At 41.1% G+C, this 121,896-nt stretch overlaps 6 protein-coding genes and 1 long non-coding RNA gene across 7 annotated transcripts; 5 read left to right on the forward strand and 2 right to left on the reverse strand.

Moving 5' to 3' along the window:
• The first annotated feature begins 8,427 nt into the window (after nucleotides 1-8,427).
• On the forward strand, nucleotides 8,428-10,222 carry LOC146716941 (uncharacterized). The gene is made up of 2 exons (XM_085470085.1): nucleotides 8,428-9,520; nucleotides 9,600-10,222. Exon 1 carries the CDS (start codon nucleotides 8,778-8,780, stop codon nucleotides 9,507-9,509), a length of 732 nt encoding a protein of 243 aa, XP_085326211.1. The 5' UTR covers nucleotides 8,428-8,777; the 3' UTR covers nucleotides 9,510-9,520; nucleotides 9,600-10,222.
• A 10,096-nt stretch (nucleotides 10,223-20,318) lies between these two features.
• LOC146716942 (uncharacterized) lies at nucleotides 20,319-21,746 on the reverse strand. The gene is made up of 5 exons (XM_085434947.1): nucleotides 21,731-21,746; nucleotides 21,543-21,624; nucleotides 21,389-21,451; nucleotides 21,233-21,295; nucleotides 20,319-21,116 (listed from the first exon to the last, which is right to left on the reverse strand). Exons 1-5 carry the CDS (start codon nucleotides 21,744-21,746, stop codon nucleotides 20,585-20,587), a joined length of 756 nt encoding a protein of 251 aa, XP_085291073.1. The 3' UTR covers nucleotides 20,319-20,584.
• Nucleotides 21,747-44,697: 22,951 nt separating this feature from the next.
• smu1a (SMU1 DNA replication regulator and spliceosomal factor a) lies at nucleotides 44,698-54,745 on the forward strand. The gene is made up of 12 exons (XM_085470098.1): nucleotides 44,698-44,835; nucleotides 47,806-48,016; nucleotides 48,423-48,575; nucleotides 48,784-48,894; nucleotides 50,020-50,148; nucleotides 50,279-50,398; nucleotides 50,499-50,615; nucleotides 50,860-50,987; nucleotides 52,672-52,798; nucleotides 52,892-53,059; nucleotides 53,148-53,300; nucleotides 53,636-54,745. The coding sequence occupies exons 1-12, from the start codon at nucleotides 44,810-44,812 to the stop codon at nucleotides 53,732-53,734; spliced, it is 1,542 nt and encodes a 513-aa protein (XP_085326224.1). The 5' UTR covers nucleotides 44,698-44,809; the 3' UTR covers nucleotides 53,735-54,745.
• A 758-nt stretch (nucleotides 54,746-55,503) lies between these two features.
• Nucleotides 55,504-72,790, forward strand: cpxm1b (carboxypeptidase X (M14 family), member 1b). Its single transcript, XM_085470119.1, has 15 exons — nucleotides 55,504-55,837; nucleotides 57,282-57,437; nucleotides 59,859-59,968; nucleotides 60,066-60,205; nucleotides 60,495-60,579; nucleotides 61,409-61,568; nucleotides 61,659-61,750; nucleotides 62,357-62,480; nucleotides 65,552-65,748; nucleotides 65,851-66,030; nucleotides 66,951-67,148; nucleotides 67,235-67,331; nucleotides 68,903-69,042; nucleotides 69,123-69,225; nucleotides 69,506-72,790. The coding sequence occupies exons 1-15, from the start codon at nucleotides 55,537-55,539 to the stop codon at nucleotides 69,811-69,813; spliced, it is 2,391 nt and encodes a 796-aa protein (XP_085326245.1). The 5' UTR covers nucleotides 55,504-55,536; the 3' UTR covers nucleotides 69,814-72,790.
• elp1 (elongator acetyltransferase complex subunit 1) lies at nucleotides 70,046-87,173 on the reverse strand. The gene is made up of 36 exons (XM_085470107.1): nucleotides 87,083-87,173; nucleotides 85,846-86,032; nucleotides 85,444-85,596; nucleotides 85,219-85,300; nucleotides 84,913-84,993; nucleotides 84,724-84,809; nucleotides 84,452-84,642; nucleotides 84,244-84,367; nucleotides 84,054-84,147; nucleotides 83,656-83,886; nucleotides 83,403-83,573; nucleotides 83,002-83,080; nucleotides 82,758-82,913; nucleotides 82,552-82,658; nucleotides 82,270-82,373; nucleotides 82,116-82,169; nucleotides 81,922-82,027; nucleotides 77,562-77,686; nucleotides 77,253-77,326; nucleotides 76,630-76,708; nucleotides 76,289-76,368; nucleotides 75,513-75,650; nucleotides 75,260-75,345; nucleotides 75,022-75,170; nucleotides 74,502-74,625; nucleotides 74,297-74,394; nucleotides 72,705-72,906; nucleotides 72,531-72,592; nucleotides 72,338-72,400; nucleotides 72,181-72,241; nucleotides 71,965-72,078; nucleotides 71,784-71,883; nucleotides 71,556-71,683; nucleotides 71,139-71,290; nucleotides 70,315-70,393; nucleotides 70,046-70,186 (listed from the first exon to the last, which is right to left on the reverse strand). The coding sequence occupies exons 2-36, from the start codon at nucleotides 85,993-85,995 to the stop codon at nucleotides 70,119-70,121; spliced, it is 3,951 nt and encodes a 1,316-aa protein (XP_085326233.1). The 5' UTR covers nucleotides 85,996-86,032; nucleotides 87,083-87,173; the 3' UTR covers nucleotides 70,046-70,118.
• A 5,319-nt stretch (nucleotides 87,174-92,492) lies between these two features.
• On the forward strand, nucleotides 92,493-114,377 carry tgfbi (transforming growth factor, beta-induced). Its single transcript, XM_085470133.1, has 17 exons — nucleotides 92,493-92,726; nucleotides 95,378-95,476; nucleotides 105,501-105,565; nucleotides 105,666-105,823; nucleotides 105,936-106,100; nucleotides 106,541-106,687; nucleotides 108,346-108,487; nucleotides 108,565-108,777; nucleotides 109,334-109,471; nucleotides 109,566-109,708; nucleotides 111,880-112,016; nucleotides 112,324-112,454; nucleotides 112,836-112,960; nucleotides 113,281-113,383; nucleotides 113,578-113,645; nucleotides 113,816-113,840; nucleotides 113,933-114,377. The coding sequence occupies exons 1-17, from the start codon at nucleotides 92,614-92,616 to the stop codon at nucleotides 113,992-113,994; spliced, it is 2,034 nt and encodes a 677-aa protein (XP_085326259.1). The 5' UTR covers nucleotides 92,493-92,613; the 3' UTR covers nucleotides 113,995-114,377.
• Nucleotides 114,378-120,009: 5,632 nt separating this feature from the next.
• On the forward strand, nucleotides 120,010-121,575 carry LOC146716947 (uncharacterized). Its single transcript, XR_014915802.1, has 2 exons — nucleotides 120,010-120,217; nucleotides 120,417-121,575. It is a non-coding gene; the product is annotated as an uncharacterized LOC146716947 (long non-coding RNA).
• The last annotated feature ends 321 nt before the right edge of the window (nucleotides 121,576-121,896 follow it).

Here is a 121,896-nt window from a genome sequence, read left to right on the forward strand (position 1 = left end):
CCAGTTTGACTACTTCAGCACAAATGCAGCTCTGATATATGCATTCACATGGTGAAAAACAAGGAATGTTTTGAAAGTGACATGTGATCAGAGAGTGACTAAGCTACCCCTTGCCTGAGGGGTTGTACCAACCACATCCAACAGTGGTAGCATTGCACATTTCTGTGTTGCATCTTCAATTTAATTCAATTTAACCTCTCTGAAACACCAGAACAAGCATAAATGTGGGCAACAACGTTGGCCACTTACATGGGTTACGTCACTGGCTCTACAAAGATTCTAAAGTCTAAATCAGGCCTTGATTTGAAAGAGGTTCACAAAAATCAGTGATCAGCCTGTGTCATTACAATAATCTTCATTTGCGAGTATGAGGGCTAACAAGGTGTGCACCTCCTAGGTAACCAAATATAGTGCAATAAAGTCAACAAGGTCAGTGATGAAGGTTTATCGGGGCACTGGAGTAAATTAGAAGCTTACTTACATCTTTCCCCCTCATTGATTAATTCTTTAAGGATCTCCAGTTTGTTTTGTTTTTAACAATTGTTAACAATTTGTTTTGTTTCAATTACTTTTTACTCTGGGTTTCACTTACTGCTTAATTTGCCTTAGAGACTAAAGGGTTTTGTAAAATATTCAGGTTACAATACTTGAGCCCCTACATAAAACACTTTAGCTGCACATTGAAAGGTGATTAGGTGCATAACTACAATCAATGCCTGTTATGAGGGTATAACAAGGTTTAATTATTGCAAAAGACACCATCTGTGTATCTGTGGCCTCCAGTGCACGAACATGCTGGGTTCCTGTCGAGTCATTTCCTATTTTACTTTATTATTGTTGGCATCTTGTCAGTTTTACTTCCTTGTCTGGAAGTAAAACCGACAACATGTCTAGTCAGGAATCAAACCCAGGACTTTGTTACTGCAAGGTGACAGTGTCAAGCACTACACCACTCTAGTTCAGGCTCATCTGTGTCATCCTCCACACCTCTTTCAAATTAATCATTAGTCTCCGTAGTGTATATACTGTAAACCTCCTGCGCTTAACAGATTGTCTCACCTCCTCTCCAAAGGGGGGTTTGATGTTAAGAGGCATCTGTGCAAGAACATTAGAAGAAATGTACAGAGCAGAGACCATAAATGACAGTTTATATCACTGAAATTCAGACACTTATGACAACAAGAACCAGGTGAAACAACAATAAGCAAGCTTAAGTCAGAAAGGACAACACAACAACAGGCATGACAGCAGTTCTTCCAAGAGGAAAGTCTTTGAGTGTGCTGGTCAGTGCAGGTTATACAGCCTTAACTAAGTGCAACCACAAGGCAGAAGGCATTGCTGAAAACACCAGCCAACAGCTCAGCGGCTCAGCATGCTTCTCCTGGCTTTGGATCACCTGTATACATGGAGAGCCCAAAGTGTGTGGTACAACCAGTCTGCAGGACACTTCTGGCTGCGCTTTTGTTGGTCCATGAGCCAGCTGCTGAGAAGATAAGTTAATATAAGTAAAGTGAAATAAAATGTTGAAAACAATGATGCCACTGTAAGGGTGGCTGTAGCTCAGGTGGTGGGGCTCGCCCGCTTATCACGCCATTAGTATTTGACCCACAGTCAAGCTATCTTCTGTTGGGTTTTTTGAAGACTGCACAGAAGCTCATCCAGAGTCAAATACGTATGCAAACAGACACAGTTATGGCAGCTTAAAACAAGCGGAGACCTCAAAAAAACGAAGGGATGCCATATTGCCACAGTTCAGAATTTTGTTTTCCTCTGGGATGTCCAGAAATAAATAGCCTTTACATTTGTACTTGTATGAAAACAGGATTAAAACCAACTTGGACTGTCCAGAAATTCCTGAAATATGACAATTTCTGTATTCAATGGATATCTGTCTGATCATATCCTGTACAGCAATTAACTCACAAATGTGCCCCGACTTCAACAAAACACAAAGAGAGAGAAAGCCTGACTGGATAAACACATAAATAGCTTTTTGTCATTTTAATGTCATGTCACAGCAACAAAGCATTTCAAACATGCTGGACTGAAAATTTTTATACAAGAAAGCCAAAGCTGCAAGAAGAGGAAAATGGCTAAATCAGATTGATTGATGTATATTGTTATATAACTGTATACAGAATTTTCTCTTCATTATTATTACATTTTAAAGTCACGAAAACTTTTTTTATTGGGCTTTGAGAAAATCAGAGACAATATATTGTACTAAAAGTACAAAAAGAAATCATGAAAGTAACACACACACCCCACGTACTAAAGTGAACCAAACAATCACAGCCTCTCCAAAGAACAGCTGTGAACTCATGAACCTTTCCAAAGTCATTCCAACTAATTTCTCACCGTGAAATCGCAGAATTGCAGCAGATCAGGGTTGTTTGGGGGGTTTTGATATTATGAAACAGATTCTCGCATGTCAGGTGAATTTCAAGGCCTGACTTCACCTCGCCTAATCAGAATCCTGGCTTTTGTTCAGAGAGGATCACATTCACTTATCAGCTCCTCTAATGTGACCACCAGAGACCAGCCATGGGCAGATCACCCAGAGACAGCGTGTGATTACACCATCAATGAGCTATTCAACAGCCATTATTTTATTGTCATAAGGAATGAGAGGACGTGGTTCCGGGGAGAAATCAAAAGAGCGTGAGGCTGTCCTCAAGAAGAGACCTGCTGCAGGGAGGAAACTGATGACTGAGGAAGCACCACACCACTTTTGTCTGTAACAAGGGCTGTTTACCTGCTCCGGGAAGAGACAGGATACTTAATATATAGTCACACACACAGAGAGATGCTCACAGAGAGAGAGACGAGGGGAAACTACCCACACACTAATACAGCAGCCTCTAATGGACAGATGGATGCACCAAAGCACTGGAAAAACACTCCCATTAAGAGTGTCTGAAGATGGATTGATGCTCTCTGACATCTCTTTCCCCAGCAGCGTGGCACAGAAGTCTTCCCAAGAGCAAACATTACATACAAGATTAAAAAATTCAGGAGATTGATGGTGAGGGAGCTTCCCCGCCAGGAAGATATCTGAAAAGCCATTTCAAGCAAATACAGAACACTATTAAGTCTTGGTCTGAGGAAATATTTAAAAGATTGAAAAGATTTTGATGATAATACATGTTTGCCTTTGCAGAACAAACATGCAATGCTTAGAACAATGAAAAAACCAAGAGCTCTATCTCAGACTCTGTAGAGTCTTCGTGATTATGTTAAAGGTTAAAGTTCATGACTGTACACCTTTAAAAAAAAAGACTGAACATGTATGGCTTGTTGAGAGCTGCTTCTCTCTTTGTACATGGCAGCACAGCTTACTGGAGGTAGGGAAGTTGAATCTGAACAAACAACAATGTCCTTTGGACAGAGAAGCCAGATTGGAGATGTTTGACCATCATGTGTAGCGCCACATTTGGCAAAAACCAAACACAGTACATCAGCAACACCTCTTACCAACATTCAGTTCAATAAGGAGACGTCATTTTAAAAAAAACTGAACATGACACTTTGAGATAGAGAAATTAATTTAAGTATTTTGCAACTAAATCCAACAACCTATCGCGGCAAAACAGAATCCCATTAGGGATGGGCTTTGGGATAGGAACGACGCTCGTCCTGGTCACGATGAAGACTGAAGCTTGGATGGAGCTCTGAGTGACTCGAGTGAGGTGGAGATGGGGAGGAGGTCAGTTGCATGAATGAGGTTCTGAAAGGGAGAATGACGGAGATCGCTGAGATTTAAACCATGCAGACTGGAGGCTGATTGCCTCAAAGATGGCAGGGAAGAAGATGATTGGGCCAGTGTAATGATGTTAATATTGAGTGTGACAGCAGGGGAAAGTTATAGCAACGTGGTGAAAAGACAGCTCAACACTAAGGAAAGGAGGCAAATGAGTGACCTTCCTTATTGAGCTTGAGCATAACTTTAATTACAGGGTGGACAAATGATTTAGGCTTGTTTTGCAGGCACAGGACCTGGGCACCTTATGCTCTCTGAGTCGACCATGAAGTATTCTAGAGTCAAATGTCATCTGTCTGACAGCTAAAGCTTGGCCCAAAATGGGTCATTCAACAGGACAATGAGTCAATCAGCCTCCACTCTGCATGGTTTAAGCACAGCAGCAAATGTGAACAAGAACAAGAGTCAAGGTGCTAAAATGGCTGATTCAAAGTCCGAAGCTCAACCCGAATGAACCGCTGAATGAAATTTAAGACACCTGTGCATAAATGAATGCCTGCAAACCTCACTGAACTGAAATGTAAAAAAGACCAGGCCAAAAAGAACCCAAAGTGCAAACTATGTATTACATACCCTGTTGAGGAAAACAAGGGGAATCTCAGAAGCACGAGAAAACACTGGAAGGGCTAGATATAGAGCTAGAACAGAAGCCACATCTCAAAATCCCAATAATAATTATTATCATAGTTTCTTTTTTTCCACAACTTCCTACCGGGATGTCCAGTGATAAAATAAAATTCAGCAAAGGGCTGTTGAAGCTGTTATTTCAATGTACAATTTTGCCAGAATGAGATTTGTGTTTTAAGAAAGTGTAGAAATTGTAAACTGCATCTAAGAATTTTCTTACCCATAATTCCATAAAGCATAACCCTCATACTGCTATTGATTTTGATCTGAGGGACCTCTTTGAGTCTCATCGACTCCTCGGTATAAATTGCACAGTGAAATGCGTTCTTTCCTCGTGAGGTGCCTTTCAACGAGACAGATATTAGACATGTATCATCAAACGTAATGGAGTGAAGCCAGTGAACTTATAGACAGGACTGATTGCGCTGGAGCAGTGAGACGGACCTCCTCTTCACAAATCCTCTCTTTTGCCTTAAACTAATTATTCTCCACTACGGGGAATGGAAGGAGGGGGTGATATGCTATCATCTTTGAATGTTCCCGCTGCAATTTGGATACACCCAGCCATTATATTCGTAAGACATAAGATGTGATTAAAAGTGTCTCTCTGCGTGTGCGAAAGAGTGAAGGAGCTTGGGAAAAAGATTTATTACCTTGCAAGAGTCTCAAAGACAAGCAAGTAAGTTAATCAGAGTGAAATGAGATGACCTTTAATATCATAGTGAATCTGCACTGGAATTCCCCAGAGTCACTCTGATAGTGTTTGTCATGTTTTGCAGCCCAGCAGCAGAGAGTCCGCCTTCAGGAGAACGAGTTTGATAGTCGATAAAAGCAGCGAGAAGATGAGATCTCGTCCTTTCAGATAATATCTGTTAAAGCTAAAGGAGGCAATTTGTCACCCAGTGCTGCAGCCTTTGTTTATGCCTTTTTCTTTTTCCAAAGTGTCATCTAATAGACTGTTTTTTCCCCTGAAGATTATGTTTCAAACTCAGCAGGGACTGACTGACATAATGCAGTCGAGCAAAGCTGTGTTTACCAGCAACACGAACAAATCTCAATCCTTTTGAATCCTTTATTGAATCTCTTGGTGCAGCTTTCTGTATGTTGCCGGTGTTAGTGGCACAAAACAGATGAAGTGTTATATGAATTACAGCTTCACGCATATACCCCAAAAAAATCGTTTCACAACTGCGATTTCATTCCAGTTCTTATACGTGATTAAGTAAAAAAAAAAAAAAAAAAAAAACTGTGACAGTGAGCTCATCGTTAGCGGTCCACTTCTGCTACAGGACAGGTGTCATAAAGAACCAACATTTGAGGACTCAAAGTGTAGATGGGGATCTGTACGCAAGTTTACCAGATTTATTACAGACTCAGGCAGGTCGATCCAGAGGTATGGAGGGTAGAGAGTGGACAGGCGAATGGCAGGCAAGGTTTTCCTTCCAGAGTGAGAGCAGTTTCCAAAATCACAGATATCCAAACCTGAGTCAATGTTATCAACACACCGAGGTCAATGGATAAGGAGATGAGAGCACTAGGTAAGAGCACTGTTCCACAACCAAACATGAGTCATTTATCAGTGCTGGCAAAGAGTGGAGAAACAGACCTCCCCTTACACACAGTCTAGTTGGGAAACAGGTGATGGTGAAGCTTGCCACAAATGCCCACATGCAGGAGGCAGAGGAAGGAGACTTTTGGACCACAGCAATCAGTCATTAATAGGGGCTGCACGGTGTGCCGAATTTCAAGATGCAGACATAACAAAAGGATCTGTTCATTATTTTGGATTTTGGTTCCTTCCTTTAAAAGCAGTTTGAATCCATTTCCAGGAGAGAATTAGCTTAGAAACAGACTGTCTTACTCCATTAAATTTACCAACACTGCTAGCATTCACTTTATCAACTCAAAGCTACACAAATTACGTAAAATGGATAACATTTTTAGACTGACTAACATGGTGTAAATATTTCCTAACACATTATCCATCTGTCTACTCGTGTGCTGCATCTCAGCTGGATGCCGGGCCATTACACCGCAGAGAGAAGATTCAGCCTGGCTTATTGATATCTTTGGTTCAAAGCAGGCTGCTCGTGTATCTTTTACTAGACTAGTACAGCATTACTTCAGGTGAATTATACTTCAAATAGGAGGCATGTTTGTTTCTCTGAAATAAGTTGCTTTGCATAAATTAGCTTTACAATCCACTCTCCAGCAGTAAGCGGTGTGTTGTTTTTGTTGTTGTTTTCTGATTGGCTGGCTCCAAAAGAAGAGGTTTGAATGGTGACTGTGTGGGGCTGTTGCTACAGATATGTGAACGAAATCATCACATGAGGACATTACCTCGATATCATCATAAAGAGCCAAGAGTAGAGCCAGAGCCTGACACTGTGGCTCACAAGGATTACTTGAGATGAAACTTTGGATGTTTTTTAATATCAGCATCTACCATGGTAAGAGTACAGTAGGGCTCAAATTCATTTATCTGAATCTGACCCCGGATGCATGTTTGAACTCCACTCATAAATAATTTATACAGCCTGTGCTGTGAAAGAGCAGCTGAACCCAGAAGAGTCTAAATGTCATGGGTGTTAATGAGAGAAACACTTTTGAATAGTTTGAGAAATGTCATGCTGTGGAAGTCAGACTGAGGCCAAGGAGAGTGCATCAGGGTTTGATCACAGCTACAAGATTTGCTAAAGATGGAAAGTTCAGCGTCTGAAAGTGCATCAGTGCGTGGATAAATTTTAAAGTGGAGTCAAAGTAGGATGGATAGTTGTACATTGATTAACTATAAATTCCCACCCACTGCTTCCTTTTTCTGATTTTTCTGAAATCTGACTAAGTCTCTTACGTAATGGAGAAGTTTTGATCCAATTGATTTTGTACTACAAAACACAATTTTAATACTGTTGTCCGCAGACAAAATTATAAATTATATAAATATATTTGTAAATTCGATGTACAAGCATACTGGGTAACATCATTAATGAGTGCAATCAAAGGAAACAGACAGTGATATTCACACAAACACAGCTCATGTTTGCCTTTCAGTCTCATGTCTAAAATGATAAATTATTGTATTTTCATACGCTAAAATGTAGGATTAGGTATGTGTAATGATAGAGCATTTTGTTTGTGTGGCACATTTTTGAGGATTGTTACATCGTTTAGAAAACATGATAAAATAGCTCACACTCAATAATAAAAAGATACACAAAGTTCACTAATAATGAACATGGAGACAAAACACAGAAAAAAATCCAGAGAAACTGAATAATTTGTCATTTTAAATAAATAAATACATGTATTTATAAATCAGTCTAAAGCAGCAACATTGCAGCAGTGGATGGACATGTATTCATGATTCCAATACCTAAATGATACACTACATTCTTGCCTATAAGTGAGATTTAGTAACATGAAAATCAGCCCCACTTGCCAACACTACAACCCAACCCCACTCTCTCACAGGTTCTCCTGCTACATGGGGGACGGCAGCACATTAGTCCTTTCTGCTGAAGTTTTGTTGAGACTGATGTTCCAGCATGACATGGAAGACAAAACAGGATAATAACTACACAAACTAAACTAAATAACCAGTGTGTGTGAAGAAGCTTTAAGGTTCAAGGTTCTTTATTCATCACATGTATAGTTATACAGGACTGCACCCTCTCCACTGGAGCTCCGTTGATGATAATGGGCTTGTAGTCTCTGTGCTGACTCCTTCTGAAGTCCACCACCAGCTCCTTGGTCTTGCCAACGTTCAGCTGGAGATGGTTGTCCTGACACCATGGATAGCCGTTAGTAGTAATATGATGGCACCTGTCCAATATGGCGGCCAACCAAACCGGTTTGAGAACCGGTTTGACCGGTTTCGTGCGTGTGCGCATGCGCGTTCAGTAATTCGATGGCACTAGTCCAAGATGGCGGCCAACCAAACCGGTTTGACAACCGGTTTGGCCGGTTTGACAACCGATTTGACCAGTTTCGTGTGTGTGCGCATGCGCGTTCAGGTGTTCCTACCCTCTGGGCGGGAACGACTCCTCCTAGTGGGATGTGCTAGGTTGTATGGGTATAAAAGCGATCCTTTCACATTCTAAGAGCATCACCGCCACGGTCTGAGGAGCACCGACACATCGCGCTAAGGATCCCCGACGCATCGACCTAGAGCACCGACACATTGCGCTAAGGATCCCCGACGCATCGACCTAGAGCACCGACACATTGCGCTAAGGATACCCGACGCATCGACCTAGAGCACCGACACATTGCGCTAAGGATCCCCGACGCATCGACCTAGAGCACCGACACATTGCGCTAAGGATACCCGACGCATCGACCTAGAGCACCGACACATCGCGCTCGCTAAGGATCCCCGACGCATCGACCTATGGAGCTCGGAATGACACCCAGCCAGGACATCGCCCATGCCACAGGCACTCTAGGTATGTCTTCAGGAGTATGCAGTCGGGGTCCTCAACGTAAAAAGCAACGCTGTGGAAACGCCGCAGATGGAACTGTATTCAAGTTAGAATATCGAGGCGTCGAAGGGTATGTGTATGCCATTAAATATACCGAAGGGACAGTTGTGCTTAGTGTAGATTGTGGTGAGGGATTGTTTTGGGGGGAAGCCCAAGTCATGTCTACTAAAAACTGGAAGCTCTTCCGCACCGTAGTGTGTGCGGACCTGGACAATGTGGGTTTCCCAGAGCTGCTGTATGTTTCCCAGTGGAACAGTGCATCAGGCCCTGAGCTTTACAGGGTTGAGGCTGATCGTTTCAATCGCAACCCCGACGACTTTATTTTTCTCAGTGTATGTGATGACAGGGATAGTCTTATTGCTTCCAGAGGGCTTGAAAACTGGAGGTTAAATCCATACCCTCTAAACCTCGAAGAGCGCACAAGATGGTTTAAGGACTTGTTTTTTATACAGTGGTGCGACTGGAGAGGTTTGTCGCGTCTGTTTAGCCAGATTGATGACGCGATCAAGAGGGACAGGCTCAACACTGCGTACGAGAGTATTAGAAAGCGCCTTGTTTTTGACGATCTGGCGAGTTGTCCGAAGACTGGTTTGCCTGGTACCCTGTGTAAACCTAAAATCATAAGACCTTCCGACAGCTAAACAATAAACTGGTAGGTTTAATGTGCGGGTGTGTGGGGTTGAGTGTGTATCTATGTGACAAATTAAGAGCTTGTGGTTTTCATTTTACAGAGAATGACACGCCCTCGTGGGACCTGTTGGAGTCACCATCAACAGAGCTGCTAATCCCGACCCTCCAGACTCCACCACCCTCACCACAATGCTCGCAGGACCCCCTCATATCAGACCTGTGGGATGAAACTGTAATCGACATCAAACTCGCAACTCTCCACCTGTTAATGTTGGCTTTGAATGAGTTTATACAAGAGACATGTTACGGATGCCAAACAGGCCACCCCAGTCAGGTGCAACACAGCTGCTTGCAGGAATTGTCTGAGTATTTCTTCGACACCTACTATGATGATGTGATGATAAGGCTCCAGACTGACCGATTCATCCCTGCCATCCGGCTGTTTGTACGCTCATCCACTGCAGATGGGTCTGGAACACAAATCCGCAGAGTTGCAGAACACATCATGTGTGAACTGAGATCAGAGCGATATATAGTATGCGCCATTAATGACAACATTGGGCACCTGCTAGATGCAAGTACTTGCGCCCGCCGTGTTAAACCAGCCATGCTCCGCATGATTGGAAACTACTGGGCTGGGTTACATCTGGTTTAATGTGGGGTGTCCAAGTATCCATTGTCTGTGATTGTGTCTTTGTGAAAATTAAATAAAAAGACTTGTTAACATCAACATCATAGTCATTTGTGGTTTGTAAATCATGGAAAGCACATTGCATAAAATATATCACGATCCAGCCCATCCTGCGGGGTTAGCCAGTTTAAATAAGCTACGTATAGCGGCAGGGGAGGCATCAGGTGTAACACCTCCACTATCTCAGGTCAAACATTATTTAGAACAAGACGACACCTACACACTCCATAAACCTGCGAGGATCCATTTCCCCAGAAATAGAGTATTGGTGACAGGGGTCGACAAACAGTTTCAAGCCGATCTGGTTGACATGTGTGAATATGTGACAGATAATGATAATGTGAGATATCTGCTAACATGTATAGATGTATTCTCAAAATACGCATGGGTTAGATGCCTAACAAACAAGACAGGGTCTGTTGTATCAGCTGCTTTTGAAGATATACTTAGTGAGGGTAGGATCCCTGTGAAACTACAAACAGATGAAGGCAAAGAGTTTTATAATGCAACCTTTAAACAGCTAATGAAGCGATATAATATCAAGCATTTCTCAACAGCTAGCGAGGTTAAATGCAGTATTGTCGAGAGATTCAATCGTAGCTTCAAGGGTAGAATGTGGAAGTACTTAACATCAGCCAACTCCCGGAGATATGTAGATATCATACCAGATCTCACACAAGCATATAACAATGCTTATCACAGATCTATCCAAATGGCTCCGGCAGAGGTGAATAAGGATAATGAGAAGTCGGTCTTCAACGCGCTGTACAAAACGAGGCCTCAGAGGGAACTGCGCTTTAAATTTAATATCGGTGACACTGTACGAATATCAAAACTGAGAGGAAAGTTTCGAAAAGGATACGAGCAGACCTACACCGATGAGATTTTCACAGTCAAGGAACGTATAGGGAGACAGCCCCCAGTGTACAGACTAGTGGATCTAGCAGGAGAGGTATTGAAAGGGTCATTTTATGAGCCTGAGATACAACGTGTGGTTGTTGATGAAAACAAAACATTTAAAATTGAAAACATATTGGCTAGAAAAAAAGTGGGTCGGAAAAAGCAGGTGCTAGTGAAATGGCTAGGATGGCCCAACAGCTTTAATTCGTGGATTCCAGAAAAAGACATCGTTGAGGCGTAATTAACTCAGATGACGCAGCTCTACACACATTCATTCAACACTGAGCATAGACTGAGAAAGCATGAATAAAAAGAACAACAATGCAGGCTTCTATGTAAGCCTCTTCTCGAATGCTTCATCACATGTTTACCCGGGTAATAAGATATCTAATTTTAGAACAAAGCTAGCAAAACCTATTGTTTTGGATCAGCCATATGAGGTCGCTGTTATAGAGATACAGTACCCACGCATATGGCGGACTTTTCCACAATCAGATTCGGAAGTGGAAATTCATGACCCCGTCAAAGACGGAACCATAGCCATAACCATGATCGAACTGTCTGTGGGCCATTATGCATCTGTGGAACAGATAATAAAAGAATTTAATTTTAAATGTCAACAGCACCAAGCCACTGGAGACATTAAAATGCAGTACAACGCCGTTAGTAACCATGCCTGTGTTATGGGGCCTAGGGGGACTATTCTCACATTTAGAGGGAGACTGGCGGAAATCCTAGGATTCAAAACAGGAGAACCGTTTGCACTTCATTATAAAAACACATATGCCCCGCACCCCGCAGACATATACGGGGGAAAATATAACATCTTTATTTATGCAGATATCGTTGATTACCAGCTTGTGGGTGACGCCCACGCGAGGCTATTAAGAGCTATAAATATTACAGACGATGACCGCCGGTTGCCTATTCTACAATTTGACAGCCCACACTACACACCTGTGTCAAAGACATTAATCGACGACATAGAAATTGATTTGAAAGACGATCGAAATCAACACATACCCTTTTTATACGGCAAAGTGTTTGTCAAGTTACACTTCCGACCGATAACACAGCATTTTTGAAAAAAAAAGGATGGCCGTCTACAACTCTGATGACTCAAAATATGTAAAATACTACTTATCACAGGCTGGTGGAGAGCTCGGAGGGTATGTTGGGACCAGTACACAATATGGGACAGGTCTGGGTGGGTTGTTCCGTAGCTTGTTTAGATTTGCAGTACCGCTGTTTAAAAAAGGAGTCAGCATAGTCAAACCACACCTAAAAACAGCCGCATCGGGCATAGTGTCTGATGTCATAACCAACATAACCAGACCCTCAACCACTAAGCAGGACGGTAACGGCTTGTATGTGTATACGCCCAAACCATCTAAGACCCCACCCCCAGGGCAGCCGTTGTCTAAAAAGCGTAAAACCACAAAACCTAGCAGGAGAGCCACCAAACGGACACCGTCACGCAGAGTGAAGAGACCCAGAACCACTCGTTCAAAAACTGCAGCGCTTGACATATTCTAAATGGCACTGTTACACAGTCATTCTGGAGAATGTGTAAAAACAGAGCTCGATCTTTTTACTGTCCCATACACACAGACTAGCATTGAGAAAAGTACATTTATTGAAATCCCACCTGTATCTGCAATCACTGATGGAGGGCCGATCGAGTTTTACATCTCATCGTCGGGTGAAGATTACCTGGATCTAAATGACTCATATATCTACACACGGGTGAGAATCACAAACGCTGATGGCTCAAACCTGGCTAGGGACGCTAATGTAGGATTTATTAATTATCCTGGATGCAGCATATTTAGTCAAGTCGATATTAATTTGGGAGACCGGCTCATTAGTCAATCATCCAATACATATCCATACAGAGGTGTGATAGAATGTCTTATCAATTATAATAAGGACACTTTAGACACACAGTTCAGCACCGGGTTATTCTGTAAGGATACAGCATCACACATGAATGACACATCTATAGAAGGAGAGAACCAGGGTCTGATGACCAGAGGTGGCTACACAGCAAATAGTAGTATTGTTGAATTGATTGCACCAGTACATGCAGACCTGTTTTTTCAAGAAAAACTGTTACTTAATGGAATCGACCTGTCGCTGAAATTTGTGCGCTCTAAAGACGAATTTGCTCTCATGACAGCGGATGCCAATGCATACAGAGTTAAAATTGTCTCAGCCAGTCTCTTTGTCAAGAAAGTTAGTGTATCACCTAGCGTCAGACTTGCACACAGCAAGGCATTGCACCATGCAAACGCAAAATACACGGTAGACAGAGTATCTTTAAAGACCTTCTCCATACCTGCAGGGGCTAGAATATCAACAAATGACAATTTATTTATGGGTAGGATACCTAAATTTGTCATCATTGCATTCATAGACAATGAAGCATACACAGGCTCCTACCAGCGTAATCCATTTCATTTTGAAAACTGCGATATAGAATTTATGTCTTTATATGCTGATAGTCAGGCTTATCCTGCTAAACCATTCCAGCCAAATTTCCAGAGAAAACACTATATCAGAGAATTTTACCAGCTGATACAAACCACAGGAAGACATTTAAAGGACAGATCGTTGGCCATAACACGTGACGACTTTGGTAACGGCTACACTTTATTCTGTTTCAATCTGGAAGCTGACGAAGGACATTCAGGGAATGTGTCGTTAATTAAAACTGGGAACGTGAGATTGGAAACCCGTTTCAGAAATCCACTACCCCGTACAGTGAACCTCTTGTGTTATTCTGTATTTGATTCAGTCATTGAAATATCTAACATGAGACAGGTGCTCTTGGACTACTATTGAGACAAAAACGGTCATGAACACTATAGAACTATCAGCCGTGGTCGGCGGCATTATCAATAAAAACACACATTTCCTAGGCGTGTTAGCCTATGATCAACTAACCACTGAACGGCTTCAAAGACTCCCTGCTATGTGTATTGTAAACACCCACCCTTCTACGATGCCAGGGGAACATTGGCTTGCTGTTTATATTTCGAGAGACAGACGCGGTTATTTTTTTGATAGTTTTGGTCACTCGTTAGACAGTTTTCCCCCAGCAATAAAGATGTTTCTTCTAAAAAACGGCTCCACTGTTTTATATTCAGGAAAACAAGTGCAGAACGACTTCTCCATCACATGCGGTCAACATTGTGTATTTTTTTTATATCATATGCAAAATGGTGTATCTTATGCCCGCCTGCTTAACATGTATGGGTCTGATTTAATTTGTAATGATGCTATGGTGTGTCGATTTGTCAACAACATACAACCTGTTGCTGTATGCAGTGATTATGTGTGTGTGCAATGTGGATACTGATATGTACTAATGAGAATAATAATAAAAACAACATGAGAGCATGATTTAATCGAGTCAATGGTATTTATTATCAAATCTCGTATATATATATATATATATAGATTCATAACATACTTTGTTTAAACATAAAAGAAATCAAACATTAACCAGTAATAAAAGACATAAAATATTTAACAGTAATAAAAGAAAATAAAACAAAACAATTTAGCAGCAATAAGTGAAAAAAAAACACAACAGTAGAAAAACACCAAACAGCAAATATTTTTAGCAGAAAAACAATTTCTGCAATAAGAAAAAAAACCTGAATTCAAAAATCCAACCACTCTACAGGACCCCCCTTTAATTTGTTTTTTTTTATTCTTTATTTTTTTTAGTGTACTATGTCGCAGCGGTCCACCGGGGGTGTTCTTTTTTGGTGTGTGTTTTAAAAAACCACGGTCTTCAGACAGTGTGTGATCGGTTTTATACAAGGCGACGGTCTTACGTATGCCTGTGTTAGATATGGCTGATAACGGTATGTTTAAATCTGAGAAAGCTTTTAAAAACTCTGTCCAACCGATAGGTCTCAAACCCTCAGAAGGTGTGTGTGTGGTTGTGACGGCTTTAATTAGATCATAAATGTGTGAACCAGGGATGGTTTGTTTATCAACAACAATTTCGCCTTTGTCATTGTAAGAGATCAAGTGTGGCGAACGGTTCACCGCTGATAGAATAAGTTCTGCATTCCTCCTACTCCTTTTAGGTATGTGTGTTAAAACATTCTCCGCAACAAGATCCCGCACCCCGGCATCACCATGAACAGGCAATGTGTCCGCCGACTGGGGTTGCACATCCCTGTTAAATTGTTCAGGTAATGATAAAGACAGTACATTCTTTTCACGGGCACCTTGTCTCACAAGGGTGAGGTATCTTTGGAGAATATCGCTGTATTTTTTAGCCTTCTCATACACATCTATGTCAGAATCTTGTAACACTTGTAACATCTCCTTGTCCAACTCGTTCTGAGACTGTTGTCTGATGGTGCCTGTTTGCTGCTGCTGCTGCTGTTGCTTTATTAAGTCCAACTGGTGTTGGGGTACCAAAAACATCTTTTGCACATGTTCCATTTTCACCTGTTTGCTATCAGACTGGTTATGAAAGGGATTGCAGCCCCTAATAACGGCAGTAAAAACCCTCCAGATTGGTTGATTGTCTTTCTCTTTTTCAAAGATTTTATTTTTTTGTCTGCAATCAGTCTGATTATTGTTTTTTTCTTTTTTAGCTGTTTGTACTGTTGATTGGTCAGTGGAATGTTACCATGCAATACATTAAAGGCTATCTCACACAATGCATTGATAAAATCTAAGTTTGAATTACTAATAATAACTCTGCGTAGAGTAGGAGGAGCCCTGTATATCATCTCCAACAGAGACAGATTCCTCCGCATGCGTGATGACATCCTCTCACCTCTTTGCTGATTTTTGTTTTGGAATGTAAACAACCGGACGGTCTGACAGTAAATTTGTTCTGAGTCTTAAATAGTCCGGGGTCTTAGCTTTATAGTCTATTAAAAGATACCCGTATGTTGTCGATGTGGCATCATTAAACGCTTCTATAAAATATTTAGTATTACCCGGAAACATTTGCCTGGCTAAAAGCATAACCTGATATTTATCTCTCGGATTTTTAAACAATATTAGGTAATTAGTGTTCAAGGAAATGGTTCTACTGGATTTTCCCTGAATAAACAAATTCTGAACTAGATATATACAACTCAAATTCCTATGATGCACATACTTTGTGAACACATTTTGTACTTCTAAATTGTTAGCTGCATCGTTCATCACATCGTCTATAATTAACAAATTGTTCTTTTCTGCAGGCAGAAGGGTGTCATCAGCAAGAGATTCGGGTATACCGTTAACAAAGTTTATGTTTCTTATCTTAAGAAGCTGGTCATATAGTGTCTGCCAGCATGAGTATATATACACAATGTTATCAATGCTGCATGATATAATCCTGGAAGAGTTTTCAATTATGTTTTTAACAAAAAAAGTCTTGCCACAGTTACTGGGACCGCTGACCACCATGCTGAACGGATGCTGCAACCGGGCGTCAAACCCCTGTTCTAATTTAAAATCCATAAGGAAGGGTTGTGAAGTCTGGGAGCACACGGCGCTTATTGTAAACAACTTTAACTTTTTTCACAATGGTTTCATTCTTCAAATGAAGCTTCTTTTTATCGCGTCTGATGCTATCAGACACGGCAACTAGGTGTGCGTCTGATGTCTGATTGGCTACAAACTTGCGGACTAAACCTTTCAAGGAGTCGTGGGTGACAACTTTCGAGTTTAATGCATTCAGTGTGACGCCTTTACATTTGACCTGGGTCTTGCCCAGCGATGTGTGATACGCATAACATTTTGGCCCACCGGAAACAAATTCCGCTATGTAATCCTCCACACCATCCTCTCCACAATCTAATTCACTTGTGAGATCCCCCAGAAACGGACCTAGAGGAGGCATCCACTCGCCAGGGCGTGCCGTGAAAATGACACTGTCCGTGTCACAATACAGCACGCGCTGCTGCAAGTTGTCTAGCAAATCATACAGCATGAGTCTGGCGTGTGCAGTGGTCATGGCCCCGACAAAGACATTAACGTCCTTCACACGGGAAGCTCTACCATCAGCGTGGCGCCACTGCACCATTGCGACGTCGTCAGAGATGAAACAAAACTGACGCACGTCGTACTGGTCGCTAAACATTAGCTGGCTAAATCTGGAAGGGTCTGTAATGAGCTCAGATGATGCCATGTTTGACCTCATGCTGAAACGACCCCATAACGAGTTTAACAACAGCTTGTTACAGTTACGAACAGCTTTATTTACACAAATCTTGGATGGGTCTAGCATTATTCCCTCCTTCTCATAATACTCGTCTATGTACTTCTGCTGTTCGTCAGGTGTGTTCACATGTTCAGGATACCCCGAGGCCTCCTGTTTGAGTTTTAGGAAGGCTTTCACATAGTCTTTAAACAATGTGTCGGTCTTATTGGGGAAATGCCACACCTCATCAACAGCAAGAACCCTGTATCCCTTCTCAACAGCTTTTTCAAGCTCAAATGAGACCCATGTGCCTTTCAACACCCGCTCACTGTCACTGTGCCCGCATGCAGTATGCTGGTTCTGGTCTTCAGCACACATGCTGCAGAGTGGAAACATCAGTTTTCCATGGCATCTGTAGGGTAGGACGGGGTGAAAAAGACCCTTAGGTGGGAGCACTGTGCATTTAACAAAGCCGAAATAATTTTCTAGCTTGTCAAAGTTGGTGTAAATGACTTGAGGGTGTCCTACAGGATAGTCTTTTTTAGACTGCACTGTGGGATAGAGACTGGTGAAGTCGTAGTAAAATATTTTTTCATCACAAGCAGTCTTGTGGTACAGCTTTAGAGCATTTGTGCGACCGCCAAAAAGGGCGTCTCGGGGATTCAGGCGTTCTGGCTTTCTGTACGTATGCATGAAAGCCACAACTGCAGGGTCTGTCTGCTTCAAGGCAGCCCATTCACACTCCCACATCACTATTACGCTCACACTGTGTTGTGATCTCAGTGCATCAACTTTGTCACAAAACATGCGATGCAGCAGTCCATAGGATGCTTTGCTGACAGGATTAACTTCACTCTCGGGGTAGCATTTAACACAACCGTGGTGAAAACATCCTGCAAATTCATAAGCTGTATTACTTGTGGGGTCAAAACCGTCCACAAAATACGGTCCAACCCTCTGTTCGCCTCCTCTGAGAGCATGTTTTACCACTTTGTTGGTGGTGTGGGACACATATTGAAGCCATTCAATAGAGACGTTAGAAAACGTCTTGTTCTGCTCAACGTATGCCCCTTCATACGTGAGAGCGAGCGCGTCTCTAGGCAGAAACAGCGTTTTATACACACCCATACTAAATGCAGCCAGGGTGGTATACATGAATGGATCAACTTGAGTACAACCCAGTAGCGTGTCACGATAAATGATGCATGCTTTACGCAGGACATCAACATCGTTAACACAGTAACGCCTGAGTTCAGCCTGAAAATCAAAGGGATTCTGTGAGGCAACCTGGTACCATTCCATGAATCGCACCTTATCGCTTTCAGACATGTGCTCATAGCCGTAGAAGGAGGGGTCTGGGTACGGGCCCACATAACGCTCATTATCCCTCGTATTAAACCTGTGTGGGAAATGGCCCTTCTGCAGGTCTTGAAAACCTAAAGCAGAGGGTATTTTGGCAAGGCCCATGGGCAAAAAGCTGAACGAATCAATCCACCGCTGGTCATAGTCCCTGTCATGCATTAAAATCACACGGCTGCCGCTCATTATGACACTAGGTGTTATGCTCTGTCTGACAAAGTACTCGAGGAGTATGTAGTTATCAAAGCCAGATGCATTATGTGCTATGAAAGTGTACCCACGAAACCTTGGGCGTCTGTAATGCTGCACAAACGCCTCCACACACTTTAATGTATTAAATGTGAACTTATTGCCCTTCAGATCAGACGCACACACAAAGTTAGCCTCGTGTTTACCGTTGTGGTACCGCGTCTCAAAATCATATAAAATGTATTTATCGTTAGGCTTCTGTTTTTCAACAGGCTGTATGAAACACTGATGGTCGGAGTCTCCTGCTAATTTAGGTTCGCGGCAGTGCTCGCATCTAGGCTGCGCACATTTGTGTGGCAATTTCTTGGATTCTCTATATGTGGTGCCACAGTGCATGCAATGTTTCATATTATCACAGGGGATCATGTTGTGTTTTAATTCAGGTAATTTGTGTTGTTGGTAACAGTGTTGTGATTTGCAGATGCGGTTACAGTCGCTGCATTTCACTGTGGGTCCCCTGTGATGTTGACAGAGTGTGTAACATGTGTTACATCTATGTTTACAGCTGTGCTGTAATGGTGTATTATATATACTGTAACAGAAATTACACACATAGGATCCCCCCAAAAAAGCGGTCGGGTTTAAAATCAGGTGGTAATGTTGATTATGGAGATACATCATCAACGTGTTAGGGTTTGGCTCTTCATGTGTGTAAAAACATTCCAGGCGTTTACGCCCTTCTGTGTGGTAATAGATTACAATCTTAATGTTGAAGTGCTTCTCAAATTTACCGACATCAGAGAATGATACTTGCTGTGTGTCGCATAGACCTACTTCAGCATGCATCTGTTTAGCTGTAGCAAGTTTTTCATGCTCAGAGGATGATGAGTTTAATGAATGTGCTATGCATAGGGAGAAGCACAAATTGTTGTTTGTGTTGTTTGGTGTGTATAAATGTCTGCCTTTCTTTGAGAGAATCTCATCATAAGGTATGTGCGCCAGTCTTAAGCGAGACCCGCCACTACTGTTCTGAGCTACCGTGACAATAAACTCTAATTCATCATCACCGATAGATTCATCATTACTCTGCATAACTTGTGCAATTTGATCGAGAAACAGCTCCGGATCATACCGATCATCAGCGTTTAAAACAGCCTGAACATCTGAAGCCAGCGAGGGGCCACGCAGGACCACGTTTAGAACACTGCCCTGTTGGGACCCCGCCACAGCTCTGTCTATCACATTGGCTAAGCACTCGCGCACTCGCGCCGGCACTTGTTCTGGATGATCGAGACTTATACCCCTAAAATCAAGGCGTTCACGCAATTCGCGAGCATTAAAATTAGGTATCTCTCTAATGTGTGACTGAGAGCGGCTGCCGGACCCAGACTGCACAACGGGCTCAATAACAACTGCAGTAGCTGCAGCAGAGGTGACCCGGCTAGATTGTGCATCAGACGCAAAATCACCAGCAGCACAAGCTATATGGTTAGCATCAGTAACAGCAACGGCCCGAGCAACACCAGCTGTACTATCACTATTATTAGCAACAATAGCCCCATCAGCAATAGCAGACGTAGGAACAGTCTGACAAGGATGTGTATCGGATGAGGCTGATGCAGGCACCCTATTAAGTCTAGCTATAATATCGTCTAATTTTTTATCTGTTTCTTCAGCCCACTGCATAAAAGTCTCTAAGTCAAAACATCTAACAGGAGTGGAGGTTCCGTTATTATGTTTAAATAATTTATTTGGAGGGTCCATGGTCTGGATTTTAAAAGTCAGGGACTTGAAATTTTGCTGCAGATGTTGTCTAATGTACTACACACTTTGTTTATGAGTTTGGTAAACTGTTGCCTTTGTACCTGTGCTTCTTGGTGGTATTGATTGAGTCTAGCTTCAATCAAACATAATTTATCAGCTATTGAAGCTATATGACTTTGTTCAGCAGGCTGAGCGTCTGGAAGCTTTATGTAAGCATCATACGCCGCTGATATTTGAGAGTCTGTTATGCCGTCTTCTTCGAAATCTATGTGTGAATCAACGCTATTTCTGACACATTCTGGGGTGGTGGGTATATGAACTAGATCAAAATCTGACATGCTGTACTCAAAAACATCAGAGAAATCGCGAGGTAGCCACTCACTCGGGGGTGTTGCAGGTTCGCTGATGAAGATCGGTTCTGACTCTCCACTGTTGCACAAAGCTCCAGGTTTTTGTTGTTCTGGGAGGTCGATACTGCTTAAACATTCCAAAAACGTCTGGAATCGTATGGTGTCCTGATCATTATGAGGAGGGGTGCTGTTCTGCAGTCTGTGAAGATAGATAGACATGTGTTAAAACATATTATACATGTACCCATTTCAAACTGAATAAGCGTGTCTCCCTCTCTATCTCTTTTTATCTAATTTATATATGCCTATGCTTACCTTGTAGTGTGCGTTATTCGGGATGGTCCTGCTTCTCCACACACCCGGTTCTCTGGCGTGGCTCTGTAGGTGTAAAACGGTCAGTTTAGAACATTTGTAATTGTTTAAACCCCTTTAAAAAAAAATACACAACTATACATCCCGTTGTATACACACCTGATGTAAGGTAGGGCTCTGTGGTAGCGGTGTCTGAATGTTTTCCTGCTCAGTTTGTTAACCCTGGAACAAACAAAAACGTTATTACATAATTTAAAACAATCGGTAGTTTAAAACATACATACGTTTAAAAATCCAGTAATGCTGTACACACCTTGTGCCTGTTAGAGAACTAGTTCCAGCTGTAAAAGCGCCCGTTTCTAAAGAAAAGGGTCCTGGGCCGTTCTCCCGAACTCCTAAAAATTAAGCTTTTGTTTTAGGAAAAAAAGATAGTTTGAATATCCTATAATATGTTAACATAACACTTTTTAAAAATCCAATAATAGGTTTTGTTTTACTTACCGTTTACGATGTCCATGTTATAAAGAACGATGTTAGTGTTGATGATCGCAAAGAAAATGGTGTGCTCTGCAGCGAATCTTGAGGCGTAAATGGCTCAGGGTATCGGGCTCTGAGCGTGTTTTTTATATAGGGTGGGTGTTTCCAAAAAGAAAGGTATGTCTCCAATCAATTTAAATGAGGCCCTACAGGGCTTTTGTCTTCTCAAGGAATTACAAAGGAGCCGATACTTCAGACAATAGGCGGGGTCGCCACCCGACTGGTACCACCTGCCCCCATTTACCTTGTCGAGGAATTACAAAAAGAGCCAATACTGGCCACTTTAAACAATAGGCTGGACCCTTGTTCGCATGGTACTCTCAACAACTAAGTGATACCCAGCGGTGGGCTTTTACAATCCTGAACAAATTCAAACAATTAGCCAGCTGTTGAAAAGTTGGAGCGGGTCTGGGCGACTGGTTTTAGAAGTATCACTGTAGCGTTTATTTTCTAAAGGGCTGAATGTTATTTGCGACTATCTGTTGTGTTAAAAACTACTCTGAAACCATGAAACCACTTACAGAAGAAATGGCCCGTTTGATCCGTTTTTAAATAAATAAAATGCTTGCATCGGTGCATGGTGTGACACCAGAATCACAAAATGAGTGTATTTAAAAGACGATTAGTTTGAAAAGAGCGATACTGGCTGCTTTGGGGGAAAAGGTGACATTGTGTGCAGCGTGTTTTAGAAGTATCACTGTAGCGTTTATTTTCTAAAGGGCTGAATGTTATTTGCGACTATCTGTTGTGTTAAAAACTACTCTGAAACCATGAAACCCCTTACAGAAGAAATGGCCCGTTTGATCCGTTTTTAAATAAAATAATCGCATCAACCCTGGAAAGAAACCCCAGTAGATGTGTAAAAACTAGTTAAATTAAAACTAGGGGTTTGATTAAATGAAACGCTTGTGAACATGCTGACATCACCCATTCAGAAGAAATTCCCATTTGTGCCGTTTATAAAATAAAATGCATGCCTCACCGCAAGCTGAGACATTGTCAGATTTAGAAAATTAGTGTGATTAAAACACTATTACCAACACTTTTGACTAGAGCACACCCTCTTTGTTAAGGCGCACTGTGAACCAAAACAGCTTCCACTCCGCCAAGAATGAAACAAGATGTCTCCAATCAATTTAAATGAGACCCTACAGGGCTTTTGTCTTCTCAAGGAATTACAAAGGAGCCGATACTTCAGACAATAGGCGGGGTCCCCACCCGACTGGTATCACCTGCCCCATTTACCTTGTCGAGGAATTACAAAAAGAGCCAATACTGGCCACTTTAAACAATAGGTTGGGCCCTTGTTCGCATGGTACTCTCAACAACTAAGTGATACCCGCGGTGGGCTTTTACAATCCTGAACAAATTCAAACAATTAGCCAGCTGTTGAAAAGTTGGAGCGGGTCTGGGCGACTGGTTTTAGAAGTATCACTGTAGCGTTTATTTTCTAAAGGGCTGAATGTTATTTGCGACTATCTGTTGTGTTAAAAACTACTCTGAAACCATGAAACCCCTTACAGAAGAAATGGCCCGTTTGATCCGTTTTTAAATAAATAAAATGCTTGCATCGGTGCAAGGTGTGACACCAGAATCACAAAATGAGTGTATTTAAAAGACGATTAGTTTGAAAAGAGCGATACTGGCTGCTTATAGCATTTATTTTCTAAAGGACTGAATGCTATTTGTAACATTTACTGTGTTAAAAACTAGCTGGCTGGCTTTGTCTCACTCTTAGTTCAACATTCCGAAATCCCGATTTTTAAATAAAATGATCGCATCAACCCTGGAAAGAAACCCCAGTAGATGTGTAAAAACTAGTTAAATTAAAACTAGGGGTTTGATTAAATGAAACGCTTGTGAACATGCTGACATCACCCATTCAGAAGAAATTCCCATTTGTGCCATTTATAAAATAAAATGCATGCCTCACTGCAAGCTGAGACATTGTCAGATTTAGAAAATTAGTGTGATTAAAACACTATTACCAACACTTTTGACTAGAGCACACCCTCTTTGTTAAGGCGCACTGTGAACCAAAACAGCTTCCACTCCGCCAAGAATGAAACAAGAAACAAAGAATTGCTTTTAAGAACACATGCATAACTGAATGTTGCGATACACCTAAGTGAAAAAATAGTTTAATTAAAAACCCTATGGTTTGATTAAATTAAAACCCCGTTAAAAACACATAAACTCATATAACCCCTCTGATACCCTGTGGTATTTCCACACCTGAACACGCATACGCACACACACACGAAACTGGTCAAATCGGTTTGGTTGGCCGCCATCTTGGACTAGTGCCATCGAATTACTGAACGCGCATGCGCACACGCACGAAACCGGTCAAACCGGTTCTCAAACCGGTTTGGTTGGCCGCCATCTTGGACAGGTGCCATCGTATTACTACTGCCGTTCATGGGAATCGAACCCCTGACCTTCCGATCGCCTTCCTACTGAGCTATCCCTGCCCCCTAATTGTGGTTACTGTCACACAAGAGGAAGTTGAATAAAACTGTATGCATTTCTTTAAATACTACACTCTGACACACACACACACAAAAAAAAAACCCACAGACACACACACGCACACACACAAACACAAACACACACACACGAATTTAAGCAGAGGAGCGAGACTAGTAGAGCTAGTCAGTGTTGAGGCAGTAAAAACATAAAAAGCTGAAATGAAATGTTGTCTGCTTTATCAACTAGTTATTTTGTTGCTAGTGTTACATAAATTTTGTTTTCGGTCATCAGCACAGATACAGTGGGGCAAAAAAGTATTTAGTCAGCCACCGATTGTGCAAGTTCCCCCACTTAAAATGATGACAGAGGTCAGTAATTTGCACCAGAGGTACACTTCAACTGTGAGAGACAGAATGTGAAAAAAAAATCCATGAATCCACATGGTAGGATTTGTAAAGAATTTATTCGTAAATCAGGGTGGAAAATAAGTATTTGGTCACCTCAAACAAGGAAAATCTCTGGCTCTCACAGACCTGTAACGTCTTCTGTAAGACGCTTTTCTGTCCCCCACTCGTTACCTGTATGAATGGCACCTGTTTGAACTCATCATCTGTATAAAAGACACCTGTCCACAGCCTCAAACAGTCAGACTCCAAACTCCGCCATGGCCAAGACCAAAGAGCTTTCGAAGGACACCAGGAAAAGTATTGTAGACCTGCACCAGACTGGGAAGAGTGAATCTACAATAGGCAAGCAGCTTGGTGTGAAAAAATCAACTGTGGGAGCAATCATCAGAAAATGGAAGACATACAAGACCACTGATAATCTCCCTCGATCTGGGGCTCCACGCAAGATCTCATCCCGTGGGGTCAAAATGATCATGAGAACGGTGAGCAAAGATCCCAGAACCACACGGGGGGACCTGGTGAATGACCTGCAGAGAGCTGGGACCAAAGTAACAAAGGTCACCATCAGGAACACACTACAACGGCAGGGAATCAAATCCCGCAGTGCCAGACGTGTTCCGCTGCTGAAGCCAGTGCATGTCCAGGCCCGTCTGAAGTTTGCCAGAGAGCACATGGATGATACAGCAGAGGATTGGGAGAATGTCATGTGGTCAGATGAAACCAAAGTAGAACTTTTTGGTATAAACTCAACTCGTCGTGTTTGGAGGAAGAAGAATACTGAGTTGCATCCCAAGAACACCATACCTACTGTGAAGCATGGGGGTGGAAACATCATGCTATGGGGCTGTTTTTCTGCCAAGGGGACAGGACGACTGATCCGTGTTAAGGACAGAATGAATGGGGCCATGTATCGTGAGATTTTGAGCCAAAACCTCCTTCCATCAGTGAGAACTTTGAAGATGAAACGAGGCTGGGTCTTCCAACATGACAATGATCCAAAACACACCGCCCGGGCAACAAAGGAGTGGCTCCGTAAGAAGCATTTGAAAGTCCTGGAGTGGCCTAGCCAGTCTCCAGACCTCAACCCCATAGAAAATCTGTGGCGGGAGTTGAAAGTCCGTGTTGCTCGGCGACAGCCCCAAAACATCACTGCTCTCGAGAAGATCTGCATGGAGGAATGGGCCAAAATACCAGCTACTGTGTGTGCAAACCTGGTAAAGACCTATAGTAAACATTTGACCTCTGTTATTGCCAACAAAGGTTATGTTACAAAGTATTGAGTTGTATTTTTGTTATTGACCAAATACTTATTTTCCACCCTGATTTACGAATAAATTCTTTACAAATCCTACCATGTGGATTCATGGATTTTTTTTTTTTTCACATTCTGTCTCTCACAGTTGAAGTGTACCTCTGGTGCAAATTACTGACCTCTGTCATCATTTTAGGTGGGGGAACTTGCACAATCGGTGGCTGACTAAATACTTTTTTGCCCCACTGTAAGTTACCCCGTCACTGCAGGTTAATGGGTTATGTTCTCTAGGCGTGTTTCAACACTGGCTTCATAAATTCATGTTTCTGATACTGTTTAGAGTTTCAGAATCAAACCTCCAAGGAAAAAGGTCTCAGCCATGCTTTAGCTTATTTTGTGATTTTACGAGTCTTAAAACACCACGTAGATAACCACGTGAACAAAGTTTTAAAAAAAAAATTGAATCTTCAGCTGGCCTTTAAAAGCTTTGGGGCGATGTTTTGGTCTTCGGGTTAATGTGAAAGTAATATAAAAAATGATTTCTGCTATTTGCTAAAATATGTAAGTGCACATAACAAGTATAACTATAACAGAGATCTCTTCAAAAACACTCTGCAAATGACCTGCGACAATTAATAGCATTATCTACTTGACCCTTGAGCTATAGTGTGTATACATTCTATTGAGGTGGCAGTGGAATTGAACATTTTTAAAAGTATTTTAGGAAACTATGAATGCAAAGAATGTTTCAGGGTCATTAAAATAAAAATCCCAGACGGCAGCTCTGCAGAGAAAACTCAACCTCTGATTAACTGAGGTTGAGTTAAATGAAAAAGTAAAAGCAACAAAATTTAAAAACGAGAATGCCCTTGAGCAAAGTAGAAAAACCCAAACTGGTCCAATGGAGCTGTTCAGTCAGTGTTCAGCAGACTGTGGTTTTATTAGGTAGCATCCTGGTGTGAATTCATTTAACTGTGACTGAGCCTGATTAATGCTAAAACGAGTGCACGCTCAGTCAACTTTCCCTGGAGAAACAAGATAAGACAAACTAAACTTTTTATTTATTGATCCCCGAGGGGGGAAGACACTCACTTAAATAATTGAGATGTCAGCTCACGAAGAAAAGATATAAAGATAGCCAGAAATGAGAATGAAAATATTCGAGGAGGATATAAATATTTTAAAACAAAAAGAATGCATATTACAGTGGTTTCATAGCTTGAATTTATTGATATAATGTCATCCACACTGGGTTCATATGAGGATACAGAGAGACATACTGTAACTCTAGCAGGACTTTCCTTTTTCCTGCTGAGCTTTGCTTTTCTGACATAGACAGAATGCATCATTTAGCCCCGAGGCGCTGACTTTTTGTCTTCACTGCCACTGCCAGCAGGGCCACGGGAACAAGGTTGCATACTGGACAGAAAATGTCCATGTTTCCCAAGTGTTTTTCAAAGCTAGACCACTAAATGGTAGAGCACGTTTTTATGCCTTCACATAACATATACTCATTTGGTGAGGATCACTGATATGGAAACAGTGTAAAGCCATGATTACATAATGAGCCACAGTGCCAAGATGCAGTTATGGAAATTAATTAACAAGGTAGAAAAGTCATTTTTCACCAGATCTAAAACCTGAAATTGTGAAGCATCACATGATATAGACTGCACATAAAAGGTGAACGTACCCACTATGTTTGCTTTTACGGTTAAGGTGATGTATTCTTTTATCAGCTGATGCTAGCAATCTTAAGATGATATTTGCCATATAAGTAAAGGTATTTCTGAGGAAACGTCTTAAAAACATCAGCTTTACTGAAGCCCTCTTTGTTTTCATTGTTATGCTGATAATCCACATATATGCAGTTTTTAATTAATGCAGTTTTTAATGAACACAACATGGTCAGTTGTGTTCACAGTAAATCAGATTATAAGAGGATGATCCATCTGAATGAAGAGCTAAGCTGAGCCTCACACTAGTGATCACAGTTTTAATATATTTACAGTGAACGTATGAGAAAGCCATTTACCTGGTCAGGTAAAATCCAGTCCTGGGGGATTGTTGCCATTTTGCTTTACTGCTAACTCACTCAGATGAGAAAGGTGAGGTCAAGCAAAGGTGGTGCTATAGATGATCTTTCTTTTGGAAGGAAGCACTAGCAGCAGCACCCCATGATCTTCCCTACTAATCTGCTCCTGACCGAGACTGAGGCACAGAATACGTCTCGGATGAAACATTATAGTGCAGCTTAATTTCAGGTAAACTGAAGACAAGCCACGTTAATAATGGCCTGCCTGTATTTGTATAGCGCTTTTCTAGTCCCTAAGGACCCCAAAGCACTTTACACAACCAGTCATCCACCCATTCACACACACAATCACACACTGGTGATGGCAAGCTACATTGTAGCCACAGCCACCCTGGGGCGCACTGACAGAGGCGAGGCTGCCGGACACTGGCGCCACCGGGCCCTCTGACCACCACCAGTAGGCAACGGATGAAGTGTCTTGTCCAAGGACACAACGACCGAGACTATCCAAGCCAGGGCTCGAACTGGCAACCTTCCGATTACAAGGCGAACGCCCAACTCTTGAGCCACGATAATAGTTGCATTAGATTACTCCAGAGCACAGAAGTCCTGTTCAATGACTCACTTTAGCTGAGATGATGCCAGACAGGCAGCAGCCACCTACAAACAGCTGTGTCAGCAGCATCCTCCTTTCAAAGCATCCGTGCCTCTGATAGCATATCACTTTAAACTTTATGCATTTCAAACAGGTTGGTTATTAATAAAAATCAACCCTTTTACAGTTGTGCTTGAAGGTAAAATAAGCTACAGAGGCCAAAACCACTTTTGTGGCAGCTTGTAAACACGTTTACTTCATTTCAAAGTGAGAGTCTGTGGGGACGAACTCACTTTAGGAGGCAGATAAAAGGCCTTTCAAAGAAGTGCTGTTAGCATTTCCACGTTGGTTTCATTTTTCAGCCCCTGAAGGAAGTCTCTTGGACAGAAATTGAAGACTTTTTTAATAAGACTTAGTTGTCAGTAAATTAAGGACCATTAAATTTTGTTGGTCAGTAATATGAGGCGCGTGTTGCTTGTTACTGTGTGGGATACAGCTGAACAATTAAAATGGGAGGAAAAAGATGGCAGGTAAAAACTGAATTGATTTTGACTTCTGTTGGAAGGGAAACTCATCCATCAGCATCTACAAGTAAAGACCATCTGACTGGAAAATGCCAGTAAGTATAATGTGACTGATAATTTAACTATTAAATGCTAACAACATGATCAGTTACAGCAGTTGCGTTACTTATCCTTGCACTTAAATTTAAAATGCTCACTAAACACTCACATTGTTGCAAACAGAACAGTCCTTTGATTTCATTATTTTATCTCCAAGGCAGAGGGAAAAGAAGTGGCATTTATCTTTTTGTTTGTCCTTTTTTCAGTCAGGCCTTGAAATCTAACAAGTCAGTATAATGTGGGTCAACTATCTCCTTTGATTTGGAGTCATTATGAATGCAACAATCTAGAGATGTGAACCAAAAACCCCACAGTGACAACCTTGCGTCTGTCCTTTTGCTCTGTCTTTGTCTTCTCTGCAGCCAGAAACCAACAGTGGCACCCTAATGTACTGGATTTGCTTTAGAGTCTTATCAGCTCTTCAGTGTTGGGCTGCGTGGGTTTTGATGTTGTGTAAGCTTTTATGTCAGTGAATGGAGGTTTAGAAACACCTCTGCTCTCTGACATCATTCATTTCTTCTTTTCTCCTTGGCCACAAAAGACATTTAATGTTACATAATTTTTCCCTTGCGCAGCAGAAACGCGAGCACATTTTTCTCATGCCTCTACTCAGAACCAAATTAAGGAAATTAAATGGACAATAATTTTAACAATACATATTGACTCAACTGCAGAGTCGCTCACAGCAAGAGCTTGTGCAGTGCTTTTTATTTTTAGTTCCAGGCTAAAGGGATTCAGTGTGGCTCACTGAGTAGTGCAAAGTGCATTGACTGCCAGGGTTAATGGTTTTATACCCCGTTTGTCTAAAAGTAAAGCTGTAGTGCAGTTTAATGTCTTTTAGTGACTGAACCCATATCCGCTTATAAATATCTTACATATTCAGTGTGTCTTCTTGGATGGACAAATAAAATCCAAGGAGAATATCACATGGCCTGATAGATGCTTTATAGATGAAGCAACAAAAATATTAAAAGTAACTGATCAGTCTGTACAAATATGCATACATTCTGTCATTCATAAAGATGTCTTAACATAGGAGTGTCACGGACCCGGCTCTGGAGGACTCGGGGGTCCGTGAGCAGGATGGACTGTTATTATCATTATCATTTTAGTAGTAGTAGTATTGTTGTTGTTGTTATTTGGGGATGTGTGTTTTTCTGCACTATGCTGTGTTGTTCGGTGTTCCACTCATTGCATGTAGAGGCAGGGTGTGGGTGTGTGGGGGTGTACATGTGTGGCTGGAGGATGGAGAACAGCCACATGCAGGCCTGATGGGTGTGGCCCTGCAGGAGGACTGGCCACACCTGAAGTTCCTGCCACACACCTGTTGGTGATCAGGGCTCATTGGGGGAGCTACTTAGGAGAGTGTTGGAGCTCCCATCGGTGTGGGATCATTGAGTTGGCATCCCAAGTTAGTGTGTGTCAGCGTATGACAGTGCTGTTCGTGTATGTCCGCCAGGGTTAGTGTTGACGGCTGTTTCTGTGGTTTTCCTGCAGGAGGAAGAGTGGACCAGAAAGGCAGCACGCACGGGGTTGCGGAAACACAACAGCGGGGAGCACGAGCACGAGCACAGACGTCGGAGGGAAGCACACACACGGGATTCAAGGGAGCAACGGGGATTTATTGTGTTTACAGCTTTCACTGTAAATAAAGAGCACTGTTTGCAATGCAGAGTCTGCGTTTTGGGTCCTCATTCCCCATATCCCCACGGTCTGCCAGCCAGACCGTGACAAGGAGAGGTTAGAACATAAAGGCATGGCACTCGGTGGTTTGTGAAAGGAAATCTTTAGAAGAATATTATAGAAGTGAAGATGGATTTTCAAAATGTGAGTTAATCAACTGTCATTATTTCATCATTTCAAAAGAGTTGATGACATCTCACTGAAAGTCTTCTCTCTTATTTTCTGACTACTGGATAACAAATCAGAACGAAATGTCTTAAAGGCTGGATTATGTGCATGTTCCACTCGTGCTTCGTGAGATCCCCAGGGGAGAAGTTTTACACCTATTTGTTACAGTGTGCTGCGAGAAAGTATATTGAGTGCAGTCATCCTGTGCATGACTTCAAAGATTTCGATAAAGCATGATAAAATGGAAGTCATACGTGTTTTGCGTGCTCACTTGTACTTTGTGATCTGTGGGAGGTGAAGTGGGGGTTAAGCCCATCATAAGGAGATTCATTAAAAACCCAGATGCAAACATTTGGCTCCTGGTTAATTAATCGGTGGGAAAGCTGTTGTTTTGAGTTTTTACAGCGTGGAAGTTAATTATTGACTGAGCCACAGAATCAGCTTGAAGCTTCATAACATATGTGAAAGCTTAAATTACTGTTTTGTTACACAAATTTATTAAAGTTCTGACATTAAGTTCTGTATGATGTACCTTAAAGATCAAACAGTTCATATAGAGCAAATAGCACCATGCACACTGCACATACCAAATAGCACAATAGCTCAAAATACTGAATAAAGCAGAGGTAAAAATCATTGCTTCCAGTCACATGTCAAGAGAACCACAGTATTAGATTTACTGTTATATGATAGCATAATTCAGGATCGCCCAGCTAATGTCTGTGGCCTCTCTGAGAGAATCAGACTGCTGTAGAAAACAGTAGCACACGACGCTGCAGCAACAGTGTTCGCTTTCTCCTCACGTTCCCTTTGAAGCTCCGAGATGGAGAAAGGAGAGACTGACACATGTTCACACATTGCTTTTCTGCTTCCAGTCCTCCTGTGTACGTGTGTGTGTGTCCATGTTTTTGTTTGCAGGTGTTTTCTCTATATTGGGGAGCATTCATCCTCGTGAACACAGCAAAGAAAAATGTGTCACTCAGTCAGGAGCTCACCTGTGCATGATTGTTTTGCCAAAATATAAGAAGCCAACACATCAAACATGCAAACATATTATACAGAAACATTAAAGAAGCTTAACAAGATTTGAATCTTCATCTTCAGTCTCATATAACTGCTGCTTGTATTAGGAATTTAATGTTTGTGTTTGTTTATTGATTGATTGACTTATAACCAGAAGCTTTGACCCCCCTCTGGTAGGTCAAATCAGAGGGGTGTTAGATTATTATAGAAGTAAATATAGTTATAGTTAAAAAATCTTACTGTTAAGTAGACCTTGTCTAATTCTTATAATTGAAGAATATAGGTAAATTATCTTTATTATAATGTGATGTGATCCCACTGTTGTAAACATGCATTTTTAACAAACCGTCTCTCTGTTTTCTTCTGGAGTCACAGGGCGGCTGGAGCCTGTTCCACCTGTCATTGGGCAGGAGTTGAGGTACATCCTGGACCGGTCACCAGACTACACACAGAAAGGCCCCGGTTAGCAGCTGTCCGCAGCATGCTAACTACTGCACCACAGTGCTACCTGCTGCTGCCTCAAGTGGCCGCTAAAAGAACTGCACCATGTGGTACTTCCATACTGGCCTCATTTTTCAGACCTGAGTCCAGCAGTCTCACTGCTGCTGATGCTTATGTTCCAAGGACCAGATGACAGTTTTCAGTGGATGAGCCAACAATGTCCAAACCTGAAGGTTGTTCGGTTGTTTGGTTGGTTGGTTGGTTGGTTGGTTGGTTGGTTGGTTGGTTGGTTGTTTGGTTGGTTGGTTGGTTGGTTGGAACTCAGTGGTGCAGAATGAATTCATTTGCTGGGCTGGATTGTTAACTTAAACTCCCATTGTGTCCTGGCACAATGCAACTTCAGCTTCCACCCCAAAACTAAACTTAAGTTGAAGAATTGCTGTTTTGACACAGCAAATGATGTCCGGTGCACACAGCAGATGTGCATCATGTGGTCATTGAGGAACTTCAGGTTAAGGAAGTGTGAATGGTCCCGCACTAAAAACAAGACTGCCTGTTTGTTTTTTTCTTTGTTCTACTATGCATGACCAATGATCATTTCAAAATGCAGATATGGAAAGGGGGAAAAGGCCATCTGGATTTGATTATTAGGCTGTGCCCTTTACAAATGGCTACTTCCTTACTCCACTTTCTTTCATTGCTGACATCCAGGCACATTCTTAGGGAGGCAAAATGCCACAGAAAAGTAATATAGAGCACTTCTGGACAGATGAGGAGAGGCAGTGACATTTAAGATTCCTTGTTTCTTTTCTGTGGTCGACCTGCCTTAAAGAACCGACAAGTGATTTTCAGCCCGATCCAATATTTGAAAAGGAACCGTGCACACCCTTCCCATTTCTAAAGATGACAGCTGACATGAGGCACAGTGCTATTCCTTGGCCCATTATTTCAGCTTGAAACCAGCTTCATGCTGAGATATGCTACAGTGAAGCAGCGAGAATAACTACAATCACTGAAAAATGAAATGTCGGAGACTTTCTTTCAGAACCAGTTGGGTGTCAAAAGTCAAGTGGACAGCTGACATGTATGCTAACATGTTGCAAAAAAAGTCTATGGCCTACTCTAAGAGCAGACCTAGGAAACTGAGGTACAATTTTAAGTGGAAAACACTAATTGCATATCTCAGTATTTCTGTACTTTGGACGTCTAAGATGGCCAGAATCCAAAATGATATTCTTTATATATTAGCTTGGGTGTTTCTATCTCATGAAATGCACTTGTGCCTTTTTTGAGTGTTTATATCCCATCAACTAGCTTTGTTCCACTCCAGCAGCACCCGTTAATTAAGCCACCACGGATGAATATATTCTATTATTGGATTCTTTCTGCCAGCGAGTATCCCAAATGTGTCCGAGTCCCCCTGCTCTTCATGAATTGGCAAGATGTAGGGGCTGTAAAGTACATAACAATATGATGGTAATCCTTAACAAAATACAAGAAAATTGGGCCTGAATGTGTTGCCTCCCTCCACTTAGGACTGCACTTCCTTCAGCAGGGACTCACAGGAGATGGATTTATTTATTATGGTGTCTGAATGTGAATAAGCAAGACGTGGAATCAATAGCTCTGTGGGAAAAGTGTGAGGGCCATAGAAATAAAGGGTCAGGCAAAGTTACAAGTAAGGCAATTCCTCCAGTAAAAGTAAGCACAAAAGAAAAGCAGCTCCTTCCATACTGCTGTATAAATTATTAGACAGTTACTAAGAAATTACCACATTAATTAACTGCAAATAGCCTCCTTTTGTCTTCTGTGTTTTGCATAATAAGCTCATTTCAACCTGCCTACTGTGAGCTCTGTTAACTGGGTTTCTGAACACAATTAGGCTTTAATTGTAGGCCTCAATTGAATGAACAGAGGCTTTTGTGGTTCTGCACCTTGGAGGATTTTATAGTATCATAGAAAGAACATGATTCTTCAAGGGTTAGAGAGTGTCCTTAGTTTGAATCTTGACACTAGGGTAAAAGAGGCAATTCCTCAGTTTCCACCACCAGCAACAGAAGAGATCAGGTGAAAAGTGAAATATTGTAGATTTATAAGGAGAGCTGGGAAGGTCTAATGTAAGCTTTCACTGTTCTGACTTGTTGTAAGAAAATCTCAATTGTTCTTATCTCAAACGCATCAGAACTAAAGTCCAAGTGGAAGAAAACAGATGCAGGAGTTTCTGCACCTGCAGCTCCAAAATCAAGTCAGTCCCCAGTGACTTCAGTGTAAAATGTTCAGTTTTACAGTATTACAAAGCTTGTCTATGGACTGCTACAAAGCATTGTTTTAGTGTCGATCCAATGTTTCCCCATTCATACCAACTCTACAGTCAGTGATTTTTATTTTTATGTAAATCGGTGATTTTAGAGATGAGACTTTTTCAGGCTTAAAGTTAGGGGCATGATTGCTTTGACTGACAGCTTTGTTGACACGGGAACTGGGTTGTGTTTAGTTAGATTTTTAATGGAATTATCAGATAAAATACGGCTGTTCAATAAGTCTGTGCTTCCAGTACTTCATTTGTTTTTTGCTCAGCACTAATTTACAGGTTTCTGTGCCTTTTGCATGGCTCCCATGAACTTTATTGATGCAGCTTGGTAGCCTTAGCTGATAAGTTGGTACTCCACCTCCTGATTCAAATATGCCTTTAAAGAAAAAATACATACTAGTGGTTAGCTAAGTGTCCTTGGGCAAGACACTTCACCCGTTGCCTACTGGGTGAAGTAGGCAACGGGTCCCAGTGGCGCCAGTGTCCGGCAGCCTCGCCTCTGTCAGTGCGCCCCAGGGCAGCTGTGGCTACAATGTAGCTTGCCGTCACCAGTGTGTGTGTGAATGAGCGCTATACAAATACAGGCCATTTACCATTTGTTTTTGGGGCTCGACATCCTGAAGTGGCAATTTGACAATTTTTGGCTGCTGCGGAGATTGTGCTTCAGTAGACCAAAAATATAAAGACCATTTTGCTTGTTACATAGCAGCTAACTAGAAGTCTTCTAGTTTGATAATGAACAGTGTTGGGAAGGTTACTTTTAAATGTATTCCACTACAGATTACAGAATACATGCCCCAAAATGTATTTTGTAACATATACTCAATGAGAGTAACGTATTCTGAATACTTTGGATTACTTGATATATTATCATGCTTTTTACAACTACATGAATGTACTATTGCTGTGTGATTTATTACTATTACTGAAGGTTACTCGCCATACCAATACCAACTAGATTTTTAAATCTTTATATAAAATGAGTAACAGTAGGGTGGACATTAGGTAAGGCTGCACCTCATGCGTATATAAAACGGGACCTCTGACTAATACGTCTGGTTCCGTTTTGGGCTCTTAGCCAAAAACTAGCTTTACTTTGTTGTCTGGGTCAACTTTGCTAACGAGAGACAGAAAGAAGCGTTGAAAGGCTGCTATAGTTTGCCTTCATATTAAAAAAAATTTTGAATAATAATTTTTTTAAATATTTCTTAACGTCATTATGCGGGCCACTGCAAGTAGGGGTGACATGGGCCTCGAGGTTGAGACACAGGCATTAGAGGCTCTTGATGCATGTTTTGTTTTGGTCTCCACCGGTGTGGAATTGCCAAAAATAGACATGGCATAGCCTGTCATGTCAAACAAAAGATGGCTGTGTAATCCATTTATTTTAACAAACTAACTGTATTCTGAATACTACCTTTTTAAATACAGTTACTCGTTTTTGTATTTTAAACCTATGTATTCCGTTACTCCCCAACACTGATAATGAAGTCATTATTTTCCCCTTTCTGACTCTTTTCCTCCCAAATATTTTTCCAGGTGGAAACAGAGGACCTAAACTAAAATAAAGACTAAAAACTGAAACAGTGCCTTGGTGGAATACCCTTATTTTGTATGTAGAGGTCACATTATTCCCAAAGCCACTCCTGACATCACAGTAATAGCTGACATATACGACCTGGTGGGAAGGGTGTTGCCAGGGTTTCTCTTTAACACGCGCATTTACTTCACATTTTTTCTGTACATTCAAGCACATCACAGTAAATGTTTTCAAGGAGAGGCTTTCATGAAGTGCGCTATTATTCCCATTTGTATTATTTATCTAGAAGGACTAGAAGGACAGACTTCTTGTCATCACAGACAGGATGCTGTAGTAAGAGCTTTTCCCTCCACCACTGAGAGGAGTCCTTTGCAACAGATATAAAGACTTTTGCCTTCATGCATAAATACAGTCAAATAACACATGGCCTAGTTTGTTTGAAGCATGCCGAGGCCTTTAGAATATCATCAAAGTAGTGATGGGATTTTTTTTTTTTTTTACAGCTTCCAAACTCAAAGCCTCAAAAGGCATCACGAACCTTTGAAGATTTTTCTTCTATCTTTTAAGTCCCGATGTTACTTTTTCTTCAAATTAACATTGTTTGCAATATACAAGCTTTTATTGTTCCCTCACCATTTTTTTAAAAACTTTAAATTCATCATACACATTGCAATCTTCCAAACAGAATCCATTATATCCTCATTTCAGCTGCTCCTGCTTTTGGTCAATGTCCACAAACGTCCACAGTGAATTCCCAAAGAACCTAAAAAAGGAAAATCAGTTGCAGACAAACATGAGTTTAGACACTGGAACAAGCAGAACCAGTAAGTGAAAAGAGAACTCTTACCACACTCAAAACCATTCACTTGTGTCAGCACTTTGTGGGTCTTTTTCCATTTTTCTTTTCTTTTTTTTTAATACAACACAGCCCCTGAAGCCTTTCAGCTGAGGAGAGGCAGCGGCACTCACCCGGTAAGTGGATAGCCTCTATTTACATTGTCACGGGTAGAAGGGTACCCAGCAGCATATCTCTCTTGTACAGACTGCTCGGGGGCTAATGTATATCAGTTCACGTTTGTGCTGCCTGGTCCGCTGCCTTACAGGCACAATCCCATTTCCAGCTCAATGCTTTATCACCTTGATGACCTGTTATTTATCGCGTTCCATTGCAAGCTGCCACGGCATGAGCAAACCCGATTCTGAATCTTTGTGTTTCCCAATCTCCTCTCCAAAAATGTGAATGCTGTCCTGCAGCTGTGGCATTGGTTCTGAGTCCTGTTTGTGTGCATCAAGAAGACTGAAACCATCAAAGGTTTTTCACTTTGGCTCTTTCTAATGCATGCATTGAAAATAATGGCTATGCCAATATGACTGCAGCTCAGACCCATGTTACAGCACAGGAGGTGAATCAAGAATTACTGCCTGGACACCCCCACTCTGCCATCACTACCCTATCACCAATACCTCTCCTCACAAACACACTCCTTCCACCCACTACCACTGATGAAAGACATGAGAGAGTGGTGGAAAAATCAGCCATTAGCAAGGAGCTGTAAGTAGCTTCTCAGCAGCAAATTAATGGACTCTTGTTGACTGTGTTTGGCAGCCAGGTACACTCAAGGGTGAAGCTCTCAAAGAGACATAAACAAAATCAAACAGATCAATAAGGCTTTGTCATCTGATGTGATTGTTTTCTTCCAGAGTCAAACCATTCAGGTTTTTGTGAGGTTCTCCTCATCAGCTGTTTCCTGAAAATGTTGTGAAATGAGCATTGAAGGACCACTCAAATAACATTTGGATGATCTGAAGATGCAAATTCACATTAAAGAAACACTGAAAGGGACTATAAATACAATATGATGAAGAAGAGGGCATGTTTGCGTCCTGGTTCCACTAAATTTAGACCAGTGGTGTGTACAAGGTTCTAACCCCAAGTAGCTCAGATGCATCTGAGTGTAAATGTGTGTTAGAAAGAAAACACTTATATAGAAAAATAATATTTATATTTTTAAATGTTATGCCAGAGCAAATACACTCTATGTTTAAGATGGGTTTGAGTGAGCTGAGTGTTATTATTCCAAGAGCATCATTGAGGGGATGCCTTGTGTTTTTAAGGCATCTTTAAAATACATGTAATCCATTACTGATGCTCTTTGTGCACTCCAGTGTATTATTTAGAATACTGTCATGCAAAGCGACACTTTGAGTTGCACTTTTTCAGAATCTTGGCAAGAAGAGACAGTTTTGTCTGCGAGGATAGCTACTGACCTTTTGGGATGCTTAGTTAGGTAATATCAGGATGAAAAGGCCTGCCAAGAGCATGTAATGATGAGCATATGATTTCTGGGAAATTCCTCATGGAACATTTGGTCAAAGCAACCAGACTGAGTCCCACCAGCTGTGGGGGTGTTTGCTTGATGTCTGTTGTCATTTATGTCTTCTTGATGCGTTGTTGCTTCTCTGTAATAAAAATCTTTTGCAAAAAAAAGATCACAAAAAAGGCAGGGGGAGTAAGACAGGGCTAAATTGTTGAGGCACAAAAAGGGCCAAATGTTGGCACCAGAGGTTAGAATTTGAATCCCTTACCAGCATTTTTCAATTGAAGATTCAATCCCAGTAAACCATCAGGTAAAAAGAAGATCTTGTGGTTGCAGCATTTAATTATAATTGACTTGATTTGGGGCACCTTTTTTCAGCCGTTGGGTGATCCTTTCTTCACACGTTGGAAAGACTTGAAGGCATTTTCCATTTCATATTCATTTCACGTTAACCACCTGCTACCTGAAACCAGTAAGGAAAGTCGACTGTAGATTTAAATCCTCCACTCAATAGAAAAACACACAGTAGATGTAAAGTGAGGTTCCTAATGTGTTGGATAAAACATACGTTCTGATGTAGTTTTGCTGTACACATCATAGTAGATGTTAAATCAAGATGTGATTGGAGTGCACATTTTCAGCTTTAATTCAAGTGTTTGACAAAAACATTTCATTAAATTTTAAGGAATTACAAAAAATTTTATAAGTAGTTCCTCATCTTCAGAGCATCAAAATTAATTGGACAAATGACTGCAGTTTAATGGCTACAGGAGCCTTGTTCCCTTGACAAAATGAAGCTTTCAAAGCTTTTTACTGTAATTGCATATAAAAACAAAATAAACCTGCTGGAGAGACATCAGGAGTGGCCAAATCAAGAGTGTTGTCCATTCTTAAAAATGATGACTATTCTGACCTACTCAGGAACACCGAAATGCCTGAACGATGTCAGAAAACAAGGAAAGTGCATGATGACAGAATTATTTCCAAGGTTAAGAAACACAACAACATAGAGCCAAGTCAAGGTCACTCCCAAAGAGGTGGGTTAACTCTACAATCAACAGATGCCTTCATGAATGGAAATACAAAGGATTTGAAAATTAGATTTTGCCATAAAACACTGCTTTGTAAACTTCTGGAAACCTTTTGGACAGATGATACAAGATGAACCAAATAGGCAGATAAAAGTATGGAGAAGGGAAGGAACGGCTCATGATCTGAAGCATATACGACATCTGTCAAACATGGTGAAGGCAGTGTTATGATGGCAGGATGTATGGTTGCCAATGGACCTGGGGTCACTGGTGCAGGGCTATATTCGCTGCACAGAATCAGACAAATGCTCCAAAATTAGTTTAACAGGGACGCACGATGCAAAAAGGATCATAACTCAAAGCAAAATGCAAAACCAACATAAGAGTTTCTCAAAGATATAGCACAGATATGTGATATGGAAAATTCAATGGCCAAGGCAATAACCTGATGCCAACCCAACAGAACAGCATTTCATTTATTAAATACAAAACTGAATGTAAACAGAGCCACAAAAAAGAAACTGCTGAAGTTGGCTGCAGTAAAGGTCTAGCAGAGCAACTCGAGAGAGGAAACAGCATTTGGTGATGTCTGTGGATTCTAGGCTTCAGGCAGTCACCGACTGCAAGGAATTTCATGCAAGTATTAAAAACGTTCTTTATATTAAACATAATATTAGTTTATCCAATTAGTTTTGAGACTCTGAAATTGTGGAGTGATGTTTAAAAAAGGCTGTAATTGATAAATAATTACTGCAGGTGTTTTGTAAAATCCTTGGAATTGAAGTTGAATTAAAGTTTGTATTTCACTCACATCTTGACAGTGCTGTTGTGGTGTAGAGAGGCAAAAGTACAAAAATAGTGTCTTTGTCCAACAAATCACTGATCTATCTGTATTTGCTTACCCAAACTCCCTGCCTTTTTGAAGCCGTATTGAAGAAATAACCTGTCACTCTGTTCACAGTCTGATAATCCATCACATTGCATCAGCGTGATGTTCTTTATATTCTAGTGTCTAATCAGCATAAACAAAAAAAAAAAAACAATCCCATTAGGTTGTTTTTTTTTCTTGTCTGATGTGAATGATGAATCTATTCCATAATGTCCAATTTCACACAGAAGATGAGATTGGATGTTTATTTTTCTTCTGTAGCTGCTTCTCGGTTTTGTGAATGTGCAGAGTTCAACTGAACAGCAGAAAGCATGCAAAGAGAGCCCGGTGCATCCTACTCCAACCACACATCTGTTCCCATCATTTGCTGACAATTCATTGCAAGGATTTACTGCTTCATGTAGCTTAATCGTATCTGGGTTTATTCCAACTAAAAGCAACATCACTGAGTCTCAGCTATTACATGCAGAGAAGTTTGTGTGGGTTTTCATAGTAATTGGCCGACTGCTGGTGCCCCTGTGTCTCAAAACACTGAACACAAATACATACAACCAAGATAGCATACAGAATACCTGACAATTATTATCATTTCTTCTTGCAGCACCTGCAGTGGCTTCATTTGTATATATTCTCGATCAAAGCAACACAAGCTGTTATGGAAGAACTGCCAATAGTTCCACACGACACGACGGGGTAAAAATATAGAAAGTAGGGCAGCTGTCTGATGTCTCGTTAACAGCACTCTGTAATATCGACATCACAGACAGTCCCATAGTGATACATGCAGACATGCATTGATACCTGGGTGCTCTTCTTTCTCCACTCCTTCCTCAAACTAATCATTATGTCTTTTTCTGCTGTGCTGTTGTCACAGTCACAGGGTTTTGATTATCTCTGAGTTTGGGTTCAATTATCCCGGCATTTGAAATGTTGGGTTCCTGTTTTCATTTTGTTATTATTCTAAAGTGAATTTTCTTGTGAGGTGTCCTGTGTTACAGTTCATGCTTCAAATGTGTATTCTAGTATATTAAGCTTTCATGTTTTTGCAGAATGCAGACTAGATTCTGGTTTCTGTTCTAGGATTATTCCTAAGAAGTTCCTGCTTTGAGTTTGTTGTTTGTGTTTAGTTCCCTAAATATTAGTTTAGTTCCCTGTCTGTTCATTCCTGATTTGATTTCCTATGTGGATGCATCTGAGTGCTCAAAAGTTCATTTCTCTCTGTCTTCATGTATATTGAGACTTCTCGTCTCTGGGATCTGAATCGGGCTTCCTTCTTCCTTTGTGTTTGTTTTACATCCCACTTTGTTATTGTGCTGTTTGTTTTCACCTGTGACCTGTGTCTCATTCCTCTGCTGTTTCCTACTCACAATCAGCCCTCAGTGTATTTACAGTCCAGTCCTTTCTTAGTGTTTGTGAATGTTTCTGCTTTGGGTCCATTACTGTTCAGTTCTGAGCATTACACCCTTCATGATCATCTGCTCTCTATCTTTCACTGTTTTTTTTTCTTTGCACTTTGCTAAACACTGCTCAGAATAACGAGTAGTCCACTGTAGGTTAATTTTTAAGGCTCTGGCAGCACTCCTGCTGCCCCCCATGCAAAAAAAAAAAAAAAGCAGATATGGGCCTGCTGCTGGGTTATTGCCCTTTCTACAGTCCTGCCCAGCTCACCTCATGTCTTCTCCACACTCTTAAGACTCTTAAGACTGTGTTGGGAAATGCAGCAAACCTTGCAATGTCTTGTACGGATGTGCCATCCTGGAGAAGCTTGACCTGCAGTGACAAAAAACAGAGGAAAATGAGTTAGGGGAGGCATAAGGAGAAGGCAGCAGTCTGCTTCCTTTTTTGAGAGTTGTCTTGTTGTTGCCTCTCGAGTTTACCTATTCTCACTTATATCTGCACTAAAGAATGGACTCAGCAATGGTTTCCATGAGAACAATAGACAGTGAAGATTTGTGAAGATTTTCCTAGATATGTAGAACTGTTTGTAGTGGCTGTGAATGGTAGATAAATGCTATTTGAATGAATGTCACCATTTGGTTGTTGTGTCCTTGTGTTCCTTTTTGGCATGACAAAAGAAGAAGAAGATAAGTGTAGTTACACCAGCAGTGACATTCTTTCAAAACTCAGTTACAGATCAGGTAAAAACATGTTTTTTCACTCAGTTTTTCCTCCCCGACAGCACAAAAGACAGGTTATGTTTCTTTGTGGTGGTAATGCGTTCTAATTATGTTGGAAAGAGGTAACAATTTTTCACACCAAGAATGGCACCTCGCATAAATAGAAACGAAATTTCTTTTGTTTTTACCAGAGAAGACGGAGTGATTGCATTACAGCCTTTTGTGCTGCTGTCACTCTTCCAGTATGGTGGCGTCTATCTCATCGGCAAGCAGTCTCCAAACAGCAGCCTGTGCTTTGTCCTGCCAGAAGATGGCAAAATTGAATTGACATCTTTCTTGTGCTTTTATGGTAATATATTCGGGATAACTGAGGTCTTATGGTATTGTGTGGAAACACCACTCCTCCCCTCCCCATCACGTCTGCTTCCCCTCATCGTTTCCCAATATATTTCTCCATCTGCAAAGGCAAATGAAACCGACCAGGATCTGCCGTGTTCTCAATGCCAATTTCATTTGCCATGTGGATGGGGCTCACAGTGGGATTATGTCATGATTGGCCAAAACAATCAAACCCAGGCCTGCAGTCTGAAGTGCTGCTGCACTGTGCACTATTATCATTATAACCTTGAAAGACCTTCATGGGCAGAGAGAGGGAAGTCAAGAGGGCCTCGATGCCATTACTGTGCAAATAGCACCCCCTGTTGATCAGCAAAAAAGGGGAATTGGCTGTGCACACGCTACACGCTTATGAGGAAAAGATCCCTTAATGCTGGGAATGGTGCTTTGATGCCATGTAAGGACGCAAGAGGAAATCCACACTCAAACAACCTTAATTAATTAAATAGCCATCTTAATTTATTTGATCTTTTCTAGCAGAAAAATAATTCTGCTGTCCTTTGGGGCTACCCCAAGGATTTATGGCTTTCCTGTAGTTTAAAAATAACTGATCTCAGAATTAGAACATCTACAACAAATGTGAATATTGCAGCGGAATCATGAATCAGTGGGTGAATTTGAATTATGTTCTACTCAACCAAAGTAACATGGATATTTGGAGGGAACATTGAAAAAAATTACAGGTGCCTTAAATGAGACGAAATAAAAGACTAATTTAATAACTTTACCAGTTTTAAAGAAAAATAATTGTGAAAATTTCAAACTAAGGAAGTTTTAAGTGCACTGAACAACACTGGATTAGATACCTGTTTTTATTTTATCTGGGTCGTTCTATAACATATCAGTTGACCAAGTTCCCAGCCTGACCATATGTGTGAATGTGTGTGTGAATGGGTGGATGACTGAATGTAGTGTGAAGCGCTTTGGGGTCCTTAGGGACTAGAAAAGCGCTATACAAATGCAGGCCATTTACCATATGTGATTTCCCTGAAAAAAAAATCCTGGCAGATGGAAAAGTTCTTAAAACTTTCCAATTTTAGTTTTGTAATGTTATTAATGAAATAAATAAAACACTCTAGAGTTTTGTGATGAGGTTAGGGGCATTTTAAGCTTGAGCAGTATTTTTTATACTTATCATCTGTGTTACAAATTTCAACACCCATCTTTGAAATTATTATTTCGATAAACCTTCAAATATGGTAGTTCAGGCCTTGTTGTCAATTTTTTAACCAAACTCAAGCTCTCAGAAATGTATGTTGAACTTCAGCTTCATCGCAAAAATACTTCTTACCTTTTTCTGACCAAACTAATAACAGCGGAGAGCTAAAATTAAGCATTTTTGTTTGTTTGTTTGTTTGTTTGTTTGTTTGTTTGTTTGTTTGTGTATGGTATAATATGAGGTGGCCTGCCAGGAAACAGGTGGTCAGTTGACATAGAACAGGTTTTTTTTGTAATACAGTAATGCGAACTAGTGCAGTTATTTGGTATCTTTATTTGTTTTTGTTTTAAGAGTTTGAATATTATGAAGACGTCGAAACGTGAACATTTTTGTCATCCAAAAACAAAAACGGCAGCAAAAAATAACTCCATGTTTTTTGAGCGTCAAATGAATCTTTTATTTTGGAGAAAAAAAACCGCCTCCTGGTCCTGTTTCTTCCGGTGCCGTAGCCGTGTGTTCCTGGCGTTTGTTTCTGCTGTGGACTCAGGAGTGCATCTTGGAGGCTGTTTTCACATAAATAATCATGTCTCTGGAGGTGGAATCTGCAGAGTAAGTACTCCGCTTAACTATTGTTAAAGGAGTGTTATTATTAAAGTAAACTGGGTTTTAAAAGCTCCATATTTGATCACATTTTTGGGCAGTGAGGCCTCCTTCATCCTGCAGTAAACTGCAGTAGCGGTAGTTAGCGTTTTTGTGCTAAGCTAACGAGCTAACTTCCAGCCATACGCTGAAGTGTATGTAGTGTATGACTGGAAAGTGGAGTTAGGTACTCTTTCAACTGGCACTATGTGATATGAAACATTTGTTTATTGATCATTTATATTTTAATCGCTTCTGTGTACTGCACAAAACTGAAAGAGGTGAGTAAATTAGCATTAGCTTAAGATGTGCGCTTCCCAGTCGCCGTAGATTCTGACATGAGCTGGAAATGTTACTGATTCAAACAAACCCAACCTGGACAACTCACTAAAGTAGCCAGATTGCTTGACATATTAAGTCTGCTTCATTTAGTGTCAGTAACTCCACTTTTTGTCAGAAACTCGCGGTCTATTCAAAACTAGATTCACACTAGATTCAAAACGGTGCTCATAATTTGCTAATATTCAAAATCTCGCAGGAATCCATAATTGAATTATCTAAACTGAGGCTTTTTGCAAGAAAAAATACTAGTGAAAACATTAGTAGTAAGCATAGTGTTTAGAAATGACCACACATCTGTCTGCAGATTCTTACTCCTTAAAATGAAAATTGATGGCAAACACAGTAACAATAAAAAAATAGGGAAAGTTATTGATCACGACTGAAGGATTTGCTCCAAAGCAAGTTTAACATACAGGGATGCCTCAGGATTTTTTTTCATAGGGGTGGCCATTTGAGGGCAATAATAATATAGGTGGGGTGGCTGTAGCTCAGGTGGCAGAGCAGGTCAGCCACTAATCAGAAGGTCGGTGGTTCGATCCAGGGCTGCCTCCTGGCTGCATGCCAAATATCCTTGGGCAAGATACTAACCCCGTGTTTGCCTACTGGTGGTGGTCAGAGGGCCCGGTGGCGCCAGTGTCCGGCAGCCTCGCCTCTGTCAGTGCGCCCCAGGGCAGCTGTGGCTACAATGTAGCTTGCAGAGCGCATGCAAGCAGGGAACATGTGCATATATATATATATATATATATATATATACTTGAAAAATATGGTGAGAAAGAAAAGAATTACATGACTTTGAATTCCATAATAACCTGTTTTAATTGATTGATTGACTAACTGGAACGTCCCAACTCTTTAATGTTTCTCAGCAGAGCTGAGCAGGAGCAGCTTAAGATTCCTCTCCCAGAATGGAGTTCACTTTAAGAGAAAACTTGTTGAGGAAAGACAAATGAGTATTAGATCATGTATGAGTGTGAACTGTTTGCCTGTCTCTATGTTGGCCCTGAGATGAACTAGGTTTTCTGCAACCTGATATGGATCAAATACCTATAAATAAATAAGACTTTTGACATTTTAAACACCACACAGATATTTCCATGTGTTTCACAATCAACTATTTACTGGTGCAAAACAAAATAATCTCTTGGCAACACATTTATTCAAAACAGTTTTATCCAGCCATCAAAGTTTATTAAAATGTATTACCAACATAGGACAGTCTTGCTAAAGGGGCCTCTGGGGAGGACAGCAGATTTTGCCCCCCTGGCACGCCCTTGGTGGTGCTGATGGTGATGATGATCTAGAACATAGTTTGAGTTTAGAAGTTATTAGTTCACTCAATTCTAAAATGTGTGCTGGACTTTCAGTGCATGCAGTACTGGCATTTCCCTACACTAATGAAAGAGAAATCACTTTAGTTTGTTCCCAGATTAAAGTGAATTATTTCAACAGATTTAATCTTCTCCATGATGAATAGCCAATAAATAGCCTACTCATGTTTTTCTTATCTATCTTCTTAGATTGGCTGCATTTGTGTCAGTATAATCAGACATTGCAGCAGATAAGAGTCAAGCATAAAAGCATTTATTTTCTGCATCAAAGTCTAAATGTATTTCAGTCCCAGTGATTATGTGCCACATTAATGCACCGTGGTGTTAGTAAGGCACAAACACTTATTCCAACACCAGAGAATCTATTTCACTCTTAGAGCGTACTGAAGACTTAGTGAATATAAAATGCAGATAATGGTATATGTTAGAGGTGGGAATCACCATACATCCCACGATACGATATTATCACAATACTTAACGCACAATACGATATTATTGCAATTTTTTAAAATATTTTGCGATATTCAGATTCTGTACATAAAGGTAAACGTTATCAATATTCATTTTATCTAATATCAAAGTCTCACACTCAGTATTTCTCTCATTTCAGTCAGTTTTATTGTTGACAAACTGAACGGTTTGTATTACGGTCTAGTCCAACTTAACTGAATGCAACCATCTGGTACAATTATAGCTATTCTGAACTATGCAATTTATGAAAACTATGCAGCCCCTTCAGCAACTGAAGAATTTGAAAGTAAATTAAAACAAAATATAATTTTACATTAAATAAAAAAGTTTTAAACTTAATTAAAATAAAACATGTCTTAAATTAAAATAAGTAAACTGTCATGTTTATTGCTGCCAAAAAAAAGTTAAACACATTTGGACAGTGTCAGGATTCTTGCTGAGAAAAAGGATCAACATGCTCTGAAGTCAGAGCATGTTCCAGTCCACAAAAACTTTTTTTGTAACAAAATATCGATTTCTGCTGTCCCTGTGTCGATACATTATTAGCAAACAAAATATCACGATACTACACAGTATCGATTTTTTTTCCCCCACCCCTAGTATATGTTTGGTATAAGTTACTATGAGAACCTAACCAGGTAAAAAGAGTGCCACCTTGTGACATGAAAATTCTGAATTTGAACTCACTATACCTCAAAGTGTAGGGTATCATCAGGAACGTTTCTGACCACCAAATCCTGAGCTTGTTTTACCTGAGCTGAGCCGTCTTCTGTCTCACGTTGTTTGTCTATTTTCACAGCGTGGTCCGTCTGATTATGCAGTACTTAAAAGAGAACAATCTGCACCGGACACTAGCCACTCTGCAGGAGGAGACGACAGTGTCTCTGAACACAGTGGACAGTATAGAGAGCTTCGTGGCAGACATCAACAGCGGCCACTGGGATACTGTTCTACAAGCCATCCAGTCCCTCAAGCTGCCAGACAAGACCTTGATAGACCTTTACGAACAGGTATGGTCTGGATAAAGTTTTGATTGACAGGTCCAGAAGACGCTGGCATCTTATCATCATCTGGGATTATACGGGGGGTGAGGGCTTGTTTGTATACAATGAGAAGTGTTGACAGTAAAGTGTGAATATTAGATTTAGAGAGTTATAGATAGATGATGATGATGATAGTACATTGAACTGGGCTTTCACACCATTTTGGATGGTGTCCAAAGCTTGGCTAAGTCCTCCAGCTTTATTTCTAATGGTTTCTGGTCAGAAAGGGTTTTTTTCAGGTGTTTCTTGTAATACTATCTTAATCCAGATGTTTTCTTTTCTAAGCATTTGTATCATAGCAAATCTCCCAGTGTAAGCATAGTAGATCTTTTTGTTTGTTTAAGTTGGGCCTTTGTGTTGATTCCCTCACCAGGTCGTGTTAGAGCTGATTGAACTGAGAGAGCTGGGTGCAGCTCGTTCACTGCTCAGACAGACCGACCCCATGATCATGCTGAAACAGACCCAGCCAGAGAGATACATCCACTTGGAGAACCTGCTGGCTCGCTCCTACTTTGATCCCAGAGAGGTGAGATAAATTGCTTAAAGTGACTCTTATTTATTTTTTCCATTTTTTCCTGAGTTTATTATTTTTTTTCCCTCGTTTTTTTTCCCTCGGCTTTTTAAATCTGGAAAAATAAGGTTTTAAATCAGAAAGAACATCAGATTAAAATGTGCTGTACGTTTTTAATAGATGTGCATGTTTCTTTCTTACGCATTGTTGAAATTCTATCCAGGCCTACCCAGATGGCAGCAGTAAGGAGAAGCGTCGGGCGGCCATCGCTCAGGCGCTGGCAGGAGAGGTCAGCGTGGTGCCTCCCTCTCGTCTCATGGCTCTGCTGGGACAGGTATGTGACCTGCAAATTTGCAGGTGTTGTACTAGTTTGTGAAACTCATTTGCCTCTTAATTTTACAAAAAAAAATAGGAATGTACAAGCAGAGTTGTCCTTGATTATAATTCTGCATGCATAATATCGACTCCTTGTTATTGTATTGTCTTAACTACACACTATTCGGTTGTTCAGTGATGACGCGATGAATCCTACTTCCGGGTCTAAAGTAGTCTGCGTTTAATATGGCTTTTGTGTTGTTAACATGTTTAATGTTATGTATTTTCTTATATTTGATCTCAAAAAGCTCCTAAAACAGTCAGTGATCACTGTTGACCTCCCTCGGCTTTTATTACCACTAATCATTTATTTAAGCTCAGTTTTTAAAACCTTAGGATGTAACTACAGCCCAGCCCATGCAGCAGTATATGAATGACTAACCTCGTATTGTGGATGGATTATCTCAGTTGTTCTCCTGGCTGAAGTTTGGTCCTTTTACAGCGTCCTGCCATGCGATTACATTTGTTCCTGACCACCGAGAACACTCACGTTAACTTTTATCGAGTGGAAAAAAAGTTAGCTTGTTCATATTATGCTAACATAGCTGTGTCGCTAGCGGTCACGTAGCACATCATTATATACCAGCTAGCCCAACTTCAGTAACCCTACAAACGTCACTGCTGTTTAGTTTTCTGTCTTCATTTATGCTGGAAGTGATAACAGAGCTGTACGTTTTAATTTGTTTCCAAAACCCTGCAGTCAGGACATGCTATATTGTATTTAGATAGAAGCTAGCGAGCTAACTCCCTGCTAACTTCTAACTCCGTTAAATGTCATAAATTCCGTTTTCATGGATGCCTGGATGTTAAATTCAATTGTTACACCTGGTAGAGCAGAATGCTGATCATTTTATTAAAGATGAAAGACTTTAGACAGTTTTTCAACTCTCAGTAATGCCATAGTGATCGTTTGATATATGGACCTGCAGCGGAGTTTAGACCCAGACACGGCTAGTGACGTCAGACTTAACAACCGGATAAAGCACCTTGTTGTGATTTGGTGCTATATAAATAAAATTTGTTCCTCAGTTCAGATAAAATGCAAATGCTTATGTCGTCCCCCGTCATCTTTTTCCTTCTGTAGGCTCTGAAGTGGCAGCAGCATCAGGGTCTCCTGCCTCCTGGTATGACCATTGACTTGTTCAGAGGTAAAGCTGCCGTTAAAGATGTAGAAGAGGAACGCTTTCCCACGCAGCTCAGCAGACACATCAAGGTACCCACACTATCCCAAAATGGCAATTTGTATTAGTCAGCTTCTTCACTGTGACCAGGCCTTACTGCCATTTCTTCAAGTTCATGACTTAAACTTGTTCTGACGTGACTTGTTTTTCCTCCCTGTGCAGTTTGGACAGAAATCTCACGTGGAGTGTTCCCGATTCTCCCCTGATGGTCAGTATCTGGTCACTGGCTCTGTGGACGGTTTCATCGAAGTCTGGAACTTCACAACTGGCAAAATCAGGAAGGTGGGTTGAAAGGAAAAGAAAGGCAGATTTAGTTTCTGCTTAAATGTCACTCTGTTTATGCCAGTTATTTTTAATTATTATATATCTTTTGTGTTTGCAGGATCTGAAATACCAGGCTCAGGATAACTTCATGATGATGGATGACGCTGTGTTGTGTATGGGCTTCAGTCGGGACACAGAGATGTTGGCCACTGGAGCCCAGGATGGGAAGGTTAAGGTATAGAGGACCAGCTGTACTTCAGTTTCTGTCATTGTCCTTCTGTGTTTCATTCACCAATTCTGCACTTGCAGCCCATTTCTAGCTATATAACCACATCTATTGGTATAAAATTATAAAAACCAAGAAGACATTTTAATTATTACACATGAAAGCTCTCAGAAAACTGAAAACCTCAGTTTCTTTCACTCGTGTGTTTTCTGTTTTACTAAAACACGAGAACAAACTGTATGTGTCTGTGTAGGTTTGGAAGATCCAGAGCGGTCAGTGTTTGAGGAGGTTCGAGCGTGCCCACAGCAAAGGAGTAACATGTGTCAGCTTCTGCAAGGACAGCAGCCAGCTCCTCAGTGCCTCCTTTGATCAGACCATCAGGTAAACTACTATCTGACTGTTTGTCCTTACCAGCAGCAGAGGAGGCTGTGCAGCCATTAGGGTGGTGTTTTTCTAGTGGTGTTTTCCCCCATATGCACAATGTGTTTACCAAACTCAATCATGCACTCACTTCTAGTTTCTCACTGCGACTGTGGTGTGAAATAAAGATAATACAGTGGTTATGGCTGCCACTATTATTTCTCAAAATCTAAAGCTCATACTAAGGACGTGCAAGGTTGTTTAATTGTCACAAAGTGAATGATCTTAGTGCTGATGTCCATGATGACCAAACTTCAAAGCAGGCTATGGGATCATGAGTGTGGTCTGGTTGTGTTCAAGCATGTAGGAGGTGGATGGGAGCAGGTGAAAAGATCACTTTTTCCCAAAGTTCAGTTGGCTTTTTATCGTGATGATTTTGGTTGTTTAAGAAGAACCGTAGTTTTTAGCTCCACTCAGGCTCTCTCTTTGCTGTACACTCTGTGTGAGTGGCTGCTACTGTTTGAAGTTCTCTTATCTAACAACAGCTGGTGCCTAGATGCTAACAATACTGTTACCATTGGCAACAAAAGACCATACTAATTGTGTCTTGAAGTATTAAATACACTTACATTAAAAAACAAAAACAGCTGCATTTTTGTGTCAGTAAATCAGCAGTGGTGGCTCCTCTGAACATGATTTACTAAAGCCCCTCCCCCGACTAGCAGCTGAACACATGAACAGTAGCAACAAACAACCAACCAGTAATAACAAGGAATTTCAAGAGCTCAATAAAGCTCCAAGTAGGGCTGGGCTATATCATACCGTTCACGGTAATACCGGTGTCATTTTGGGCAACGATAGGAAAATGACATATCGCGATAGAATATGGGTAAAACGCGCATGCGCAGTGCCTATGTTTACATACGCACATGGCGGCGACGCAGAATGAAAAGAGCGAAAGTGGATCGTTAAATGAAACAGATGAACCAGAATTGGTTTGTAAAAATCCCACTGGAAATGCCTTTTGGCAAACTGTCAGCAAGGAATTTGCGCTGTTACATTTTTATATAACTTTAATGCACATAAAAAAACAGCTGCTTGTTTAAGTGAAAATACATTGATGGGGGTTTTTGCACTAATAAAGTTGTGGAGTTGTAAAGTATTTTGTCTAGTGTCAATTATATTGTCAGTTACTGTATATCGTTATCGCAAATTTTCAAATGTATATCGTGATAAATATTTTTGGTCATATCGCCCTGCTCTAGCTCCAAGACAGTTAGAATGTTTACCTGACTGGCACACACGTTAACATTAGCCATGTAATTACGTACATTATGATTATGGTAGCACTGCCTGCTATGACTAATAAATGATAACATTAATGTTGGATCTGGGCAAGAAATAGTTCTGGTCCTCTGTAACATTAATGTAGTGTTGATTTAAAACAATAGCATAGGTACTTTTGTTTCTATTAATGTCCCAGATGTTTACCAGCAACACACAAACAGTGGCATCCAATCTTAGCGTCTGTATTTTATCAGCATCAGTAAATATAGTGCGAAGTCAGCAGAATCACAGGAATTTAACAAGGCGGAATAGACTACTGTTCTTTCATTCTTCATTAAAACTACTGTGCTCTTCAGTAAACCTTCTTAAATTATTATGTCGACGTCATCCCTATTTGTTTGTTGTTGTTTTTCATAAGAATCCATGGACTTAAGTCAGGTAAAACTCTAAAGGAGTTCCGCGGTCACTCCTCGTTTGTCAACGAGGTCACATTCACTCCGGACGGCCATCACATCATCAGCGCTTCATCTGATGGTACAGTAAAGGTAAGAGAAGCGGCTGATTTAAAAATAACCCCATTCATCCACTTCTTTCTCATAATGCTTCTTGCTTTCCCACTCATCTTCAACGTGCTTCAGGTCTGGAACGTGAAGACCACTGAGTGCACCAGCACCTTCAAGCCTCTGGGAACGTCAGCCGGCACTGATATCACAGTCAATAACGTCATCCTGCTGCCCAAGAACCCGGAGCACTTTGTCGTGTGCAACCGCTCCAACACAGTGGTCATCATGAACATGCAGGGACAGGTCAGTTAATGTCGCCACATCACTAACAGTTGTTTGGGATTTTCTTCTAAACCCGGAGTTTTAGGTAATAAGCTGTTTTCTTGTGCAGATCGTGAGGAGTTTCAGCTCCGGTAAGAGGGAAGGTGGTGACTTTGTGTGCTGCACTCTGTCGCCCCGCGGCGAGTGGATCTACTGCGTGGGTGAAGACTTTGTGCTCTACTGCTTCAGCACAGTCACCGGCAAGCTGGAGAGAACACTGACGGTACGTTACGGCACTCAGGATCAGAGTTTCCAAAAATACCACACCATATTCTGTCCTCTGTTCCTCCCCCAAGTTCTTATCGCTGAAGTTTTGAAGTCAGTGTTGAAGGGGGGGATGTGTAACTGCCTTGTCTTCCATATAAAACTATATACATGTAGGTGTTGTACTGGTCACTGCTGATGTTTCCATTTTACACACAGTAGCTGAAATTATTTTGCAAAATAATGGATAATTTTTGTGTGAATCCATCACTTCAGACTGGAAGAAGCTCTACTCTGTTTCACTCTTGATGTTTTTGGTGTATCTTGATCACATCTTACATCTCCCATCTCCAGGTCCACGAGAAGGATGTTATCGGCATCGCTCACCACCCCCACCAGAACCTCATCTCCACCTACAGTGAGGATGGCCTGCTGAAGCTCTGGAAACCTTAAAAAGAAAAAAAAAAACGCCCTCAGGAGAAGAGACTGATGCTCTCCTCAGTCTGGACACGGCTCCGCCCACTTTGATTTATTTAACCTTCTGCAGCCCTAATAAATCCTTCTCAGATTCAGGTGGTTCAGAGGTTTAAATTAATGGGAACACAGTAGTGACTAACATGCAAAGACTGAGCAGGATTTTAAGAAGTTTTTGTATCATTAAAAAAATATACATGTGAATGTTGACAGCTACGGCAGTTTGGGGTGTTTGCACAGCAGAGTCTTATTTAACTCAGCTTCTTAGGTTTGTTGCATATTTTTTACAAATAAAGTTTTCATTTCATGTGTCTTAGAAAGCAATTTGATGAACAGCGATGGTATTTAATAATTTGTAGGCCACCCGCTGTTGTTGTTTTCATTAACAGTTTTCCACAGAAATTATTACAAATGTGAAGGAAACGTGATTGTCACAAATTCTCGAACTGTACTCAGTGAAATCCTAAAGAAAAGAATTCTGCACATTTTCCACTGGCTGTTCAATAAATAAGATTCTGTTGTTCAACATGCAAGCATTTCCAACTTTTATATAAGAGCGCTTCAGCAGGAGGAGAGAGGTCCACAGTGAGAGTGCAGATACTTGAGCCGACTCATTTTAAAAGTTTGTTTTTGTAAATATATTTTTGTTTGCATTTTTCAGTAAGATCTGGTTAAATAGTTCATGGTTGCATGTTGGTTCCTCTCATTTAGAATAGAAAAAGTATAAGATGTAGAAAATGTTACCCAGTATTTTTGAATTCCTCAAACGTTGCTGATCTTGGACAGAAAACAGTTTTGTTCAGTGATCTATAAAATACCACCTATTTGGTTATCATTTGGAAATGGGGTGTAATATGTCAAGTGTTTTTTGTTTTTTCCTTCTGGTTTGTTTTTCGGGGTTTTTTTATACCCATTTATATGAATTTGCTGTCTGGATGCACACGTCCTGTGTAACGCCGTCTGTCTGTGCCATTAAACTGTTTAACCAGAGCAGTGAAATGTGACATCTGTGCAAAAGAAATAATCCCTTCCAGTGCTTTTGAATCATTGCGACATACCGGTAATTCAAGAAATCTTCCACATTTTAAAGGCGAGAAAAAAAAAAAGAAGCTTCACAAAACATCTGAAGTTTTTAAAGGCAGTTCGGTCTACATTTAATTTCCTGCCTCCCCGAGTTCTGGAAGATGTTTTGGTAATTCTCTGCCTCTGCGTTTAATCCCTGAATAAACTGGTGCATGGCTGTTGGTGCAGCAGCTCTGCAGAGGAGAGGAGCATCCAGTCAGTCAGCGAGGTAAGGAAGGTTTGTAAATCCTTCAAAATAAAAGCGCAAATGTGAAAAGTATAATGTACCTCTACTCTGATTGTTGTCACCAGAATTGTTTTGATTATTTTACCAAGTCAAGAGCATTTCAGAAAATTATTAAAGTGTCATTTATTCTAAAGATTCTGGAGCCTTTTATTATTTCCTGTAATGGCAGCATGTAAGAAGGATGTGGTGGTTTCTTACACCAATGAACAATTACTTATTTGTATCCTACTTTTTTCAACAAAAAAGAATTCCACACAGACTAAGGCTCAATTTATTTTCAGCTTTTTGAAGTCTTATTTAATTTAGCCAAAAACACATCATACTAAAGTTTATTTTTTTAACTTCTATATATATATATATATATATACAACAGGAAGTTGTTTGCATTGCTGTGAACTTGATGTTGCAGAGCAGCTGGTCACAGAGGTTGAATGAGAAGTTCGTGTTAGGTTTTCTGCAGGGGAGAGTTGCTATGGCAGGATTTCTGCTCATCACTGTGCTTTTTTATCTGAACTGTGGCTCATTTGTTGTTGTTATAAGCAGACCTGCAGATGGCACAACCTCAAGGAGAGCCACTGTGGCTTTAAACACAGCTCTAACTTCAACTGAGAGCCTTTTTTCTGCAGGGAAACCCAATACCACTGAGGTTCCCACCGCAGGATTCACAACTAGGTATCGTAAGTCAATAAGCAAACCCACCACAGCTCCAGAAAGTCTGAGTGAAGCTGCTGGTAAAACAACTGAAAGAGAAGAAGAAGGTCCTCCAGAGTTGGGTGAGTGGACACAAACTGATATTTATTTCTGTTTTTCATTTTCTTTAATGCTGTTTAATCTCAAATTGATGACAAATTGTTAAATTCAAAGGGTTCTCCTTCATGGAAAAGCTTACATGAGAGCAAATGAACTCCACTGATTGTCCTTTGGTTTTACTGGTCATTACTTTTCCCTTAAGCAAAAAGCCTATGTGGTAAAGCAGTTTCAGTGTAAATGCATCATGGTGACACTGAAAGAGAACAAAGCAGCCAAAACTTTAATTCAATGTAAATTCTGCTTTGAAAGTTAGATGCAACAAACTGTCTACCAACTCTAATCATGGTCGCATTAATCACTGATGAAGCGACAGACTTTCAACAACAACTTGAAGCCACAGTTTTGTAGATACTCGGAGTGTAAAAGGACTGTGTTAGTGTTTTCATATCTGCGGTCGGAGAGTCATTGTCCGAGGGCTGGGGGAGGATGTTCCACATTCTGCAGAGGGTGCAGTGAAACATTTTAGCCGTGTGTTTCCGCTGATGAAAACCAGATGTGCTGTGCAATGCCTGAGAGCAGAAAACAGAAGGCAACTCTTCTTAAAACCAGTCACATGTAATGTTGGTAATGCAGGAATATTCCACTGCACAGCGAGCAGATGCATATCCAGAACATCTACTGCAGGGGTTGTTAGTTTGTTTATTGAGCTCGTTATTTAATTCAAGAAGGACAGTGCATGTTAACTGTCTCACAGACTTGGGGCACAGGGAGTAACATCTTGTTTGCTTTCTTGGCAAGAGTCATCTCACCCTCAAAAATTAAACCGTACATTATTATTATAGCATGAAAAAATGATGGACAGCACCAAGAAACAGCTGGCCTTGTCTCCATAGTTAAATATTTTTGAATTTTTAAATTTGATTGTTTGTGCAGGGCTTTTTCCCGTTTCTGTGTTAAAATAAGCAGACCAATTCATTATTAATAGAAATATATGAGAGTCTCATCTAGTTCTCTGCAAGAGATTGAAATATAGCTATTCCAACCCCCTGAGCCACGATTGCCCCGTGGCTCAGGGGGTTGGAAATCGCATCTGTAACCGGAAGGGCTCTCTGTCCTGGTCGTTGTGTCCTTGGGCAAGACACTTTACCCTACTTGCCTACTGGTGTGTTGGCCAGAGGGACCGATGGCGCGATATGGCAGCCTCTCTTCTGTCAGTCTGCCCCAGGGCAGCTGTGGCTACAACTGTAGCTGCCTCCACCAGTGTGTGAATGTGAGAGTGAATGAATAGTGGCATTGTAAAGCGCTTTGGGTGCCTAGAAAATCGCTATATAAATCCAATCCATTATTATTATTATTTTCCTTGAAAGCAAAGTTCCATTGTAAAGTGTCCTGTCTAAAATATTGCATATTGATGTGGTATGAGGAATGCATGCCCTGTTGTGTATCAAATGGTTTGCTTTTTTATAGCAAAGAGGTCCACCAGAGGCATTAAGGTAGCAAAGAAGCCCAAAACGGTCCTGAAGAAACCCAAAGTCATCGGCAAGAAGCCAAATGCTGCTGAAAGAGCAAAACCCCAGGTCAAAAAAAGAGTGAGCCCATCAGTGGCCACAGAAACAGCCCCACGTATGTATCGGGGGTTAGCCCCAAAGTATACAGTATGCCCATCAGACAGGTTTGGTTGCTTTTTCCTGCTTGAAAGAGGTCAAGCTGTCAGGTCACACTCACACCAGGCAGCCACAAACCAAACTATTTCCTAAACTAGCTCAGATAAGAGCCATTTATGGGTTTAATATTGTGACAATCAAACTCAAGGCAGTGCTGAATGGAGGCATACTGTATATGTAAAGCCTGATGTATAACTGCTGTGTGTTACACTCATTCAGTGCAAGCTCAAACTAAAGCCTGGCAGCAGCTTCCATCCACCTGCAGCTACTTTTAAAAACACAGGTATTCATGATACAAACGCAAAATTGATTCATTGAAGCCCTTAAAAAGAAGAAAGTGCAGACTCAGACTTTTGCTGAACTGCTCACAGATTTCACCTTTCTGCTTCTGCCAGTCTTCTTTATTTACATTGGGAACACGATAAGCGATGATGTATTGTACCATATACAATGAGTTTCCTCCTCCTTCACTTCAATTTGAAGAGTTTTATTATCTTCCTCTAGCTTCCTTTTACTCTTAGCGTCTCTTGATTTTTGTCCCTCATGTATGATTGAGCCGAACTTAGTCCCTGTAGTTAACACACATCACAGAATAGAAGTGTTTTGTAGTTACTAGTGTGATTATGCACAGTCTGGTTTCTGCCGTGTGCATATTCCCTTGTATATACAGTACATATCTCATATTTGTGTACTAGACTGGAAATCGTGCCAGCTGAGTAAGCGTGTGTGTGTATAGTGCATCTGTCTGCATAATCTGTGTGTACAGAGGGAATGATCAAAGGTTAGCTCAGTGGAGGCTGGCTAGAAATAAATGCTTAGTAGGCAAGCTGTCATGTCATGTCAAATCAGAGCCGATGTTCGTAAAAATCCATGCAGGCCTGTCAGACAGTGCTGGGGTGAGATATGACAGAAAATGTTGCATGTTGAGAATAAGTACGTGTCAAACTTATAATATTGCCTCTTCCTGGTTGTTAGCAGAGGTGTTTTCATGCCTTCATTCATCAGCAGCATGATGCATAAGTTAATATGAGTGTGACTTGACTTGAACTTTAGAACAACAGGAAGCAGCAGAGAGCGAGTCTGGGAAAAATGGGAAACCAGCACAGAGGTCAGATTCAGGGTCAGGAAAACATCTTCTATGGCTTCATTCATTTTAAATGAAAGATGAAATCTTTAGTGCTGGAGAACAATGAAAGACGCACAATAATGCTCTTCTACCTCTAGAAAAACTCCTGGTGGGATTTATTTACACAGTTAATCAGCTCAGTTGTGGATTCCTTTAATGTAGTCAAAGCTGAGTGTAATCCGGGCATCGTTGTGAGTTTGCCAGCTGTCTTTGGCTCCGCTTCAGAAGTTTGAGAATAAATTTGTGGTTTGGCAGGATTCCCGTGGTCAGCAGCAACAAAGACACATTTTGACTCACAAGCAACTCGAAGGAGATCCTACAGGAGTGCAAGGCAAAAGGGGGAAAGGGTCTTTACAGGAAATGCCATCAACATTTAGCATTCATTTATGCTACTTCTATATTCTGGCCCAACGCTTTTTAGCAGCTAATAAAGCTTCCTAAGAGGAGGAGGCATTTTGAACCGAGCTGAACCCAGCAGACAATGAGAGTCTGTCCGAGGACTCACGGCTGCAGAGCCCGTGAACAGGTTTACAGAAACCTCAGTGCTTCAGCTTTCTCTGTTTTCTACCTGCTGCCTTTGACTTAATTTGTAAACCCATCAGGGTTGAAGACACTTGAACAAGTGAAAATCTTAAAAACATAAAAGAATAATAGTTATGTTTCCGCTCAGCGTTCTTACAGAGGGGTTCAGATTTGCCCACTAAAAAGGTCAACAATAATGATGAGCATTTCCAAATTCATCATACAAGCGATTTTTGTATGGAAGCATCTGCCTTTTTATCTAATCTGCTAAAAAAAACGTGAAAAATGCTTTTGAGGGGTCAACTCTCAGCTTTTTATTCACGAGAAACGTGTGTGCATGTGTTCAGTAAAATATGTACAAGGCACGGTTATGTTTGTTTAAATGCAATGCATCCATGCGGCTGAATATTTTATACAATCACATATTGATGCAGGGCGTCAAAGCGCACTGAGCCACAAGTTCCTGGAAGTTTGATTTGAACATCTGCATTTTAAAATAATCTAACGTGCTTCAGTGTAAATAAGAAAACCCTTTTTTCCAACAGTGTGTTCTGTCTGATGGCACTAAATTATCAGAAAATGACAGTTCACAGATATTCTGTCTTTTAATAACGTTCTAAAAAAATCTGACTTCTACCTTTCGAACTCACACTTCTTCGAATTCACCCCTTCTCCTGTAATTTCATTCATAATTAAGTGAAATGACTGATAAAGCCCTGCTGGTTGTCTCAGAATGTCCTCCACTGGGTCTCGAGTCACTGAAGGTCAAAGACACACAGCTGAGGGCTTCGTCCTACAAGCGCCGAGGCCTGGGTCCCCACAGGGGTCGACTCAACATCCAGGTGACTGCGCAGAATTTAAAAAAAGATCCACCGCTGCACTTCAGGCTATACTTGCAGAAGCATCATAAACACTGTGCATTCCACTTGTGTGTGGCAGTCTGGAATAGAGGATGGAGATATCTATGATGGGGCCTGGTGTGCTCAGTACAGAGATAAGAAGCAGTGGCTGGAGGTTGACGCTCGACGGCTGACTCGCTTTACTGGTGTCATCCTGCAGGGGCGCAACTCCATCTGGAGGTCAGTGCTGGTGGGTTAGAAATCAGTAAGCCTGCTGGGAAACTGGTTTCAGGACAGAATGGAAGTATTGTTTCATTTTGAAGTCCAAGATAGTGTTCCCAAAGTCTGCCTACTGTGAGATGTTACTCAATGTTACTTAATTTAAGACACATAAAAGCAGGCTTTGCTCCGTCTTCAGTTTGTGCTCTTTTTCAGAAACCTGGTAATGTCTTGATTAAGTTAAAAAGTGTGTGTCATATCACATGTGCCATATTTACAACCCAGATGTGTGTTTTCTGTTCACAAACAGCTGGGACATTGTGCATACCTACAAGGTGCAGTTCAGCAATGACACACTGGTCTGGAAGCCATGTATGAACGGGACTGAAGAGGCTGTGAGTGAACACCCGAGCTCTGATCTTCCCTCTACTCTGTGTATACGTTTCACTTTCTAAGCTGGTTATAAAAGGAGTCACGAGGCCGTTCTTTGTCTCGGGTTTATCTGTTAAAGGTAACGGGTTAGCCTTTTGCATGTTTATGAAAGAATACAGGCCAAAATAATATAAGCAAACTGATCTATCACTTGACTTTTAGGGATTTTTTTTTTGGGGGGGGGGTGTTTTTCTTGTATTTGTGGAATAACTTTGCGTTATTCTTACTCCCACCACAGAAGCTTGAACCCACTTCATGGACAAAAAAAGGAAAAGCCATTAGAGTTTAATTTACCCGCAAGCTGTTACCATCATTCCAACAAAGTCCTGTAAAGGAAAGTTTGGTCCATAGTGTTGACGCAGCACATTTAAAGATTATATGCTATTTCATTTTTACAGTGTGAGGGCAAAGTTTGTGACGTTCGGTTATTGAAAACTCAAAAACTGGTTTAACTGTGCAGATTTGTTGGGGTTTGTTCTTTCCCCTGCTCTGTCTGGCATGTGTGACTCAGCCACAGCTGGCACGATGTGCCAGATGTGCTTTGTCCAACCTTTTTCTTTCTTTCTTTTTTTCCCCACGGGGCTTTTGAATTCAGGTGGTGAAAATCAGAGGAGATCAAAATATGACAAGCGTGCACAAACTGACGTTAAAATTCACGGTTTGCAGTGATAGAGCAATGTGCTCATATTCAGTTATGAAAATAGTTTTTACAGTACAATTTTATATTTTTATTACTAAAAAAATCGTATTTGTATTATAGGTCGTTAACCTAAATGTGTCCTTGTGTCGCAGATATTTGAAGGAAACCAAGATGCAGAGACACCCGTCCTCGCCCTCTTCAACACTTCCACAGTGGCACGCTATATTCGGATCAACCCACAGTCCTGGTACCAGAATGGGACGAAGGGGCACATCTGCCTGAGAGCTGAGGTGTTGGGCTGTGCACTCTCAGGTATAAGAGGCCACTAGCTGGAAATAGTTTTTTTACATTCATATAGATATAAGTATTTAATTAAAGTGACACACGTTTCCCATTTTACAGATCCAAACAGTATCTATCCATGGCAGACAGAGCCCACAGAGTCCAAAGACAAGCTGGACTTCAGACACCACAACTATAAGGAGATGAGAAAGGTGTTTGTTTTATATCCTGAACATTTTAATGTGTGTGTGGTCTGCTTGGTCTGACCAAAAGCAAATATACAGAGGTTTCTTTCTGTTGAATGAACTGTGCTGCCACTACGAGCTGTCTGAATCTGACGGTCAGAAAACAAACAACCAAAGCAAACACAGGTCCACCTTCCCCAAACATAGCCAGAGGTCTGACATGGCTGATTTATGGGATGTAGACGTATGAAATGTTTATACTCCACTTCAGTGACAAGAAGTTTCTCTGTGCCATCTAACTTACTTTGTATGTGTATTTTATGCGTTCTTTGGCAGTTTTTTAACTTCAATTTCCTAAAAGAAGTGTTGGATAAATACTTCAGATGGTTCAAAGACACTCAGACTAAATGAGGAACCTTCAGATAATTAATTTCTAATAATCCGTTTGTAAAATAATTTACCCCACATTTTTATACATATCATTTGTTTCCCGCTGAGATGGGTTGAAATGATGCACTTGAATTTTATCTGGGCATCATCTAAGCTTAACACACTTCCAATGAGGCTACAAAACAGTTGCCCTTTGAAATACTGTGTCAGTGAAACACATTTTTTTGTTTTTTGTTTTAACAGCTGATGAAGTCAGTACAAGAGGAGTGCCCTGACATCACGCGCATCTACAGCATCGGGAAGAGCTATATGGGGCTGAAGCTCTATGTCATGGAGATCTCCGACAATCCAGGAAAACACGAGCTGGGTGAGACTTACAGAGAAATGTGAAAGCGGCAGGAGAGGGAAGCTTAACTCTAGGAAGAAAAGCTCATCAGTGAAATCATTTGGTTTTTTTTAACACAAATCAAAGCTTAATCTAGTCTTACTAGTTAGAAGGTTTCCGGTTTTAATCCCTGACTCCTCTAGTCTGGATGTCAGAGTATCCTTGTGCAACGCAAAAAACCAGAAGACCCTAAATTCCCTGAGGATGGCAGTGGTGCTCTGTGCGTGTTCATGACGTCCACCTCCTCCTCACAGGTGTTTTTTAATTTACTTCTCAGAAGCTGAACTTCTTATTTCTAATTAGAAACATGGCACAAAGCTGCAATCATTATTTACTTATTGAGAGCTTGGAACACTGTGAAGAGTCAGGGCTTTGGCTCTTTACTGGTTTAAATCTTATCTTAAACTCAGGATTTTCTCAGCTATCACTAGAAAATACTCCTGCAGATCAGCTGTTATGACATCTGGAGTTCCACAGGCGTTAATCATGGAGCCTGTTCTTTTTTCTCTTTGTACATGCTCCATCTAGGTCAAAGTATTCCTCAACATAATTTGCCTTTTCATTGATGTCTATAATATTTACAGTTTTATTTACCGTTTAATCTGGGCAGACACTGTTTCATAAGAAAGCTCCAATCTAAAGCTTCAACTAAACCTTGAATCTTCCACATGGTGCTGTGCTGCCATGCCGCTTCTCCCCTAATGAGACAGTAAACTAAGAGGTCAGCAGGTCAGTATACTGGTTCTGACCGTGTCTTTCAGCCCTTCTTCAGATACAGTGCACTACTGTGTGAGACATAAACAGTCCAGAGTTCTCCCTCGTTTGCTTTAAGGTGTACAAATGTTTTCTTTGGCCTCATCGACTCAGCCCGCGTGGCAGCAGAGTGGTAGGTAGGGTATTTCCCGCCAAAAAATCACTTCAGGTTGTTATGTTGAAGTCAGTCGGGGGGAGGTTGGGGTCTGTTTGGGTTTAAATCTGTGCTCTTGTTTGGTTAACCACATCTTCTTCATTGTTCTTTTCTCTGATTTATTTTACGGTGCTGTTGATAAGGGTGGCTGTAGCTCAGGTGGCAGAGCAGGTCAGCCACTAATCTGAAGGTTGGTGGTTCGATCCCAGGCTGCCTCCTGGCGGCATGCCAAATATCCTTGGGCAAGATACTAACCCCATGTTTGCCTACTGGTGGTGGTCAGAGGGCCCGGTGGCGCCAGTGTCCAGCAGCCTAGCCTCTGTCAGTGCGCCCCAGGGCAGCTGTGGCTACAATGTAGCTTGCCATCGCCAGTGTGTGAATGGGTGAATGACTGAATGTAGTGTGAAGCGCTTTGGGGTCCTTAGGGACTAGAAAAGCGCTATACAAATGCAGGCCGTTTGCCATTTACCATGATGGCTTTGTTGAAGCTGAGGTCATATTTATAGCATTTAAGCATTCTCCACTGCAACCACTGAACATACAAGGTATGGACATTGAGGCTGTGGACAGCTACAGGTACCTTGGTGTTCATCTGAACAATAGACTGGACTGGACTCATAACTCAGACGCCCTCTACAGGAAAGGGCAGAGCAGGCTGTACCTGCTGCGGAGACTCAGGTCGTTTGGAGTGGAGGGCCCACTCCTGAAGACCTTCTATGACTCTGTGGTGGCTTCTGCTATCTTTTATGGTGTGGTCTGCTGGGGCGGCAGCATCTCTGCTGGGGACAGGAAGAGACTGAACAGGGTGATCCGAAGGGCCAGCTCTGTTCTAGGATGCCCTCTGGACCCAGTGGAGGTGGTGAGTGACAGGAGAATGGCGGCTAAGCTGTCATCCCTGATGGACAACATCTCCCACCCCATGCAGCAGACTGTGACAGCACTGAGCAGCTCCTTCAGTGGGAGACTGCGGCACCCACGGTGTGGGACGGAGAGATTTCGCAGGTCTTTCCTCCCCACTGCTGTCAGACTCCATAATAAAGACTTTAACTGATCAAGCACACACATCCATACATATGCAATAATACTAAGTGCAATAATCCTTTCTGTCATCGTTGTATTTTTACTCAGTTGTATATAGTATTTGTATTTGTATTCTATTTTTATCTTATTGTATATTTATTTTATTTTATTCTACTGTATATAGTATTTTATTTTATTCTATTCTGTACAGTTGTGTACTGTATTTATTCTTATTGTATTCTAATTTTTGCCTCATAACTTTTGCACTGTCCACTTCCTGCTGTGACAAAACAAATTTCCCACGTGTGGGACTAATAAAGGTTATCTTATCTTATCTTATCTTATCTTATAGAATATGACCTTTAAACATAGTGTGAACAAGAAATTGAATGCAAATCTGCCCCCATACTCATCTTATACTTGGTCCCCTGGTATAATCCCAGAACACCACACTGGGAGGGGTGATGATATCTCCCCCCCGACCTGTCATCCTGGCTCCCCCTTGCCATAGCATGTGTGCTGCACCTCATCAATCTCTAGCTGTGAGAGCAGCATGAGGGGTCTAGCCTAGTACCCTTGCTGAATACAGATGCCCCAGGTGAGAGTCTAACTTGAAAGTCCCGCTCCAGAGGCGTGTAGTCTTACCAATACGCTATCCAGCTGCTATTATACTATATATATCTCTCTCTATAGGTTGGATGGATGGGTGAGCTTTAAATCTGTGCTTTAAAGTGTTTTAAATAGCCTCGGAGCCATTTTCATATTTAAAATATATTTGCTTACAGCACAGCTCGCTGTTTGAAAACTTTCTGAGTGTTATGTGCCGTATTTGTTGTTAGCAGTGAAGTGAGCTCAGAGTCCTCCTCATGAGCATTTCTCAGAATAACATGTGACATTTCAGAGATACCTGCCATTGAATGTGCAGTATGTGGCCCACTGATCTGTGCAACTCTGCATGTAAAACATCAAACTGCACGTGTATTAAAAGCTGTTGCATATGATATCCACTGCACATAAAGGATTTTGATGTGATTTGTGTTTAAATCTTTAAAGGCATTAACCAAATGACAAGTAAAAGTCTGGTATGAGCCAGCCTTCCCATCTCTGTGTTTGGCGCCCCCTGCAGGAGAACCAGAGTTCCGATATGTTGCAGGGATGCATGGAAACGAGGTGCTGGGACGAGAGCTCCTGCTAAATCTCATGCAGTACATCTGCCAGGAGTATAAACGGGGAGACCAGCGCATAGTGCACCTGGTCAAAGAGACCCGCATCCACCTTCTGCCCTCCATGAACCCCGATGGATATGAGATGGCTTTTAAAAAGGTGCAGGAAACTCCCCTGTCAGCTCTGAATGTCAGCACTAGACATGAGAGTAATAAATTACCAGAACTGAAAGAAGTTAATCCTGTTTTCTTTGACGTTCAGGGCTCAGAGCTGGCAGGCTGGTCGCTGGGACGTTACAGCTATGAAGGCATCGATATGAACCACAACTTTGCTGACCTCAACTCAGTGATGTGGACCGCCATCGAGCTGGAGACAGACCGGTCCAAACTCATCAACCACTATTTCCCCATCCCTGAACAGTACACCACCGAAGAAGCTTTTGTGAGACACACGAGTGACAAACACACATTTCACACACACGAAAAACATCTCCATCACCTGTTTTCCTGCCTCTCAATTTCATATTTTATTGTAGAATGATTTAAAACTTTGATACTTTAATGGCGTTTTAATCCTAACGGTTTAAACACGACGGTGACGGGTCATAGTATTTTTACATCGATTCAGTCCTGAGAAAAGGCATCAGTAAAAACAACCTGTACACGTGGACCAGGGTCATGTGGAGGCTTTCAGAAGCAGGGATAGTTCAAACCAAACATGTCTAAATTTAACATTTTATTTTTAACTTTAAAATTCTCTGACTGTCTGGGTGATAAATAACGATTTTCAGTATGAATTAATTAATTAAAAAACCATTAAACAAATAAAAACATTTTAAAAAATGTAATTTAAAAAATTAAACTGGAAGATAGAAAGAAAAAGGAATTTTTTAAAATAAAAACAGATATTTTAAACTTAGTTTTTCTAACAATAGGACAAAGTCCTTTTAATAAGCTTCCAGTTTTTCTTCCTGTAATTTTGTAGGTTTCACTCTTAGATTGTGATGAGTCATACCTAAATGTTTCTTATGGCTAATTTGTGCCTCCTTGTCTCCTCTTTCCTCCTGCCTGCGATCCCAAAGTTAATCTCAATACAACACATTGAAGGATGTCTTAATTCAAATGCATCTAGTGGGTAGAGGAAGAAAGGAGCTGCAGGAGGGTTATAATTGATGCTTCTTTGTTTCTTGTGGAACAAACAACAGCTAGAGCTTGTAAAACAGCTAAAAAGGTGGACAGATATCCACAGCATCATGTTTTCTGGGGATACCGTCCACTATTTACTGCCATTAAAATGTCACCTAAAACAGTCGAGTTTACCCTGATTGCAAGTTTTAACAAACTCGTCACCTTTAACATCAGGTGGCGTCAGAGACCCGAGCTGTCATCAGCTGGATGCAGAACATCCCATTTGTTCTGGGTGCCAACCTCCACGGTGGAGAGCTGGTGGTCACCTACCCATACGACATGACACGGGACTGGGCGCCTCGTGAGCACACGCCCACCGCTGATGAGAGCTTCTTCCGCTGGTTGGCGGTAGTGTACGCCAGCACCAATCAGGTGACTGCTCCTTCCACGCTCTTAAACTACAAAACGCCTTAAAGAAAGTGAGTGAACAGTGTACTTTTACACGTAATATAACACAGGTGATGTCCAACCATGACCGCCGGCCGTGCCACAACAAGGACTTCCTGAGATACAACAACATCATCAATGGAGCCGACTGGCACAATGTGCCTGGAAGTAAGAACGAGTGTTTTTAAAGTCAGATTTAAAGCTTAAATCTCTGTTCTGTTTCTTAAATTAACATTTAATTTTTATTCTGTTTATCTCCTTTATCAGCTTACAAGACAAAATTAATACCATCAGAATCTGCAGACAGATGTGACCTTAACTCTAACTTTTTCACTACCTAAAATTACTTATGCATTACTAGGTTACTTTCAGTCTGCTTAAATTTAATAATAGTATAATCATTTCTTTGTTACCTGTGAAAAACTGATTTGTTACCCTGTTAATCTGGTGCGCCTACCTTTAAGTCAGAGCTCTCGAACTCCAGGCTTCGAGGGCTGGTGTCCTGCAGGTTTTAGATGTGTCCTTGATCCAACACAGCTGATTTAAATGGCTAAACAACCTCTGCAACATGTCTTGTTGAGGTAATGAATCAAATGAACTAATCATTTGATTCAGGTGATTTGATTCATTTGATTTAGTGTGTGTTGACCCAGGGTGGTATCTAAAACCTGCAGGACACTGGCCCTCGAGGTCTGGAGTTCGAGACCCCGACTTTCAGTATATGTAGGTAAATATAACTACACTTAATTTTCATTTATTTACAGAGGAATTAAGGCCTTTGTCATGGGCTGTATTACAAAGTGCTGCTGTCAAAATATTAAAAGTGTTTTTCAGCTTGCTAACAAACCTGGTTGCTCTGAAACTGATGGTATACATATGCACACCTATTTAAAAGTAAATAAGATGCTTTGGGTGAAATAGGGGAGACTAAATGGATAAAGACGATATTATACAACCTCTGTACCCTTAATGACAGGTTTTGACACCTATGTATTAGTAAAGACGTAGTTTGACAAACATTAGAATAGGTCACAGTTTTTTCCAAGGTCCCTAGTAAGTAGGGATGGGTATCGTTTAGGTTTTATCCGATACCGGTGCCAAACCGGTACTTTTGAAAGGGTGCCGGTGCTTAAACGGTGCTCAAACCGGTGTTTAAAGAATGGAGAACACAAAATTGGTCCAAAAACCTCTCATGTTCAGCTGTTTTTTTGTAAAAAGATAACAATGTTAGCCTTTTCTGCAGCTATGGGGCATATATGGTATCACTCTTGGCTGGAAGCAGTGCTTAAACAATGGAAAAAACACAAACTTTGTCCAAAAACCTCTCATGTTTAACTGTTTTCCACTTTTTCTTTGGTCATTTTAGCCTTTTTGGCCAGGGTGAAGGGAGTATCTGTCATCAAACAAGAAGACAGCAGCATGTAACTACGACGGTGTTTGCTAGTTGCCATCATGGCACTGGATACCGGTACCCATCCCTACTAGTAAGATTCACAGGCGCAGATCAGCCTCACTAGCTTCATTTTGTTCTGAAAGCAGAGCTGAAATATGACTGAAACCTCTCGGGTCAGAACAGATAAACTAGGGTTTCTCCTAGCAGGTGACCAAAGATGTGTTTGATTTAGCTGAACATGACTATGTCTTTAAAAACATAAACTCAACACCAGAAAAACCTCAGCACAAAACATAACTTGGATTGAATAAATAAAGTTCGTCATATTTTTCTTTTTTACTTTCAGGTATGAATGACTTCAGCTATCTGCACACCAACTGCTTCGAGGTGACTGTGGAGTTGTCCTGTGATAAATTTCCTCACGCCAGCGAACTTCCCATCGAGTGGGAAAACAACAGGGAGTCTCTGCTGACTTACATGGAGCAGGTATATTACTTATAGGTTTAGTTTATGAACGGCTTGATTATCATTTTATTTAATTTTTTTAAAGGCTGTGTTTATTTTAGGTGCATCGTGGTATTAAGGGTGTGGTTCGCGACAAGGATACGGGGGCTGGAATAGCAGACGCCGTTATCAAAGTCGATGACATTAATCATCACATTAGATCAGGTACATTTTTATTTCACGTCAGATATTGAATCAGTTTTGGTGGTAAGAATAACAGAAGCAACTAAACATCAATAGCCTGTCAATAGATTCTGGACATTTTTAATTATTTCTTTATCATGATGTTAAGTGGAAATCTGATAACGTGATAAAATGTTGGCCCTTTTTGCATGTTTTATAATAAAGGAAAAAAATAAGGTTTTCTGGATGTTTGTGTATACTGTGATAGTCCACTGCACTGATACTTTTCCTCATGCCACCTTCTGTTATTTCCTTTCTGCAGTGGCCGATGGCGATTACTGGCGGTTGCTGAACCCCGGCGAGTATCGGGTGACGGCCACCGCAGAGGGCTACTTCCCCTCCTCCCGCACCTGCCAGGTCATGTATGACCACTACCCCACAATCTGTGATTTCCGCCTCACTAAGATGCCCAAAGAGAGGCTGAAGGAGCTTTTGATGAAGGGAGGGAAACTTCCCAAAGACCTGCAGCTCAGGCTGCGGCAGCTACGCATGCGGAAGCTGCGTGTCACCACCAAGGCAATCAACCGGAGACGCGCTGCTGCTGCTGCAAAACGGGCAAAGAGGGTGTGATAATGATCGTGATCAAAGCGAGAACAAAGCAGGACTTGGTTCAAAGACCCACCTTCGCAGGATTCACACATTAGAAATGTTTTTATCTTCTGCTGTGGAGCAGCAGAGCAACTTAGGAAAAAGTCTGCAGCGAAAGCCACATTAATTATTCTGATTTCTGGGGAAAAAAATGTATGTGATGTCATATTGTTTTCTTTGAGCTCAAGAGAATGAACACATTTTATAAGAGAAGTCAATAATTGAGTCCTTCTTTATTACATGATTAGTATTTGACCTTACAGTTAAAAATTAAAAACAAAACTAATTCACTTCAGAACACTGAGCTTCCACTTGACACCGTTTCTCATCTTTGGAGCGGTCGGGACCTCGGCGTCTACGGAGGGGAAAAGATGGGAAACAATAAGAGAAAATTTTAAATGGTGGCATTTAATATTTATCTGACTAAAAAGGTGAAACTAAGGAGAAGAGAAGTGACTGGCTAAAGAAACAAATTGTGCTGACCTTGCTGTGAAGCTGCTGGTCTCTGCTGCTGTTGGAAAGAAGCCATGATGCTGTTTGCCGTGGAGTTTGGCCCAGTGAGCTGCAGAGCAGGAAAAGTTTAAGATTTATTTTTGGCCTTTGTCATTTTTATGACAGGTCAGTGGAGTGGGCAGGAAAGGAGGGAATGACGTTAAGGAAAAGGCCCACACTCATGCCGGTAGGACATGTCCACAATACCTTGCCTAGGTGACATCACAGTCAGATGCCAAACCAACTCATCTGGCTCCTTCGATGTGGAGGAGTAACGACTCGACTCTGTGTCCCTCCCAAATGATTTAAACCCTCACTCTAAAGGAGAGGCCAGCTCATAGCAATAAGTCAGATATGTCATACTTCTGAAGAACCTCCTGAAGAAACTACCACAGATTCCTCCGAGAAACATGTTTGAATTCTTTCTCAGTGACTGCAAAACACATGTCGACTGGTTGGGCAACTCCTACACACCCCAAATATCCTCAGGAGGATAAAGAGCTGGTCCAGCGGTCCACAATCAGGAAGAAAACCTGAATCTGATGTTCGACTAATGGAGAGACCTCTCCAGTACCCTGCCATACATCTTCCCAGGAAGGCTGAATAGTGCAAACCCCCCAAATAGTGTACCCTTATCCCAGGCAGGGTGACCAGCTCCCTTTATTTGTTCTCTTTCATAAAAGGTCCTTTTAGTGTATTTAGGATTCATGTAAGTTCATGTAAATTCATGTAAGATAGATCTTTAGATCCATACTAATGCACAAAGCCAAATGTGCAGAAAGACTGTTAAAGACAATGATAAGAACTATATTTACCGGGGCTTGGCTGGTCTGCAGGCCTTCAGGCCACACCTCAGGAACTGCTGCCTCCATCATCTGCAGAGCTTCATCGTAGGTCAGCTGCAGCTTTTCTGCCTGTTTGTCAAACTGGAACAGCACCAACACCTTCAGCAGGTTGTGGACTTCCTCTGTCAGGGGGAATTAACAAATAAGGTTTCACCTAGATGGATGTAACATCACTGAAGGGTACAGTGACTTATACAAGTCTTGAATTCTGTATTAAAACTTTTCTACTTACTATGTTTAAATTGCACACCAAGTCAGACCAGGAATTAATCTTTTGATGTCGAGTTCAAACAAGAGGAATGATTATAAAGAAAAACCTTGTGAAGGGGAGCAGCACTAAATGTGGACCAACAACTGTTTGCTGATGTTTTTGTTCCATAGTCGTACCTCTCATTTTGTCCACAGTAGTGATGATCTCAGCCAGGGCGAACATCAGTGCTCTGTCCTCCATTGGGCTTCCTTCCTTCAAGCTGAGCTTCTTTCTCTCTGCTTTCCGCCGGTTCTTCGATGATCTCCTGCGAGCACGTTGACAAACATTCCATCAGTAACAAAGCTGAAGTATTTTCCAGCTGGGCTACGCTTGACAAACTCTTAAGGTGGAAGCGGCTGGCTTACGAGGAGATGCGGGAGTTACTGTGAGAGTATTTGGAATTGGTCATCACACTGCTGGCTTCAGAGTAAAGCTCGGCGTCAGCACAGTCTGGACCGTCTTCGTCTGGTGAGGCGGACAAAAGGTCGGGTCACAACACGTTCACGTTAGATAACACAAAAACCGCTAATTCAGTCCGATTCTCACCGAGCATGTCCAGTCTGGCTTTCTCTTTCTGCTCTCGAACCACAGCCAGGCGGGTCTTGTGTCGGGTGAAAGTCCCAACCTGAGCCTCCAGGAAGGAGGTTTGGGTGTTTACAGCTGATGGAAAACATCAACATGCTAAGACTATGCCCTCTTTGTATGGCTGCCCTCTTTCTTAGTAGCATGGTTCAATAAAATAAGAGACTGAACTTCTCTTACCTTCTAATATGGCGGGTTTCAGGTTGGTTTCAGTGATGTCCTGTCTGTTGTGCATGTAAATCTGAGGCAGGCAGAGGAAATATTTGTGTTCTATTGTGTAAAAAGAAAGGTGAAGGCAAAGTGAAAAGGCCCAAGAGATGGCGGTTTATTTACTGACCAATCGGAGCGCCTCCTCCCAGGATGCCCCAGTGATTAGAGCTAAGATGGCTTCCTCACAGTCCTGTGGGAACAAAGGAAAATCAGGCATTCAGACCTTGGCTAGCAACTGCAGGCAGGAAGTGCTACACTGCTGGATGATCTTTAGCTGTATCAGAATTTCTCAGGTTGGTCATGGCTGCAGAAGAGCTTACTTTAGCATACTGGTCCAACAGCAGAGCAGCTTCTGAGTAGCGCCTCTGTTCATTCAGCTTCTCTACAAAGGAACAAAGCAGAAACATTCACTGGAAATATAATCCAGCAGCGATGTGGCTTCTTGACTTTCCACTTAATCTCCAGGTCACATGACCACCTGTTCTTATGATTACCTGCCAGGTCTCTGGCCAGCAGAGCTAACTGGTCGGGTGGTAGCGGTATCTGCTGCGCCACGCAGATGGCGTTCCTCCAGCTGGAGCTGGTGGCAAAAGCTTGCAGGGCCCGTGCTGGCTCTCCACATCGCCAAAGGAGCAGGCCGGCCTGCTCCGCCTGCTGCTGCTCCACCAGGTGCTCGGCGTAGGCACAGCTCAGTGTCTTGAGGTCAAAGAGCAAAGTGTCAAAATTAACTAGCATATAAACACAAGACCGGGTGAACAGGTGAGCGCTTTCTACGGGTGAATTTATGTGTGTGACCTTATTCACAGCGTAAAGTGCCACAGTGAGATTTGAAATGAGGTTTGATTATCGAAGAATGTAAAATAAATTCTCTATTTATATTTGTGTTAATTTCATCCATTAGACTTTGCTCGGTGCCTTTTTATTCTTAAAAATGTTTTTAAGACATTTGTAGTCTGATTTCTCTTCTTTAAATTACCTCTAATAATAAAATAAAAACTTTTTAAAATTGTTCTCCTTTTCTTTAAATTAAGAAAAAACTTTTATATTTAATGTCTTAAGATCTGTCCAGCTTTCATCCAAAAGGCTTCGGTGTCTTTAACTCAAACTGAACCTCACGTAACCCAAGACGTGGCTCACTGCAGTCACAGAGGCCACGGTGTGATGCGAGTGTGGGCCAAATCGCCTGGTAAAGCATCTCAAGTCTGTGTTATACTTCAACACCATCAGCTGGTGTTGAAGACCACCACCTCTGTTTGATGATGGTCAATCACAGTGGATCTACATGGCCTCTTTTGCTTAAACCACGTGTCGTGTCTACTCAGTCCAAAATGTAAACATCTGCACTTAAAGGAAAGAGGAGAGTACAGCTGAGTCCTGGGCCTCATGTTGTGCCGTGGCTGTTCAGTCTCTCCTATGTAAAAGGTCCAAACGCTCCTCCCTGCACTGCACAGCATACAAGGAGACAACCCTGCAAGGGGTTAAATACCTGAGAGTCAGTGTTTACAGCTGTATGAGGTGAAATGTTTCAAATGTTTCACTCCATCCAGATCTGTGGATGACTGAGAACACAACACTGACAAATTTCACATTTAACAAATTATCTTTTATAAAACTTGAGTCTGGGAAAAACAAGCACAATCTCAACAAAAATGCCTCAGTTTTCCCACATCCATCCAGTCATTACAAAGAAATTCCACTAGTAAATCAAAGAGCCCCATCAGCACGGCTCTTTTGGGTTTAACCACCTGACTTTGGTGTGGCATGGCAGACAATGTGGGATGTCTTTGTCAGACAAAAGGCTGTAAAACTGACAAAGAATCAGACCTCTGGCCTGGAAATAATAAACAGCTCAGAAAGCCTCTTTCATCGTGATTTAGCCTTGATGATTTTTATGCCATTTTATTTTCCATTTTTTCTGCAAAACTATCCTCGGGGCCAGATTAAACCCTTCTGTGGGTGTATGTTTGTCATTCCTGGTATTAGTGATTTGAAAAACTATGATCAGTGTCATGAATGCATGTGTCATGTTGCAGTGTTTGGGTTCAGCTCGACACGGACCTGAAACAGTCCTGAGCTGTGTGCGTACCTTGTAGTGAGCGCTGTCTGCTGAGTACAGTCTCAGAGCTTCACTGTAGAGCTTCTGTTCCTTCACGAGCTGCAGAGCTTCAGGAAAATGTTCCTCTCCTGTACAAAAACACTCATCATGTAACTTAAAAAGATTCTGGCAGAGTTTCCAAAAACAGCAACTCTCAGTAAGATAAGACCAAGCTGACAGGCACAAGCGGACTGACCACACTTGCTGAGATGGTGCAGGGCCTTTCTGTAGCGCTTCAGGTGTTTGTCGATGGTGTAGCGCTGGTAGTTTGGCTCCAGGCTCTTCAGCATGTTCAAGAAAGGCAGGTACTCTTTGGGGTCCTGCAGGGATTGAGGAGATAGCAACATGAATCAGCTGTATCCTTACTCTATACACAATGTGAAAGATTAACCTTTCTGTTGCTGCACAAAAAATAAAGATCTCAAAACTTTGGACATGGAAAAGTCTTTAATTCACACCAAATTTACTGATACTCTTTCCCCTGATTACACCACAGGCTCTCAGAGCATTAAAGTCTCCTGTTTAATGTTTGAAAAAAAAAAAATCAAATGGTCTATCATTATTAGAAATAATGTAAAACGTATTTTAAATAACACATCCTGATGATCCACTAACTTATTTACTGATCTCACTATCAACGATTCTGTATAAAGTATATAGTATATCATGGCACTGAGGTAAAGTCTGGTGGTTCCTCTTCCCCTGCAGTCTCCTACCTTCTGGGATTTCTCCGCCACCATGAGTACGAGGTCAAAGTCGTATGTTCCCAGCGAGTAGTCATAAAGGTCGTTGACATTGACGAGGAAGAGGAGGTACTTTAACGCCTCCTCAGCACTCACAGCACCAGGAGCTTTAGGAGGGTTCTCTAAATAGGAATGCACACACAGAGCACTGAGTGAAGGATCAGAGCAAGTACAGACAGAAAGGTCATCGATGGGTCTAAGGTGTGCTCACCTCGAAGCTCGTGGACCTTCTGCAGAGCAATTTCCAGCTCAGGAACAGTCTTCTTCACATATGCAGTAAGGATGGACAGACAGAACCTGAAAGGAGAATTGTTTTATGTCCCACTGCTCCCATCAAATGATCCAATTACTGAACATTTCTAATCCTTCCTAGTTTTACTTTCAGCTATTTTAAGATCGCAAATAGTACAGTTTGTTACATTAATATGTTTACTATCATTTAAGAAAAAAAAGATTTCACTGACTTGTTTGGATCCATTGAATCCATGACACTCCGTAAAGCATCACACACCACGTCCACTTTCTTCTGCTTCGAGGCAGGCTGAGGCTGGACCGGGCTGCTTTCAGAACGGGGGTACATACTACCGGTCGTATCCTCCTCTCTGAGTAAAAAACGGAAGAAATTTTTTTTTTGTTTAAATAAAAATAAAAAACAAACTGCAACCTTCAGGGATTAAAGATCGAAACAAATGCACAAATAATAAGAAACTGCAGTTCCTAAAATGTCCACTTGAGGCTCCAGCAGTGAGTCAGTCCCCGTAGACGCCCATGTTAAAATCTCTTTACAGCAGAAATAAACATGTTTACAGCCTGATACAAAACTGTTTTGATCCAGGCATCCATCTTTTCACGTATGGCCAATTTACAGTCACCAGTTAAACCAATATGCAAGTCTATGGGCTGTGGGAGGGAACTGGAGTGCCCGGAGAAAACCCACAAACAAAGGATCTAACAAATAATATGACTCAATGGGAACGAACATCCAATATTTTCAGCTTTATTAAATTCTAGTATTTTAATTAATCAGTTAGTACTAATTAGCAGGCATCTGTTTCTATGCACTGCACCAATACTAAACATTCTTTTCCAATAGGATAACTTGTGGCTGAAATGTTGATGCCAAGTCTTTAAAATGCAGTAAAAACAGCAGTTTTTAAAAACAGCAGGTGATGTCACACCATACAGTCATTTTTCTTTTAAGGTGAGAATGTATTCCTTTGACCTCTTTGAAAAGTCTTACTTTAGTTCAGTGAGGAAGAGGTTGATGTGATTGATGGAGCTGAGCTGTTTGATGAAGGTCTCTATGTTCTCCAGGAAAGCCTTTGAAGAAAAATAACATTGTTTTTACTCATTCACAGCCTTGTTATAGCTTAGAAACATCCACCCATCCATCCGTCTTTCAGTGTCTATGCACAGAAACCTCCTGCAGCTTCTCTGGCTTTGCAATATATTCACATCACTTTTGGTGACTAATAGTAGATATTACTATATACTTTAGCTTCATTTTAAATAAACTGCCTGCCCTGAACATTAAAGGAAAATAAAAAGTTATAAAACTACACATAAAGACGCAGAACAAACCTTTGGGTTGTGATCATAAATGAAGTTCAGGTTGATCCTCAGCTTCCTCATGCATTCAAAGGCGTCTCTGAATTTCAAACTGGTTATAAAAAAAACAAGTTGAATGTTTTCAGTCTTAACACATTATTTATAAGATTTATTTAATTAATTTAAAGGGTTTAAAAAAAAAGGTAATGGAACAGATCATCACAGCCTGGGAGCAGAAGGTTGTTGCTGAGATTTCGGCTACAGTATTTAGAGGTGTGATGTCTGGTTCTCAAACTTTTTGGAAGTGTAGAAAGGGAGACATTTTTAAAAGCTCTTCTTCAGAAATGTCAGGTGCACATATGTTTACAGTCATTTGTACTCTCAGATCCCGCATGAACTGTGTACTAAAACTTTCTAAATCCTTCCAACTGTTTCATAGCAACAAACAGAAATAACTTTGAATTTTAGCCATAAACAGAATATATTTTAAAGATAAACTCCATGAATAAAAAGGATCAAAAATTTTAAAAAGAAGGCCATCACCTACGCAAACACGTCTCATTTTTATGATTTAGTGTAAAATGTTTAGTCTTGGCTCTGGATATCAGAACCTTAATGTTCTCTGAAAGAACATAACAAGACGATCTCAAACGCACCTATCCAGCCACTTCCTGAGCTGAGCCAGCACCAGCGCTCTGTGATGTATGGTCTCCAAATTCCCACGAGGCATCTGGATGGACACAATTTAAATCAAAATCCCCACACGTTTGAAGGCATTTTTGAGAGTCAAAATATGGTTTTAGTGGCAGGGTTACAATTAGATTATGGTTAGGTTTAGGGTAAGAGTAAGGGTTAGGCATTCATTTTTGATGGTTAGGGTTAGGGTAAGGGGCTAGGGAAACCATTATGTCAATGAAGGTCCTCACTAAGATAGCTGAACGGGCTTGTGTGTGTGTGTGTGTGACCTGCAGAATCACTCTGGTGTCTTGTGGCACCACAGTGACGATCCTGGATCCTCTCTCCACTCGTCTAAGTGTCTCATCATTCTGATCATTCTGACCGCCATCGGAGGCTAGAGCCGCCTGCAACCCTGTGGGGTCAAAGTTCACTCAGCTCACCATCACTATTACACACAAAGAAAGAAGACCTTGCTCAGTAAATGAAAAACATTTATGTCCAAGCTACAGTGAGCTGTAAATGACCAAGCTACTCACTTCTTCTTTATGGAAGAGCCCAGAAACCCATTTGAGTGTATTGGTGATTCATTCTTACAGTCAATAGCCAGAGCTCATGGCTGTAGGTGAACATTTATGTGTGATCCATGTAGAAACATGGATCACAGATCAAACAGATGGAGTAAATTTCTAGCTCAGCTCCCTCTTCACTACAACAGACCAGTATAGCATCTGTACTACAGACTGATCGCCCACTCTGCTTTTTCCTCAGTTAAGAAAATAAGACCTCAAAGATACTTAAACTCCTCCACCTGTGGAAACAAATCATACTTGACCCACAGTGGGCTCTTTCCCAACTAAAAACCATGACGATTACGATGCACAGTTAGCAGGGATTTATGCTTCAGCGGGAAATCTACGCCGTAACCTGACGTGCACCTCTTGAGAAATATTACTACACTCTGGGTCAGCGCAGCCCACAACTACAGTGATGAGCCTGTTCAGTGCAATTCATCCTGATCCTGCACATTTCCCGCTACTTTTTCACTGCAGTTTTTGAATTTTTCAATAAGAGATTAACGATCATCACAACAGAATAAGAAAAGAAAATTATAGCATCAATATAAAGACTCACAAATGTCAGCAGATTCCTGCTAAAAAGATCAGAATTGATGTGAGGGAATGTACAAAGAAAGGGAAAAACCTGAGGGACAAATATGTCTGCCTTAAAAAAGAAAAACTGCACAAAGCAAATGGAGTGGACCCAGGAAGGGAAAAAACAAAATTAAAGGAAAAAAACAAACAAACAGCATTTTATTTGTTTTTAATTGGCTGGTACTGTATATAAAACACTAGAAAAAGACCACATGATAATTAGGCCTTAGCTTCCCTGGGACAAGGTTGCGACTGGAGCCTAAAGGGCAAGTGTCTGGAGTCTAATACCCAAAAGGTTTCTGAGCGCATAGAAGTGTTCAGTCCCCTCACTTCCAACCGTCCCCCAGCCTCAGTAAACATTTACTGACAGGTTTATGAGCTCAAAGCACTATTTTCAAGTTCATTTAGTAAATATGGTCCTTGTTACATAAACCATGGTATGATCACACAGCGTGCAATGTTAAAACACCAAGATGATGACACTGAAAACACTCAGAGGCTTCTATCCACCAGGGCCCTATTTCGGGAAGCCGGTTTAGTGCAATCTCTGAGTAAGTATACCCTGAGTTAACGAAAACTCTGGGTTTTCGGTTTCACAAAGCGAGTTTAGATTAATTCTGAGTGAGTTACTATGACGACACACTCCGTGAAGCTAACCTGCCCCCTAGCAGGTTTACTTCAACTAACCCTGACTGTCTCCGCCTCTTTGTCAGAAACCTGACTGTAGGAAGTGTCAGACATGGCGTGCCCCTTCCTTGAAGAGCCAGTAGATGTTGAAGCCCAAATTCTCCGCAGAGCTCTCCGCCGGGAGAGAGTGATTAGAGCGCGTTTGGACATTTTATCATTTCCTGATGATTTCCTGTGTGAACGTTACCGTTTTTCAGCACAATCTATAATTTATTTGGATAACATCCTCAGGCCTAATATTGCTCATGTGACACATCGCGGACATTCTCTCAGTTCTGTACATATTATTTGTATTGCACTTCGGTTTTTTGCAAACGGGAGCTTTCTGTATAATATTGGTGACGCTGAGCACGTTTCCAAGGCTACCGTCTGTCGGGCAGTCAGGAATGTTACAGTTGCACTGAAACGTCTCCTGTACTCGTTTGTGGTGTTCCCCGGTCATAGACCCACAAGATTTATCAAAGAGGGATGCCACAAAATTGCAGGTATCAGGATGAACAAAACTTAATTCATGATGTGGTGATACTTGAACTACTACTTAAATTTTACATTTATTCTCACGGTTCCCAGGCGTGATTGGCTGTATAGATGGCACTCACATTCCAAACATTGCTCCTTCAGTAAATGAAGGAGACTATGTGAACAGGAAGTCTTTCCACAGCATTAATGTACAGGTACATAGTTCCCTGTAGCATTTCAAACTAACAAATCATTTCATTATTAGTAATGGATGCTAATTTGTGTTCTCTGCACTGTGAAGATCATATGTGATGCTGCCAACATTATCACAAATATGGAAGCCAACTGCTCAGCCTCTGTGAGTGGTGGTGGTGGACGACCTCCACCTGTTTTTCGGGCCTCCGCTTTTTTTTTTTCTGTTGGCTATAACGGGGTCACATTTGAGCATACAGAGTAAGCAAATATGTACTTGTAATGTGCTCAGATAATTTCAATAAGTGCTTACAGAAAGAAAATTAATGTAGCCTCTAACTGCAATCGATTTACATGGGACAAACAGACCAAGCACTATGGCCCATGATACAATTACACCTTACCTGTTTGGACTATATTTTTATATTTCATTTTTACTTGCTGCCAGGAACGTTTGGGGCCTGTTGGGTTGCACCTGCGCTCACATCACATCACAAAATAAAATGTATAAAATATAAAATAAAATAAAATAACGTGTTAAATGGGTGGAAATCCCTAGATCAATGTTTAAATTAACACTCACGCATTGACTCTGTCGGCTATGTTTTGCCATGCATGCTCCCTTTCTTTTGCAGCTGAGGCTGTGTTACTTTTTTTCCGCAAAACTTGCATGTTATCGGCATATGCTGCCATCAGAATTTCAGCCTCAAGCGCTGTAAAATACATTGACCGCGCCTTCTTTCCCTCCGTCTCCATGGTGACTCGCTTAATCTGTGCTCCACTAATCAGGGCTTTATGTATCCTCGTGCGCGCGTTTAACTTGGGGTTAAAGCAACTCCGCGTTGATTGAACTAATTGTTATCAGCCTTTCTGAAACCGAATATTCCGAGTTGGACAGGTCGGGGTTACTCAACCCTGAGTATCGTTTTTCACTCTGAGTTTTCTAAACCGGCTTCCTGAAATAGGGCCCAGGTCATGAACCATCATGATTGTTACTTTCACACCTGGGCCCGTATCCCTAAAGAATCTTTGTGCAAAAAGTGGCTCCTAGCGGCCAAATTCTAAGAAAATTCTCAGAGTCATGACGTTTTCTTAGAATTTCTCCTAAAAGTGACACGACAATCCCAGTTAATATAAAAGCTATTCCTCAAGATTCCTAGCGCTTAAAAGGGCTCCTAAGGCGAGATCTGCTAAGAGCAGGGAAGAGGACTTTTAGTGGCTTAGGAGTTCCCCTAAGCAGCTGCACAAAATGGCCAACAGAAGAGGCAGGAGAGATGTCCTGCAAACACTGGATGACAGGGAATTATTGAGATGCTACAGATTGGATCGTGCAGGAATCATGTTTGTGGTGGATCTCCTTAGAGATGCAATTACTTCACCAACTCGACGCCACAACGCTATTACACCGGAGACGAAAGTAATCACAACCCTGAGGTATTTGGCAACCGGGAAAATGCAACAATGCAGCAGTGATGACTTGGGTCTTCAATCACAGACATTGCTAAAAGCTGAGCCGTGTTACCCTCGTTAAGACCACACTGGACTTGTAACGTTGTGATTTCTACTTCATTAAGGACAGCCTCTTGAGATAGGCCATCTTGTTTTCAACGGGGTCCATATGGAAGTGAAAGTACAAAATATGCCAGCTAGGATATTAATATGAGCAAATAAGACACGAATCATTATTTGAACAGGGTGTAATGAGTTTAAGTTTTCACATATTTTAGATTCTAATGGCTATAACCCCTACAGCTTACTATTCATTTTCCAGTTATTTTCTTGAATGTGAAATATTATTTACAATTACAGTCAGCATAAGATTAGAGTATATAATATGTTTATTGATTTGAGGGTACATCCTTTGCTCATTATCACCAAAAGCTCATTTCCATCAAACTTGTAGGATCAACCAATCACGGCTTTTGAAATGATGACTCATACCTAGCAACGGGGTCAACCACACCTCCTCACTAAGATAGGATTTTCCATCCATTCCTTGCTCAGAGTTCACTGAAAATGTTCTGGAATCACTTCTAAGCTAAAACTCCTGGCAAGGAATTTTTAGGTTAAGTTAGGAGCTCTCTGAGAGGATTCTCAGAATCTTTAGGGATACGGGCCCTGGTCTCTAAGGCCTATTAAGAGGAGGAAAAACTCCCACCTTTCACTGTGAGCGTGCTCAGCTGGAGGCAGCGGCAGGTGTGTGAGTGCGTGGTGACGAGGAGGAAGTCGTTGCAAATCGCAAAGGAAGAAACACTAGAGGCGAGCTGAAAGTAAGCAGAGACAAATGCACATATTTCTAATAAGCTCTGCTGCTTCTTCACTGCCAATGAAACAAGAAAGAAAAATGCAGACCTCTGAGTCTCCAGCATATAGGTGAGATCTCTCCGTCAAGCCGAGCAGATATTCCTGAGGATGAAAAGCAAAAGCATACATGAGCATCAGGCTTGCAGACTAGAACTTAGAGACAATTACTCATGTAATTAATTACATGCTGGTGAGTTTCTACCTCTCCGCCGATGCTGCAGAGGGCCATCTGGACACAGGGAACAGGAAAGTTGATGCTGCAGCCGCTGGAGTCTTGCCAGTCCTCCACTGATGGCTCTTGACAATCTACACAGAAATATACAGAAATAAAACATTTATTCCTGTAAACTGATACAGCTTCCTTACATGTACAACAAGCTTCAAAGGAAAGTATCAACATGTCAGAAAAATGAAAAAAGGAAAATTAACCCCCCAACCCATGGATCAGTTGCTAAAACGCATGAATAAAGGTACGTTTGCTGACCCCAGATCAGTTTCCTGATCCGTCCATCCTCCAGCTGCAGGGCCACAGTTCCTGTCTGAGAGGAATGAACCACACTGACCACAACACCGTCCACTTCCACCTCAGACCTGAGGCAGAAAATCACTATTAGAAAGATTAATTGTTAATGACATCTGTGACACGCTACAAGCTTTACGGGGCTGCAGGAGGTTTCTTAGTTTGCAGACCTGACAGTGAGGGTATCACCACCATCCTGACTGGGGCGGAGCATCAGCAGGGTGGAGGAGGTTGGCAGCAGACCAGGACTGACACCCAAAAACAGCTCATCCTGCAGCCACAGCAGCTGCCGCAGAGCCAGAGGAACATCCTGAAGAACTGCCGGTCTACAGGAGGGAGAAAAATCTGGGGAAACTCTAGAAACAGCCTAATCAGGTGAAGAAAATGAGAATGTGTGTCTGAAGACTGTGTTACCTGAAGGACTTCTGCAGGATGAGAGGATGAGACACAACCCTGAACCCATCTGCCAATTTGTTTGATTTTTCTCCTGAATCTGGAATCATGCAGGAAGATAAAGTCATGTTTATGAGACAAAAAAAATTTAAGACACAGTCACATAGGTCTTCTTCTAGCCACAAAACTTTAAGTATTATGATTTTTTCTTTTAAGTAGGTTGTATTTTCACTTAAATTTAGAAGTTTCATTTTTATTTCAGAAGTAAACGCTCTCTGGTTTTAACATCCGGTAAACATCGCTTTTATGCATTTGATGAATAGATTTTAAAAGGTGTTACATTCTAAAACTACATGAATCCTTAAACTTCAACTTTTTTTCTGAAGGAAAATTAACAGATTAATTTGTTTTTATTAAGCCACCTTGGGTGTAGATTGAAATCTGTCCATCTGCGGTGAATGCTGCCAGTTGATTGGTTCCCTCAGGCTGGCACAGAAAGGTCACCTGGTTAACCGGTGATTTTAACTGGAGCTCGAAGGAACACATGGGAGGAGGAACCACACACTGCCGGAAGGTCGTCACCAAGATTTTTTCTGAGGGGATTTTGGTAAATCTTAACACCATACTGGAATAAATCTACAACTGAACACCCTCTCATCTTTCATTGACCCTTACCTCCATCAATCACAGCCACGCTGGCGTTGTCAGTGGCGTCCAGTCCGGTGCTCCGTTCTGTTGTCCAGCCCCAGTCGTAGGTGATACTGGTCCAGCTCCGGGTCACCACATGGAGCCGTAGGGGGCGCTCCGGGTCCCAGCAGACACAAACTGGCACCTTCTGAGGGTCTGGTCCAAACTCCAGGCTCTGCTTCAGATACCAGTGGTAGTTTGCCACTGTCCACAGCTGGACTGCAGAGCGAAGACACTTTTTTTGTTTCCTGATTTTCTGACTGACTACAACATGCAACACTCTCCACATTAACGGTATTTTTCCTGTTCCTGCTTCTTAACAAAAATGAGTTTGCAGCTGGTGGCATCTGTGGCAGACAGTTCACTAAATCTGATGGTGAACTTACTGTAAGCGTTGGCCTGTCCGTCCTCTCCAGCACTCATGTCCTCCAACCAGACGACTAAAACAGCGGAGTCACTGTTCCACAGGAGCTCCTTCACCTAAAAACACAAACACAGTGCAATGATCTGATTAAACTCTCCACTGGATCAGAAGCTGCAGTGTTCGTGCAGAAAGAGTGATTTCGATGAGCATGCCTTGGCTTGGGCTTTACTGAGCGGCAAAGCGAAGTCTCCATGCAGCAGCCCATTCTTCTCCATGAACACCACGCTGTGCTTGTTGGGATGGCGCTGAGTGCTTGCTATCAGGCTGCCTGAAGGTCTGAAGCAGACAACAATAAGTGTGCTTCAGATTTATAAAAGTTCTCCAGAGAGAGAAAGGGGGAAAACTAATGAACTAACTTACTTCCAGCAGAGCGCCTGCTCCAGGCCGTTGATGGGCTCGCTGGTGGCTTGCAGGACACCCTCCCTGTTCCAGACTCTGACCTTCCTGGCTCCAGTTTGGGGACAGATGGCACTGACGGCAAAAAGTTGCCCGTCCCCTCGCCACGTCACCCGCGGCCTGTGGTCATCCCATGATACAGCAGGTTGCACCTCCTGCAGGCACATGATCAAATCATCAACTTGACTTTACAGTTTCTTTTTATAAACTCAAATATTTGAGTAATTAAAAGGGACCTGGATCTTCCTCTGTGCTGCCTGTTTGCCCTCTGAGCCATGAAACTGAGTCTCCTTCTTCCCCCAGCCCACGGTGATGAACTTCCCTGCAAAACAAACTTATGTGGGTGAGCACATCACCGTCTGGTGAACCTGAGTAGCTCCTGATACTCAGCTGGGAGACCACTAATTTTTTTAGAGTCACCGTACCTTCACCAAAATCGTCCTGGTGGATTCCAACCTCTGTGATCGGCTCAAAGTCTTTAGTCATCATGATGATCGTTTCCTGGCCTGTGAACACAAAACACTAGTGACTCAACCACAACACCTATAACTGTGTGTGATCAATAATTACCTAAGCTATGATGTGTCACAAAATTTAAAAAAAAAAAAACTCCAAATATTGAACATTCCATCACAGATGAACTTTTCTTCATCTGTGATGGTTTCTAATCTAAGAAATATTGCTCAATATGGAAATCATCAGCATTTCTGATGATTATATAACATACTGACCAGTAGTGAGAATCACAAGCTCTTCATCAGGACTCCAGCTCATCGAGGTGAGGCCCCTATCAACACTGCCGACGCACTCCAGCTGTGGATCAGAGCACACTTACTGAGGACCCCGATTGTCCTAACTTCTTTCCCCCTGATCATAACCAGAGCTTGAACCTAACTTCAGATTTTTTTTGGGGGACACAAGTTTTAAAAATCTGTCTGACTTTGAGCATTACTAACCTGGCAGGTGTTGAGGTTAAAGAGGACGACATCACCACCTGCTGTGGCCAAACATGCAGACTCCAGTTCAGCCAGGTCCTGAAGTCCGACCACAACCCCGCTGCCGTCCTCTGGAAGGAAACCGTCTGCTGTCAAAGAGGCTTCACTGATAACCTGCCGAAGAAAAACGGGGAAGAGCTGAAAGCTTATAAGAAAGACGCCCTGTTCAAGTCCCAAACAGAACAGGTATGAAGAAATTCCAGGTGCACCTTGAGGCAAACATATGTTACACTTAAATATTCAAATTTGGACACTTGAAACACATCCGTCTCCTCACTGAATCACGCTAAACTACACCCTGTTGAGTATTAACAGCACTTCATAGTATTTCCAGTGTGTTAGTGTTACATCATCGCTTCTCACCTGGCCTGTCCGGGGGTCGTACTCTGTGATGCAGTACTGAGAGGCGATAAGCAGCGAGCCGGTGTCCGCCCGCACAGAGAAACACTGGGGCGAGCCTGGACCCTGCAGCTCCGAGCACCGAAGGCTCTTCAGAAGTTTCAGATTCCTCATTTCACCTCAGGACCTGCCTCCAAGTGCCAAAGGAGACCTGACACAGTATATTTGGTACAAATTAGGCAAAAAATAAATGTTTGGTTGAAAGAGTTTTTACCTAAATTACCACAGATTAAAACCACAAGATCTGTGTTTCAGTTTTAAAACTCAACACTTAATAATATTGGAGGGAAATATAGAATAACTATGCTGAATGTGGAGAAAATGACGTTTGCATTTGTTTTGTTTTACTGGAAAAGTCTCATATCCATTCAACCTCATCTTTTAAACCAGCGTTATTAATTTGAAAGTCTAAAGTGTACAACAAAGAAAGAAATGGATGTTATCAGCTGAAAATTTCATCTAAAGAAGTGACATACTTAGTTTGTTTTTCCCTTTAGTTATATTCTCCATACACATTTTTTAGTTTGCTCTCAAATGAGATGGTACACTCAAAAAAACTAACAATAGAATCAGAAAATATCACATATGAAAAAAATAATGCAGGAACAATTCTACATTTCATAGAAAATAAAAAGTTATTTTTAGTTTTGCCTTATGATGGGAAACAAATCTTAAAAGTGCCCAAACAAATTATAAAATAAAATAATAAAAATAATGTATCCTCATCAATACTGGGTTATTTACGAACGACTGCAACTGTATTTATCAAGGCTATTTTAACTGTTTACATTTCTCCAGATTCATAAACATTAAATATATAAATACACATTCTTGTTTCACATGAGTTTAATTACTATTCAAAGGCGTGAAAATAACTTCGAGCCTCCTTACAGGAATATTTATGTATGTAAGGAATCGTATTAAGCTGTTAGCAAGGTTTCTGAGTCAGGACTGAACGTTTTTTACACATAAACAGTAAAATAAATAAATAAAAGTGATGATGGCAAAAGTTTTTTAAAGACATTTAACATTTTAAACAGCTGGTTTGTTGTCCAGTACTTGCTCAGTGTGAGAGGGATGAAGACGCCGAGGCTACAGGGTGTCCGAAAATGGAACAAGACGTGCTAGCTTGCTTTAAGCTAAAGAAACTTTAATACGCGACGAGAACAAAATAAAACGATAACAAAAATAATAAACCCACCGTGAAAAAACAAGCCGAGGTAAGGAAAATCTCTCCAGTCTCCAACATCAACAACATGCATGTGGCGGTGTCAGACTCACAACCTTTAACCTCTGACGCAGAAACATGAATTGGTGGCTATGTCGCCCCCTAGCGGCGCGGAGGGAATCTAAACGGCTACTGAATATGGAGAAGTTAAAACGATATTGATCTTTTATCACATATTTATTACAATCGTGTGTGTTTTTCTGTGTTTTATGGGAAAAATATTTTGCACTCAAATGGAAATTTCAGGGTTTTATCTAGAAATTTCAACTTCCTAGTATTCACTTGTGATCAAAAAATTAATAAATAATTAAAAACTCAGAATTTTGCGTTTTTACAATTAAAATCTGAGATAATACATCAAAGTTTTGCCTTGTGTATGCCAGAAATACTGTTTTGTTTTTATTTGAATTACATTTTATAACTTCTAGTAAGTATAAATGGACACTAGAAGTCTAGTGTATCTTCCTCTTGCTGTTGTAGCTCCTGTTAAACCTTCGGCTGTTGTTTGGTCTGGTAATAACCAACCTTCTTCCACAGATCAGAATCTGTTTGTGACCCACATGTTTCAAGGGATCATGCCCACAAAAAGTGAGATATTCTACTTCTCATGTGTAGACAATTTAAATTTAAACCCATGCAACATCCAGAAGCTGTCACCTCTGCAAGACCAACAGTGCTGCAGATGGGCATAATACTAGAGGCATTACAGAAGCGGATAAGTCCACTACTACATGAGTAGGTTAAAAATCTGGTGGAAGTCAGTTTTATAAACTGCATCGACTGTGGTGCGTCTGACTGTAGTTTGCTTGGACCACGCCCGCCACTGAAAGAGATCACCCACACTCACAATGACAGGTACCCCACCTGAAGAACAGGAGGGATCATGACACCGAGTTGTTATTGAGAGTGTAACTATAAATGAAAGCAAACCTGCACCTTTGCCCCTACTGCCCTGACAGGATCTCTACAGGTTTCTGAAACAGCTCCACGATCTAATACTGCCAAAACATCAAGGCCAAGCATCACCCTCTGGGGCAGAGAAATGAAGTCACCACTAAAGAGGCTGGCTCCAAAAGCGAATCACTTCCCACAGACTCCCATGCTAAAATGGCTCCTCATTAACTGTAACTGTAGGCACTTCAGAAAGAAGTCTGGAAGAAATCTTTGTTGTGATGCTTCACTGAGGAGCAGAAGGAGAAGTTGGTGGAAAAAATCTGTGTCAGAGTGAATAATCTGTAAAGTTACATAATGCAAACCAGAGCAGCAACTTCCTGCTTCCTGCTGTTTTTAAATCTGGAAAATTTGAGGACGCATTTGTTGGAACAACTTAAGCCCACCCTGGAGGTCCAGTTCCAGTCCAGTTCACCTCCTCCAAACTGCTCCTATCAGCCTGCTCACATCTCCTCGTGCAGGTTTAAATTTTCTGCTGTGATGCTTTCCTGCTGATAATCTGCTTGTGTGGGGAAATGAAGAGCAGCTGTCACACAGACATGGACACGTTATGTCTTTGTGCAGAGGGAGTTTAAATGTGGAGTGGTTTCCACTTTCAGATATTCAGATATAAAATCACATCGAACTAAAATAAATCAGTATTTAACCCCAGAAAACAGAAAGTCATTTTTTTTTTCTTTTTTAAAGGGCGATCTGAAGCCAGGAACAGACATGTCAGAGACATTTAAGTTCATGGACCAGTAAGAGAAAAAACTGTGACTTCAAACAAAGCCTGGAGAAGAGATCACTGAAGAAACTGTCCGAAATCCTGACCACCCTCTGCACCACAGGCAGCACCAACAGAGTGATTCTGCACATGACAGATACAGGAAATCATTTCACATCCACTAATTCTGTATAATACTGCACATCTGTCCAGCAGAGAATCATCTATTCTTTAATTTTATTGACACATGCATAAATAAAACACCAGACACTTTATTAGGTACACTTTATCAGTGCCAGGTGGAATCCTCTTTTGCCTTCAGACCTAAACTTGACTTTTTACATGTAAAAGTTGACACGACAGCATCACACAGTTGCTGCAGATTTGTAGGCTGCTCGTCCAAAGGTGCTCTGTTGGACAGAGATCTGGTGATTGTGGAGGAAGTTTGAGTACAGTGAACTCGTCGTCATGTTCAACACACCAGTCTAAGATAATCTGAGCTTTGTGACATGGTGCGTCATCCTGCTGGAAGCAGCTGTCAGACAATGGCTACACTGTGGTTCTAAACAGCTGGATGAGGAGTGGTGTTTAAACAATCCTCAGTTGGTAAAGTCTAAAGGACAACATCCCCCACATCATCACACAACCAGCTCTAGCCTGAACCGCTGATCCATGATTTCATGTTGTCCGCATCAAATCCTGAACGTTCCAGCAGAAACTGAGCCTCATTGGCCTGTTTCCTGTTCCTAGCCATCAGGAATTGCACTCGCTGTGATCTTCTGCTGCTGTCCATGTGCGTCGAGATATTGTGTATTCAGAGATGCTCTTCTGCATACCTTGGTTGGAATGAATTGTTATTTACTTATTAGTGGTTACTGTTGCCTTGCTTGAATCAGCCCGTCCTCTGACCTCTGGCATCAATAAGACACTTCTTCTCAGAAAACTGCTTCTCACTGTATATTTTCTCTTTTTCAGATTCTCTGTAAACCTTATAGATAGTTGCTCTGGAAAATTATTTTAGCAGTTTCTGAAATACTCAGATCAGCCAGTCTTTCAAAAACAACCATGCCACATTAAATATCACTTAAATCACATTTTGTCCACATTCTGATGTTTGGTTTGAACATTAACTGTTTATCCTGACCATGTACATGCCTAAAGGCATTGGATACTGCCAAGTGGTTGGCTGAGTGGCTGATTAGATATTTACGTTAGTAAACACTTCAACAGCTGTACCTAATAAAGTAGTCAGTGAATGTGTATGTTTGTTCTTTTTAGATGAGAGGAAAAGGGCAAAGTGAATAACTTCATGTCAGCAGATCTTCTGTGGCCACCATAATCTCGAATCTTTACTGGATACTGATGTTTCTATGTATGATTTAGTAAATATAAGGGAGATGGTGTCACGGCTGCCGAGGCGAGCCGTGTGGATATAGAAGGAGGACCCAAGATGCAGGCAGTGGATGAGATACCGGTGGTTTTATTTACAGAGGTGTAGTGGCAAACAAACAGTGGGGCATAACAAACAACTAAGGACACCTAAACTGGGAGAACTAAAATAACAGACCTGGGAGCATATGACAACGGATGATGAATAGCAGAGAGACGCAGACGAGGAACAGGACACCGTGGACCACAGGGTAACAGACTGACACGGAGGAACACAGACGAACCGGCAACAGGCAGGAGAACACACAGGGCTTAAATACACACACCAGTAATCAGGGGATGAGAGACAGGAGGGCAACACAGCTGGGAGGAATCTGGGCTGACGGGACAGGGGAAACGTAAACTGATCACACTCACATACGACGCGGACCTTCACAATAAAACAGGAAACTCAGATACATGGAACCAGACAAGACATTGAACTAAACAGACAGATTCAGATGCAGACTCAGAGGCAGATCGAAAATATAACACACAGAACTCAAACAATAATAATAATCATCATCATAAACTAGAAAATGATAACTAAAAGCGCTGGGTCACCGACCCAGGACCATGACAGATGGAAAAGGTGATGGGGTGTCCATTCCTATTCATTTACTTCAGCACACGAGATGAAAATTAAATTAAATTAAAGTTCCTAGCAGCCTTTTTGGCTTTTAGTGCGTGTTTCAAACACAGATTTTTTTTCTTTGTTAAAACCACCCCTGACTGTGTGAGATATTCGTCGGTGTCATCACCATCATGATGAACACAGATGGAAAAACTTCAGCCCTGCCTCAGTTCACAGAGAACACGTGGGCCGACTGTATGAGTTTCAGGAGCTGATGTGAGGAGAAAAATCATGTCATCTGTATGAAGTAATGTCAGAAGACAAATCTGAGCTGCAGCTGTTTAATGCCCGAGAGAGATGGAGGGCAATGAGATCATATGCAAATCTCATATCATCATCTTCATTTTAAATAATCCCTTTTTTTGTGAACCTTAGTGACCTGAACCATCAAACCATGCAGTGGAAACACTCAAAATTACTTCAGGGTCTGAAAGGGAAAAAAGGAAACACACGTGAAGCAAAAACGTGAAACTGATTTCATCCTCACATATTTTATTTGGGATTTCAGAATTTATTCGACCATATTTTCAGTTTTTACAAATCTGTGGAGCCCCTGAGATCTCATAAGGTGACTTTTTTTTTTTATCTTACTGGAACAGTAAAACATCTCATGCATTATAAAACCACTAAGTAGTTGCGTGCAGCCCCCAGAGCTCAGCGGGTCAAGTTTTAGTTTTACCTGAAGGCCATACAATGAAATTCATAGACAGGCAGTGTGTTACAGCAAATTATGTCCATGTGAAAGAATTATAAATTGTGGCAAGCGTAGCAAAAACACCGTTATCTATACAAGATAACAACTCTTTCACAAGAAAAGACCATGCAAACCAATTATTATATCATAACAAGTCATTAACTTTGTTCATATTATTAACTCATTTGCGCGAGACAGTGACTGATTTGCACGAGACAGCTCATTTGCATACGACAATAACGAAGGTGACTCCGCTTGCGCGAAATGTGTTCTTTGCACAGGAGAACTCATTCACATGGGATAATGTCTGGTTTGCACGAGATAATAACTGAAAAATCTCAAAATTCAGTGACAAAACACAGACTAACTTTCTGTGTGGAGCTTGCGTGTTCTCCCCGTGTCTGCGTGGGTTTCTTCAGAGTACTCTTGCGTTTTCCCATAGGCCAGAAACAGTTGTGAATGTGAGTGTGAATGGTTGTCTGTTTTCTGTGTTAGAGCTGTGATCCAGGGTGTACCCCGCCTCTCCCCTGTGACAGCTGGGATTGGCTCCAGCCCCCCACCCACCCATGAAAACACCACCACTCTCAACTGGATGGATGAGCGGTTGAGAAAACGGATGGATCAATGGTTGTTGGTATATATAATTAAATGAAATTAATAAAATAATGACTTATTCTGACAATATAACGTGATCAAAGTAAGGGATTCACACCAGATAAAAGAGAAATATTTGATCGACTCGTGAAGAACAATCTACACATAAACCAATAATATATCGATCATCATCGGTGACTCGTGAATTCAAAGCAGTAGTCTCATGTTACTGCAGGGTACTCTTAAAAACTTCAACTTGCCGGGGAGTATTTTACACAATTGTACTAGTACTTCTCTGCAACAAAGGATTCTCCCAGCTCTGCTCTGGTGCGCCCCTCCCCATCCTCCTCGCCACTCCTCCTCTTTCTTCGGTGTATAAAGCCGGACTGTCCTGGTCCCTGTAGGGACCGAGGGCTGCAGAGAGGGAAGGAGGAAAAAGCACAGGAAGAAAGAGAAGAAGAAGCACCAGCAGCAGGTTTTACCTCCAGAAAGTGAAGATGAATGTGTGCGCGCTGGCCCTGGGTCTTGCCCTGGTTCTGACCGCGTGTGTGGCCCGGTCTCCGTTCCAGGCGGTCCTGCAGCACAGCCGGATCAGAGGCCGGACGCATGGGTGAGGTTTTTTTCTTTTTTTCTCTCCTGAATCTAAGTGACCCGAGCCGAGCCTGGTCCTGCCCGACTGAACCTCAACTACTACTGAGCTGATCAATAGAAATGATCAGAGAGTGATCGATAATCTGCGGGAGTGTCAGTACTCTGGTCCTTTAGTCACTACACTAAATGTACTAAAACTTCAGCTTTAATAAAGAAATAAAAGTCCCGGTTTGGAAACAAAGTATGAAAATAAAAGTACTTCATTACGCAGGAACATGACGTGTATCGAATATTTTTACTGGAGAAATAAAAAGATTCCTTCTAAGGGCGACTACTAGAAAGTGACTGAATTTTATTGATTGATTCGTCATGAATATACTTATTTGCTGCAAATGAAAAACAGATGTTCTGCAGATTTTTAATCTAGTTCGTGTTGTGCAGCTTTTTTCTGCACTACACCTCAGCTAAAATATTCATTTTACTCACATCTGTCTGACGGTTGTTTCTTATGGCCTCACTGTGCAGGGAAAAGCGCGTATCTCCATATTTGGACAATGGTTGTGATCAAGTTTATTCAAGAACTACCACTTCACGTTTTCCTCATGATCTCAAAGCGTATAATGCACTCCTCCAAAGCACAACTGGAGAATTGAAAATCAATAAAGCAACTATTAAATGATCAGAGATGATAAAAGGACAATTAAAAAAATAATTTTAGAAATAGTCGGAAGGAAGTCGCTGACTTTTTGAGCATCATCTCCTCATGTGATTGGTTCAATGTGTCTGTTTGTTAGCAGGACTGCCTTTAAAGTTCTGGATGGATTCACTTGATGGGTTTTTGTTAGAGGTGGAGCTCTGGCCAACTCAGGTGATTAATGTTTCGAGTCAGTCCACATCTAGTCATTCTTCACTGTTGTGGGATGTGACATAATTGAATATTTGTTGTCATATCTTCACACTTCATACAAATACAACTGAAATATACACACAAAAAGGGAGACATCCTGGTTCTTCTGAAGAAAATATGAAAAAACTAGCCCAGCTCCAGATATCCATCTGAATCCAGGGTTTCAATTCGTGCCAGGTGTGGTGGTAATTTTCATCTCTCACTGGAGTGACACGGTTTCTTGTTTCTTAAGCGAAGGATCTGAATTCTTCTTTGTGTACTGCAGTACGATATTAAATATCCATGGTTTGGGGGGGGGGGGGGGGGGTCAGGGTTTAAACAGCTGGATTTCCTTCACAGACAGGAAACCAGTGCCAGCCTGAGCGAGTCTGTGTGAGTGTAAGCCGAGAGTCAGCGTGTGAGGGTGTTACAGTGATCCGGCTTGTACTCTGTACTGGTTGATATAATCTGCCATAACTCTTCATGTTCAATTTAAGTTAATTTCTATACCTAAGCTGAAGACCCTACGATGTTAGAGAAAGAGCTCCAGCAATCAGTCATCGACCATTTGACAAAAACCAGTGCCAAAACCTTTATAAACGACGGCAGTTTCACTTTTAAGTTTAGTTTCCATCAACTTTAATGACCTCAACTTTTAGAAAAAAGTTTTTCTTCACGTGTTCTGTTTTTTGTTTTTTTTTAACAGCTATAATAGGTTTACAAAACGATCATAGAAAAGTTCTCAGAGGAAAAAACTCCCGGTTTCACTGTCACCCTGACTGGAATTGAAAAAAGCGATGTAAACTGTGTTCATGTACAAGGACAAATGCATTTTCCTAAATACTTCACATCTGGCTGTGAGCCCAGGCTGGAAGGGAAGAAGGGCAGACAACATTTTCTTAGTTACCAAACTAGAAACAACACTTCAGAAAACGGTTGCTTACTTGGTTTCCGCACAGAAGAATTACCTAATATCAGACCTCCTCCTCCTCCTGCCTTCTCCTTCTGGCTCCTCGATGGATATAATCACATGGGTCAGCTAGTGGGAACTGTAAGGTGCCATTACGTAAATCCTCATTTGGATAAACAGCTTTTTCAATTCGGGTCAACAACGTGACAAATTCCTAACCTGCAGAACTCAAACTGAGATCATTTTAATCATTTTGACGGTTGTTGCAGAGGGATCAGCCCTGCAGCCATGAACGATCTGCTCTTTCATGTATTTTACTGCTCTGTTTGTCCTTTATGTTCTGAGTTTGGGATTTCTTTGTGGATGATTTATGGTATAGATTGTTTTGCTTATTAGTCATGCGTGTGTGTGTTTTGCACAGACGCCTCGGGAGACAGCCAGTGCAAATTAGCTTAGGCTCTAAATTGTGTGGTGTGGTTCGTCTTAATATTTATCCCTATGCAGACAGAACAACACACAATGAAACGATATGCATGCCGACTGAGATCACAACATTGTGCTTGAGTGAGTTTGAGTGTTTTTCTTAATTGGGGATAATTATGTTTACCAGAGTTGGTATGAACTGAATTTTTGACAGTCCCAGTTTATCATTTGTGAAACCTATGGCTGTCAGTCTGTTTCAGTTTATGAATTGATGACTCAAATACTTTGATTTAGACTTTTAACAGAGCTTCTACGTGTCTCTGCTCTCACGCTTAGGATTAGCGGTTTACTTAAGCCGACTGTCTCTGTATGTTGGAAATGAAAGTGGTTAATAAGTATAAACATTTGAATTAAAATAAAAATTTTCCTCTTTGTCTCTCTTCTGTTTCAGACCCAATGTTTGCGCCATGCAACAGATTAAAGGCACCAGCAAGAAATATTTCACCAACTGCAAACAGTGGTACCACCGCAAGATCTGTGGCAAACCCACGTAAGTCCCACCGACTGCACTTTTTGCCATATTTACCATTTTAAATACATTCTTAGTTTTCCTTAAGAAGCAGAGCACAGGTCGACTGCTTCTCACTTTTGGTTACAACTGTGGTTCTGAGTTGATTTTTGTATTTGATTTCACCCCAATCTGTTAGTTTGACTTTAGTTCTGCTAAAAAGAGAGAGTTTGTATTCAGATGACAGAGAAATGTCCTTCTCCCTAGGTGTACTTGCCTCTTACATAACCTCAGAATAAAAAGAGCGAAGCACAAACTTCAGAGTCAGTTTACATCTGAGGCTGAGACTCCACTCCCAGTCTCATGAGTTCATTTAAAGGACACGTGCAAACATATACATTGACTTTTCTGATATATTTCACTTCCTTTGGAGTCCTCAAGTCTAAGTCTAAAGTCTCTCGAGTTAGAGTCCGAGTCATTAATTTAAGTCCAAGTCAAGTCTGAATTCCTTCAGTGTTTCCTACCTAAAGCTTCATTTCAGATCAAATAAGGTTGAAACACAGAACTCAGTCCCCAAACTGCGGTAATGATGTTCTTCAAAGTATATAAAGCAAGTTTTTAATTTATTAAAAACACTTATTCATCCTTTGAAAAGTGAGTTTAGCTTGTAAAGTCGTCCAGAGAGTTTCTGAAAATTATTTAAACTGCAATGAGGGTAGCTCTGAATTACAGTCATGCCAGTTTAAAGTCACATAAGGATACGACGCAAGGACAAAGTAGATGTGAAACTGAAGCTTCCAGCCTTATAAACAGTAAAATGTTTATATTATTTCGTAAGGACTGCAGAGCACATCCAGTGTTTCCATGTAAGCTGCAGCGATGATGGCTGTAACCATTGCCAGTAATAAACCAGAAGGCAGAATGATAAACAGCATCCAGTGTCCTAAGAGTGAATCCAGATACCTGCCTATGAATCACACTGTGGTCCAGAATAGGAAAACAAAGTCCTCTTCACTTAGCTTTATTTTACAGAGCATAGGAATATGATCATAACAAGACTTTTAACGTAAGGCTAGTCTCTACACATTCACTTGATAAACAAAAGATCCCTCCCAGGTGAATGGCAAGACGCTGTGGGGTTGCATTAGGAAGGGCATCCAGTGCATAACTCTACCAAATCAAACGTGGAGCTACCTGCTGTGGTAGCCATTTCTGTCCAAATCTGCCAAAACATGCCCACATATACCTTTTTTATTTTTTGTTCTGCTCTGACAATGACATAAACTAAGTTCCATCTGTATTTGGTACCAGTTTTAGATCACAGACACCCTGATAAAAGAAACTGAGGCTATATATACACTCATAGTCACTGACAACAGTCAAGATAAGAGAAACAGGTGGGCAACAAGAAACAGCTGAAACTAATCAAAACAAACACACGAGGGAAGTAAAACTGAATACAAGACATGAGAGATACTTTAAAAATAAAAGAAGTGCCTCTATGTGGCTGTAGCTCAGGAGGTAGAGGTAGAGTGATGTACTAAAGTTAGTGGTTCAGTCCTCCAGTCTGCATGTCAAATATCCCCAAGTTGGTCTATTGCATCCACTGAAGTGTGAATGTTAGATAGAAAGCACTTATATTTTTCTTTTTAAAAAGTGATTGGTGAATGAGCCAAGTGGTATAAAGTGCTCTGAGTGCTCAGGTAGTGTAGAAAAGTGCTATATAAGAACTGTCCGCTTATCATTTAAAGAAGATAAAGACTTGGGGAAGAAAGAATAACCTAAACAAAAAGAAGGAAATATTACTTAACCCAGGAATACAAAGCCCAAATCCTCAAACCACAAAAGTCCTTAAAAGTGACTAAAACCTTAAACAGCAGCTAAACTACAAGACTTAATCTAAACCTCAAAATGACAGAAACCAGTTTGTTCTTAATAAACTCATCTCTATTGATGCATCCATGTAAATAAAGTGAAAGCCTTTTTGTTGTTGCTGTTGCTGTAAGTGTCTATCAAATCCAAGTCTTTGATCAAAGTTGAGGTCATACACTGGAAATCAGGCAGTATAGTAAACAAGTCTGTCAGGTGAAAAGCATCCACAAACAGGAAAGACCTCATGCACATCATCTGAACATTAGGAACACAAGAGAATGCACATAAAGTTTGAGAGGAAATTTGGGAGTGGAAAAATCAAATACTGTTGATTTTCTTGGCTTTTTTTGTCACGGGGTCAAGTTGGCCAGTCAGACAAGTCATTCCAGAACCATCCACAAACACTTGGATTAAAACCAACTTCACTTAAGAGCTGATTTTTCCCATTTGAGCTCCATGAGTGCCGAGAAACAGACTGCTTTTTTACACCTGCTTTTGTGAGAACTCATCTCATTTGGCCTAAAGCTAAACCTGAGCCCAAGTGTGAACAGTTCTAAAGTGAGGGCCAGAAAGCCCTAAAGTCTAAAACTGAAACTCGTCCTCACAGGAATAGACAGACACAGCACTCTGCTTTAATCCTGTCCAGCTCATGAGATCTGCAGCACAGCTGGCCTCTGCTGCCTCATTAATAATGTGGGTGTGTGTCTCTGACTGTAAACCACTGAAATTTACTGTCTGCATTTACTTCCCACCTACATCTTCAGCCCAAAGAGGAAAAACCTTTCTGAACGTTAAACGCTGCATTTGATTTTTATTTTAAATCCGGATTTCTGCTTGGTATGTGTTTGGAAGGCGCTGCAGAGGAAACGTGCTGCTAAATCCTAAAATCCTCCCAGACTCTTTCTATGGGCACATTCTTGAGTGAAACGCAGCTGGCTGCAGAGTGTCCCTGCAGAGCTGTGAACATGAGGAAGGTGACGGTGGGTGAGGAAGATTTAAAAGACAGGAGGCTTATTTTTCATACATGTGTTTATACAGACAACACTGTTTAACAGGAACACAGTGATACAGTTTACTTATGAAGCAGCAGTTGCAAATGCTGAATCAAAATGACAGAACACATAAACAGGGATTTGGACTTGAAGCCTCTGCAGTGATAACAACAGCTTTTCTCCTGATTAATCTACATAACATTCATCACTACAGGCATTAAATCTCACTCAGAAAAACTAAACTCTGAGTTATATCAGTAGCCAGTTTAGCAAAGCAGTAATCAGCTGGACACATGAAACTAAATATGATTTAAAGGCTGTTTAACCACATTTATTCAATCCACTCAAGCTTTCCCCAGACTTTATTAGCTTCTCTTTTTCTAACAAACTCAAACATGAATATCAGTGTTGATTTTTAAATCTGAACATTTGCAACTTGTCAAGCCTCTGACAGCACATTTTACCAAACACAAACACCCACTGTCAGTGTGAATGCATTCATGCCTTCAAAATGTGCCAGCAGTTTGTTTGTTTGTTTGCTGCCACTTTAAACTCAGCTTTGGTCCAATATGTAAGAGGAAGGTGATGGATGTTGTGGAGAAATGAAGATTTCTCGACGGGAAAAACTAAACTGAGACAAAAAAAAATCAACAAAATACAAAAGAAAAAGAAAAACTACCACCAAAACAGAGTACACAAAGTCAGAAGGTATGTGGTTAATGTTGTAAAAGCGTCTATTTGAACCCAGACAGGGTTAAAGTAGCACCACAAAGGAGCAGTCAGAGGAGATTTATATCTGCAGTCGTTTAGATTTACTGGTAAAACTCTGCTCTGGGACCGCCCCACCTTTCCGTGTGTAGCACAAAGAGCCTCTCACAGATCAGAGCAGGCGTCAGTGACAGCAGATATGACGCTGAAACAAGAAAAGAGGGTTGCAAAACAGCTTGCAGAGGCATAGTAAGTGTGTGTGAAGTATTTAAAATCAAAATAGATGAAAAAGTGGATTTGTGGAAGGGTATCAGCTAAGTCATCAGCTCGTGTGGGCTCAGATCAATTATCAATGAGAAATACTTTATTTATTCCATATTTGGGGAGATTCTTTAAATTAGATCAGCAGATCGTGGCATCCCTGAACTCACGTTATAACGCGAGTTCTTAAATCGGAGTCTAAAAATATTAATTCGGACATCTACTTTTATTTTTAAATGGAACCTGAATCTTGGTGTCCTGGGTGACTCTTCCATCCATCATCTCTCCATGAGCTCTGGACGAGGAATGCTTCACATGTTAGAATTATTGGAGCATTTAGTCTGGATTTACACAGATGATGATAAAAATAACAATTTTAAAACCTTTTTGGTCTTTGTCGCTCTAATTTTTAATATTCAGCAAGCCAGATAGAAGAGCTAAATATCAGCCCTGTCTCTGGTTAATGTCTTTTTATTTGCCACAGTCTAGTATCAGCTGATCGGTTATTGGTGCGTGTTGAATTCAAACCGAAGGCGTTGGTGTTTCTGTCACAGATTTATCATGAGGCAAACTTATGGAAATGTCCGCTTCAGCAGTTTAACAGACAGCATAAGAAATGATTCATAACTTTGTTTGCAATGTTTCATTTACTTCTTCTTTCTTCTACTGTAATTCTTCTTAGTTAGTTTCTGTTCCCTCATCTTCTTCATCTCTCAGCCTGCTCCACTATTTTCTTCTCCCGTCTTGTATCTGAAGATGATCCTCCTCCTGTCCGCCACCTCTTTCTGTCTCATACTGTTTTCATCTCTCCTGCTTACTCTGTGTATTTATTCATGCATTTGTGAGGCTCGTCCTGTGTGTTTGTGCATTTCCTGTCCTGAATGTGTCCAGTCAGGATGTTGGACACAGCCTTGACGCAGCTCACAGTTCAGCCTGAATGTTTCTCACAAACAGATTCTTTCAGCTGGCAGCAAATAGGACAGAAAGAGGAAGTGAGACTTTCTGTGGACATTTGTAGGAAGTGAAGTTGCTGGAGGACCCTGACGCCCCATGCACACAAATCTTACAACACCCACAGTGTGGGTGTGGAAACACTGAGCTCTTATCTCTGACAGTTTAGTTGGATTTACACTGGTGGGGCATTTTGAGTCTAACAGTCATGTCTTTGTCTCTGCGGCTTTGGACCCGTGGGTTTCTGTGGAGGAGGATCCGGAGGTTAGAGGTCAGCAGAAGGAAGACTCATAACTCCCATCGTAATTCACTACAACCCCCCTCTGAACCCCGGGTCCTCAAAGTACCCTCTGTCTGTCAGACACTAATGCCACATCTGTTTCTTTAACCCTAAGTAATACTGCTAATAATAATAATAATACTTACAATAACAGCACTGAAGTAACCATCTTATTTATGTTATAAAGAACAAAAGATCAAAATATGCAGTTAAAGGAGGTAAAACTATCCAAGTCAACAGGTTTTCAACTGAAGGAGGCAGCTGTGCAGATTGTGAGAGTTCATTCATTCCACAGTTTAGGAGCTAAAACAACAAAAGCAAAATGCGTTAAAGGTTTGGAGTCAAACTGCGAGAAGAGACTTTGTGTCAGCCTACAACTGCTAAAACATGGCTCAAAGGTCAGAGATGTAGCCTGGAGATGTTTAAAGCTCAGCAGCTGGGTGAGATCTGATGGGGGGATTTCACTCTGGTCTACATATCTTTATCACTGTTACATTACTTTTGTCCCTTTGATCTTCTTGCTGTGATTTCTTATGTGTCAGAACTTTTTATAATAGTGCACAGAGGTCTGGTGTCCAAAGTTATTCGCTGATCTTTTGCTACCCAACCTAGTCTTGATAATTATTATGAAATCTGAGAGCTTTGAGGACTTTCCAGATCCTTGTAGCCTTTGGTAGCTTCCAGAGCTCCACAAGTTTTGAGAACTTCAAAGACTTGAGACCTCTGGTAGCTGTTAGAGGTCCAAGAACTTTAAGAGCTCTGAGAGCGTTGATCACTCTGACAGCTCAGACACCTTCAAGGGCTCCACTAGCTTTCAGAGCTTCAAAGGTTCAAGCTCACTTCTAGCTTTGAAACCTCTGAGAGCTTTGGTAGTTTTTAGAGCTACAAGATTTTTTAGAAGCAATTTAGTATAATTTTCAAATCCTTTATTTGTAAAATGCAAAATAAAACTGAACTTTCTGTCCTTTTTGCCCACATAATAAGGCATATAGCGGTACACACTGATGTACACATGAAGTTTGGAACGCTTGACTATGATTTGAGCTGTGTTATGTTTAGACTTTGATTATTGGGAATGTGTGATGTGGTTTGTAGAGTCTGGATTTAAACTGTTAGCTGTTAGCTTGTCATGACTGACTTATTCAGAGTTTTTATTGAGATGTTAATAAAATCAGTGATCTTGCACCTGTGCGGTGTATATGACACAGAATTCGGTCAGAAGATTAGATTTCTGGCTCTTAAATATTGTGTAAAAGTATTAATTTTGTAGAAAAAAAATCTAGATCATTAACAGGCATTTTTGTTAAATAAAGGGCATTTCATTTAGAATTAACTAGCACACGTTTATGTACCGCACCCTCACAATAACCAAGCTTGTGTAACTCGTCCCTTAATTGCCTCACTGTGGTGTCTAACTTTAATTCATCAGCTTTAGTTAATAAAAGTTTCTCAAAGACAAAATTTGTACGTGTCCACCTTGTTTTTACATTCTGGAAATGACTTTTAATCCCTGATGAAACTTTTCTCAGGCTTTTCATGGCTGGCAGTTTCATGTTTGAAGCTTCCTCTGACAATCTGAAGGATGACGTGCTGCTGACTGATGTGAAAGCATTTCTTTTTTAAGGTTTTCATTGAGCAGCTCGATCCCGGCGGCAGAATTACTGCAACCTTGCTCTGTTTGTTTTGTCATAAATCCACAGCAGCCATCTTTACTTATGTGGAGAACAAAAGGGACCTGAGTTTCCATCTGCTTTGATAATCAGTCCAGTGTGTGTTTGCGCACATTAACACACACACCATCAGTAGCTGCTCTTCACATGTTTGCACTTATGTGATGAAGGCTGCGGGAGCTTTGGGAGCTTCCTTTTTCTCTTTGTCGACGTTAAACTTTATTATAGAGGACCTGAGAGCAGAAATAAGACCTCTGTCTGCAGACGGTTTAAGTGTTAATATGGAGCAGTGACTGGTTGGTGGTCCTGGCTTCACTGAAAGATTCGTCCACTAATCACTCTGTTAAAACAAACACAAGAAACTCAGAAATTCATAATGAGATTCCTCCATCAGGGGACTCTTCCCATCAGGAAAATTTATATATTTAATAAATTTGCCAGTCAACCTTCCAACAATTGTTGACTCGTAAAGCTGAAGAAAATACACATCTGATGTTTATAGACTCAGAACGTCTCAGAGAGAGGACATAGTGGAGGAGCTGACACAGGAGGAAGTTTAGGAAATTGATTTTTATAGAAGAATTCAACTGCTGGCAGACTGATCAATCAACGATTTATCTCCAGCTGCAAATTAAAAAGTTCCCATGTCATGCAACATAGAGGCAGGCTGACACAAAGAGGTTGGCTTATACATGCAGGATAAATATTAAATATTAAAGCGACACAGGTGGTTGTAGCTGCTGGCTGTCTGCTAGGCTTCACCTCAGCTAATCTGCTCTCCACCTTCTACATTCTAACTACGGTGTTCAAGACTCAAGACTTAATCTTTGGCCCACTGTTATTTCCAACGTATTTCTAATACATGTAGCTAGAGCTTTCATAATGATAGTATTGTCACTGTCACTGTGTGTCATTGTTATGTCCCTCTGGAATTCAACCCCAGCAAACTGCTCGATAAACAGACTGACCAAGAAGTTTTCTCCAGTTTTGATTCTGTCTTTTATAAAACAGTCTTTGAAGACGACATTCAAATAAATGAAGAATTACTCTGTCATACATGTAATCAAAGTATTTGTCAGAGCTGAGAAGCTTTTTTAGTGAAGGTTGTTGAGCCAACGGTTGATTTTTTTCCCCCGCTGAATTATGTTCATTTGCTCTCAGTTTAAAAGACACTGACTATTATGGGTATGCGTCTTCTTCACTACCTTTGCAGTGACATAATAGTTCAAATCTGCTTTGGTTAAGTCTTAATCACCCTCAAGCTGCCGGTTAAACTGAAACTAGTAATGTTCATGTCCAGAACTATTCAAACTGCAGTCGAGTTGCCACTTTTCTCTTCATAATGACCTTTTATTTTGTAGTGGACAGGAAGTGAGGAGCTGGATGGGGGCTCCTGCCCTGGTTTTAGTGTTTTTCCTGGCAGTGGGTGCAGGTTTCCTCTCAGACGTCTAGTCTGGTTGCAGATTCTTCTCCTCTCTGAGGAAATGAGCTTTATGAGCCCAGACGGCGGAGCCACATTTATTATGGAAATCTCAACAGGAAGTCCTGAAAGCTCCATTCAGGCTGTACGCTTCATTGCAGCCCACATGTGCCTGTAGCTGAAGTAACGTTCTGAGATTTTTCCAGCAGACAGACCTCCACAGGTCCTCCTGGTCCCACAGTTACTGCTTGTAAATCCTGCTCAGTGGGTGCACTTCCCAGAGTGACCACTAGGTACACTAGGTAAAAAGAGTCAGAATCCATTATTAATCCCTGTCACTCACAGGGTAACCCAGCCATAAGCCATACTGTTCTTTCTCCTTATTTTTTTTTACATCCAGACCATAATTTATAAAATAAACTGTGTTTTTTGGATTTTTTAAAAGATTTTAAACTACAATCTGACACCATAAACCAGCATTTCTTAATTTCCTCCTTTCTCAGACAAGTTTATGTTTATAATGCGAATTCCAATTATTTTTAATTGTTTTTCAGACATAGAGGAACCTTCTGCCCACCATGAAGAACAGATTGTGGACAGACTGCGAATGTGTTGGTGCAGCGACGAAAAACAGTCCCATACATACAGCTTTACAATGAGTAGGAATAGTAGATGTGCTGCTTCCACTAATGTGTGACATGTAAATCTAGCACACATAACATGATCTGCATGTCATGACTGAAAAACTCTTCAGTCAGTGAGAAACTGGAAAAAAATCAGAGGGCAATTAAATGCTCTGGATGCAGAATAATTTTTCTGGTGGAATACACTTCAAACTGTGAATCCAAAACACTCAGGGAAACACAAAGCCTTTCCTTGTCTGTTTTTCTTCTCTTTTCCATAATTTGCAGGCAGCATGTCACTCACCTCATCCACTCTGTGTCCAAATGAGTCATGTTTGGGCGCTCAGAAAAGGGTCATCAGCAAAATTCAGTGCTCACCTGTCCCACTGGATGATATTGGCTGTAGTACAGCAGCGTGATTTTTCTCTGGCTAATATTGTGGCCTCAATAGGTCCGACTTTTCCAGTGATTATCCAGAGGGTGTGCCCATTCTCTTTTGTCTTCTACATACAAATGCTTATTTAAATAGGTAGATTGGTGTCATTTGTACATAGGCACACTGAAGAGCCACCAAACAGGCACACATGGAAGGATGATGTTCCTATCATATTGCCATTCCACTATCTTATACTTTGCCTTCATTCAGCACTTTGACATAATCCAGCAAAGAGTTGAGCTGCCTCTGATTCAGATCCAGCTCTCTCAAAGTCTAAGTTGCTTTTGAAGACATCTTTGGTTTCAGAGTTCCCCTTTTAGCTTGTGTTGTACAATATTAACTCCTTCCATCTGATGACTTACTCAGGCTGAAAGATGTGTAGGTCTTCCATTCAGCTAAAGCCATAATACAGATAGTTTTTTGTCTTTTCTTTAGATAAACTAGTGGTTAGTGTGCAAAGTACTGATGCAGTAAACAAAGGTGGGTCTTCAGCTTTGTAGAAGCTGTTGTTTTCCTGGACAAACAGGTGGGTTTTGTTGAGTCAGGTAAGGGCTGATTGGTTACTGGAGCTCTTTTTTTGTCATTTCATAAGACCACTTGCACTACCTGCAGACTCTCAGGTCTGCTCATGCAGCTCGTAACTTTATTAGCATAATTACTGTCAGACAGGAATTTATGAGTATCCTGTAGCAGAAACCCTACAGACAAGTTACGAGCTCCTGATGCGGCAGAGAGTTTTATAGAGAAACAGGAACATGAAGTCTGACATGAAGCCTCTGCTCTGACGTCAGGGAATACAAGAAGGTCTACAAGAATCCTCATGTTCTCCTGTGTTTTTATGTGTTCTCTGCAGGGTGATCACCTATGAGTGCTGCCCTGGGTATGAGAAGATTCCCGGGGAGAAGGGCTGTCCTGCAGGTATGACCTCTCACCCCTTACACTAAATATGTTTAAAACATCTGTTGGGATTTTACTGCAGAGAGTCATCAGCTGGGTTTGTTTATGTGCACCATTGCAGCGCTGCCTCTTGTGAACATCTACAGCACTCTGGGCATGGTTGGCGCCTCCACCACTCAGATGTACTCTGATCGAGCCCAACTCAGGGAGGAGATCGAAGGTCCAGGAAGCTTCACCTTCTTCGCCCCGAGTAACAAGGCCTGGGAATCTCTGCCAACAGTCAGTACACACTCACACACTTTTACTGCAACCTCGCGCTCCTTTTGTGAGGAGCAATCAGAGATGGTTCTCCTGCTTAACTCATTGTGTGTCGTTTGTTGTCGTTTTCCAGGAGATCCTTGACGCTCTGGTGAGCAATGTGAATATCGAGCTGTTAAATGCTCTTCATTACCACATGGTCAGTCGCCGGCTAACCTCTGAGGAGCTGAAGCACGGATCCACCTTCTCCTCCATGTACCAGGACGCCCCCGTCCATATACACCACTACAGCAATGGGGTGAATGAAGACATACTATTGTTATCCTGTAACTCTGGCACAGGAATCAAGTTTAGCTGTCATGATAACATGAATATAGACCAGAGAAATTTGTAATTAATGTGAAACCACCGCAGGAAGAATCATTAGCTGAGACAACCGACTTTAGTCAGGGTTCTGAGTATTGATCAGCTAAGCTATTGCTCTCCCTTCTCCACAGAGGACTTTGGTCAGCAGTTCCAGTGCTTGTTAGGATACTTTTTTTTTTTTTACCAGACTGTCTCCAGGCTCAAAACTGAGGCTGTATGTACAGTCTTGCTCTGAACATCATTATTATCTTACATTAGGTATCATATCACGTGTATGATCATCAATGTATGATCATACACATAACTGTTAAAGGCGTAACACAAATATTTGCAGTAACAACACATTAATACATTTTCTTCTTATATCTACAGATTGTGACTGTGAACTGCGCTCGTCTGGTCAAACCTGACCAACATGCCACCAATGGCATCGTGCACGTGGTTGACCGCGTCATCACAGCCATCTCCAACAACATGCAATCAATCATTGACATTGATGACGACCTGGAGACTCTGCGTGTAAGTCCATTGAATTTAAAATCCTTTTGTTGTTTTAAACCTTTGGAAAAAATTGTATTAAAACAGCCTACGAAATTAGAAATACCTGCTTATCTAAAAATATTTAAATGAAGTTGTTACATGAACAGCTAAAGGAACTGTAAAAGTTGTGTAACAGCTGGTGGAACATCAGCCAGCTAATTAGGTTCATTAGTAACATGACTGGGTATAAAATGACTATCACAGAGAGTTTCACCAGGCTGTGAAACATAGCAGGGGCAAATACCTCAGCAGTTTAAGAAGAACATTTTTCACCATAAAATGACAAAGAGTTTGATTCCATCACAGTAAATCATTAAAATATATCACAAGGTAAAGTATCAGTAAAAATTCTAAAGTCCCATGAACTCTCCTTCTGAATCTAAGGTCTACCCCATTAACTGGACCTGCTAGTCCATAGTTGCTGTTGCAGACCTCTATGGGACATTGTGATGGACCGAGTTGAAAAAGCAGGAGGAGTCACAGGAATTATTACAAAAATAGGGTTTTCATTTGTGAACCCAACCCAAAAATTATATTTACAAAAGTCATAAATGTTGAGCTCATAAAAGAGGTCAAAGAAACAAAACTCAACTCAGGCAAAGACTGCAAACTTAACAAACCAAATGACTGCCCAAACAAACATAAATGACCTCCACATGAAATTACACACGAGGGTATATATAATGGCTGATCAGACCGTTGAGACACGAGGGGTAACTAAACAAAACACAATCATAAACAGCAAACAATGCAGTACAGTCTTGTTTGTTAATAAACTAAACACCAAAGAAGGAAATCAAAACTACTAAACCCTAAACTAAACTCAAACATTTAATTAAGTAAATGGTAAATAGCCTGTATTTGCATAGCGCTTTACTAGTCCCTAAGGACCCCAAAGCACTTTACACAACCAGTCATCCACCCATTCACACACTGGTGATGGCAAGCTACATTGTAGCCACAGCCACCCTGGGGCGCACTGACAGAGACGAGGCTGACAGACACTGGCGCCACCGGGCCCTCTGACCACCACCAGTAGGCAACGGGTGAAGTGTCTTGCCAAAGGACACAACGACCGAGACTGTCCAAGCCGGGGCTCAAACCGGCAACCTTCCGATTACAAGGCGAACTCCCAACTCTTGAGCCACGAAGTACAACTACTTTATTTGTAAATTAAAGAAAACACACATTCACCCTTCAGCAGGAAGTGGTGGTGCGGTCCAGTTATCCCTCTTTGCATTTAGTTGTTTCAAACCCTGGCCACCGATGCAAGCTGCCGTCAAACATGAAAGAAGAAGAAGAAGAAGAACCCTGGCCACCACCTTTTGTCTGGCAATTTAGAGTGTGGCCATGGGTATGTTGACACTGGGGAAAAATCTTTTTCACAGAAGTTGTTTCTTATGTCAAAAAGACATTTTTAACCACATGCTCCACAGTAACAGATTCTGGGTGACTGCTGTCCATATCTGTCACATACAGAAAACAATTAGAGAGCTATGAAATCCTGAACATTTAGCTTTTCTACAGCAATAGGTTTGCACGTCCCCAGACACTTGTAGTAGTTGTAAGTTCTGATGGAATAAGCAGCTTAAACTCTTGTCTCTGTTTTCTTGTATATCTCATTGTCTGTGTTTCAGACGGCCTTTGCTGCTGCAGGTCTCACCACCATGCTGGAGAACGAGGGTCATTACACGGTCTTCGCTCCCACCAACGACGCCTTCGAGAAGATTCCTCGGGAGACCCTCAACAGAATTCTGGGAGACCCCATAGCTCTAAAAGGTGACTGGCACAAGACACTCTGACTCCTTCTATCTGGCTCTGTTTATATTTTTAATTACTTTTGTATGCCCCCTCAGACCTGCTCAACTACCACATCCTGAAGAACATGCACTGCGCAGAGTCGATTGTGTCAGGAACACCAATGGAAACGTTGCAGGGAACCATGCTGGAGGTCGGCTGTGATGGAGAACACGTGACCCTGAATGGCAAAGCTATCATCACCAAGACGGACCAGCTAGCCACCAATGGAGTCATCCACTACATCGGCGAGCTGCTCATTCCTGACTCAGGTAATTGCACTACAAACAATACTACTAATACCACAATGCTTCACCCAATATAGGGAAGATATTGCTGCACAAGGAATCCGCACAAAATAGTCCTTCAGTAGTGGTTTTAACATAAGCACTTGGAATAATCATGGACTCAGAGTTGAATTATCACCTTCAGGTCATTGGAAGAGCTTCTGTCTTAGCAGGAGATCCAAAAAAAATCTCATGTTTATTATTTTTACAGATCTTTCAAAGTTTAGGGTCCTCACTGAGACTAAGAGACAAGATCCGTCCACTTCTTGGATCTCTACACCTGGGTGGTATTCAACCAAATCAAATTTTGGTGTTATGAAATCACACCTTGAACCAATTGATTGGGCCGATGGTGGTGTCGAGTGACTATGGGACCAATTATATTAAAATAAACCAAGTCACATTTGTCCACATTGAGTACCACTGGAAGTGAACAATGGTGGAAAATTTACAGTTACCATTTTTAGGTTAGGGTTAGGGTTACCTAAAAGGATTATTAGTTGTACCAGAGATAGTATTAATACTTCTTTGTCTCTTGCAGCTAAAACTCTCCTGGAGCTGGCTGAAAGTTCATCTGTTTCCACTGCGACCAGGATGTTTGTTGAAGCTGGTCTAACCCCCCACCTGACCGGGTCTGAGGCTCTGACCATGCTTGCTCCCCTGAACGACGCCTTTAAAGGTAACGTGTGGCCCCCAAAAAAGGCCTTTCCTGCCATCCTGTAGGGATAATCAGAAATGGGTATGAACAGCCATTGTTTCCACGTGTCTAACAGGAAGTATGACAATGACTCCCAGCATGAGAAAATTAATGAGTAATCACGTCTTGAAGGAGCAGCTGTCATCCAAGGCTCTATACCATGGCCAGGAGTTGGAGACACTGGGAGGCCTCAAACTCAGAGTCTTTGTCTACAGAAAAGTAAGAACTGACATTTCTTTACTTGGTGGTTTGTTCCACAGTTTGTTAGAGACACTTTTCAGATTCCTTGTGTCTCAGACTCAGTTGTGGTTACTAACCATAACTCTCTGTTAGGGCGACTGAACAGCCAAAAATCACAAATTCTAGAAGTGTACAGATGTGGTTAGGAGTACTTGGAATTCACAGGGTAAAGAAGCAGAGTAGTACTGTTTCATCATGTGTCAAAATACAGCCATGAGAGTGTTTAATTGGACCTGAAACAAGTTAAATATTCTGAATGCAGAACAGCCAACTGTTCAGCTGTTTGGCTGAATTGAGTGTGGATAGTTCTCTGCTGGATCAAGAGGCTGTTCACAGCAGATGTTGCTCTTTTATGTGGTTTTGTTTTATGTGATTGTTTGTGGTCAGAACAGGAAGCTGCTGCTGAAGAATCAACTTCTGATGGAGCTGCTGCCTCCGTCTGCTGCTGCCATGAGGAATTAAACCGCCTCCATCTCCTAACGAGATGCTGGTTTTCATCTCTCTTGAAAACCTCTTTTCTTTATTAACTTTAACTTGAAACATGCAGACAGAACTTTATTGAAGTAATAAATGAAACACAATAAATGCTTATTTTCCCATGATTGTTTGGAGCTGAACAGTCAGCATCACCAGTTGCTGAGTAGGCTAGCCAGATTAGTCATACCATGTCACTATTTTGGGTGATTACTTTATGTTGTGCACCCTCTACTTGGTTGGTCCTTGTTTGTATTGTCTTAGTTCTTCTTGATCTCATTATTGACTTTAACACTGTTGATCATGACATTTAATTCAAAGCCTTTATGATTTCATTGGTTCAGGTCAGAGACCTAAACTGTGATTAGTAGTTAAAAAAAATCCAACCAGGGGTTCCTCAAGGCTCACGTTTTGGCCTATCTTCAACTTGCTGATTCTCTAACCCAGTAAGACCTCTCAAGTAATCAGATGCAGATCTTTTAACGGTTCCCAGAATCAGATCTCAGCCTGCTGAGGGTGCTTTCAGCTACTGTGGTCTTGTTCTTTGGAACAAGCTGGCTGCTGACCAAAGGTCAGTTATAACTATGTCTACGTTAAAAACCTTTTTAATCTCACAAGCTTACACCTAATAAGTTGATACCTATTTGGCCTCTATCGCCCCTGTATTGAGTCACTTTGGCCTTTACCCCATGTTAGCGTTGCTGGTTCTTGTGTGCTCCCTTGCACGCTGTTAGCCCTTGTTTGGTCCCCGTTTCTCTCCCCTCCGTTGACCCTTGTTCTGCCCTTGTTAACCCCTCTCTATGTGTCAGTTTTAGTTTTTTCCTTAGGCTCTCAGAAACATACTTTGCAAAAGTCAAGTCAGATAATCGATGAATGACCGAAAAATGAACTGATTTTGTAGTGGATTAGCTGCCTCTCACACTGATGCTTTACGCATTGATACGTCCTAGCAGTAGTATTGATTGTGCTCTGGTGACACAGGATGTGAGGCGTTTGTGTTTCTGCTCGTTTCCACATGTCCCAGGTCTGGTTTGTGGGTGGTTGTCTGCTCGGTAATGAACTCTGCAGACCACATCAAGCTTCCTGCATCCCACAGTGGTTAAGTCTTTCCATACTTAACCATTGTGGGACTGTGTGTGGTGTGTTACCTCATTTAAAGAGGATATAAACCTGTCTACTTAGCCACAGAGTTACATTACACCATTAATTGTTACATTTTAATGTGAAGTATGTTTTAAGGTTTGTGTTTGACACTTTACATTGTAAAGATAAGACCAACATAATATCCTACACTAGACTCTAGAATGTGGAGACAGTAGCATGAAAAAATTCTTAGTCATCTGTGATTCCCTCAGGCCTGTAGTCAGGTTTCCTCCGCAAGTCAACAAACATTACAGAGAAGAAGCTTTAGTTGGTCAGGTTTTTTAATCTAAGCAACATAATAATAACTAGAAGGGTACCTTCAAAATCAAGATGGTCAAACTCAGCATGGTCAGTGTGAAGGTTAACAGGTTTCCACAACAAATATTAGATCAACAAATATATCAGAAACACTCTGGCTTGCTAGCAGTGGTATCTAAACAGTATAATAACAGTAATAATAATAACTAGAACTCGTTTTTTCTGATTCCAAAGCCCAGTGTTAGGTATTTAAACACAATTTTTTTTCTTTGTAGAACCTTTGCATCGAGAACGCCTGTATCGCTGCGCATGACAAGGTTGGACGCTATGCCACCATGTTCACAGTGGACAAAGTAATCACTCCACCAATGGGAAACATCATGGATGTCTTGAAGGCCGATGACCGCTTCATGTGAGGATCTGTACCATCTGAATCATGTTTCTCTGATGGAAAAGTACAGCAAAAACACTCCCTGTCACCTATTGGCAGTTTTAATGACTCTACAGTGCACCTTAGAGGCACAGAGCAGCAACTGCACAAACTATGATCAGTGAAAAAGGGTTTTTTGTAGTTTGAAGCTCCAAAAAAGTGAGTCAGCTGTTAGCCTAGATTATCATAAAGCTGTTAGTTTGGTGTTGCATAATGACTGGAAGCAGAGGTGTTAGTGTGTTGTTGTGTAGTTGCCATTCGAGCTAACATCATTTATTGCTGTTTTCAGCACGCTGGTCAATGCCATCCAGACAGCAGGTATGACCGAGCTTCTGAACCAGCAGAAGGTGTTCACCTTCTTCGCTCCCACCAACGATGCCTTCAATGAATTGCCGCAGGATGAACGCAACAGGCTGATGCGTGAGTTTTGTTCAACCACACAGCTTCTCTTTATTCACATTCTTAATTAATCCACATGGACAGTTTCCACACACGTGTGGAAAGCGTCTATTTTCTTTACAGCAGTTTATACTGAGAGGTGGTTTGTAGAGATTTCTCAGGGGGGCTAATTTTCTGCTCTTTGTTTGGACTGAACACGCTGAATGTTCACAAACTGTTTGTTTAATCTGCTGCACAAACAGCAGCAGCTTCCACCCTAATAAAGACATACAGAGACTCTGCTCTGATTCCAGTCATCTACTGACACGGGGCAAAGCAAGTCGTGGCTTATACCAGAGCTTAGCATGAAGAAGGAAATGAGATCAGACGCACAGTAAGAACCGTTTGTGTTTCTGTGTCCAGGTGACCCTCAGCACCTGTCAGGTGTGCTCAAGTATCACCTGGGGGAGAGTATGCTGGTGAGCGGTGGCGTCTCCTCTCACACCAGGTTCCAAACTCTGCAGGGGGAGAAGCTAGAGCTGGGCTTGGTTGGTTCAAAAACGTTATTTAAAAGATGTCGAAATCTTTTTTGTTTAAATACACAGTTTATTATTATTGATATTATTATTATTATTATTATTATTATTATTATTATTATTGTTGTTGTTGTTGTTGTTGTTGTTGTTATATTTTGATTATTCATCTCTAATTTGTCTATTTTATATTTGTTTTCAATATTTTATTCAGCACTTTGTATCTTATTTCACATTTAAAGGCATATTTAATTTGTGTTGACCATAGATGTTGCACAGTATTGCTGTTTTCTTAGGAATAATCAGCGAGTCTGACGCCTTTCTTTGTCTCTCAGCGTAACTACACGGTTTACGTCAACAAAATCCCCGTGGCCGACGCTGACCTGATGGCGACAAACGGAATTATCCACGCGGTCAACAGCATCATCAGACCTCTGCGTGAGTACCGTGTTTACAACATCGAACTATGGATAAGATAGTTGTATTATTGTAGGGTCTATCTTACAATATAAAGCGCCATGCAGCCACTGATGTTGTGATTTGGCGCTGTATACATAAAATTGAAGCGAAGTAAGCAATTTTCAAATGTAGACCTGTCCTTTAAAGCTGACCTGGCGTTTTTGTGTCTTCAGCTCCAAAGGTGGACAGAGAGCAGAGCGACGGACCTGCAGCTCCTCTCAGAGCCATTCCCGCTTCCAGGGTGAGAAAGGCCTTTCTTTATGCCAAAAAACCTTTTCACAAATAATCTGAATATCACTTTTGCACCTCAAAATGTCCAAAATCCTGAAATCAGAAAGATTGATGTAATACCTGTCCTCTGATTACTGAATCACATGTTTGGGCTGCAATGCCCTCCTTTGTGTCTTGCAGGCAGACTCCAGGGGCTTCAGGAACGGTGAGTGTTTGTAATGTCTTCATGATATGTTTAGTTCCTGCTGCACGCCACTCTCATCTGAATCTGCTCTGCTTCATTCTCTGTTTCTTCAGACGATCTCTTCAATAAGGTTCTCAACAGTCACTCCAGCAAGATGATCAGCCGGAGGCAGTAACACTGCCAAGAGGGAAGACGACAAGGAGAAAAGCAGAGGCTCTCTAGAGAGGGTCAAAGGTCAAGTGTTAAATCCTCTGCTGCGTGGCCATGAGAGGATCTGAAGGTGATTTTCTGGTGTAATTCATGTCTGGAAAAGAAGAAATGTGTGTGAAGACTTTTTAAAATTGTTCCTTTTTTATTTTTAATCAAACCAATGTTGTTTTTTCTGTGCGCTGTAAAAAAAAAAACATATATATATATATATATATATATATATAACAGCTAGTTTTTACTTCCATAATTCAGAGTGTGAACTTTTGTAAAGTGTGTTTTGTACTCGTGTTGTTCTGCAGCATGTCAGAGCTCGAAGCAACCATAGAGCTGATGGTTTCTGTGTGGTTTTTTTTTTTTGTAAAATAAAACCGAAAAGTGAGACCACACTGCCGCTCGTTTGACACCATGTGTCCTTCAGCCTCACCTCGCATCTGTCTGCACTAACATCTCTGTATGAAAGTGAAGTTGAAGAACAATCAAATCATTATGTCTTAGTTACATTTTTACAACAAAAGTTGCTCTGTAATTTTCTCAGATTCTACCTATGACAGTGGTTGTGACTCCATCCCTCTAACATTTGGGAATCCTGCATCGTCCCTGATGTGATCCAGGTTTGAAACTGAGCTGCTTTTTGCACAGTTTAATTTGAAGCAGTGAACGCCTCTCAGAGACCAGAACATGCTGTTAAAATGATCTTGTTTCAAGACCGAACATCAACATCAGCCGTGAGCTGTTCGATGAGTGTTTCCCATCAAAATCAAATTTCAGACATGAGCACAAAACAAACTCATAGTGAGTCTAAATCAAGTCAGTAATAAGTCACCAATATCATTAGTTTAACTCTTATCAGCTTCAGTTCATCTGAAACTTTGGAAACGGTGAGGATGACCTCTTCTACAAACATGCTCTCCCTGCCTGATTTCATTAAATTACCGGGCCTTTTATTTAGTTAGTATGAGCAGACTCTGGGACTTCCTGTCAGTCTGCTCTCTGTGTTTGGCTTCTTTTAATGCAGAGCAGGTTTAAAGCTGCGGCTCAGGTGTCAGCTGTGGAGATGAGTGACAGCAGCAGGTAATGCAGGACAGCTGCGGCTCGCAGCAGGGCACCACGCGGAGCGGGCACAGAAGTTGGAAAAGTTCTCTAACTCAAACCTTTCAGCTCCGTGTAGCACGAACATCTGACCCAAGGTAACTGAGTTGCATAACCCTCAGGTGATGGGAAATTTCAGCAATCACGACATGAACTTGTTTGTTTTAGACTTATGAGTTTATAAGTTGGTAAAATGTTTCCAGCACCACACATAGGGTGAAGTATTTTTTCTCTGAAAAACTAAAATCAATGCCAGAGAGGGTTAAAATAATTTAATGAAAATGTGAATTCCACACCAACCGCAGGAATAAAATATTATTAGTAAGACAGCAGGAATAAATATAAATAAGAGAAATGCATACAAAACAAGAAAAAGGCACACATGAGAGAACAGGTCACATGACAACACAGCATATTCTCTGAATTTTGTACCCGCAGTTTGAACTAAATAACAGGTAACACATGTATTTATTCAACTTACAGACAATGGAAACAAACAGAAAGAAAACTTGAAGTCATTAGTCATTAGTCATGTTAGTTCAATTCAATTCACTTCAATATGTATAGCACCAAATGAAATGGTGTTTTTCTCAAAGCCTTCACAATGTAAGGTTAAGATCTTAAAGTAATACACAGCAAGGTAAGCTTGCAGCGTATTACTTTAAGGTCTTAACCTTACAGTATTAAAAAGAAAACCCTAACAGACAAACTCTGAGCAAGCAATATGTAACAGTGGAGAGGAAAAACCAGGCAATCGCGACCGCGCCAATTTAAGACGCAAGCAACCTCCGCTGCTAAACAAATTTATAGACTGAAGATTTGGAGACAAAGAAGCCTAAATGGAGACAGAAGACAACGCCGTCAACCGAGAAAACTATGTAGAAAAGACGGAGGACGAGTGCCTGTGGCCGTACCGGAGGAATGGGTTTTTCATGTAGAGAGGGAGAAAAGGAGACAGCGTCCAGATGCAGTGCAAACTTTGACCTCTACAGTGATATCAGCTTACAAGACTTCAGCATCTAATCTAAAAAAAACACATTGAGGTAAGAAGTCTTACAACTATACCTGTACGATATTGTTTTTTTATTTTTCATGTGTGTTAAGGTCATTAGTTTGGCTAAGATATTGTCACTGCCGTTGGTTAGCCTGATACAGTATTAAAGTAACACGGAGCTAGCTAACTCGTACAATTATAATATAACACAATTGAGCTACACTTCTTAGGAATGTTTTAGCTTATTTAGACAACCATCATCATTACAATAAATTAAATCTTGAGTCATATAAAACTCAGAGGCCTAAAATCAGCTGGTCTATATTAAAAACAAAAATGGCACACACTGCTGAGCTGCATCTCAAATTAATCTTCCAGCTCTCAGTTGACACATAGCAGAGCCACTGATGGATCAGTATCATCGGCCAAATATAGGTCTATCATAGTGACATGGGTCTTAATCGGTAGGGTTATATGTTTCCCAATGTGATTTTTTTTTTTACAGAACATAATGTGGATTGTTTTGATTTGTTAGCTCTATGGGCAGCATTTTTGTGTATGTGATCCGTTTTCTGAACTAGCGTGCAAAAGATTGAGAGGGTGTCGCACATTTGACATGCTTGCCGGTGTTGTGCCAAAAAGTGATTGTCTGCCAAAAACTGATTTCCGGTATTTGCCAAAAAGCGATTGCTCATATTTAAAGTGCTATAAGTAACTTGTTGGGCTATAATATGTTAAACATATGTCAAATGCATCCCTTATGGATGACATAAAGTCATCTTGAGCCACAAACAACATTCGTGTAACAAGATACAAGCCGCAATCAGTTTTTGGCAGCGACTTTTATATAACCTTTATTTATGCAGTAAAAAAAATCTCATTAACATTAAAAATGTATTTTGTAAGAGTAAGTTGCCCAACAGGACAGCAGAAATGGCAGCAAATATTACAATAGTTCTGTAAAAATATTTTAAGTGGGGATAAAGGACCGGATTGGTTATAATGTAAGTACAAGTTGTAAAGATACTTAAAAAACAGATAATTTTTTAATTCTTTATGTAACCCCTTTGTATCCCCTGTTCACCGAAGTCTATTTACGAACATACGTAAAGATATTACACATAAAAAATACACAGAAACACTGGGAATCAGTTTTTGGCAGACAATCACTTTTTGGCACAACACCGGTTCTCTTGATGATCAAGGTAAATATGTGAGTAAAATTGGACACCTACCAATATGGTTGCAAATTTTGTGAATTTTCTTTAATAGACGGTTGAAAACGTGAGCAGACTCTTAATATTTAATAAGAAGATCCCTATTTTTTTTTTTGTTTTGTTTTGTTTCACACATGGTAATGCATTCCCATACACAACCTTCCTTTCAATTAAAGTAACACTGTTTCCATGCATGAAAAGGAGCAGGAAGAAGAATAAATTCTTATTGATACCTGCCCCCTATCTGTGATAATACAAGTAGGCAACCAAAATTACACTATGACAATTTTCTGCACATAACAAAACAAAACAAAGCAAACAGAACAATATACTCAACAATGAGCAATACCACTAAATATCAAACTAAAAGGATCATTTTTCTACAATTAAATTCTATTCTTTTCAACTTCTTCATATTGGTTTATCATTTTATTCTTATAGTAGGTTTTAAATTGGGAAACATTTATACAACACTTAAGATGATCACTGAGAGAATTCCAGTTTCTTATGCCATTGACTGTTGGACACATTTGCCTTTGTGTGGTTCGAGCAAACCGGTGCTTAAAATAAAACTTCCTTCTGCCATCCCCATTTTCTGAACACAATACAAATAAACTTTGTAACTTAAGAGGTAGTGTTTTATTTTTCGCCCTAAACATAATAGTTAAAGTCTGTAATTTCACTATGTTTTCTAGTTTTAACAATTTCGATTTTATAAACAAATTATTAGTGTGTTCTCTATATTTAACATTATGCATAATTCGAAGCGCTCTCTTCTGTAATAAATATGTAGTCATTAGGGGTGCAACGATACACAAAATTCACGGTTCGGTTCGATACTTTGGTGTCACGGTTCGATATTTTTTCGATACAAAAAAAATGTTCATTATAAATATATATTTTAACTCAAAAGTACAGTTTTTAAATTTAACCCTAACCCTTGTGCGTGTTTTTTATTTTGACAGCGAATGCGCACCTGCGGACCACTTATGTGCACCCCTGGTTATTTAGCTCGTCATATTGCAGCCACAGAAATTCTTTTGTCCATGAAACCATAAAGCTGCACTTTCTTTTTGCCTTATAGTCTGATTTGTCATAACTTCTCCGTTTTGTGGTAAGCTTTTCTTTGGCTGTCACTTCTTCACCCTGACCTGTCTTATTTGGCTCAGCAGAACTAAAATATATATCTGTCTGTGAAGGTTCTCAGTCATCCAGGTCATCGTAGTCAAATATATATCCTGCTGCTTTTACACACGCACTCACATAAGCTCAGCGATTCTCTGCGCGATCAACCTCTCACATGTTTAAGCTTGCTGCGGGAGATTTCACTTGTCATGTTTGCATAGTAAGCTAACAATTAATAAGACGATGTCAGAGGAATTGGTGCACAAATTATCATCACTCACAGATCAGTGCTGTCGCTCTCTATACACAGTTCGCACGATTGCAAAGTGAAAGCAAAAAAACAAGCGCAAATTCAAACGCGATTTCAATATGTCACATATTGACAGTGGCTCACCGATGCCAATGACATAATTACCCAGCTACATTTCTGAAAGAATGCAAAAGCATTGACATATATTTTTCCTTCCTACAATAGCCCGATGGGCAGGGCAGAGATAGATTTTGGTAGCCCGACTGAAAAAATCGCTAGCCCCCGGACGTCGGGCTAGCGATATTGCGAGCCCTGTATCTGATTGAGGAATCACTCATCTTTGGAAAAGAGAGTTTATTACAGAGAAATGCCTCTTTCCAAAATAAAAGCTATACTATCCGCTTCTTCTGGGCTATATTCTCAGCAGCATATTAAACATATAAGGAGAATCATGTGCTAACGGCTGTCTAAATGACTCGGCTAAAGTTAGTAGCATGCTTGCTTGTTTTTTTCTGCTTCCACTTGTCTTTGCACTAGGATGATGTCGGCGTAAATGTGCAGTCATATTCGTTGTGTTCCCACTAGTGCTTTCAGGTTAATCTCGTTGAAATGACCTTAACGCCACAACACGGCAAATCTCCGTTAACGAGCTACCGCCGATCGCCCCGTGCATGGGGCTAGACGGCCAACACGTTAACGAGCTAACTGCGCTAACACACTAGTTCCCACCCATGTAATTGAGCATTGCATGGCACATCCAACATACTGTTTTACTTTAGTCCATGACTCGCTTACCTTCAGGGTCATACGTCACATGAAAACCAAAATAATTCCAAACGCCAGATCTGAATGAGGGTGGGGGAGGTCCATGTTGCAAGGAGAGCTTAACTTCTGTCTCGCTAGCTTGCCCTGCGCTCTTCCTTCTGACGATGCTGTCTGTGTTGAGCGCTCAGTGAATCTGCATTCGACTACTCCGCCTAGGCTGCACTGTCGAGCCTAGGCGGAGTAGTCGAACGCAGATTCACTGAGCGCTCAACACAGACAGCATCGTCAGAAGGAAAGTTGATAAAATAAATTACAAATTTTGTATTGTTCGATACATATGCGTACCGAACCGAAAGCACTGTATCGAACGGTTCAATATCGATACGAATATCGTTGCACCCCTAGTAGTCATAGTGGCTTTTGTTGTTGTATCTTACAGGTTGAGTCCCGCAGAAGTTGCATTCCTAAGGCTGTACCACCATGAAGCCACTGGTGAAAGCTTCAAACATCCTCCAGTCTGAGTCCACTTCCTTCATGGGAGGGCTGCTGCCAGTAATCCAACAACTACTGTCCAAACTTAGCAGGCTGGAGACATCAAGCAAGACATGCATGCCACTCATCAGAGTGCAACATGGCCTTCAAAAGCATTTTGGACCGATGATGGAGGATCCAGAGTTGGCTGCAGCTGCAGTCCTCTTACCCAAGTTCAAGCCTTCCTGGACTGATAGAGCAGATGTAATGTAGGCTGGTATGCCAGATTCATATGATCCCATTTTTGTGTATTATTACATTTGAACACATGTTTATGTCACCTAATACATTGTAAGTTATTGATGGTGTGTCCTTAATATCAAACGATCCTTGTTGAGAATTAGCTGATTTTAAGTTTGTGTGTTCAGGAATAATTACTTAAATTTAAATAACAAAATTGTGTTATCTACTTGCAGCCTTGACATACATCATACAACATCTTTAAAAGATTGAGCATGAGAGTGAGGATCAGCAAAGAGAGTCATGAAGATGAATTCTTCTCCAGACCAATCTCCAGAAGGCTGCAAATTGCAGTTGAGCTTGATGGTTATCTTGCTTGTGCCACAGACACCATGGAGCTGCTGCACTCCTTCTCAGCCATCAAGAACCTCTCTCTTAAGCTGAACACAGCTCTGCTTGCTTCTGCTGCGTGTGAACAACTTTTTAGCTGTACTGGTTTACTCTTCACAGCCAAACAAAGCCAGATAGCCTCTGTCAATTTAGAAAAGCAGCTCTTGCTGAAACGGAACAAAAGGTTCTGATAGTGAAGTGTGACAGAAATGCTATTATGTGTGAGAGTTTAAGACACTTACCTGCCTGTTGTTCACAGTGTATTGGGAAAGGTTTAACTGTTCCATGCAGGTTCAGAAACATTTTTGTCATTGTTTTAACAAACAACTTTTCTGCTGTATATTTATATTTATTTACAAAACAAATTACCTTTCTGTACCTTTTTAATCTGAGAAATGTGCTTTGAACATAAATATTTTATACTGATGAATCGAATCGAATGCCTGCTATAGGACCAGTCAAAGGATTTTCAAAAGTGACTCCATGAATTTAAAAGAGCCATTATAATTTTAAAACTAGCCAATTTAAAGTCTCCAATTAGTATTCTAGAAACATTTTAAAATCGATATCACTATTTTTCCTACATTACAGAAACCTTGTTACTTGACTCGAAGGTTCAATATCTACAGCTTGTCCACGTCCGATTTAATATCAACAATTTCATCTTCAATTAATTTGCTATGTAATTCCATAAGAACTTCTCCATGTGTCCAGTTTTTACACAGGACTTCAAAAATCATCTGTCGAGGTTTGTGAACTTCTCTAAGGGGATTTTGGCAAATTCATCCTTGGTTTTAGCCCAGATTCTGTTGGTAAGCCTGTTGCAGATGACTGCAACTCTTTCCTGAGTGAAGAACGTGCCGAAACATTTTCCAATCCGCATAACTAGTTTTTCTACACAGATTTCCACCAATATATTTATGTTTCTTGTGTCAACTTATCAATATCTGTTACTAAAAATTACTGTCTTTCATCTGTAATAAAATGATCAGTGTGGCTGCTCTACCAGGTGTAACAATTAGGTTAAACATCCAGGCATCCATGAAAACGGAATTTATTAAACTTAATGGAGTTAGCAGGAAGTTAGCTCGCTAGTTTTTATCTAAATATAATATAGCCTGTCCTGACTGAGAGATTTCTGAAACAAATTAAAACGTACAGCTCTGCTATCACTTCCGACATAAATGAAGACAAGAAAGTAAACAGCACTGACGTTTGTAGGGTTACTGAAGTTTGGCTAGCTGATGTGCTACGTGATCGCTAGCGACACAGCTATGTTAGCATAATATAAACAGTGAAGGTCGAGGATGAACGCTAACTTTATTC

Source organism: Copadichromis virginalis, linkage group LG2 (assembly GCF_057382275.1).
Source record: "Copadichromis virginalis isolate Kocher_CV1m ecotype Utaka linkage group LG2, C_Virginalis_male_GT1.1, whole genome shotgun sequence".
NCBI lineage: Eukaryota > Metazoa > Chordata > Actinopteri > Cichliformes > Cichlidae > Copadichromis > Copadichromis virginalis.

Coding starts and splice junctions, on each gene's coding strand:
- LOC146716941 (XM_085470085.1), top strand. CDS start 8,778: ATGGAGCTCGGAATGACACCCAGCCAGGACATCGCCCATGCCACAGGC.
- LOC146716942 (XM_085434947.1), bottom strand. Junction 21,296..21,388: donor AGAGCCCTACCTTACATCAG/GTGTGTATACAA, acceptor TTACACCTACAG/AGCCACGCCAGAGAACCGGG. Junction 21,117..21,232: donor CGAATAACGCACACTACAAG/GTAAGCATAGGC, acceptor CTATCTTCACAG/ACTGCAGAACAGCACCCCTC.
- smu1a (XM_085470098.1), top strand. CDS start 44,810: ATGTCTCTGGAGGTGGAATCTGCAGA. Junction 50,149..50,278: donor AGCTCAGCAGACACATCAAG/GTACCCACACTA, acceptor CTCCCTGTGCAG/TTTGGACAGAAATCTCACGT. Junction 50,399..50,498: donor CAACTGGCAAAATCAGGAAG/GTGGGTTGAAAG, acceptor TTGTGTTTGCAG/GATCTGAAATACCAGGCTCA.
- cpxm1b (XM_085470119.1), top strand. CDS start 55,537: ATGGCAGGATTTCTGCTCATCACTGTGCTTTTTTATCTGAACTGTGGC. Junction 66,031..66,950: donor ACACCACCGAAGAAGCTTTT/GTGAGACACACG, acceptor CTTTAACATCAG/GTGGCGTCAGAGACCCGAGC. Junction 69,043..69,122: donor TGCTGACTTACATGGAGCAG/GTATATTACTTA, acceptor TGTTTATTTTAG/GTGCATCGTGGTATTAAGGG.
- elp1 (XM_085470107.1), bottom strand. CDS start 85,995: ATGAGGAATCTGAAACTTCTGAAGAGCCTTCGGTGCTCGGAGCTGCAG. Junction 77,327..77,561: donor ACACCAGAGTGATTCTGCAG/GTCACACACACA, acceptor GTGTCCATCCAG/ATGCCTCGTGGGAATTTGGA. Junction 75,651..76,288: donor CTCTTCCTCACTGAACTAAA/GTAAGACTTTTC, acceptor TTTTTTACTCAG/AGAGGAGGATACGACCGGTA.
- tgfbi (XM_085470133.1), top strand. CDS start 92,614: ATGAATGTGTGCGCGCTGGCCCTGGGTCTTGCCCTGGTTCTGACCGCG. Junction 95,477..105,500: donor AAGATCTGTGGCAAACCCAC/GTAAGTCCCACC, acceptor TGTTCTCTGCAG/GGTGATCACCTATGAGTGCT. Junction 112,017..112,323: donor AAGGCCGATGACCGCTTCAT/GTGAGGATCTGT, acceptor TGCTGTTTTCAG/CACGCTGGTCAATGCCATCC.